The following is a 126,445-nucleotide window of genomic DNA, read 5'->3' on the forward strand; positions in this document are numbered from 1 at the left end:
ACGCTGTACCCATACCAAAAGTCACTCACGTCAAACAAATGAACTACATAACCACTGAGGAGGCGACAAAATGATTTTTAGGCAAGACAATTCACCTAGTAAGGTAAACACACTACTATCAGAGCTATTTGAGAGGTTCTAGACAAAAGTTTCATTGCTCTACGTGCAAGTGACAGGGTTCGGCATACAAGATGTTCGACCACAACTTTAAATGGCGGACAACGAGCGAGTTTGAACGTTTCATACGCATTTCACCACCATGGGCTTTTCTGGCATATCACAGTAAAACTGGCTGATCTAATTTCCATTAGAACTGGTTTTTCCGCTATATGTACAAATGTTCTGATAGACTAAATTGTCCCTTTAAGACTTTTCCATCTATGAAGAGTATTTGATTCTACCATTTCAGAAATATTAGGACATTTTTGAAGGTTTAGCCTATTTGACCCCTTTTGGCCCACCTGGGACCATATAATTCACAATTTTGGTGACCTTTGGCCATGTTAGGTTTCTGCAAAATTTCTAAAAAATTTGGTTCAGCAGTTTTGGAGAGGAAGTCGACTAAATACGACACACGACGACGGACAAAAGGCGATAAGAATAACATCCAAAATTTTACGATTATGCTATCAGGGCCATTCCCCCTATCTGCAGGGCAGACTTCAAGCAGCCTTTAGTATGAATACTAAATATTACAGGAATGGAGATTTTTCAGCAATTTTTTTCATATTTAGCTTGACGCAGCAAAAATGTTTCCCAACAGCAAACTATTATTTCTAATAAGTTTTTTGACCACTTATCAATCAGTTTAAGCAACAAAAATAACAAAAACCAATGTTAACATCGTATAAATTCCGGTTATGAAGTCATCAAAATGACCACCATCTCGAATTTCACTGAAAAATGCAAAATAGTTATAACACTGATATTTTTCAACTGAAGTAGACAAATGAGGTATCAAAATGACCACAATAGAACAACAAATACATATCAGGGCTTACTGCCGTTCTATCATAAGATTGCACGATTGTGTTACAGTACTAGTGTATCGACTCACTGTAGTAGATTACATCGCTACATGTTACAGGTGAAGTGCCTATGTAACACGCATTGTGATTGGCTGAGTTGATCTAAAAATAGAAGAGAAAAACGTGTGTGCACAGTAAAGCTTTTTTTTTTAGCCTGCCATGCTTGGTCTAATTTTCTTCCGATATTCGACGAATTTAACAACTTCTTCACTGACCTTTGTTGGTGTCATGATAGACCGAACACGTGGAAGCAGAGAACCATGCTGTTCCTCGCACAACTTTGCGATGTTTCCGACAGGTGGATTTACAAACGTCGGCCGCTTTAGATATATTTCCATAGGACACCCCATGCCATCATTGTACATTTTCACTACCCTTTCGCGTACTTTTAGATCGGTTCGTGGCTTTGACATGTCGACATATGATCGGTTGAGGACTGCTTCTAATTTTGGCTGTGATCGGTTGAACCGCTTCTAATTTTGGCGAGATTAAAATAGTAACGTAACGTTACACATGTGCAAACACACATGTAACTTACCGGTAACTTATAATATGCACGCGTTGGCAGCTTGGCGATCGACGATTTTTAGTACTTCCACACTTTTTTATTCAGTATAAAGTTCAAATTCAGAGTTAAATTGACATTTTATATATACCTTACCATAATTATGAAACTGAACAGTTGTTTTAGCAGATAATTTCTTCTTGACCTTCATATTTATTCATTAACGGTACCAGTATTATCATGTTTTTAAAAATCAATATTATGTATTCTTCTACAGCTAGTATAACCTGATTGTGTGTTATCTCTTTCCATGTTTGATTTTTTTTTCAATCATCTTATTTATATATTTACAACAGCTATTTCAGGAAACTCTGTCAGTCAAGTTCGTCACATGTGCTAAGTGTACTACGGAAAAAACCACCCAACAGTCATGTATATTACAGCGCGAATTCTATATATCAGCGTTATTTATTTTTACAGCGTAATACTTCTATTTTACAAATATTAATTTTTCAGATGTTTATCTATGAACATTTGTAATTGTTTCGACGTACTTACAACGTCCCGATTGCACAAATAGGTTGCATTGTGTAACGTTTCTTTATATACACACTTCAGCCAATCACAATGCGTGTTACATAGACACTTCACCTGTACCATGTAGCGATATAATCTACTACAGTGAGTCGATACACTAGTACTGTAACACAATCGTGCAATCTTATGATAGAACGGCAGTAATAATCAATATATGTAGTGATTTGTACACAAGAAATAACAAAAATGAGAATTTAAGCTCAAAAATGGTGATTTTTCAGCAAATTTTTCATACTTGGCTTGACGCAGCAAAAATGTTTCCCAACAACAAATTATTACTCGTAATTAGTTATTTAAACTCCTATCAATCAGTAAAAACAACAACAACAACAAAATACAGGAATGCAAAAAAGAATTATTGTTATACCCTCAATTGTGTAGATTAGCAGCGCCTTAAAAATAATTATTATAGCACAACGCCTAATGATAGCGTAACAAATGTAACCTAAGCTAAGCTTGTGTTTCCGTTAATATCATTAACAGTTTCCAAAGCGTTTGTGTCTTTGAAAATGAGCAGATTCATTGTTTATTTTCTATGCATAGCATAAGCAAAATGTCGGATGGTTACTACAGTGTTACATATGTCTTTCACTGGTTCCCAATGATAACCATTATCATTGTGCGTGCTTTCTCGCCTCACTGCACTATCCACTGAAGAGACTCGGCATATCTGGTAGCTGGCACATGCAGTCCGAATCAGAGTAATCGAGATATCGGTATCCAATTCGTTGAAAGTCAGAGCGTCGTCTTCGATGTCGATGAGCTGATGTGACACTACATTGCCAGTGTTGTTCTAGCCTGTCTTCGTTTATGACCCATCCAAGGCAAGAGTTCATATCAGGAACAACAGGTTCAGGGATGTGGGATCTCTTTCAGATTCTAACATATCGTACATATATGCTGTTTCAGACTTCTCCGGCATAATGGGAATTACACCAGATCCTCATTCATTAGTTATCCTTAGCGCATAGCTCCATAATTCGTATGAAGTACTATTCATCAATCGTGTGGACCCTCGTGCAACCATACATGGCACAGGTGATATCATCGAGGTCATTAATGAGGCCATAAATGTTAAATGCTTTTCATTGGTCTGACTTTTCCCATAGAACTATTCTCAGACAGATTTTTTACTCAAGTCTATGATTTAACATAGACTTGAGTAAAAAATCTGTCTGAGAAAGTTTTATGGTGCCGAGCCCCGATCTTATACCGAAAATAATATGTATATCTATATTGTTGCCTTTGAAACTTTATCCATAACGTTTACTAAAAAGCAGACATACAACAATGATATTTCTGATATATGATTTTAGATACAGTATAAGCGTAGATTTAAAAAAAATCATTATTTAAAAATTATACTTATCCTTTAAATAGCCTATTCATTGTCGATCCTTTGTATATCATACCGAGATTTTAATAGTGCGATATATGAACATACTTAGTGATATTTAAATAAGTATATTTAGTGTGGTAATGCTGTAACCCTTCTTTTATGACTATACATGTAGATTCGAAACGGTGAAAATACATGCTTAGAATTTTTACTAATACCCTTAGAAATTACGGAAGATTGCTATATGCCACGATTACGTTATTACAGTACTTGACTGGAATAATTTTTAAGGTTAAACCTTTAGTTGAAATAGTTCTTAGAACCATTTTTGTTTCTGAATAAGTCAACTTCCATTATTATTTTATCTGTGTACGACACACACACACACACACATATATATATATGTGTGTGTGTGTATATATGTGTGTGTGTGTAATATATATTCCTAGGTATGATCAGGAATATTTTATTTCCATTTGCTTTTACATCTTCATTTTAAAAATGGAGGTGACAATAAAATACCTACAGCATTGATGTACGGGGTTTCCATAATTCAAACCACAATCCAATTAACGGATGTCCTAACCTGATTGACAGTAAGACAATACCAAATACCCGATATAGTCCACCGAATAGCAAATTGCCCGCGGCCAGGTAATTACAGGTGAGTTCGATGAATGGCGTTGCATACAGGTAAACAACATCCTGGTCCTGGTATTACATAACCATCAAACCAAAGACATGGCTAATTATATATCTATATCGGTGTATCTATTCGTATATCGATTAAAAATTGAACGCGACCGTACTGTCTTAAAAAATAGTTTGTTTTGCTTAATATTTCAATATTTTGATCTTTTATAATATCAAAAATAAATTCTTTCTACCACATGTTGAAACGTATTACGGTATTGTAATAAATGCATCTCAATTTATTCGGTTAGAAACACACAACACAATGTTTGTAATGATCAATCATCAGTGTGTACGTACGTCAAGCATCATATCCGCGATGCTTTAAAGTTGTATGGTCTATCACTTTCGCTCTTTTTGTCGTAATGAAAGCTGTTTAAGTGTTATACACATTTTTCTCCGTCTGTCTGAGTTTAAAACTTTCTAATTTTACCAGTTTTTATAAAGTTACAGCACTTGAAGTATTTTTAATTATAAATGTAAAAAATCTTTTTAACGTGTACACGTGAAAAATAGGCTCGAAAGATACCGAATCATTCCGAACTCTTCCGAGCGACAATCTCAAAGTAACACGAGAGTTGTAAAACCAAGAGAAAATGTCAACAATTGTTTCATAAACAAAACATGTGGTCGACATAAACTCAACAAATGTGGTCGACCTCAGCAAACTGGATTTACAAAGAAATTAATTCTCGCTCATTACAATATTTGATACACACAATATTGAAGTACGTCAATGCGTGAATTGGATGGTTCAAATACTCGCTCTGTGGACATATATATACGTGTACCAGCGCGATTTGCTCATATTAGCCAGAAGGAAAACGTAAACAAACACATGTGCGCTTACGCTAGTTACCTTGATCACCACGTGCAGGACGTCAGGACGTCAGTCACGTGATACGATTCGGAATTCCGACAAAACCCGAAGGTACTGAACATGGCGGTGATTGAAGGCGTTTTATTCAAAGCCAGGAATATATGATCCCTAGATTACGGCTCTCTTACATGCTAACATATGATTTTGGGGAGCTTAATCATTAAGTTACATGTCCATGTTCAAATATCAAATATTAAAGCGACATATCGTTACAATGAAAATTACCAGAAATACAACTTTAATCAAGGATTTCTTTACTTGTTACGTAAAATTTCATTTTACAGTCACAAACTTTGCAATTCACAATGTATCAAAGATAGAGACTACAGGAAAATATCTAATTAAAGCTTATTCGTTGCTGAATTCCTCGACACAAAAAAAATCCGAAACTTTTATTTCTGTGCGGATTTTCTTCCATAATTACACGAAGATACCTGCTATTAGAGCATAAATTAGAGTATTTGAAACATCGAATTTCACTCTTTTAGTTATTTACATTCAAGCCAAAGTTATTGTACGATTAACTTCACTCAAAAGTCATCATAAAAAATCGTTGATCGGCTTTTCCTGTGACCGTCGATATGTGTAATAAATAGCACATCAGTTATAGTACAGCTATAAGTCACGGACTATACGTACAAACATTGACAGATATATGCAAATATCAATTTGAAATTACAAATTAAATTCAAAGTCCACCCAAAATATAATTATAAGCAATTTACTGTTTTCGAAGGGTTTCTTGATAAAACACCTTTACGATGTGTGATTAAGTACAAAATTAAACATTACCCCAAGCCCACGGCAGCCATTACAGTACAACCGAGAACCCCGAATTTCGTCCGTTTTCAGTGTCATAAAATTACGTATTCCTGGTTAATATTTTTGTCGTCAATTTTGGGATTTAGTTTAAAACATACAAATGAGTCAGTTTTGTAGGTTCATTATATCATATTTTTAAACAAAACTTTGAGTATTTAGGATTCTCGAACCGTGCGCAATGTATCCTGGTCGGCATTTACGTACAGTACTACGATCTGTAATTTATATCAATTTAAATGAGAGTCTACCTAATATGAAATATAATTACCATTTTCATTGGATTTTAACACTGCAAGTCCATTAAAAGCGGCTGAAAATTGAAATTATGAAATATATTTACATTTCACCATATATTTTTTTTGAGATGGCAGCCATAAAGTGTAATTATTGATACACATGTACAAAATATTCACTATATATCTTGACAAGTAATTTTTAGATGTTAAATTATTGATCAAACAATTTGGCCTGTATCTACCGTGATACTCGATGTGTCATCAGTTTATACAAGTGTTGTGAACAGTTTACCAGTTTAACAGAAACATGATATAAGTAAATCGGATTTATACATAAACACCTTTTTCACAACCTCTACATACGTATGAACAAAATTGACAAGGTTAATAAAATATACACTTGTTATATTTAGCTAAACAATGAAAATAGATTTGGTGTGTCAGCTCAAAAATTTGCAAGTATGTACAATATCGATGACGCGGCTGTACGTATCGTTATTGTTTTTATCAGCTCGCCATACTGTGTTTTTTGTACCTTTGAGGACCCGGAATGTAAACTTTTTCTGTGACGGCACGCCATCTTTCTGAAATCTCCTATTGTGACGTCACACGCTTTAGAGCTAGAAAATATGCATAATCGGGTGGTCAGAAAAATTGACCCCGATATCGACGGCTTACGGGTTATTCCGGTCGCGCGCGGTAACGGAAAGGTTTCTACACGTGCTAATGGAGCCATTTCCAGCATAAACTGAAATTATCATTTTTGACTGCAAAATCCTTTAAAAATCGTATTTTTTTCAATTCCTGCGTTCAAATCACTACATATATTGGATTATTTGGTCCTGACATGTATTTGTTTGTTCTAATTGTGGTCATTTTTTGATACCTCATTTGTCTACTTCTGTCGAAAAAATGTCAATGTTATGACTACTTTTCATTTTTCAGTGAATTTCGAGATGGTGGCCATTTTGATGACGTCACAACCCGATTTTTATACGATGTTTAACATTGGTTTTTGTTGTTTTCGTTGCTTAAACTGATAGATAAGTGGTCAAAAAACTTATTAGAAATAATACTTTGCTGTTGGGAAACATTTTTGCTGCGTCAAGCCAAATATGAAAAATTTGCTGAAAAATTTCCATTTTTGAGCTTCAAATCAGATTTTTTCATTTCCTGCGTAGAAATCACTATATATATTGGATTTTGTGGTCCTGATATGTATTTGTTGATCAATTGTGGTCATTTTGATACCTCATTTGTCTACTTCGGTTGAAAAATGTCAATGTTATGACTATTTTTCAATTTTTAGTCAAATTCGAGATGACGGCCATCTTGATGACGTCATAACCGGAAGTTCATCCCAACTTATGCAATGTTAACATTTTGATTTGTGATCAGTGGGTCATAAGGGTTCAGAAAGGGTTCGGAGGTTTGGGGGGGGGGGGGGGGGGTGCATGTGGGACCCTCCTAGCCCATGGCCTATTGATATCTACTATGAACTTGCAGCAATTGAAAGGAATTCACTGTACTACCCCTATTGTATCTCCCTGGTGCTGGGCTATCACACTGACAAATTGTACAGGGTATATATACTGGTATTCCACTGTTCCAGAGAATACTTCCTCCAAAATTTGGTTAAAATCTTTAATGACTTACGGAATTTCAATGAAATATTGACATATAATGGGAGCCCCGACCACCAGCCTTTCTACATACAAAGTAGGTACTGATGGCACCAGAGGGAAACTGATACCGACCACCAGCCTTTCTACATACTAAGTAAGTACTGATGGCCCCAGAGGTAAACTGATACCGACCACCAGCCTTTCTACATACTAAGTAGGTACTGATGGCCCCAGAGGTAAACTGATACCGACCACCAGCCTTTCACCACCAGCCTTTCTACATACTAAGTAGGTACTGATGGCCCCAGAGGTAAACTGATACCGACCACCAGCCTTTCTACATACTAAGTAGGTACTGATGGCCCCAGAGGTAAACTGATACCGACCACCAGCCTTTCTACATACTAACGGTAGGTACTGATGGCCCAGAGAGTAAACTGATACCGACCACAAGCCTTTCTACATACTAACAAAAGTACTGATGGCCCCAGAGGTAAACTGATACCGACTACCACCAGCCTTTCTACATACTAAGTAGGTACTGATGGCCCCAGAGGTAAACTGATACCGACCACAGCCTTTCTACATACTAAGTAGGTACTGATGGACCCAGAGGTAAACTGATACCGACCACCAGCCTTTCTACATACTAAGTAGAGTACTGATGGCCCCAGAGGTAAACTGATACCCGACCACCAGCCTTTCTACATACTAAGTAGGGTACTGATGGCCCCAGAGGTAAAACTGATACCGACATCCACCAAGCCTTTCTACATACAAAGTAGGTACTGATGGCCGAGGTAAACTGATACCGACACAGCCGTTCAGTATGATGGACCAGAGGTAAACTGATACCGACCACCAGCCTTCTACATACTAAGTAGGTACTGATGGCCCAGAGAGGTAAACTGATACCCGACCACTAAGCCTTTCTACATACTAAGTAGGTATCTGAAGGCACCTGATGGCCCCAGTAGGTTAAACTGATACCGACCACCAGCCTTTTCTACATACTAAGTAGGTACTGATGGCCCCAGAGGTAAACTGATACCGACCAGCCGTTTCTACATACTAAGTAGGTACTGATGGCCCCAGAGGTAAAACTGATACCAACCACCAGCCTTTCTACATACTAAGTAGGTACTGATGGCGCCCAGAGGTAAACTGATACCGACCACCAGCCTTTTCTACATATTAACTAGTAGGTATGATGGCAAGCCAGAGGTAAAACTGATACCGACCACCAGCCTATTCTACATACTAAGTAGGTACTGATGGCCCCAGAGGTAAACTGATACCGACCACCAGCCTTTCTACATACATAAGTAGGTACTGATGGCCCCAGAGGTAGAAAACTGATACCGATACCACCAGCCTTTCTACATAAGTAGGTACTGAAGTAGGTACTGATGGCCCCAGAGGTAAACTGATACCGACCACCAGCCTTTCTACATACTAAGTAGGTACTGATGGCCCCAGAGGTAAACTGATACCGACCACCAGCCTTTCTACATATTAAGTAGGTACTGATGGCCCCAGAGGTTAAACTGGATACCGACCCACCAGCCTTTCTACATACTAAGTAGGTACTGATGGGCCCCAGAGGGTAAAACTGATACCGACCACCAGCCTTTCTACATATTAAAGTAGGTACTTGGCCTTTCTACCCAGAGTAAAACTGACCACCGTGACCACCCAGCCTTTTCCTACATACTAAAGTAGGTACTGATGGCCCCAGAGGTAAACTGATACCGACCACCAGCCTTTCTACATACTAAGTAGGTACTGATGGTACCCAGAGGTAAACTGATACCCGACCACCAGCCGTTTCTACATATCTAATTAGGTACTGAGGTTAAACTGATACCGACCACCAGACCTTTCTACATATTAAAAGTAGGTACTGATGCAACCAAGAGGTAAACTGATACCGACCACCAGCCTTTCTACATACTAGGTAGGTAATGATGGTCCCAGAGGTAAACTGACACCGACCACCAGCCTTTCTACATACTAAAGTAGGTACTGATGGCCCCAGAGGTAAAAAACTGATACCGACCACCAGCCTTTCTATATACTAAGTAGGTACTGATGGCCCCAGAGGTAAACTGATACCGACCACCAGCCTTTCTACATATTTAAAGTAGGTACTGATGGCACCAGAGGTAAAACTGATACCGACCACCAGTCTTCTCTACATACTAATGTAGGTATGATGGTCCCCAGAGGGTAAACTGATCACCGACCACCAGCCTTCTATCATACTAAGTAGGTACTGATGGCCCCAGAGATAAACTGATACCGACAACCAGCCTTTCTACTAGTACTAACTAAGTACTGATGGCCCCAGAGGTAAACTGATACGACCACCAGCTCCTTTCTACATATTAGTATAGATACTGATGGCCCCAGAGGTAAACTGATACCGACCACCAGCCTTTCTACATACTTAGTAGGTATGATGGCCCCAGAGGTAAACTGATACCGACCACCAGCCTTTCTACATACTTAAAGTAGGTACTGATGGCCCCAGAGGTAAACTGATACCGACCACCAGCCTTTCTACATACTAAGTAAGGTACTGATGGCCCAGAGGTAAACTGATAACCGACCACCAGCCTTTCTACATACTAACTGTAGGTAAACTGATACCGACGCACCAGCCTTTCTACATAACTTAGTAGGTTCTGGATGCCCCAGAGGTAAACTGATACCGACCACCAGCCTTTCTACATACTTAGTAGGTACTGATGGCCCCAGAGGTAAACTGATACCGACCACCAGCCTTTCTACATACTAACTAAGCCCCAGTAGGTACTGATGGCCCCAGAGGTAAACTGATACCGACCACCAGCCTTTCTACATACTTAGTAGTAGGTACTGATACCGACCACCAGCCCTACTAACTTATTGGTACTTGATGGACCAGAGGTAAACTGATACCGACCCACACCTTTCTACACACTAATTAGGTACTGATGGCCCCAGAGGTAAACTGATACCGACCACCAGCCCTTTCTACATACCCTTAAAGTAGGTACTGATGGCCCCAGAGGTAAACTGATACCGACCACCAGCCTTTCTACATACTAAGTAGGTACTGATGGCCCCAGAGGTAAACTGATACCGACCACCAGCCTTTCTACATACTAATTAGGTACTGATGGCCCCAGAGGTAAAACTGATACCGACAACCAGCCTTTCTACATACTTAGGTAGGTACTGATGGCCCCAGAGGTAAACTGATACCGACACCAGCCTTTCTACATACTTAATTAGGTACTGATGGCCCAGAGGTAAACTGATACCGAAACACCAGCCATTTACATACTAATTGGTACTGATAGGCCCCATAGTAAACTGATACCGACCACCAGCCTTTCTACATACTAACTAAGTACTGATGGCCCCAGAGGTAAACTGATACCGACCACCCGCCTTTCTACATGATTCAAAGTAGGTACTGATGGACCCCAGAGGTAAAACTGATACCGACCACCAGCCTTTCTACATACTAACTAAGTACTGATGGCCCCAGAGGTATAACTGATACCGACCACCATCCGTTCTACATACTTAGTAGGTACTGATGGCCCCAGAGGTAAAACTGATACCGACCACCAGCCTTTCTACTACTTACTTAGTACTGATGGTTCTGATGCCCCAGAGGTAAAACTGATACCGACCACCAGCCTTTCTACATACTAAGTAGGTACTGATGGCCCCAGAGGGTAAACGTGATACCGACCACCAGCCTTTCTACATACTAATTAGGTACTGATGGCCCCAGAGGTAAACTGATACCGACAACCAGCCTTTCTACATACTTAGTAGGTACTGATGGCCCCAGAGGTAAACTGATACCGACCACCAGCCTTTCTACATACTAATTAGGTACTGATGGCACCCAGAGGTCACCAGTAAAACTGATTACTCGACCACCAGCCTTCTCTATATAAGTACTACATACTAAAGGTACTGATGACCCCAGAGGTAAAACTGATACCGACCACCAGCCTTTTCTACATATGGCCCCTAAAGTAGGTACTAGGATGGCCCCCAGAGGTAAACTGATACCTAACCACCAGCCTTTCTACGATACCAACTAAGCTACTGATGGCCCCAGAGGTAAACTGATACCGACCACCAGCCTTTCTACATACTGATAAGTAGGTACTGATGGCCCCATAGGTATACTGATACCGACCACCAGCATTTCCTATATTACTAATGGTAGGTACTGATACGGCTACAATTACCAGAGGTAAACTGATACCGACCACCAGCCTTAGGTCTATCCGACATACTTAAAAGTAGGTACTGATGGCCCAAGAGGTAAACTGATACCGACCACCAGCCTTTCTACATACTAAAGTAGGTTACTGATGGCCCCAGAGGTAAAAACTGATACCCGACCACCAGCCTTTCTACATACTAAGTAGGTACTGATGGACCCAGAGGTAAACTGTATACCGACCACCAGCCTTTTCTACATACTTAGTAGGTACTGATGGCCCCAGAGGTAAACTGATACCCAGACCACCAGCCTTTCTACATACTTAAGTAGGTACTGATGGCCCCAGAGGTAAACTGATACCGACACACCAGCCTTTCTACATACTAAGTAGGTACTGATGGACCAGAGGGGTAAACATGATACGAACACCAGCATTTCCATACTAAGTAGGTACTGAAACTGATACCCGGACCACAAGCCCTACGCCTTGGTCCCTACATACTGGATAGCCCTTTCTATATACTTTAGGTCTGATGGCCCCAGAGGTAAACTGATACCGACCACCAGCCTTTCTACATACTAATAAGGTACTGATGGCACCAGAGGTAAACTGATACCGACCACCAGCCTTTCTACAATATTAAATTAGGTACTCGATGGCCCCATAGGTAAACTGATACCCGACCCCAGCCCTTTCTACATACTTAGTAGGTAACTGATGGCCCCAGACGTTAAACTGAGACCGACCACCAGCCTTTCTACATACTAAGTATGGTACTGATGGCCCCAGAGGTAAACTGATACCGACCACCAGCCTTTCTACATACTAAGTAGTAGGTACTGATGGCCCCAGAGGTAAACTGATACCGACCACCAGCCTTTCTACATACAAAGTAGGTACTGATGGCCCCAGAGGTAAAACTGATACCGACCACCAGCCCTTTCTACATATGGCCCCCAGAGTAAAGTAGGTACTGATGGCCCCAGAGGTAAACTGATACCGACCACCAGCCTTTCTACATAGCTAAGTAGGTACTGATGGCCCCAGAGGTAAACTGATACCGACCACTCAGCCTTTCTACATACTATTTAGGGTACTGAATGGCCCCAGAGATAAAACTGATACCGACCAACAGCCTTTCTATATACTAAGTAGGTACTGATGGCCCCAGAGGTAAAAATGATACCGACCACCCAGCCTTTCGCTAATCATATTTAAAGTAGGTACTGATGGGCCCAGAGGTAAATGATACCGACCACCAGCCTTTTCTACATACTAAGTAGGTACTGATGGCCCCCCCCAGAGGTAAACTGATACGACCACCAGCCTTTCTACATACCTAAGTAGGTACTGAATGGGCCCCAGAGGTAAACTGATACCGACCACCAGCCTTTCTACATACTAAGTAGGTACTGATGGCCCCAGAGGTAAACTGATACCGACCACCAGCCTTTCTACATACTAAGTAGGTACTGATGGCCCCAGAGGTAAACTGGATATACCGACCACCAGGTTACTTGCGCTCCCAGAGGAAAACATACTATTAGTAGGTACTGATGGCCCCCCCCCAGAGGTAAAACTGATACCAGAACAACCAGCTTTTCTACATTCTAAGTAGGTACTGATGGCCCCAGAGGTAAACTGATACCGACCACCAGCCTTTCTACATACTAAGTAGGTACTGATGGCCCCAGAGGTAAACTGATACCGACCACCAGCCTTTCTACATACTAAGTAGGATACTGATGGCCCAGAGGTAAACTGATACCGGAAGGGGGGGGGGGGATACCGACCACCAGCCTTTCTACATACTAAGTAGGTACTGATGGCCCCAGAGGTAAACTGACTTACCGACCACCAGCCTTTCTACATAGTACTTAGGTACTGATGGCCCCAGAGGTAAAACTGATACCGACCACCAGCGTTCTACATACTAAGTAGTACTGATGGCCCCAGAGGGTAAACTGATACCGACCACCAGCCTTTCTACATACTAAGTAGGTACTGATGGCCCCAGAGGTAAACTGATACCGACCACCAGCCTTTCTACATACTAAGTAGGTACTGATGGCCCCAGAGGTAAACTGATACCGACCACCAGCCTTTCTACATACTAAGTAGGTACTGATGGCCCCAGAGGTAAACTGATACCGACCACCAGCCTTTCTACATACTAAGTAGGTACTGATGGCCCCAGAGGTAAACTGATACCGACCACCAGCCTTTCTACATACTAAGTAGGTACTGATGGCCCCAGAGGTAAACTGATACCGACCACCAGCCTTTCTACATACTAAGTAGGTACTGATGGCCCCAGAGGTAAACTGATACCGACCACCAGCCTTTCTACATACTAAGTAGGTACTGATGGCCCCAGAGGTAAACTGATACCGACCACCAGCCTTTTCTACATACTATAGTAGGTACTGATGGACCCCCCCCAGAGGTAAAACTGATACCGACCACCAGCCTTCTACATACTAATGGTAGGTACTGATGGCCCCAGAGAGGTAAACTGATACCGACCACCAGCCTTTCTACATACTAAGTAAGTACTGATGGCCCCAGAGGTAAACTGATACCGACCACCAGCCTTTCTACATATTAAAGTAGGTACTGATGGCCCCAGAGGTTAAACTGATACCGACCCTGCCCCACCTAATTAGGTAGATGGCCTTACCGACAACATACTAAGTAGGTACTGATGGCCCCAGAGGTAAACTGATACCGACCACCAGCCTTTCTACATACTAAGTAGGTACTGATGGCCCCAGAGGTAAACTGATACCGACCACCAGCCTTTCTATACTAACTAAGTACTGATGGCCCCAGAGGTAAACTGATACCGACCACCAGCCTTTCTACATACTAAGTAGGTAATGATGGCCCCAGAGGTAAACTGATACCGACCACCAGCCTTTCTACATACTAAGTAGTACTGATGGCCCCAGAGGTAAAACTGATACCGACCACCAGCCTTTCTACCATACTTAAGTAGGTACTGATGGCCCCAGAGGTAAACTGATACCGACCACCAGCCTTTCTACATACTATAAAGTAGGTACTGATGGCACCAGAGGTAAACTGATACCGACCACCAGCCTTTCTACATATTAAAAGTAGGTACTGATGGCCCCAGAGGTAAACTGATACCGACCACCAGCCTTTCTACATACTAAGTAGGTACTGATGGCCCCAGAGGTAAACTGATACCGACCACCAGCCTTTCTACATATTAAAGTAGGTACTGATGGCCCCAGAGGTAAACTGATACCGACCACGGGGGGGGGGGGGGGGGGGGGGTGGTACAGCCTTTCTACATTCTAACTAGGTACTGATGGCTCCCAGAGGTAAAACTGATACCGACCACCAGCCTTTCTACTATACTAAGTAGGTACTGATGGCCCCAGAGGTAAACTGATACACGACCACCAGCCTTTCTACATACTAAGTAGGTACTGATGGCCCCAGAGGTAAACTGATACCGACCACCAGCCTTTCTACATACTAAGTAGGTACTGATGGCCCCAGAGGTAAACTGATACCGACCACCAGCCTTTCTACATATTAAAGTAGGTACTGATGGCCCCAGAGGTAAACTGATACCGACCACCAGCCTTTCTACATATTAAAGTAGGTACTGATGGCCCCAGAGGTAAACTGATACCGACCACCAGCCTTTCTACATACTAAGTAGGTACTGATGGCCCCAGAGGTAAACTGATACCGACCACCAGCCTTTCTACATACTAAGTAGGTACTGATGGCCCCAGAGGTAAACTGATACCGACCACCAGCCTTTCTACATACTAAGTAGGTACTGATGGCCCCAGAGGTAAACTGAATACCGACCACCAGCCTTTCTACATATACTAGTAGGTACTGATGGCCCCAGAGGTAAACTGATACCGACCACCAGCCTTTCTACATACTAAGTAGGTACTGATGGCCCCAGAGGTAAACTGATACCGACCACCAGCCTTTCTACATACTAAAGTAGGTACTGATGGCCCCAGAGGTAAACTGATACCGACCACCAGCCTTTCTACATACTAAGTAGGTACTGATGGCCCCAGAGGTAAACTGATACCGACCACCAGCCTTTCTACATACTAAGTAGGTACTGATGGCCCCAGAGGTAAAACTGATACCGACCACCAGCCTTTCTACATACTTAAAGTAGGTACTGATGGCCCCAGAGGTAAACTGATACCGACCACCAGCCTTTCTACATACTAAAGTATAGGTACTGATGGCCCCAGAGGTAAACTGATACCGACCACCAGCCTTTCTACATACTAATTAGGTAGTACTGATGGCCCCAGAGGTAAACTGATACCGACCACCAGCCTTTCTACATACTAAGTAGGTACTGATGGCCCCAGAGGTAAACTGATACCGACCACCAGCCTTTCTACATACTAAGTAAGTACTGATGGCCCAGAGGTAAACTGATACCGACCACCAGCCTTTCTACATACTAAGTAGGTACTGATGGCCCCAGAGGTAAACTGATACCGACCACCAGCCTTTCTACATACTAAGTAGGTACTGATGGCCCCAGAGGTAAACTGATACCGACCACCAGCCTTTCTATATTAAAGTAGGTACTGATGGCCCAGAGGTAAACTGATACCGACACACCAGCCTTTCTACATATATACTAAGTAGGTACTGATGGCCCCAGAGGTAAACTGATACCGACCACCAGCCTTTCTACATACTAAGTAGGTACTGATGGCCCCAGAGGTAAACTGATACCGACCACCAGCCTTTCTACATACTAAGTAGGTACTGATGGCCCCAGAGGTAAACTGATACCGACCACCAGCCTTTCTACATACTAAGTAGGTACTGATGGCCCCAGAGGTAAACTGATACCGACCACCAGCCTTTCTACATATTAAAGTAGGTACTGATGGCCCCAGAGGTAAACTGATACCGACCACCAGCCTTTCTACATACTAAGTAGGTACTGATGGCCCCAGAGGTAAACTGATACCGACCACCAGCCTTTCTACATACTAAGTAGGTACTGATGGCCCCAGAGGTAAACTGATACCGACCACCAGCCTTTCTACATACTAAGTAGGTACTGATGGCCCCAGAGGTAAACTGATACCGACCACCAGCCTTTCTACATACTAAGTAGGTACTGATGGCCCAGAGGTAAACTGATACCGACCACCAGCCTTTCTACATACTAAGTAGGTACTGATGGCCCCAGAGGTAAACTGATACCGACCACCAGCCTTTCTACATACTAAGTAGGTACTGATGGCCCCAGAGGTAAACTGATACCGACCACCAGCCTTTCTAACATTACTAAGTAGGTACTGATGGCCCCAGAGGTAAAACTGATACCGACCACCAGCCTTTCTACATACTTAGTAGGTACTGATGGCCCCAGAGGTAAACTGATACCGACCACCAGCCTTTCTACATATTAAGTAGGTACTGATGGCCCCAGAGGTAAACTGATACCGACCACCAGCCTTTCTACATACTTAAGTAGGTACTGATGGCCCCAGAGGTAAACTGATACCGACCACCAGCCTTTCTACATACTAAGTAGGTACTGATGGCCCCAGAGGTAAACTGATACCGACCACCAGCCTTTCTATATACTAAGTAGGTACTGATGGCCCCAGAGGTAAACTGATACCGACCACCAGCCTTTCTACATACTAAGTAGGTACTGATGGCCCCAGAGGTAAACTGATACCGACCACCAGCCTTTCTACATACTAAGTAGGTACTGATGGCCCCAGAGGTAAACTGATACCGACCACCAGCCTTTCTACATACTAAGTAAGTACTGATGGCACCAGAGGTAAACTGATACCGACCACCAGCCTTTCTACATACTAAGTAAGTACTGATGGCACCAGAGGTAAACTGATAAGTATGCTACATACAACTAAAATGGCTGTGGATATGGTGTGTGGGGAGCACCTTATGGAAATCCATGGAATCAATTCAGAATCAAAAAGAAGGTGGTAATGTTAATTTAGCACTTCATAAACACATCTCTTTACAAAATGGGTGAAAGAAAAGTATTAATAATGCATTGCTAATTGTGTTACATTCAATAATTTCTATTTTTTATTTTTTTATTTTTTTTTTATTGCATAACTTGTTCATGAGAATCAATCGTGTATTCTCCTCACCAACAATTATTTCTGTAAATAATTACTTTACACTGCCTCATGCTTATTCACGAATTCAGAAATGTGCCGGTCAGAAAATTGATTAAGTGATCACACAGGTCAAACTGAATTCCAACTATGTTTAATTCCATATGCATGGAATCACCTTGGCACGGGTGATACATGGACAGGTTTGTGGTAAAGTGGCTTATGAGTGGAGGCTCATATAACTTATTCATTTTGATAACTTAAGTTTTCTTTTACTGTCTCCTTAACAATATCCAGTTTGCTTGCATCTCCTTGTTTCACAGTTAAACCCTTTGATGAATCAACAGATAGCACAGTGACTCCAGTAGACTTGACTGCTGGCTTTGTGTTCACCACAGACTGGTCTGTACATTCTAGTCCTACATGAACATCTTGTTGATACACAATCTGACTAGAACACAGAAGTTTAGACGTTTTGGTAATATGGTCAGCTAATGAAGAATTGTCCCCAGTCAGCTGATACATCCAATCTAGTGTGTCTGAAAGGGGCAACGCAGACGGACCCTGGAAGTGCTCCACTACCTCACATATACACCAGCTCAGATATCTCACGTCGTCCTGTAATATAAAACATGGAAATCACATCATTTAATACACAAGCTCAGATATCTTATGTCGTCCTGTAATATAAAACATGGAAATCACATCATTTAATACACCAGTTCAGACATCACATGTCGTCCTGTAATATAAAACATGGAAATCACTGACACATCATTTAATACAACAGCTCAGATATCTCACCTCATCCTGTAATATAAAACATGGAAATCACATCATTTATTACACCAGCTCAGATATCTCAGGTCTTCCTGTAATATAAAACATGGAAATCACATCATTTAATACACCAGCTCAGATATCTCACGTCGTCCTGTAATATAAAACATGGAAATCACATCATTTAATACACCAGCTCAGATATCTCACGTCGTCCTGTAATATAAAACATGGAAATCACATCATTTAATACACCAGCTCAGATATCTCACGCCGTCCTGTAATATAAAACATGGAAATCACATCATTTAATACACCAGCTCAGATATCTCAGGCCGTCCTGTAATATAAAACACGGAAATCACATCATTTAATACACCAGCTCAGATATCTCACGCCGTCCTGTAATATAAAACATGGAAATCACATCATTTAATACACCAGCTCAGATATCTCACGCCGTCCTGTAATATAAAACATGGAAATCACATCATTTAATACACCAGCTCAGATATCTCACGTCGTCCTGTAATATAAAACATGGAAATCACATCATTTAATACACCAGCTCAGATATCTCACGTTGTCCTGTAATATAAAACATGTAAATCACATCATTTAATACACCAGCTAAAGATATCTACTGCCGTCCTGTAATATAAAACACGGAAATCACATCATTTAATACACCAGCTCAGATATCTCACGTCGTCCTGTAATATAAAACATGGAAATCACATCATTTAATACACCAGCTCAGATATCTCACGTCGTCCTGTAATATAAAACATGGAAATCACATCATATAATACACCAGCTCAGATATCTCACGTTGTCCTGTAATATAAAACACGGAAATCACATCATTTAATACACCAGCTCAGATATCTCACATCGTCCTGTAATATAAAACATGGAAATCACATCATTTACTGCCGTTCTATCATAAGATTGCACGATTGTGTTACAGTACTAGTGTATCAACTCACTGTAGTAGATTATATCGCTACATGGTACAGGTGAAGTGTCTATGTAACACGCATTGTGATTGGCTGAAGTGTGTATATAAAGAAACGTTACACAATGCAACCTATTTGTGCAATCGGGACGTTGTAAGTACGTCGAAACAATCACAAATGTTCATAGATAAACATCTGAAAAATTAATATTTGTAAAATAGAAGTATTACGCTGTAAAAATAAATAACGCTGATATATAGAATTCGCGCTGTAATATACATGACTGTTGGGTGGTTTTTTCCGTAGTACACTTAGCACATGTGACGAACTTGACTGACAGAGTTTCCTGAAATAGCTGTTGTAAATATATAAATAAGATGATTGAAAAAAAAAAATCAAACATGGAAAGAGATAACACACAATCAGGTTATACTAGCTGTAGAAGAATACATAATATTGATTTTTAAAAACATGATAATACTGGTACCGTTAATGAATAAATATGAAGGTCAAGAAGAAATTATCTGCTAAAACAACTGTTCAGTTTCATAATTATGGTAAGGTATATATAAAATGTCAATTTAACTCTGAATTTGAACTTTATACTGAATAAAAAAGTGTGGAAGTACTAAAAATCGTCGATCGCCAAGCTGCCAACGCGTGCATATTATAAGTTACCGGTAAGTTACATGTGTGTTTGCACATGTGTAACGATACGTTACTCTTTTAATCTCGCCAAAATTAGAAGCGGTTCAACCGATCACAGCCAAAATTAGAAGCAGTCCTCAACCGATCATATGTCGACATGTCAAAGCCACGAACCGATCTAAAAGTACGCGAAAGGGTAGTGAAAATGTACAATGATGGCATGGGGTGTACTATGGAAATATATCTAAAGCGGCCGACGTTTGTAAATCCACCTGTCGGAAACATCGCAAAGTTGTGCGAGGAACAGCATGGTTCTCTGCTTCCACGTGTTCGGTCTATCATGACACCAACAAAGGTCAGTGAAGAAGTTGTTAAATTCGTCGAATATCGGAAGAAAATGAGACCAAGCATGGCAGGCTAAAAAAAAAAAGCTTTACTGTGCACACACGTTTTTCTCTTCTATTTTTAGATCAACTCAGCCAATCACAATGCGTGTTACATAGGCACTTCACCTGTAACATGTAGCGATGTAATCTACTACAGTGAGTCGATACACTAGTACTGTAACACAATCGTGCAATCTTATGATAGAACGGCAGTAATACACCAGCTCAGATATCTCACGCCATCCTGTAATATAAAACATGGAAATCACATCATTTAATACACCAGCTCAGATATCTCAGGTCGTCCTGTAATATAAAACATGGAAATCACATCATTTAATACACCAGCTCAGATATCTCACGCCGTCCTTTAATATAAAACATGGAAATCACATCATTTAACACACCAGCTCAGATATCTCACATAGTCCTGTAATATAAACCACGGAAATCACATCAATCCTTGCTCTCAAAGGGTTTCACCATATGTACCAGAAAATAGGATATTGAATTTTAGCCACCCTATATTTTCGCCATTGAGGAGGAAAATTTGAAATTAAAACCATGTACAGTTTCATTCAATAGGTTTCCTTGTCTAACAGCTGTTAACCACTTGAAACATTATATACAAATTTGGACATCTATTCACCTGTATAGCCTGTAGAGTGCTATGACACATCTTCTGGAGCTGTCCAAATGACAGAAGGCCATCTTCTAATAGTCGGATCAATACACGGCTGTACACTGTCCATGTTAGCTGTAAGGAAATATCAATATAGTTATCAATATAGTCGGATCAATACACGGCTGTACACTGTCTATGTTAGCTATTAGGAAATATCAATAAAGTTATCAATATAGTTGGATCAATACATGGCTGTACACTGTCTATGTTAGCTGTAAGGAAATATCAATATAGTTATCAATATAGTCAGATAAACACACAGCTGTACACTGTCTATGTTAGCTATAAGGAAATATCAATAAAGTTATCAATATAGTCGGATCAATACATGGCTGTACACTGTCCATGTAAGCTATTAGGAAATATCAATATAGTTATCAATATAGTCGGATCAACACACCGCTGTACACCGTCTATGTTAGCTATTAGGAAATATCAATAAAGTTATCAATATAGTCAGATCAACACACAGCTGTACACTGTCTATGTTAGCTATTAGGAAATATCAATAAAGTTATCAATATAGTTGGATCAACACATGGCTGTACACCGTCTATGTTAGCTATTAGGAAATATCAATAAAGTTATCAATATAGTCGGATCAATACATGGCTGTACACTGTCTATGTTAGCTATTAGGAAATATCAATAAAGTTATCAATATAGCCGGATCAACACAAGGCTGTACACTGTCTATGTTAGTTATAAGGAAATATCAATATAGTTATCAATATAGTCAGATCAATATATGGCTGTACACTGTCTATGTTAGCTATTTGCTAATTTTATGGCTATACCATGTATCTTCAAGGTAGATATAAATGAACAATTAAATACCAGACACGTAACCTACCTGAGGATTACTACAACAGTTCATCAGAAAAACTACTCGTGGACAGAGGAAGCCTTGTAATGGAGTGACCTTTTCTAGGTGTGTCCTCCACAAGGTATGGAACACTTCAAGTTTATCATTTGGCCACTGGTCAGGAAAGCGTTGGACTGAAATCATTCATCATAGCAGATACATCATTCATACATTCCATTTCAAAGGTCTTTATTGCTATGCAGTGTTTAATAAGATATTTTTCTTTCTTTCAGATTTTACATCTAAAAGAAAAGAGTCAAAATGAATATAATCTACTTTGAACACCAGCTTTTATAATATTGAATTGTGACTGGATACAGTTGAGCATGCTGGTACAATATTAAATCAGTGTTGTTGTGTATACCTGGTAAGTTGTGTAACACTAAACTAAATAGAAAGGCATTTAAATACAGACCTATTATACAGGTTGTAAGATTAATTTCAGGCTCTAGTACAAGACATCAATCTCTTTTTGGAGATTAAGTATAGATTTTTAATTTAAGCATGATAGTTCTCTCATTTGACAATATGGAAAATCAAAATTCTCTTGGAGTAAATCTATTTAACCATCAAACTAATGTTTCAAAAATGTGAACATCAAAGTTGTGCTGGACAAATATCTGAGATATAATAATGATTGGTGATTATAAATGCTGAGTATTTTACAGAACACTTGTGTTATGTGTCTAGACTCCTACCTAAGGCGAGGCACAGATCTAGGACCAGCTGGCCGTATGCTACATAAACACCAGGCAGGACATCCTGTAAACAAACCATACATTCATACTATCACAATTTAAATCATGAAATACACATAGCTCTGTGATAATCAAAGTGCATGTTTAGTTATTGCATTTGGTATCAATTGGCAGGCTTTTTCTCATCTTTTTCTGCCATCTCCGCCTATTCGAATACCCCGGTTATTCGAATATTTTCGACTGGAAAATGCATAATTCAAATAAGCGGAATCCTCTGTACTTATGACAACTAGAGGCCCAGAAGGGCCTGTATTGTTCACCTGGTTTGTAATGCCAATGTTCTGCATACAGGTTCATTGTTTGTTTTTCTTGAAGAAATTAAAATATTTACCTTTAATTTCCCTATTGGGCCCCCCACCTCCTGCCCCCTGGGAGTCAGAGCCAAAAATTATACAAACTCTGCTCCCCTTCCCCAGAGGATGTTTCTGGCCAAATTTGGTTACAATCCATGTAGAACTCTATGACTAGTAGCGATTTATAGGATTTAACTCTATTTTCCCTATTGGGCCTTGCCCCTCCTGCCCCTGGGTGGTAAGAGCTAAAATTTATACAAACTCTGTTCCCCTTCCCGAAAGGATGTTTCTGGCCAAATTTGGTTAGAATCCATGCGGAACTCAAGGTTCATACAGAAATCAAGATATGAAATTCAAGGCTTTTCAAGGCCTTTTCAAGGCTTTTGATGATAAAATTCAAGGCACTTATAACCATATTATAACCATAAGAATTTCATATTGACAAGAAAATAAAAATGTTTCTTTCATTCTTCTCACATTAATCCTTTATATTGATGATATCTGGCGAATTTGCAGACAATTTTAAGTGAACAAATAATTTGGGAAATTTCAATCTAACCATCACATCATTGTCAAATAAAAACTAGAAAGCCATACTCTTAGTCTTCCGTTATAACTTCAATTTGCTTGAACAAGATTGACATTACAGATGCTTCAATTCCTCTACTTTCCCATACATCACTATATCAAACTAATAACCATCCCTCTCTCATCCTCTCTCAACATCTGTAAGAAATTCCTGATCTTTTGGAGATTGTACCATCTCAAAATACAGATATTTAATTATGATTTTACCATCTCAAATTGCCTATCTTTAACTATAATTTGCCTTGAACAATATCTAAAGAAAACCATTAAACTAATCCAATTCACTGTCAGAATTTAATATGATATCAAAATGCAGTCATCATTATTGTCCTCACCTTCTGATGTTAGCCAGGCTCCCCGCCATGTTTTGTAGCTGGTTAGTGATGCTCAGTTATCTGTCTATATCTTATATATAATTATTACTTAACCCCTCATAAATAACAAACCCACAGAAGACCCTGATTCTATTTTTTATGGATAATGATAAAACCAGCTGTGTTCCGAGTATCATATTACCGATAACAGGTGGTACATTCTAGAAACTCCACAAACGTCATTTTCATGTCAATATGCCGTGATAAGCGTGGTAAGGGTGAAGAAATTTTTTAATGATTTTTCTGCAATTAACCACCAAAATAAAAAGATATCTGTGATAGATTAAGTAAATTCAAGGCCTATAATTATGTTTTCAAGGATATACGACCATTTTTCAAGGCCTTTCAAGGCCATATATCAATTTCAAGGCCTTTCAAGGCAGACACTCAAAATTCAAAGGCTTTTCAAGCCTGTGCGAACCCTGTCATATGACCAGTAGTGTTTTAAAGGAAATGTTGACGAACGACGGATGCCGCGCCATGACATAAGCTCACCGGCCCTTTGGGCCAGGTGAGCTAACAATAATCATTGTAACATTGTTTTGGACCAAGTGTCACACCTTCAATCCCTACCTAAACTATTTTGTACCAATCTGTATACTAATTTTGATTTTTGCCTAGTATTTCAGTACTGTACACACCTGTCTTGTCTTGATCACAGTTTGTACTTGGGATATCACAGCCTTAATTTCCTCTTCATCAGGCATCTCAGGTCCAAATGTTACATCCCTTACCACTAGCTGTGGGCAAACAGTCATTTGTTATGTAAGTCAGTTTCTGAGTAAACCATGGTTTTGGAAACAAAAACAGATCAAGTCATATGTATGATTATTAGTCTTGCAATTCTTATAATTACTCAACAATCCGGTTACATTCTGAGGTATAACCCCAAAATTCTTCATTTTTAACTGTCCTGACTGATGCAAAAATCAAACTGACCAAATATCAGAAAACTACTTCAAAGATAAATTGTGAAAAGTCTTAACTTCAAAACTATCTATAAAGAGATTACCAAAATTTGCACCATTTTTGATTGGCTAAACAAAAGTTCAGATCAAAAGTTAAGCATGATCTTGGAGCCAGGTGTTTTTCGGGTACATTATGTTTCAGTGCAGTATTCACACATACCCTAATGTAACTTGGCACATATTAGTACAATCTTACCTTGAATGCTATAAGGATATCCGAGGGACTCGGGGCGCTGTCATCATGCTCTTTAGCTATGACATCCACACATCCTTCTGCCTCTGTGCTACTGCCTAAAACACCTACTTCAGTCGGCTCATTAGGCTTCTGCTGTGTCAGCATACAAGTTTTGAGGATGCGCTCTAACTCTGTCTGTAGCTCAATCTGGTACATAGCTGTTAAGGATATCAACATATCAAGGACATAAAGACACTGTATCATATTCTCTTCACTGAACAAGAGTTACATGAAACTTTCTATCTTGCATTTACCATTTATGTAGTTGTTAAATTAATTTGCCTCTCAAAATTGGACCTGAAAACAAAACTTTCAGAAGTCATTACAATGTTGTTGTGATGTCATTGCGTTGTTGTTGTGATGTCATTGCAATGTTTTTGTGATGTCATTGCGTTGTTGTTGTGATATCATTGCAATGTTGTTGTGATGTCATCGCATTGTTGTTGTGATGTCATTGCATTGTTGTTGTGATGTCATTGCGTTGTTGTTGTGATATCATTGCAATGTTGTTGTGATGTCATTGCATTGTTGTTGTGATGTCATTGCATTGTTGTTGTGATGTCATTGCATTGTTGTTGTGATGTCATTGCATTGTTGTTGTGATGTCATTGCAATGTTGTTGTGATGTCATTGCATTGTTGTTGTGATGTCATTGCATTGTTGTTGTGATGTCATTGCGTTGTTGTTGTGATATCATTGCATTGTTGTGATGTCATTGCGTTGTTGTTGTGATATCATTGCATTGTTGTGATGTCATTGCATTGTCACAGCAACATCATACAATCATTGAGAACATGATCTCATGCAGCACGCCTTTTCTCTAAAATGAAAAATTAAAATTGACCTGTAGTGATGTGCTTGTTCATCCATTGCTGCACCTTTTCCACAGTAATACGCAGACCGATCTTTGTTGCGGTGTAGACCACTGTCTGAGTCTGCTCGTCTGGTAGGAGTAAAGTCAGTGCAGCCTCTATCCTGTTTTCACAGTAACTGCAAGTAAAGATACTGTTATGTTGTAGCCATACAAGATTCCTAATCTGTTCACTGTTATCAGTTTCTCATTTTTACTGTTAAAACCATTATATTGTTTGATGGTGACTTTTTTTTCTTTTTTTTTTTGGGGGGGGGGGGGGGAATTACAATTATATACAGACAAAAACTTTCTAATATGCACATTATTTCTTATCATAATTATCATTCTCACAATGGTTTTCATTCACACTTAAGAGCTCATCCTCATCAATCATAATTGATCCTCATCAACACACTCAAAATTATCTTTCTCATCAGTCATAGGCAGTCGTCATCATTTCACCAATCAAATCCTTTCATTATTTGCATTTACTCATAATTTTTACCGTTATTCCTCATTTTCATCACTCATCAGCATCATCATGGCCACCAATCATTAATGCTGTCAATGCTCATCACCATCATCATCTTTATTATCATCTCATCATCATGATCATCCATCACCATCATCATTATTCACCATTAATAACTTATCTTCATTTTCATAATGACTCATCATTATCAAAAACCTCATAGGTTCAATCAAATCTTCCTAGTAATAATAATTAATATTAATTAAGCTGTTGGTATAAATAAAGGTATCACACAACATTCATACCACTTACACCACATACACACACATACTCTCGCACATGCATGTACTCACAAATACATATATTGTGGTTCTCTCACATACAAGAATAGTGAGAAATCCTCACTTACATATTCATCTTAACACAAATACACATTAAAAAAGACACGAAAAGGAAAAATAAAACTAAAGTAGTAAACAATAGATAGAGAGAGAAAAGAAGAGAATAGAGATAAAGACTGGGCTAGAGATAAAAACGGCTAGTTACAACCTTTGGTATTTTTTCCATTAAAGCCACATAATCTGTATCTTTCAGGGTCCGTAAAACAAACAATGACAAGATATGGTGTAATAGCCCTAAAAAGTTATTAACTTTCCCCAAATTACAAGTCTAGAAAGTTAAGATGTCCAAAGATATAAATATGCAAAATTTTATTTTAGACTTATGAGCGGTCCGACAGAAAGTCCAAAGTTACCGCCTCCAAAGCTTAGAAATGATACTTTGCACGTGTCCGGAAATAAAAGTTGTTTACCGCAATGGAGCGAGCTTTGCAGTGAAAGCACGCCTGCTTAGAATCAACTGTTGATTCGAAGTGAATAAGGAGATTATTTAAACTAAAACATGTTGTGAATTGCTGAGAATATTATGTGAAAACGAATTCGAGCTATGACAACAACTATAATTTGTGAATGATCTACCAAAACCACATAAACTGACTTCTCTTCGTCTCTATAAGGTGAGTGGGGCCCCGAAGGGGTAACAGTTATATTCTATTTATTTGTTTGGTCGCTTTTTGGAATCGGTACCATAGTAAAATAGATATTAGAAATCAGGCAAAGTGTTCATAAATTGGGGAACATATAACAGATTTAATCTTGGATTACAACAGAAGCATACATAGAGTAGTATTATACGCGTTTCCCTAAAAGATGATCGCATTCTTCAGTGTTATGTACGATATAGGCCTACATGTAGCTACTGTTACAGCGTCAGGAGTGTGATATCTTTTCCGTTATCCTATCTGCTGGTCTTAAATTCTTAATTATATAAAATTCACACCAATACATCACAAGTGGTGTAAGTAAGGAATAGTAATTGACTTTTTACAATATGTAATATGTACATTGTATTATATCCAATATATTTAGGCTACATAAATTCTGGCACTAATTAGTACCATTATTCTTCACATGAAAATGCCTAGACCTCTGTAATTCAAGAAATGACTAACTTAGTATCTAGTGAGGTTTGATTTTGATAAACGTGTTCAAAAAATGTGTAATTGTTATAAGTTTGTGTTTGACAGAAAACAATTGGAACTAGTTTGATTTACATGTAGGCTTTCACTGAAGGAATATGTACATGCATGTATACAGTATTCATCTATGTACATAACTGACATTTACTCCACATTTTCTTTATAGAATATAAGGGACCTTCAACCAGATGACAGAAGTGCAAGATGTGATGGCAGCTCGCCCAAAAATAAAAGGGAAAAACAACTACATGTATCTCTGACAAAACTGACAGTAAAAAATAGAGTCTGTTTGTTATGTACCCATTATGAACCAGAAAGAAATTATTTTCAAGAAGGAAGGACAGAAAAAACCTAGCATAATTCTTTACTATTATCACCAGGATATTTTCAAATTATTCATTTCTTCTTCACACAAATGAAAAAAGGAATAATAATGATTATTGCATGTTTACACACCTAGTGTGTATAACTTTTGAATAATTTATATGGGACAAGGATGTAATTCTAATTTATGAATAATAAACCAATTAAAATAATATATGTCATTTGTCTGAGTTGTTTAATTATGTAGTGTTCATTTCAGAAATGTTCAAATACAGAAAATAAATAGCAAACAAGACTGGAGCTAGATCAAAGGTTATTTGGGTCAAAAGTCAGTGTCAAATCTCAAGATATTGGCTCTATAGATATACATATATCCCTATGTGTAATAAAAAAATCTTGTTGTTGTGTAATACACAGATTGCACATATATATAAGAATATCCATATATCTGTAGAGACAATAGCCTGTGATGCATGTTGTTAAATTGCATTATTCATTTTTGACTATTTTAAGTTGCAAAGTTTTGATTGATTTAGAAAGGAATAGACTGACAAATAACTTCTAATTAGTCCAGGTCAATCAAGGTCTACATGTACAAGCTCTTAGCAACTTCACATAATTAGTGTTTGGAGCAAGATCACACTAAAGGAATTAGGATTGCTTGAATATATAAAGATAAACTAACAAAATACAACTAATAAAGTTAGTTTTTCCACCAGGTTAGACTATATACATACTAAAAAATGAATTTTACTGCAATTACTCTGATGACATGATAATCACATGCTATGGTCAGCTTATTTGCTACTGGATGTTATTTTGAACTCCAGTCATTTTTCTATTGACTTAAAATTCAATGCACAATATGTGTACATGACACTATACAATGCATTTGAATGTGCTATTTGTGCATGAATATGATTGTATAAGAAACATCTAGGTCTTTTATTATGCATGTTTCTGATTCATTTGATTCAGAGGCAAATTCACGGCTGGACATCATATTATATGGTAGCTATATGGTTCATTGGCAAGCTATCATGTACATCACAAATTTAACTAAGGGAGCTGTCTTCATTATCTACACAGAAAATATGTACATAATTGCATGTTAGACATTCAGAACTTTTAACACACATTAAACCGCCTTATTGCAACCTCAACCCCATTCTTTCTTTTATTTTTTTTTTTTGTAATTTTCTGTAATCCTTGAAATCATATAACCAAATGTTTATAGTTTCACAAGAAATTAATTTATCATCATGTTTTTAACGAACATGGAGCTTTTCCAACAAAAATATCAGAAATATACATACATGTATAAAGTTTTATACTCGTTTATGGCGGTACATGGTGATTTTTTTATCACACATAGATATATGTATACATATATACACATATGACTTTGAACAAAATTCATATAATGTCAAGTTTGCTCTCCGTGCTTATGTTACTTGATTTATTAATGTATTTCATTTTGACCTTAATAAAACAAATGGTTATCCAAGGCAAGTAAAATATCGTCGGAGGTAGATAACCATTTTTGTCTCTAACTAGTACGATGTATCTTGTCTATATAATTATTTAGCAATACGATTATTTATATATCTGGTACATTTTTGTACAATTCATTATCTAGTCTAATACTATACAAAGTTTAAATACCGTTCCAACAAAAATCGCTCCGGTGGCCCCCGGAAATTAGGCAAAGCATAGTCAACCGATCGCCGTATTGTAAACACTCAAAATAACCGAATGGAACTATGTGTACACGACGATAATGTACATATATTGTTCTGGGGGACTTTTTAACTTCACCACATAACAAAACATTCATATGTTCATGATAAGTAACAAGTTCTTCCGTAGAAGTTCCTGCTAACATGAACGACACACTTTTGACTGGGCACGCCATTTCGTTTGCTCTGGAAAGTCACGTGATCGTATAAGCATTGAAAATGGCGCGGTATGCATATTCAAACACTCTGGATATCGAATTTTTAATCATTAATTTCTTTTGAACTTGGGACTTTTTTAGTGTGTAATTAGGGGAAAGTTGATAATTTTTATAATATATGTACCCTAGTTTTCTTTTGTTGATTTACGGACCCTGAAAGATACGGATTATGCGGCTTTAATGTGACAATTATACGTTGTGAACATGAATGGTGCATGGTATTGATAAGATATATGTGTTAGACTTTTAAGAATACGAAAATAAATAAAATGAAATGAAATTATCAATCATAATCAAGTTTATGAATATGCCTGCCCTTGTATAATATATACATACCATTATGTAATATGTACCAGTATAAGTATATATAAGAAAAAACAAAAACAAAAACAAATCTATCCCTAGCAGTAGCTGCGAAAGCGCTAGGGATTACAGATTTGATTAGTTTTTTGTTTTTTTTTCATATTTTATTCCATCGCAAGGATATACTACATTTTATTGTTACTACTGACCTTTCAACCTCTGTACCAGATATGGCCTTGACCTGTTGGACACAATCCTGAGAAATCTTCAGTAACTGGGATTGCAACTTGTCCTGATAACAAAATAAAATAAAGCTTAGATTTTATTGAAAGTATAAATTGCACAGTAACTACTTAAATTGAGATGAAAAGATTATCAATGCTCAGGAGTAACAAGAGGCCCATGGGCCTTAACGGTCATCTGACTCATGGCACAAAACAACAAAGTCACAGTATAAAGTAGTGGTTAACAATTAATATAAACAATACAAGGAACTCCTTAGTTGTTGTAACCCATTCAAGGATTAATATATGGAGTCATATTTTAAAGCCGAATTTCAGCAAAGCTCCCATTTTTTTGACCTCCGCCGTACTATCCCCATGGGTCTTAGCTCGGTCCTTTATAAAATATGATTGTCCTCACCTAAAGTTCCCCCTTCTGAATCAATTAAAACCCATATAGACCAATTTTCATTGAGATCGGAGACTGAACCCGAACACAGGAAGTGGGCCGGCGGCCATCTTGAGATACCAAAATATTTATGAAAATGTTTGCATGTTGCTTGGCATCAATTATAACCCCTATAGACCAATTTTCATTGAGATCAGAGACTGAAACCTTAAAACAGGAAGTGGGCCAGCGGCCATCTTGGAATACCAAAATCTTTACGAAAATGTTTGAATGTTGTTCCGCATCATTTCCTATAGACCAATTCTCATTGAGATCGGAGACCGAAACCTGAAAACAGGAAGTTGGCCAGCTAAAATTAAGAAAATTTGCCCTTTTGGGGCCCACCCCTCAGCTCCAAGGGGTCAGACCAGACTCATTTATATAAAATATGATTGTCCTTCCCCAATGATGTTTCACACCAAATATGGATGAAGTTCATCCAAGGATGGAAGAGGAGTAGGATTTTAAAGCTAAATTTAAGAAAATTTCCCCATTTGGGGCCCCATCCCTCAGCCCCTAGGAGTCAGACCAGGCTCATTTATATAAATTATGATTGTCCTTCCCCAATGATGTTTAACACCAATTATAGATGAAATCCATACATGGATGAAGGAGTAGTAGGATTTTAAAGCTAAAATTAAGAAAATTTGCCCTTTTGGGGCCCCACCCCTCAGCTCCTAGGGGCCGGGCCAAACTCATTTATATAAAATATGATTGTCCTTCCCGAATGATGTTTCAGACCAAATATGGGTGAAATCAATCCAAGGATGAAGGAGGAGTAGGATTTTAAAGCTTAAATTAAGAAAATTTGCCCTTTTGGGGCACCACCCCTCAGCCCCTAGGGGTCGGACCAGGCTCATTTATATAAAATATGATTTTCCTTCCCCAATGATGTTTCACACCAAATATGGATGATATCAATCCAAGGATGAAGGAGGAGTAGGATTTTAAAGCTTAAATTAAGAAAATTTCCCCATTTGGGGCCCTACCCCTCAGCCCCTAGGGGTCAGACCAGACTCAATTTATATAACATATGATTTTCCTTTCCCAATGATGTTTCACACCCAAATATGGATAAAATCCATCCAAGGATGAAGGAGTAGTAGGATTTTAAAGCTAAAATTAAGAAAATTTCTCCATTTTGGGGCCCCCCCTCAGCCCCTAGGGTCGGACCAGGCTCATTTATATAAAACATGATTGTCCTTCCCGAATGATGTTTCACACCAAATATGGGATGAAATCAATCCAAGGATGAAGGAGGAGTAGGAATTTTAAAGCTTAAATTAAGAAAATTTGCCCATTTTGGGCCCCCCCCCTCAGCCCCTAGGGGTCAGACCAGACTCATTTATATATAAAATATGATTGTCCTTCCCCAATGATGTTTCACACTAAATATGGATGAAATCCTTTCACAAGGATGAAGGAGGAGGAGTAGGATTTTTTAAAGCCTAAATTTTAGAAAAATTTCCCCATTTGTGGGCCCCACCCTCTCAGCCCCTAGGAGTCAGACCAGATGCTCATTTATAATAATAATGATTGTCCTTTCCCAATGATGGTTTTCACACCAAATATGGATGAAATCCTCATCAAGGATGAAGGATATAGAGTAGTGGATTTTAAAGCTCAGGTCTCGTAAAATTAAGACCAAAATGTGTGTCACGTCAATGTGTGTGTGTGTGCGCGCACTCCGTGTGTGTTGTGTGTGTGATATCGCTCGCGCTGCTAGATACCAGTGATGATCCTAAGCTCCTCCTCAACTGCTGTCACAACTTCTTTTGTAGACCAAAAATAATGTCCATAGTCATCTTTTTAAAGTTTGGGAAAAAGAAGAATTCACCAGGAGCTAGGTCTGGCTCTACAGCATCCATTGAAACTTTGCATGTGTGGACTCAAGCAATGGAGTTACTCAGCCGGTCTAGCAAGATTGCATAGTTTTCTCCAGTTATTGTACTTCTCTTGAGTAAGAAATCCATCATAAAACACTAGTGTGTTGTGTTCATCACTATGTCAACAGATGATTGAGTCTTCGACGCCTTGGACCCCAGGCCCCTACCAACTGATGACTCAAGCTTTCCATGGCACATAATAATGAATTTAAGTCTCAAGACTAATAAGGCACACAGACGAAAAAAAAAAATCATCTTTTGGCCTAAACACTTCAACAAGGCACTGCATACTGATACTCTTGTTGCCATTTGCTCATTAGGGTCAATTAGCTTGTGAAAACAGATCATAAAAGATTTTTTAAACACTACCATGTGAAATGCCTAATGTCTGCGCTATTTCTTCCACCAAAATTTGCCTATGGGAGTATACAGGATCCTGAACATTCCTACACATTTCTTTGTTGATAACATCCATTATCCATTTGAATTTCTCTACCCAGAATTTAGCCTGAGCATAAGATGGTGCAGAAGGCCAATAAGCATCGCCTTACTCATGAAATTTTAAATACAAGTGCAGTGAACCCGAGATAATCCGGACGCCAATAGTCTTAAAAACTCACGATTCGGATAGAAGTGTCAGGGAACCAATTTCCTTAACGTTATTTATACTCACTAGTCCGGAAATTCGGATTCCGAATCTGGAACTCCATTTTGAGAACGAAATGTAGTTTTCATTAATAAATTCCACAATAATCCGGATGATTTTCTGAAATATGTTTATTTCATATTCATAACATAATACGAAAAAACCTGTAAAATGTAATGAACAAAGTATTTATTTTAGTGCACATACGTTACATAAAAAACCTTTCATCGATTACAAGGTCAAGGGGAGTAACTTGTACATGAAAATTTTAAATTGACTAAGAGCAAGAAATTCGGCAGTCCGGAAAATTTGTAATCGGGAATGAAGGTGTCCAGATTATGGAGGGTCCACTGTACCAAATTAGAGCACTGTACTTAACTTTAGATGAAAAACATGCCTTTGTATGACTATCATGAGTGACATTTAGTATTTAAGAAAGGCATGTAATCATGTAGCATGTCGAACATTAAAACAAGATATGAAACTTGTGACTATATCTCAATCAGAAATAAGATGGGCTAGGTATTTATTAACTTGCCCTTATAGAAGTTCTACCATGCCCCCTCCAACTAAGGCTGTTTCAGACCTGGGAACCCTTTTCAGAGCCTATCAGTATTTAGTAAGCTGGTTGTCAGTAGTTTTGCCACACTGTCAGATATTTTTGCATTCACAAATGCCAAGAGGTGCATTAAGGTAAAATTTTAACAAAGCACTTAAATGACACTAACTATGCTCATGTTTTTGCATACATACTCACCATTTAGTTATATCACCAATAAAATTTATAAAGAATAACCAATATCACACTTAATCACACATGTAAAGATAATACTACCTGTATCAGTATACAAATAAAACCTAATTCAATAGAAATACGGATGATTTTCTGAAATATGTTTATTTCATTAAAAATAAATTCTTCATGGTAAAGACTAGAAAATACGTAACACATCAATATAAAGTTCTCAATTCTGATTGGAATTCAACCTGTAAAATGTAATGAACAAAGTATTTATTTTAGTGCACATACGTTACATAAAAAACCTTTCATCGATTACAAGGTCAAGGGGAGTAACTTGTACATGAAAATTTTAAATTGACTAAGAGCAAGAAATTCGGCAGTCCGGAAAATTTGTAATCGGGAATGAAGGTGTCCAGATTATGGAGGGTCCACTGTACCAAATTAGAGCACTGTACTTAACTTTAGATGAAAAACATGCCTTTGTATGACTATCATGAGTGACATTTTAAAAGTATTTAAGAAAGGCATGTAATCATGTAGCATGTCGAACATTAAAACAAGATATGAAAATTGTGACTATATCTCAATCAGAAATAAGATGGGCTAGGTATTTATTGACTTGCCCTTATAGAAGTTCTACCATGCCCCCTCCAACTAAGGCTGTTTCAGACCTGGGAACCCTTTTCAGAGCCTATCAGTATTTAGTAAGCTGGTTGTCAGTAGTTTTGCCACACTGTCAGATATTTTTGCATTCACAAATGCCAAGAGGTGCATTAAGGTAAAATTTTAATAAAGCACTCAAATGACACTAACTATGCTCATGTTTTTGCATACATACTCACCATTTAGTTATATCACCAATAAAATTTATAAAGAATAACCAATATTACACTTAATCACATTTCATCATGTAAAGATAATACTACCTGTATCAGTATACAAATAAAACCTAATTCAATAGAAATACAAAGTAAGAAAATCATGATAGAATATACAGGAAACAAATAAGAAATAATGCAAAATAACTTTTGATTAAATTAAAAATTAAAAATAAATTCTTCTGAGTTGGTAAAGACCTAGAAATGTTCACTAGACCTATACACTGTAACACATCAATATATGACAGTCATAGGCTCAAGTTCTCAATTCAATTCAATTCTTTTATTTCCTTAAGTTTACACCTGATTGGAAGACATAACAAATACACACACATATATATACAATCACATAGCCTAAAGTTTCACTTTTTTTACATGTGAGTAACATACACTCTTTAGGCATTTAGGCATTAAGAATGACAAAAATGCTAGGAATTTTCTTTTCTGCATATGACAGGTCTGGCAACTGGGGTGTAGACGATGGTTTACAGTGGCGTAGGAAGATGAAACGTCATGGGGGGGCAAAGGTCCTCAATATTTTGTAACCCCCCCCCCCCCCCCCCCCCCCCCCCCCCCCCGCCACACCTACAGGAGGAGATTAATTCAACTCCCAACCATATAATATATGCTTTATGTTCATTTTTTATATATCACTAAATTTAATCCTTGTACACATTTATAGACAGTGGGGTCGCTAAAAGGAAATTAACGAATACGCAAATTGGCCGAATTAGCATGTGAGCGTCGAAGGTGCGAGATTTTGGTGTTTTATTAGGGGTCTGAGGGTGACCCCCGGGATGAGTTTTATGTATTTTGATGATTTTGCGATCGCCCGACAGCGCGAGATTTTGGTGTTTGGGGGGTCCGGGGGTCTCCCCCGGGAAAAAAATTACGATTCAGAATGGCTTAGATGATTTTTACGATGCATTTTGATGAATTTGCGAGCGCCCAAAGGCATGAGAATTTGGCGATAGGGGGGTCCGGGGGTCTCCCCCGGGAAAAAAATTACGATTTAGAATGGCTGAGATGAGTTTCACGATGCATTTTGATGAATGTGCAAGCGCCCAAAGGCGTGAGAATTTGGTGTTAGGGGGTTCGGGGGGTCTCCCCCGGGAAAAAATTACGATTAAGAATGGCTGAGATGATTTTTTACGATGCATTTCGATGAATTTGCGAGCGCCCAAAGGCATGAGAATTTGGTGTTAAGGGGGTCCGGGGGTCTCCCCCGGGAAAAAAATTACGATTTAGAATGGCTTTGATGATTTTTACGATGCATTTTGATGAATTTGCGAGCGCCCAAAGGTGCGAGAATTTGGTGTTAGTGGGGTCCGGGGGTCTCCCCTGGGGAAAAAAATTACGATTTAGAATGGCTGAGATGAGTTTTACAATAAAGTTTAATGATTATAAAGCGTTCTTAACATGATAATTTTTCGATTTAAAGCTACCTGCATTTAGAAATGATAATTGTGTCGTCATAATATTACCCTACTCGATCTGAATATACCGGCTTCACACCATCGGCACATTGTTGTGTAACATAAAAAAAAAATGAATTAATTGTCTCGCTAAGACATATAAACAAATTGATCTTTTAAGAGACATTTTTTTAAAATAGCACATAGAATCCCTTGATGGACATTTTTAGTCTAGTTTGTGTGTATTGAATTTTCACTATTTAAGGTTTGACATTATGTGCTTGAACGTTTTAGGAAATGCGCCGCGCAGCGGAAAATTTTCTAGAATGAAGTACGAAAAATGTGTAGGAGGACCCTTTTTTCTTTCAAATAAGCATTTTTAGAAAATTTCAGTCGGCGAAAATGGGGGGGCAAAAAGACATGTTTGCCCCCCCCCGTCCTGGGGAACGGGGGGGCAGTTGCCCCCCCTGCCCCCCCGCTTCCTACGCCCCTGGTTTACTATCAGGCTTTGCTTTGCTCACTACATGCTGGCCAGGGGACTTGGTAGGCTTTGACACTGAAGCCTTCTTGGCCCTTTGGCTTTTGGCCTCTTACTGGTCATACTGTTCCTTAAAATATGCTTTCAAAGGGATCCAGTTATGGAAGAGTCTTTTAAGGCACCTGAAATCATACAAATCACCATAAATAGCACATTGTTAGTTTTCAAAACAGTCCTTACATGTAAACTGTCTAAGAATTATACAATCAAATTTTTAAACAAGTAATAGTCTAATACACAGTCAACAAGACATCAGCAAAATGCCAATTGTGAACAGACTTTCAGACTCTTTATCAAATAAATAAAATTCAAAAATCAAAACGGAAATTTCGATTAGAAAATTATATACCAAGCACTATCATATATGTTTGTTTCTTACCTGCCTATACTCAGCCACCTAGTACATCCATGTATAAGCCACCTAGTACATCCATATTTAAGCCACCTAGTACATCCATGTTTAAGCCACCTAGTGCATCCATGTTTAAGCCACCTAGTACATCCATGTTTTAGCCGCCTACTGCATCCATGTTTAAGCCACCTAGTTCATCCATGTTTAAGCCACCTAGTGCATCCATATTTAAGCCACCTAGTTCATCCATGTTTAAGCCACCTAGTACATCCATGTTTAAGCCATCTAGTGCATCCATGTTTTAGCTGCCTAGTGCATCCATGTTTAAGCCACCTAGTACATCCATGTTTAAGCCACCTAGTACATCCATGTTTAAGCCACCTAGTACATCCATATATAAGCCACCTAGTACATCCATGTTTTAGCCGCCTACTGCAACCATGTTTAAGCACCCTAGTTCATCCATATTTAAGCCACCTAGTTCATCCATGTTTAAGCCACCTAGTACATCCATGTTTAAGCCACCTAGTGCATCCATTTTTAAGCCACCTAGTACATCCATGTTTTAGCCGCCTAGTGCATCCATGTTTAAGCCACCTAGTACATCCATGTTTAAGCCACCTAGTACATCCATGTTTAAGCCATCTAGTACATCCATGTTTAAGCCACCTAGTACATCCATGTTTAAGCCATCTAGTACATCCATGTTTAAGCCACCTAGTACATCCATGTTTAAGCCATCTAGTACATCCATGTTTAAGCCACCTAGTACATCCATGTTTAAGCCACCTAGTACATCCATGTTTAAGCCACCTAGTAAACCATTTATAAGTCACATAGTTCATCCATGTTTTAGCATACGTTTTTGGTCCACATCAAAGATGTCCTGTGAACCTTTAAATTCAGATTTTCTCTTTTCACTTTTATCGAAAAAGAATTAGACATCTACAAGAAGTTCCTCTACTGGTGTAAGGCTTCTGCTGTTTTCTTGGCAGCTATATGGATTAGATGTTGTTTCTCCTTCATAAATGCAAAAACACCTTTCTTCCAGCCAGTCATCATATTAGCATTAATACAACCTCTCGTCCAGGGTATGTTCCTCAGCTCCTCATCCAATAGAAGAAATTTGTTTTCACCTATAATGAAAAATAAGAAGAGATTGTCATTTAAGAAATCAATATCAATTTTTTCATGTGTAATAAAATTTGGTGAAATAAAATTTAAGAAAAAATAATGAAATAACATGACTGATACTATATACAATGTAGCACAGTGCATCGTTCAAACATTGCTTTTACATTGAAAACAAGAGGCCCATGGGCCTTTACGGTCATCTGACTCATGGCACAAAACAACAAAGTCACAGTATAAAGTAGTGGTAAACAATTAATATAAATAATACAAGAACTCCTTAGTTGAATATGTAAGCTTCTGAAATAGGTAAATGGCATTTGTTGAACAAACTTGGTAGCCCTTCATCCATATATGGTTGTAACCCATTCAAGGATTAATATAAGGAGTCAGATTTTAAAGCCAAATTTCAGCTAAGCTCCCAGTTTGGACCTCCGCCGTACTATCCCCATGGGTCTTAGCCTGGTCCTTTATAAAATATGATTGTCCTCACCTAAAGTTCCCCCTTCTGAATCAATTAAAACCCCTATAGACCAATTTTCATTGAGATCTGGAATGAACCCGAACACAGGAAGTGGGCCAGCAGCCATCTTGAAATACCAAAATTTTTACGAAAATGTTTGCATGTTTTTCAGCATCAATTAAAACCCCTATAGACCAATTTTCATTAAGATCAGAGACTGAAACCTTAAAACAGGAAATGGGCCAGCGGCCATCTTGGAATAAAATAATCTTTACGAAAATGTTTGCACGTTGTTCGGCATCAATTAAAACCCCTATAGACCAATTTTCATTGAGATCAGACACTGAAACCTGAAAACAGGAAGTGGGCCAGCAAAATTAAGAAAATTTGCCCTTTTGGGGCCCCACCCCTCAGCCCCTAGGGGTCGGACCAGGCTCATTTATATAAAATATGATTGTCCTTCCCCAATGATGTTTAACACTAAATATAAATGAAATCCATCCAAGGATGAAGGAGGAGTAGGATTTTAAAGCTTAAAATAAGAAAGTTTGCCTTTTGGGGGCCCCATCCCTCAGCCCCTAGGGGTCGGACCAGGCTCATTTATATAAAATATGATTGTCCTTCCCTAATGATGTTTCACACTAAATATGGATGAAATCCATCCAAGGATGAAGGAGGAGTAGGATTTTAAAGCTTAAAATAAACAAATTTGCCCTTTTGGGGCCCCACCCCTCAGCCCCTAGGGGTCAGACCTATCTCAAATATATCAAATATGAATGTACTTACCTAATCATGTTTCACACTTAATATGGATGAAATCCATCCAAGGATGAAGGAGGAGTAGGATTTTAAAGCTTAAAATAAATAAATTTGCCCTTTTGGGGCCCCACCCCTCAGCCCCTTGGGGTCAGACCTATCTCAAATATATCAAGTATGAATGTACTTACCTAATGATGTTTCACACTTAATATGGATGAAATCCATCCAAGGATGAAGGAGGAGTAGGATTTTAAAGCTAAAATAAGAAAATTTGCCCTTTTGGGGCCCCACCCCTCAGCCCCTAGAAGTCGGACCAGGCTCATTTATACAAAATATGATTGTCCTTCCCCAATGATGTTTCAAACCAAATATGGATGAAATCCATCCAAGGATGAAGGAGGAGTAGGATTTTAAAGCTTAAAATAAGAAAATTTGCCCTTTTGGGGCCCCATCCCTCAGCCCCTAGAAGTCGGACCAGGCTCATTTATATAAAATATGATTGTCCTTCCCCAATGATGTTTCAAACCAAATATGGATGAAATCCATCCAAGGATGAAGGAGGAGTAGGATTTTAAAGCTAAAATAAGAAAATTTGCCCTTTTGGGGCCCCACCCCTCAGCCCCTAGGGGTCGGACCAGGCTCATTTATATAAAATATGATTGTCCTTCCCCAATGATGTTTCAAACCAAATATGGATGAAATCCATCCAAGGATGAAGGAGGAGTAGGATTTTAAAGCTAAAATAAGAAAATTTGCCCTTTTGGGGCCCCCCCCCCTCAGGCTCATTTATATAAAATATAATTGTCCTTCCCCAATGATGTTTAACACTAAATATAAATGAAATCCATCCAAGGATGAAGGAGGAGTAGGATTTTAAAGCTTAAAATAAGAAAGTTTTGCCCTTGGGGGCCCCATCCCTCAGCCCCTAGGGGTCTGACCAGGCTCATTTATATGAAATATGATTGTCCTTCCCTAATGATGTTTCACACTTAATATGGATGAAATCCATCCAAGGATGAAGGAGGAGTAGGATTTAAAGCTAAAATAAGAAAATTTGCCGTTTTGGGGCCCCACCCCTCAGCCCCTAGAGGTCGGACCAGGCTCAATTTATACAAAATATGATTGTCCTTCCCCAATGATGTTTCAAACCAAATATGGATGAAATCCATCCAAGGATGAAGGAGGAGTAGGAATTTTTTAAAGCTAAAAAAAAGAAAATTTGCCCTTTTGGGCCCCACCCCTCAGCCCCTAGGGATCGGACCAGGCTCATTTATATATAATATGATTGTCCTTCCCCAATGATGTTTCAAACCAAATATGGATGATATCCATCCAAGGATGAAGGAGGAGTAGGATTTTAAAGCTTAAAATTAAGAAAATTTGCCCTTTTGGTTGCCCCACCCCTCAGCCCCTAGGGTTCGGACCAGGCTCATTTATATAAAATATGATTGTCCTTCCCCAATGATGTTTCAAACCAAATATGGATGAAATCCATCCAAGGATGAAGGAGGAGTAGGATTTTAAAGCTTAAAATTAAGAAAATTTGCCCTTTTGGGCCGCCCCACCCCTCAGCCCCTAGGGGTCAGACCAGGCTCATTTATACAAAATATGATTGTCCTTCCCTAATGAAGTTTCAAACCAAATATGGATGAAATCCATCCAAGGATGAAGGAGGAGTAGGATTTTTAAAGCTTAAAATTAAGAAAATTTGCCCTTTTGGGCCCCACCCCTCAGCCCCTAGGGGTCGGACCAGGCTCATTTATACAAAATATGATTGTCCTTCCCCAATGAGATGTTTCAAACCAAATATGGATGAAAATCCATCCAAGGATGAAGGAGGAGTAGGATTTTAAAGCTAAAATAAGTCAATCCGTAGTCCGTATCTTTAATAGGTAAAATCTGTACTAAATACGGACAATACGTATTAGTTCCCTGGTCTGCTGTTTAATGTGTTTCTTTCTATCAATTTGTCCTTGTTTGAGTTGAAGTGATATTTTGGTTTTAAAATCATATTGGAATTAGTAGTTGGTACAATATTGAGCCAAACAGATACAAGAGGCCCATGGGCCTTAACGGTCATCTGACTATTGGCACAATACAACATGGTCATTTAAAGATTTTAGCCATTTTGACCCCTGTGATCTTGAATGAGGATCAAGGTCATTTTTTTAAAACAAATATGGTAGCCCTTCATCCCAGCATGCCACAGGCCCAATATCAGGTCTCTAGGCCTCTTAGTTATTCACAAGAAGTTGTTTAAAGGATTTTAGCCTATTTGACCCCTGTGACCTTAAATGAAGGTCAAGGTAATTCATTTGAACAAACTTGGTAGCCCTTCATCCGAGCATGCTACAGGCCCAATATCAGTACCCTGGGCACTCTGGTTCTTGAGAAGAAGTCGTTTAAAGATTTTAGCTTTTTTGACCCCGTGACCTTAAATGAAGATCAAGGTCATTCATTTGAACAAACTTGATAGCCCTTCATCCAAGCATGTCAGGGGCCCAATATCAGGTCTCTAGGCCTCTTAGTTATTCACAACAATTCGTTTAAAGGATTTTAGCCTATTTGACCCCTGTGACCTTAAATGAAGGTCAAGGTCATTCATTTGAACAAACTTGGTAGCCCTTCATCCGAGCATGCTACAGGCCCAATATCAATACCCTGGGCCTTCTGGTTCTTGAGAAGGAGTCGTTTGAAGATTTTAGCCTTTTTGACCCCTTTGACCTTGAATGAAGGTCAAGGTCATTTATTTGAACAAACTTGGTAGCTCTCCATCCCAGCATGTCAGGGGCCCAATATCAGGTCTCTAGGCCTCTTAGTTATTCACAAAAGGTTGTGTAAAGATTTTAGCCTATTTGACCCCTGTAACCTTAAATAAAGGTCAAGGTCATTCATTTGAACAAACTTGGTAGCCTTTCATCCCAGCATGCAACAGGTCCAATATCAGTACCCTGGGTTATCTGGTTCTCGAGAAGAAGTCATTTAAAGATTTAAGCCTATTTGACCCCCGTGACCTTGAATGAAGGTCAAGGTCATTCATTTGAACAAACTTGGTAGCCCTTCATCCAAGCATGTCAGGGGCCCAATATCAGGTCTCTAGGCCTCTTAGTTATTCAAAACAATTCGTTTAAAGGATTTTAGCCTATTTGACCCCTGTGACCTTAAATGAAGGTCAAGGTCATTCATTTGAACAAACTTGATAGCCTTTCATTCCAGAATGCTACATGCCCAATATCAGTACTCTGGGCCTTCCGGTTCTTGAGAAGAAGTCTAAAGATTTTAGCCTATTTGACCCCTGTGACCTTGAATGAAGGTCAAGGTCATTTATTTGAACAAACTTGGTAGCCCTTCATCCCAGCATGTCACAGGCCTAATATCAGTACCCTGGGCCTTCTGGTTCTTGAGAAGAAGTCGTTTAAAGATTTTAGCCTATTTGACCACTGTGACCTTGAATGAAGATCAAGGTCATTGATTTGAACAAACTTGATAGCCCTTCATCCCAGCATGTCACAAGCCCAATATCAGGTCTCTAGGCCTTTTAGTTATTCACAAAAAGTTATTTCAAGATTTAAGCCTATTTGACCCCTGTGACCTTGAATGAAGGTCAAGGTAATTCATTTGAACAAACTTGGTAGCCCTTCATCCGAGCATGCTACAGGCCCAATATCAGTACCCTGGGCACTCTGGTTCTTGAGAAGAAGTCGTTTAAAGATTTTAGCTTTTTTGACCCCGTGACCTTAAATGAAGGTCAAGGTCATTTATTTGAACAAACTTGGTAGCCCTTCATCCCAGCAACCTACAGGCCAAATATGAGTACCCTGGGCCTTCCGGTTATTGAGAAGAAGTCGTTTGAATGAAAAGTTTACGGACGGCGGACGGCGGACGACTGACGGCGGACGTCGCACGACGACGGACGGTGCATGATGACAATAGGTCATCCTGACCCTTTGGGTCAGATGACCTAAAAATGTAAATAGCCAGGCTATTGTAAATATTTAACCGTCTTCAATTAATTCAGTTATTTACCTTGGCCTTGGCCGTTGGTGACGAATTGATCTGAGGTTCTATGTGATTGGATAGTCGTGTTTTACTACCTCTGATGGAAGAGGACAGTACAGTCGAGCGGAACCTCTTGATGTAATTAGAAGCTGTTCTGTCGGCCACAAAATCAACAGTTCGCCTTAGGGATGCTGGATGATTGTGAAAAAAATTTTCTTCCAGATGAAGCTATGAAAATAAAGAAGTATAATTATATCCAACTAGATTTTCCTATACAGTAATACTTGAAACATGACAAACTTGGTTTGTACAAATATAACAAACTAATCTCAAACTGCAGCATTATATAATTTTAGTAGTTTTATCATTTATTTTATGATTTTTATATTACAATTTTTATTTGCAAATTCTAACTGCTAGCGTAATACACAAAATCTAATAATCCATGATCATGAAGGTGAGTTAGTTTACATTTGAATGTCCAGTCAGCATTTGGTTATAAACATGTTTTACTGTATTATGTTTCCCTACATAAAGCTGCCCTCATCAATGGGGTAATAGCTGGAAGTGTCCATTGTTAGTGTATAGGAGGGTTTCTAACCTGTGTTTGTCTCTCTGTCATGGACGGCTGAGAGCGATCGTCAGCAGATACAGGGGTAATCTTTCTAATGGTGGAGTTCTTACTGCTGCTGCCCACAGAAAACTCTACAAGTAGAGTTCTGATTTCTCCTGTAATACAGAAAACTGAACAAGTAGGGTCAAATCTCTTAAGTAATACAGAAAACTCTACAAGTAGAGTTCTGATTTCTCCTGTAATACAGAAAACTGAACAAGTAGGGTCAAATCTCTTAAGTAATACAGAAAACTCAACAAGTAGAGTTCTGATTTCTCCTGTAATACAGAAAACTGAACAAGTAGGGTCAAATCTCTTAAGTAATACAGAAAACTCAACAAGTAGAGTTCTGATTTCTCCTGTAATACAGAAAACTGAACAAGTAGGGTCAAATCTCTTAAGTAATACAGAAAACTCAACAAGTAGAGTTCTGATTTCTCCTGTAATACAGAAAACTGAACAAGTAGGGTCAAATCTCTTAAGTAATACAGAAACTCAACAAGTAGAGTTCTGATTTCTCCTGTAATACAGAAAACTCAACAAGTAGGGTCAAATCTCTTAAGTAATACAGAAAACTCTACAAGTAGAGTTCTGATTTCTCCTGTAATACAGAAAACTCAACAAGTAGAGTTCTGATTTCTCCTGTAATACAGAAAACTGAACAAGTAGGGTCAAATCTCTTAAGTAATACAGAAAACTCTACAAGTAGAGTTCTGATTTCTCCTGTAATACAGAAAACTGAACAAGTAGGGTCAAATCTCTTAAGTAATACAGAAAACTCAACAAGTAGAGTTCTGATTTCTCCTGTAATACAGAAAACTGAACAAGTAGGGTCAAATCTCTCCAGTAATACAGAAAACTCTACAAGTAGAGTTCTGATTTCTCCTGTAATACAGAAAACTGAACAAGAAGGGTAAAATCTCTTAAGTAATACAGAAAACTCAACAAGTAGAGTTCTGATTTCTCCTGTAATACAGAAAACTGAACAAGTAGGGTCAAATCTCTTAAGTAATACAGAAAACTCTACAAGTAGCTAGTGTCGAAAAGCTCTACAAAGAAGTCGAATCTCTCCTGTTATACAGAAAATTCTACAAATAAGGTCAAATCTCTCCTGTAATATAAAAATTTATTACAATCAAAATTAATTTAGATTAGGTACTTATTCAACATTGTTATATGGTATTTTACATACATAGTCATGATAATCAGGTTTCTGATATATGTAAAAAGCCAGTGTAAACAAGAGGCCAATGGCCTCGTAGCACGATGGTCCAGTTAATTAATGTTTAACAATTGGTTTTGACTAATATTCTTGATTATCACTCATATGCACTGTTTAAACTAATAATTAATTAGGACAATTCAAATGACCACTGGTATTTAATTGTTATCAATGTTGGTATTAAAACAATCATAAAATTCTTTCAAGACAGATGTCATTCATCACATGTTAAGTTATATATAGATCAACAGTTTTATAAAAAGATTGATTTGTGCAGAACAGTTTTTTTTCTGAGCAGGATTTTAGTGTGAGCGTATGCAGAAGCAGCATCTTCTTAGTAAGAATATTGTTGGGACCAACTCAAATAGCATCAACTTAACTTCAATATTAGAAAATTTAATAAAATTCAAAATTTAACAATGCTGTTTATTCAAATTTATCAGAATATTGTTATATGATAAAAAATAATTGGGGAAACTGTTTCCTGTATGATTGCTTATCGGTATCACACATGTACAACTATGTATAATCAAAGTGTTAAGTTGACTAGACTTTTAAAAGATACCTGCTGGAGGAGGGCTTAATTCATAATAGGTGTCAAAAAAATCAATGATGTTTGGCTTTCCCGGTTATAAGAGGTAAACTGAAGTTGCTTCAATACCTTGAAATTAATTACTTATCTTTTATCTCATTTTCTTCAACACAATATAAATTTCACAATTAAGATAACAATGCACAAGTTGTATTGGCTGGATCTCGGCACAACGGAATGTGTACTACGGGTCAACAAATTGACATTGGCAGCTACAGTCGAGCCTTTCCCAGGGCCGTGATAACAAAATACATTAATTAACTCTCAACCATTGTTTTTCCCTTTAACAGTAAATGGTATATGTAACACATTTACACACACATATAGGCCTATAAACAGCATCTAGATGAAACTAGGTCACCTGACTTGTGACACTGTCCAGGGAATATAGATTATCCAACACAGGTAATTATGATGTCATGACACTTTGAGTAACATATTTAAGAATAGAAAAATAATGAATATTTCTTAATTGCCTTAATCTTTTCTTAAACTTTATTTCTTTTGTATGAAGTGGTACCGTCGGCCATATAATTTCCCATAATGCATTGTGTTTCTCATTTAAATATTACTATAGACAAAGAAGGAATGAAATGTATTTTAATTCCTCAAAAATAGAGTTTATGTCTGTTTGTCGCCAAGTTTTAATCAAAATTAATTTAGATTAGGTACTTATTCAACATTGTTATATGGTATTTTACATACATAGTCATGATAATCAGGTTTCTGATATATGTAAAAAGCCAGTGTAAAAAATTAAATTAATGAAAAGATATTGGATGAAATATGATATTCCAATAATCTTGAAATAAATGTTTTAGTTAATTATACACTTGGTATTTAGATTATTTTTAATTTCAATATATAAAGCTTCATTATCAAATAAATTAAAATGCACTACCAGTTTAAAACACATATCCCTATTGACTAGCATTGTTGTTGTATAACTGTACGTATTTGTGTGATGAGTACAATGTATGTATGTAGAGAGGCTGCCACCTAAGTACAGCATGCTATAAATGGATCTCCTGGGGTTGGGATAAGGTACTACATGTATACAGGTGTTGTTAGTCTGTGATACACTTGACTGAACATAGAAGGGTGCCCAAAGAAGGCCCCAGGCCCCACTCTGACCAATGTTAGGTAATTTAGATTATCATATCCGTGTGGTTGATGGAACAGTATGAAGTCCAAGTGACCATGGCAACTGCAGTCCTAGCCTAGGGGTCTACCTTTCGAGCAGGCAAATTTTAAGTGTACAATATACTACATGTATGGATCATACATTAATTGTTATCACGTAACTCACGCGGTTTGTAAAAGAAGGTCAGAATAGAATATTGTCAAATTATCAAGGTTTCTAGAATTAAAATAATTGTGACAAATTCAGAATCTAATCAAGGATATAGGTCCTTGATCTAATCAACAACTATGAATCTACAGTTTAAATGGGTAGAAGTTGGATTTATTTTGACTCTGTCTGTTTGATTTGTTATTAGGCATGTGACCTACACTTTAGCGACAGTCCTTTGAACAGTGTTGATGCCCACGAGCAGCCACATGCCCGATACTAAATTTTTGCTTTCTTAAGCCAGTGCTTACAGGTTCCTCAATCGGTTGACACATAAAATGTAATTTCTAATGCCGATTTTAACGTCTATGGACGATTTCTCATTTTTCCAATGCTTTGCAACGCGCTAGGTTCCTTGAAGCAAATGTATACGTATTACATATTTGACAGGATTAAAACTATTTCGTGCACCTAAAATTGATGAAGAATTTAATTTGTTTATTTTTATATGTCCTTGCTTTTATTATGCCCATCAATATATTCTTTTTAATCAAAATATTTTGCCGATCAAAATATCTCTTTGGCGACAATATGCTTACACTGAAAATCTTACTCCACGCAAGGTTCATCACTTTATGCGTTCGAAAAAGAATTTCATCTTTAAACTACATATCACTAGCTAAGAAAAATAGTTTTTACTGGGAAAAGGCGGACTTGAACTATCCATCGATGAGACATAACCAGAACGTGGTTTACCGTTCGCAGTTAATTTGCAAGGCAGTTAATTTGCTTTTATAACTTCTAATAAACGTCCTTATTTATAAATTAAAATATATGACAATATATATTGAAACGTTTTACTTTATATGTATCTATTCAAATAAACATTACAGTACGAATGATTTCCAGTAATTAACGGCAACTTTTATGTTGCAATAAATATTATATTTCTGATCGCAATAAATATTTCTATCTGTCAAAGTCCATATAGACTGCAGAATAAAAACATATTTGCTCATATCTCTGTGGCACAGCATCTAGTCTGTCTGTGGTCTGGATGTAGTGGACATTTTACCTGGACACAATGTCCGCCTGTAGTGGACACCGTGTTCACACGTAGTGCACTCCGTGTCTACCTGTAGTCTAAACCTCGTGCACTGTGTCCACTCGTAGTTCACACCGTGTGCACAATGTGTAACCTTTAGTCTACTACCAACTGCAACTGTTATGCAAATATTTGATTATATTTCATAGGTTACTTTGCTCTAGTTGTTAATATTCAACCCAAGGTGGTTGTAATCAACTATTCTATTGCATGAGGCCAAAGGCCAAATTAAATATAACACTTGCTGATTACCTCAAACCAAGAAAGGCAGAAAAGTGCAATATAACTTCAAACTGTGCAATATAACGTTTTATTGAACGGTTGAAATATAGTTGAAAATATTATATTTTTTCATACACAGTTTTGTGTAAGTAAATTATATAATAACAACATAAATGATCCCTGATACAGATATTAGATGACAACATACCCATGTAAGGACAACAAGTGTAGTACAACTTCTGGTCCACATATCCCATTTTGTCCTGTAATAAACAACAAAGACGTATGGAAACAAATACATTTACTAATGTTCAAGTATAGGTCAAACAAGTACTTCTAACAGTGTGGACAAAAAATTGTTGAATTTTCGAGGCAATTTGCCCCTTTGTCAAGACACCAAAAGAACAAATAGAATTACATCACTACTGCACATGGAACCATGAAAAAAATATGATAACCCCATGAAACTTTAAATCCCTTTAAATCATGAAAACATATCATGAAATTTTGTTTGAACATTTTTCATGGTGCCATGAAAAAGTAGTAATATATTACATGGGACAATGAACACACAATGAAATGGCTGGTATATAAAAGTAATTAACCCATGAATTATTTTCATGGTCATGATTTCCAGTAACAACGGCATTCATAGCCATGATTAGCAATTTAATGGCCATGAAGAGAAATTGCTGTTGCAAAGTGATCATCATGGCCTTAAAACTCTCCTTTCGAATTCGGATGATTTTTCACCCCATGAACGCTTTTGTTATTAAGCTTTATGGCCATGAAATGTAACTTATTTTATTTAAGTAAAATAGTTTGAGCTCCCATGGCCATGAAATGTAACTTTCATTTCAACTTAACATAAAGCCAATAACATTGATGAGAAAACCTTTGATATTGAATTTTTTTATTTTTTTATTTTTTTAATATTCAAGGTTTTACATGCTGTATCTTCTGAGTAAAACTTCTGAAGTCCACATATCATTTCACATCTCCCTGCTTATAATGTTTACCAGTAAGTCACATGACTTGTCACATGGCCACATGAGTCACATGACTGCTATATAATATATTTCCAGCCAAAACAGTGAAAATCCAAAATGGCGGTTGTGTCAGCTGGAGTGGGGAAGGGGAAACATAATTTGTCTTAAAATGGAAGTTTTGGCAAATAAGTGAAATGATTGTCTCATTCCTGAATTTCTTAGGGCAATAAAAAACAGACGAATCAATTTTTCGAGATCGATCCAATGTGAGTCTAAACACAAAGTTTCATTAAGATCGGTTCATATTTACTTAAATTATCGCGTTCACAATGTCCAAATGTAATTATTAGTGCAGAGGGCAATAACTCCGTAAACTACAATCAAATCCAGCCGATTTTCGAGGTTGTTCGAGATCTTTCCAATGTGAGTCTACACACAAAGTTTCATTAAGCTCGGTTCATATTTACTTAAGTTATCGCGTTCACAAGGTCCAAATGTAATTATTAGTGCAAAGGGCAATAACTCCGTAAATTACAATCAAATCCAGCCGATTTTCGAAGCTGTCCGAGATGTTTCCAATGTCAGTCTACATATAAAGTTTCACGAAGCTCGCCTGCTCGGTGAAAATTTATTTAAGTTATCATATTCACAAGGAAATGTTAATGGACGTCGCACGACGCACGACGACAGACAAAACACTATCGCAATAGGTCACCATGACCTATGGCCAGGTGACCTAATAAAGAGCCTTCCTCAAAATCTGTAATGCTTTCCTATGGAGAATTTTATGTTAAGGAGTTCCTTAAAGTCCAGGAATAGTCATGAAACTGGGCTCAGGGAGTGAAAAGTTATTTTCTGGTTACTGAAAACAATACAAGAGGCCCAGAGGGCCTGTTTTGCTCACCTGGTTAATAATGCCAAGTAATGTTATGAATACAGGTTCATTGTTTCTTTTCTTAAGGAATTTGAACATTTACCTCTAAAATCCCTTAGGGCTGTTCAAACAAAACATATATGGTAGGGGGGGGGGGGGAGGCACTTAGAAATTGGGGGCCTACCCTTAGAAGCGATTTTCAATTTTGTTGACCCTCCACACATATCTATTTTTTTGTAAAAAAGACCATGGTATAGAGGCCATTTAGTTTTGTATTTAGCTCTGACATCTTTTTGGATTGACATATTTTGATTTCTAGCATCACCGAAGAGTCCTAGTACAAAATTGTATTGTGTATAGTGCAGTGAACTATTGTTTGATGTGCTGCATCTATTATGAAATTTTTATAATGGTATAGTCTTCCTAGAACCAGCAAAAAAATCTACTTAGTTACCGATGTAGAACTCTATGACTAGTAGCGATTTGAAGGAAATGTTGGCCAGGTGAGCTAAAAATTAGAAATCTTCACCATGACTTACCAAAGAAATGTTCTTTTGGTGCTCAACTAAAGTACCTAAGGAGGAAACTTCATTTGGGATCTCGGAGAAAAAAAATCCTTCGGGTATCACAGCATTCTGTTCATAAATCAAAGCAACTGTTTCATAAACATGATACATATAGAAAATAAAGAATAAAGAAATCTTCAACAACAAATAAGATTTGTAACATCCATATCCAAAAATGTTTGGCCCACAAAAATAACTGGTGGTTATTAGAAGAATCAATCCAGGAAATCAATTATTCATGGGATATGTCTCGGGTTACTCAAAGGGGAGGCAAAATTTCATTTTTAATGATACACCTTTCTTTGTGTCATTTATGACATCCATTCACATCATAATTACGATATTGTAGCTCTAGATCTAGTTCTTACCCAACTGGGCCTCTTTACAGGTCAAAAGTGGTCAGTTATTTATAATGTGCACTTTTCAACAGGGCAAACATACTGGAGACCTTTTGAGATATTAGACTTGTTTAGATATATATATTAGGAGAATCCTTTACCACAAACCTCAAACAGCCAGCTGATGGTAGTCACTACTAACAGATTGGCATAACAGGTGTTCGTAAATTCTCGTGGGTTCCAGGTCTGTCTGAACAAAACAAAAAACAAAGCTAAAATACATGTATATACAGAACTTGATAGGGAAATTAGAATGGACATAAGAAGTTTCACCAGTTCTCATTGCTATCATGAATCCTACCAAAGATATTTTGTGTAAAACGAGTGTCGCAATATATTTATCTCAGCCATACCTGATTTCTTTGTTATCAAGTTAAGTTAAGGAACTCAACATTTCAAATTAAACAGGGTCTTAAAGAGTTCTACAAATTTGAGTTAGCAAGGTTTCATTGTATCACTCCCTTTCTCAATAATTTTCACTACTTCAATTTGTGCAATCATGACCTAATGATGATTAAGAATAGGATTGAGCCAGAGGCTATCAACACAATCTTAAATACTGTCCCCACAAACATGAATGGAGCACAACCAGTCACAAACTTTGCCATGTTCATACATTATATCCCGTACCCCCAACCCCCAAAAAAGTATTATGTTGGTGTGCATACTATTATGTTAATGGAGTTATGGAATCAAGTTTGATCTACATTTTATTAACTGAATGCTGTTGCTATGATACCACCTATCTTAGTACTGACTTGAAGATTGGTTTTGGTTATATTTTATTGGTTTATAATTCCAGTTAACCACCAGGAGCCTCTATTAAAGGACATGCCACATGTGCTGGTGCAGGCAAGTCAGAGTACCCAGAGAAAAAACAGTGACCGACTGTCAGTACCTGCCAACTGCCCTACATGGGATTCAAACTTACAACCCAGAGGTTGAAGGCTTGTGATAATATGTTGAGACATCTTAACTCCTCTGACAAGGATGAGACTTATCTAATGGCTGTCCAGCTGTGTATATTATTATACATGTACACAATCTGATTGATGATACTTACTGGTGAAGATAGAGAAGGACCAACAGTGTCACCTGTATCACTTCTAAGTTAGGTGCAATCTGATCCATCATACTCAGAAATTCCACCACCCAAGGAACAGTCAATGTCAGTTGTCCAAGGAGGAAAGCTCTCTTCAGGCACCTGGTCAGGTCAATTTGCAATGACTTTTGTGAGAGAATGAAAACAAAACAATTAAAATCAATCACCAAGTATCATGACCAGATCATTAATCCTATAAGCCTCAACAACAGCTGTTTTTACTGTTTGAAAACAGCATTTTCACTTCCAACTGCCCCCCTCTCTCTTCAAGAGGGGAGCAAAAAACTTCCAAAGATTTGAAGCAAGATTTTGTTTTCAATATTGTTTCTTTTGTTTTGAACTTAATGTAAAAATGAACAAGGTTAAAAGAAGATTCTGTTTAAATTTAAAACACAAAGTTTATCAGGTCATTTTTTTTCTAAATTAAAACTATATAGAGTCAAATCTTACATGATTACGCAGGGAGATGTACATGGCCCCCAGTTCGTCAGAGATCCTTGCTCCTGTCTGATACGGGAGGAAGGTAACAAAGCCTAGAAATTTAGCCACCAGTCTTACAGTCATCAAACACGAAACAAACCGGTCCTTCTCCTCCTAAACAGTCATAGATTAATTACAACATTTTATTGTAGTAATGTAATAACTTGCTTAATGTAACAATTTCTGCAAAGTTATCTATAATATAAATGACCATTCCCTAGTAGTTTCTCAACCACACAAGCATCAGGATTTTAAGTGACTCATGATCTAGCTATTCTGTTTTCCCATTTGTAATTTCACTACACTGCAGAGCTGACACGATCAAAATATTTAACTCTTTCCGAACTCATTCAAATTTCCAACTTGCTACCAGAAGTAAATATGGGCTTCATTCTTTGTGTATTGAGCGAATGCATCTAGGATTTAGAGATCGTTTTAACAATGTTTTATGACTGTCTGATACTTAGGACATTGGTAATATGTCCTATATTACCTGTAATTTACCTATATAAACTTGATTGCCGATTGTTTCATTGAAAACACAGCAAAATTGTTTAACAGAATCCCAATGAAATACACCTGTTGACTGACATATGTGTGCAAGTTAGCACTCATATGCATTCAGAAGATAATTTTAATGCTGTCTATTGACTTTTTTTGCACATTAATAATATTTAAACCCACAGAAAAATGGAAGCAAAATCAGTCAGCGATTGTGTACAACCATGTTTCAGTCGGCCGATTTTCTGTGAATTACTTATAGTAAACCATTTTACGATCGAGCATGCATCTGGTACATAATTATTTTCATCTTACTATATTTCCAATGCATATTATATCTTTTTAACATTTTTACAAAGATTATTCTGATGTATAAGTTAGCAAACACGGCGAGTTAAAATTTAAATTTAACATGTCAATCACGACATAATAAGGTGTCATGAGGGATATCTGAACATGTCCCCGTGATGGATTAATGTATCACGAGTATGGAAAGAGTTAACAAGAAATCCCAGAGGAATCTTGGCGCCCACCAAAGATTGATTTAGGTTTGACAAATACCAGATGGGTCTTTTCTCTACTTTTCAAACTTCAACTACCTCATTCCAAGATGGCTACCTGGTGGCCATCTTGTTGACCAATCGGTCCTCAAACGCAATATGCACAACTAGGGCCCTAGGGGAATGTACATATGAAATTTGAGAATGACCCATTCAGTACTTTCTGAGAAATAGCAATAACAAACTTTACCTATCAAAATCCAATATGGCTGCCTGGTGGCCATCTTGTTGACCAATCTGTCCTAAAATGCAATATGCATAACAAGGGTGCTAGGGGAACCTTCAATGAATGATCAATGTCTGACAATGGAAAGAGGGATCTTTTCCCTGCTTTTCAAACTTTTTTCAAAAATATTACACATAAAATTTGAGACAGATCCCTTGAGTACTTTCTGAGAAATAGTGGTAACAAACTTCAATGATGAAAACCAAGATGGCAGGTGGTTGGCCATCTTGTTGACTGATCAGTCCCAAAAGGCTGAAATTTGAGAGAGATCCCTTCAGTCATTTCTGAGAAATAGCGGTAACTATCAAAATCCAAGATGACTGCCGCTCGGCCATCTTCTTGATCAACTGGTCCCAAAACGCAATATGCACAACTAGGGTCCTAGGGGAACCTACAAATGAAATTTGAGAACGATCCCTTCAGTACTTCCTGAAAAAGCGTGTGCGTAGTGCGAGGTGCGTGTTTTGGGAGACTGTGGTATGTTAGTGTTGTGTCTTCTTGTATTGTGGAACTGGTGCCCTTTTTATAGTGCTATATCACTGAAGCATGTCGCCAAAGACACCAAGCAAAATACATTATACTGACAACGGGTGAACCAGTCGTCCCACTCCCTTTATGCTGAGTGCTAAGCAGGAGCAGAAACTAACACTTTTATAGACTTTGGTGTGTCTCGGCCAGGGGACAGAACCCAGACCCTACCTCACACGGGCGAGCGATCAACAAAAGACCAAAAGTGAGGCGGTGTCAAGGGAGACATTAGGAAGAATAAAGTTATTTAGAAAGAAGAGAAAAGACAAAACCCTAAATTTAGTCGCCTTTTACGAAATAGCGATAACAAACTTTAACTAAATCAAAATCCAAGGTGGTTGCTTGGTGGTCATCTTGTTGATCGATGGGTCCCAAATCACGATATGCACAACTATTGACATGCAGTGGTTTTTGAGTTACCAATTAGAACCCTGGCATGTTAATCGTAGGACACCTCAGTGTCCGACCAGTTAAAATCTTGATGTTTTCCGATGTTTCTGGATACCTAGTGACATTTATACGGCATGATATATATTGTATCATATACCAAATTAAAGATACATTATCTGGCTGTTGATTGAGAGTATCCCCATCGTCACATCTTCTAGTTTGTTAATAATCATACTTTTTCTGAAATTTGGTAGTGTTATATGGCCAGCCGAGTTATAGACCTTGACACAGTATTACATATATATACAAGAGCTGTTGGAGAACAGCAAAGCTCGCCTATTCAGAAGAAGTTGATGTTCAAGTATTTACTATTTAAACATGGAAATATGACAAATTAACAGACTCAAAAACTCCCTAAAGGGCCCCAAATTGGTTGTATTATCACGTTCAGCATCCATACACATTAGGAAAATAAAATCCTAAACATTTATGATGACTTATGCTTAAACAATTGACAAAATAGAAACTTGCTCAAAAACTTTAACATGGAAATATGACAAATGAACAGACTCAAAAACCCCCTAAAGGACCCCAAATTGGTTGTATTATCATGTTCAGCATCCACACACATTAGGAAAATAAAATCATAAACATTTATGATGACTTAAGCTTAAACAATTGACGAAACAGAAACTTGCTCAAAAACTTTAACGTGAAATGGGACGCCAACGCTGACGCCAATGCCGGGGTGACAACATTAGCTCCCCCTTTTTTTCGAATAGGTGAGCTAAAAAAGAACAAGAGGCCCAGAGGGCCTGTATCGCTCACCTGGTTTGTAATGACAAGCAATGTTATGGATACAGGTTCATTGTTTCTTTTTTGAAGGAATTTGAATATTTACCTCTAATTCCCCTATTGTGCCCCACCCCTCCTGCCCCCAGGGGGTCAGAGCCAAAAATTTCAAGTTCTGTTCCCCTTCTACCAAGGATGTTTGTGGCCAAATTTGGTCACAAACCATGCAGAACTCTAGGACAAGTAGCGATTTATAGGATTCACCTCAAATTTTCCCATTGGGCCCCGCCCCTCCTGCTCCTGAGTGGTCAGAGCCAAAATTTCTACAAACTATGTTCCCCTTCCCCCAAGGATATTTGTGGCCAAATTTGGTTACAATCCATGCAGAACTCTAGGACAAGTCGCGATTTATAGGATTTACCTCAAATTCCCCTATTGGGCCACACCCCTCTGTCCCCTGGGGGTCAGAGCCAAAACTTAAACAAGTTCAGTTCCCCTTCCCCCAAGGATGTTTGTGGCCAAATTTGGTTCCAATCCATGCAGAACTCTAGGACAAGTAGCGATTTAAAGGGTTTACCTTTATTTCCCCTATTGGGCCCAGCCCCTCCTACCCCCGGGGGCTCAGAGCCAAAATTTATACAAGTACTGTTCCCCTTCCCCCAAGGATATTTGTGGCCAAATTTGGTTACATTCCATGCAGAACTCTAGGACAAGTAGCGATTTATAGGGTTTACCTTTATTTCCCCTATTGGGCCCAGCCCCTCTGCCCCCGGGGGCTCAGAGCCAAAATTTATACAAGTACTGTTCCCCTTCCCCCAAGGATATTTGTGGCCAAATTTGGTTACATTCCATGCAGAACTCTAGGACAAGTAGCGATTTATAGGAAATGTTGACGGACAGACGGACGGACGGACAACGGACGCCGCACCATTACATTAGCTCACCGGCCCTTTGGGCCTGGTGAGCTAAAAATGTCTATAGCTAAGTGCCTGTGGTCAGATGAACCCATCTTTACTTCCAGTAGCAAGCAAAAAATTTAAATAAGTACAGAAAGAGTTTAAAAGTAATAAATTTTAAAACTCAAACAGAAAAGACTTCTTTTATACTTCTATCAGTTATGTTAACAAGGCTTTAGAGTACTGACATCATCAGAACCATCCTGATCAGTCTGTGTCTCCTCCTGGGATACCATATACATTTCATTTAACTGTAAACAAATAAAACACATAAATAAACATCTCAAAAAATGCATTGATGTTGACTGATAAACATGGTAAAAAAACACACAAGAATGTAAATTTCTACCACAATTCAAAGATTTTCATTGGTTTTGGCCACAAAATTTTTGTCATCCCCTAGGATCACAAGGTGAGTGTAAACTTTTGGACAGGATGTATGGACAAAATAATATGTTCAGCAAAGAAAGGAGGACGTACATTGTCAATAACGTTATCAATTTTGATGTGCAGTTGTTAAGATTGATAATAATGTTGGAAGAATTTTTTTTTCCGAGAATAGCATTTCATGGTATTCTTTTGAATGTAAGCAGAAAAAAACCTAAGAGATCCCAGAGGGATCTTGGTGCCCACCGAAGATTGATTTATGTCTGACAATGGAAAGAGGGATCTTTTCTCTGCTTTTCAAACTTTTTTAAACATACTACATATAAAATTTGAGACAGATCGCTTCAGTACTTTCTGAGAAATAGAGGTAACAAAGTCTCGTAACTCTCGCAAATATTAATGAATTTTGACTTCTGTCGATCTAATTCAAGATCTTATTGATATAAAGCAATATATCAATTTTGGTTAAAATCGGACAATAAATACTAAAATCATCGAGAGGAAACTATAGATTTATCTGTTTTGACAATTTTAAAATAGAGGTAACAAAGTCCTGTAACTCTTGCAAATATTGATGGATTTTGACCAGTATTTAAGATGGATTTTGACCAGTATTTAAGTCATACGAGCTCTCATTGATATAAAGCAATATGCCAAATTTGGTTGAAATCGGACAATAAATACTAAAGCTATTGCAGGGAAACATTTTCCAGAACGATGCCGCTGCCGCTGACACCGACATAGTGATACCTATGTTGAGTTACATGCGACACAAAAATTCAGATTGGAAATTTTTGTTTCATTTCAGGATTATGTATTTTCGTTTTCTTACCTCAATGACTTTGGCAGAGAATGTGTCTGTAAGATGTTGGTTAAATATTGGACTACTAGCTGCCATGATAAAATCACGGAAGAATTCCTGACAGCCGGGGAAGCTTGGAGCAGGACATGGTCCCCCTACACTTAATGGCATGATGAACCGTTCCTGCAATCTAGAGAAAAATATCACCATGGAAATCAAATGATATCATTTCTGGAGAAAGCACCAAGTATGTTTACCAATGATCTATATACAAATTCAGTTGATGTTCATTTTCACATTTCATCAAGTAACCAAAGGACAATCTGATGTCATGAAAATCAATGTATTTTTGTTATTCCTTACATATTAATATAGCAATTTTCAAATTAATTTGACAATATCTTAATTGAAAAGTCAGACGCATCCATTTAATGTTGTCATGAAAACAGTTATCAACACATTTTACATCTTATAAAACCTGTGCATAGCTACCTGTTATGGAAACCAAAATTATAAGAAACTACAGCCTTTTTGCAAATCTAAACAAGGTCTCCAACATTACCATAAAGTTTCGTTAAAACTAGTCCAGTTGTGTAGGAGAGCTGTTGGGACAAGGTTTACATACAACAGACAGACAGGGCCATTCCAGTATACCCCCACAAAATTATTTTCTCGAGTATATAAAAGTTAGAATCTCCATAATTAGCACCTTTTAAATTTCTCTGGGTTTGTCCTTTTGAGCTGACTTAAAAGAGCGTCTTCCTCATCCTTCCCATCAGGTTTCAGACTGTTGTCTCCCTTACACATCTGTCAATAAGTCAAATGTTATACATCTGAAGAAAACACTCATGAGAGTTATACAATATTAACAACGGAATCATCTGTGTAATGAGAGTTATACAATATTAACAACGGAATCTGTGTAATGAGAAATATATTTGAAGATAAAATTAACTCTTTAACATTTAAACTAGGTAACAACACAATTAAAATAAATGTGATTAATAATATCTTACAGTTATAAGCTGGGATTGGAACAGTCGAGCAAAGTGGACATAGTTGGCAAGCTCAGTTTTGCAGTTAATAAGTGTGCGTATCTTGTCTCCAAGGAAGGCAGCCACAGACCATCCTGAACTCATGTGGTTAGCTTCCCATTCTCGCAACAGCTCATAAAATGTATCTCTATCCATGAAAAAACATGAATTAACAGGCTTCACGTCAATACATTTTATAAGTACAGTCAAATGCATGTGTATGAAAGGATATGCCCTTAATAACTAATGAAAATCAAATGATTGGGAAATCCTTCAAAGGTACTAACTGTACTTACAAAGGTAACTATTATGCCACTCTAATATTGTGTGAATACCTTTGTTTCTTGAAAAGGTGGAAACTGCCATCACTTGGGAAATTTTTGCGATTGTCTGTTTCAGCTTGGAATGATACTCCTCCTATAGGAGATTTGGGGAAGACAGGAGCAGGCTGGTAACACAAAATATTAGGGCTGTTACGAGTACCCAAGTACCTGGTTACAAGTCGGGTTTGGGATGTACCCGGCTCCGAAAATGTGTATCCGGATACTTATCAAAATAGGAAACATTCTGACATATGTCTGTGTATACGTAAAATTCAGTGAAAAGTAGTACAAAATCTCACTCATTTATCGTTTTACTCACAAAGGATGACACTTCTTCTGCTTATGATATATTAACAAGCAACATTGCAGCAATTTTGATTTCCCATGACCATAATTCGATCGGAGAACAGCACGTTTACTTTCACTATCGGTAATCTGTATATGATAACACCAGAGGCTATCCTAATGAAGACTGCGTAATACTTTTGTACTCCTGTTGCGCATGTGCGGGAAAACAACATCTGCCACGGACATGCTGAGCTCTGTCAGCTGGTTACATTACGATTGTCCAATGTAATTTACCATATTACCGATTGATATTTTAAAATGGATACAATATCTTTTATAATATTAAAGAATACTCCTCTAATATACATTATGATTACATCAAATTTTACCCAATCTCAAGATCACCCAAAGTAACATCGGAAAAAATACCACGAACTCCCCTACAAAATATTTTGTTGATTAGAAATAATCTTAATCAGTATTTTCTACCTGTATTATATTTTTATCACATTTCACAGAACAAATGAATTGATTAATTTTAATAGTAGGATGTGATATAGGGCCCAGGAATTGCAAATGTTAAGAAATTACCTTTGGGCCTAGATCATGTTGCAAGATCAGCCAGTCCGTCAATGTCTCAGAGAAACTAGCAATTCTCTGGTTTTCTGATAACAGTCGTAATGTACATCTGTCCAAACATCTTAGGAAGCTAAAATTGATTAAATATGACCAATTTTAACGGTCAGACAAAATAAGCATAATCAAATTTATCAAACAAATTATGAAAAAGACCACAAATTAGAAGAAAATAATTAAACCTTATATGGTTAATTATATATAACAAATGTTTTTAATCCATAAAAGAGGAATCGGAAAAAGGGAGGGTAAAATCCTGTGGACTTTAGCCCTTCTTTTGTTATCAATAAAGGTCCTATCACAGCTCTAGATTTACTGATACTCACCTTACTTGTGACTCCAGAACTTTCACAGCAAAATAAACAGCATTGTGAACAGAGCTGAAGAAGTTTGTGTCAATCATATCTATAATAGATAACAAAAACTGTTAGATTGACAATATGATATGATTCATCACACTAGGGGCCATGGTGAATTTAACAAGATCACTCTGCTTTTCAAACTTAAGCTACAAACTATATATGAAATTGAAAAAGATTTTTCAGTACTTTATGAAAAATTGCGGTAACAAACTACAACTATCAAAATCAAATAGTGGTTACAAACTTCAACTATCAAAATCCAAGATGGCGGCCAGTTGGCCATCTTGCTGACTGATTGGTCCTAAAATGCCACATACACAACAATGGCCCTAGGGAACCTACATATGAAATTTTATAAAAAGATCCCTTCAGTACTGTCTGAGAAATAGCGATAACAATTCGCTTTAACAGATAGACGGATGATGGTGGTGGGCTAAAACACCAGCAATTTGGAATTAAAAGCACATCATTTAAAATTAGGTGCAACTTATCTATGAGATCTTTCCTGATTGTAATGTCCACACTTTTCTTTTTAAATCCCTGCATCAGCTTTAATTTTTTAAAGATGCAAAAGCAAGTTTTTCTGAAACTCTTGTTTTTGAGCACTAACCAGCAAGTAAGTTATCAGAAAATGGCATCATAGCCAGTTACCATCAATACACCATACAAGAGATCGGGTATCATCCCAGATGGATCTTGGCGCCCACCAAAGAATGATCAACCTCTGACAGTGGAAAGATGGACATTTTTTCCGCTTTTCTAACTTTTTCAAATATACTACATATAAAATTAATCTGATCAAAATACAGATCCTTATTATCACTGCTTTGGATAAGAGGATCTGACAACATCCCATTAGGGGTCATGTCCAGGTGACCTTTGGAAATGGCCAATCAAATTGCTGCTGCCAGAAACTTGAATGTGACTTTAAGGGGACGTAATTGTTTCAAAAAACTGTCAGAAAAATTTTTGTATACAAAGTAATCTTGCCCAAACAGCACAACAAAGCTAATTGTATATATGTAAACTGGGACGAAGTGGTGTTGTCAAAAAAGTGTTGAAAAAGCATCGGATTGTACAAAGGTCATCAAAATATTACCTCTTCACGGTAACAAACTTCAATTATAACAAGAGATCCCAGAGGGATATTGGCGCCCACCAAAGAATGATCAATGTCTGATAATGGAAAGAGGGAACTTTCTCTGCTTTTCAAACTTTTTCAAACATACTACTTATACAAGAGGCCCACCTTGACGGTCACCTGTGTGCTGCTACAGAAAAGCATTGCAAAATTGGTTCAAATCTGTGAAAAGTATTTACGAATTAGAATAAACTTTAAAGTTGAACCATTTAGAATTTTTATTTTTTGTTTTTCATTTTTGTTGTGTATTATGTTACCAAACCTTATGCTTAAAATTCCAATTTGCTTTGCCAACGTTAAACAACAAAACCAAACAAGTCAGTCAATGTCAGTGATTTCATAAATTTCACTTTTCAATCTATGAAGAGTATTTGGTTCCATCGAATCTGTGAATTCAGAGTAAGATTTTTGTAGTTTTAGCCTATTTGACCCCTTTTGGCCCCGCCCCTCTGGCCCCTGGGGGTCGGCCAGGCCAGGACAAATATAGATATGGTGTTAAAATGCTCTTTCAGGCTAATAATTCTAACCCAGTTTGACTAATTTCCTATGAAAACAAAGCAAATAAATGTGTTTTTCCTATATAAACTATAGTAAATTTGACCCAGGGGTAAATCTGAGATCCGAGGGCGATGAAATTCATCCTTTTTGGCCCCGCCCCTAAGGCCCCTGGGGGTCAGCCAGGACCAATATGGATATGACGATAAAATGCTATCTCAGGCTAAACATTCTAACCCAGTTTGACTAATATCCTATGAAAAATAAGCAAATAACATTCATATATGTGTTTTTCCTTTATAAACTATAGTTAAATTGACCCCCTCCCCAGGGGGAAACATGAGACCCCAGGGTCATATAATTCACAATTTTTGTAAAGGGCCTTAAGACCTTTCCATCTATGAAGAGTATTTGATTCTACCAGTTCCAGAATTTTAGAAGAAGATTTTTGAAGTTTTAGCCTATTTGACCCCTTTTGGCCCCGCCCCTAAGGCCCCTGGGAGTCAGTCATGGAAAATTTGTGAATAGAATTCAATGGCCATGTCATAGGGATAATTCTGACAAGATTTGACTAATTTTCTATTATAAATGACCAAGTAATGCTCCAAAATGTGTTTTCACTATATAAACTATAGTAAACTTAACCCCCTCCCCAGGGGGAAACCCGAGACCCCAGGGTCATATAATTCACAATTTTTGTAGAGGGCCTTGAGACCTTTCTATCTATGAAGAGTATTTGATTCTACCACATCTGTGAGTGGAGAAGATTTTTGAAATTTTAGTCAGTTTTACCCCTTTTGGCCCTTCCCACAGCCCCCTGGGGGGTGGGGGTCATATAATTCACAGTTTTGATTGACCTTATGCCTAAGAAGGTTTGTGCAAAATTTCATTGAAATTGCTTCAGTGGTTTTTGAGAAGAAGCCATAAAATATAAATTGTTCACGGAACATACGACGCACGACAACAGACAAAAGGCGATTAGAATAGGTCACTTGAGACTTCGTCTCAGGTGACCTAAAAATTGGCGGCCATCTTGTTGACCGATTGGTCCCAAAACGCAATATGCACAACTAGGGTCCTAGGGAAACCTACATGTGATTTTTGAGAATGATCTATTCAATATTTTCTGAGAAATAGCGATAACAATTTTAAACTATCAAAATCCATGATGGCGGCCATCTTGGGTACCGATCGGTCCCAAGACGCAATATGCATAACAATGTCCCTAGGGGAACCTACATATGAAATTTGAGCAGATCCCTTCAGTAATTTCTGAGAAATAGCAATAACAAACTTTTACTATCAAAATCCAAGATGGCTACCTGGCGCCCATCTTGTTGACGGATTGGTCCCAAAACGCAATATGCATAACTAGGGCCCTAAGGAACCTACATATGAAATTTGAGAAAGATCCCCTCAGTACTTTCTGAGAAATAGCGGTAACAAACTTTAACTATAACTAGAAATATGTCTGTTAGACATTAAGTGCTCGCTAACTACTTCCTAACCTTAATTTCCAGTATGAAATAATCCTCGGCAACAGGTGTCCCCGTGTACATAGCACTTTCGCTCATTATCTCTGGGACTATTGCAAGGAGATGGTTTACACCCTTGGTGTATTGTAATAGATACATTCCTTTACTTCATCAGAACTTTAAATGTGAAATACCTTTGAACTTTGTTAAGTGTGTTCTTTGTTACATAGAAGCGTGTTTATTATTATATAGATATTGATACGATAGACTCAAGACTTGATTCGCTGTTCAAAATAGTCGTCCGCTAGAACACTGTCTAGTCTCTGTGCACATGGTGACTCACCTGTGCCACGCTTGAACGCCTTTCTGGGGTACATTAGATCTAGAGCTCAGACACCCAGACTGATATTTTATATTGTCTTTTTTTTGTTTCACTCGTATGATAATGCGCTTCACAATGCGTCTATTTATCGACTATTTGAACCTTTTTAATACATCATCGGTGAGGTGCTTGGATTTCTTGAGCGATACAAGCGTTTGTATGTTTATACGCTTCCAGTTCCATAATCCTTTATCGACTATTTAAACCTTAATGCACATTGGTGTACAAAATCGGCGAGGTGCTTGAATATATAGAGAGTTGCAAGCGTTTTTATGATTATACGCTTCCAGTTCCAAACGTATTTTTGTGATAAGTGTTTAATCCAGGTACGTTCTTGATTACTGACAATTGCATATGTAAATCGTTGCAAAAGAGTTAATATTTAATTTATGTTTATGAAATCATAAGCTGTGTATGTAACCATAAGCCAAAGACCAACAGAATATAGTTATTCAATACGTAGATCTCACTTCAGGTATTTCATGCGCACTAGGCATAACGGATGTACACAGACTCTACACACGACAAGGAAAACAATAGGGCGAGCGTACTCTGCTCGCCCTAAAAATCAAGATGGCTACCTGGCGGCCATCTTGTTGACCGATCAGTCCAAAAACCTAGTATGCATAACTAGGTCCCTAGGGGAACCAACGTATGAAATTTGAGACAGACCCCTTTAGTACTTTCTGAGAAATAGCGATAACAAACTTTAATTATCACAAGAGGCCCAAGGGCCTTAATGGTCATCTGACTATCTTGTCAATAGCTGTATAGGAAAATAATTAGATATGGTGTCATGGTAGCCATCTTCAATCTAGGATCAACCAGAGATAAAACAACACTTTGGCAAGATCATATCAGCGGCATTTCATGTTTCAAGTTTCAGTTAAATTGCACTGGTAGAACTTGAGAAGAATGTGTTTTCAAGATGGCATCTGTGGCGGCCATTTTGGATCATCTGTGGCAGCCATCTTGGATTTTGGATCGACATAAAACATAACAACACTTGGTCAGGACCATATCAGGATAATTTCATGCAGGTTTCAGCTTAATCACACTGGTAGAACTTCAGAAGAAGTTCAAAATTCAAGATTTTGGAATATTTGACTCTCATGACCTTGAAAGTAGGTCAAGGTCATTCATTTCCACAACTTTGATAGCCCTTTATCTCAGCATGCTACTGACTAAATATGAATACCCTGGACCTTTCGGCTAATTAAAAGGTGTAGTTAAAAGATTTTAGCCTATTTGACTCCCGGTGACCTTGACAGTACATCTATGTCATTATTTTTCACAACTTTTGTAGCCCTTCATCCCAGCATGCTATAGCCCCAAATACAAGTATCCTGGACCTTTTGGTTAGTTAGAAGAAGTCGTTCAAAGATTTTAGCCTATTTGACCCCTGTGACCTTCAAAGTAGGTCAAGGTCATTTATTTTCACAACTTTGGTAGCCCTTCATCCCAGCATGCTACAGGCCAAATATGATTACCCTGGATCTTTTGGTTAGTTAGAAGAAGTCGTTCAAATTTTTTAGCCTATTTGACCCCTGGTGACCTTGACAATACGTCAAGGTCATTAAGTTTCACAACTTTTGTAGCCCTTCATCCCAGCATGCTACAGGCCAAATATGAGTACCCTGGATCTTTTGGTTAGTTAGAAGAAGTCGTTCAAAGATTTTAGCCTATTTGACCCTTGTGATCTTGAAAGTAGGTCAAGGTCATTTATTTTCACAACTTTGATAGTCCTTCATCCAATTATGCTACAGGCCAAATATGAGTACTTTGGGCCGTACGGTTATTCAGAAGAAGTTGTTTGAATGAAAAGTTTACGCACGGCGCATGGCGGACGACGGCGGACGGTGCATGATGACTATAGGTCATCCTGACCCTTTAGGTCAGATGACCTAAAATCCAAGATGGCTGCCTGGCGGACATTTTGTTGACGATCCGTCCCAAAATGCAATATACACAACTACGGCCCTAGGGGAACCTACACATGAATTTTGAGACAGATTCCTTCAGTACTTTCTGAGGAATAGCGATAACAAGAATTGTTGAGGAACGGACCACAGACAAAAAGCTTTGAATAGCCCACCATCTGATGATGATGTTGGGTTAAAAATCCAAGATGGAGGCCTAACGGCCATCTTGTTCACCAATCTGTCCCAAAATACAATATGCACAACTAGGTCCATAGGGGAACCTGCATATGAAATTTGAGACAGATCCCTTCGGTTCTTTCTGAGAAATAGCTCTAATAAACTTCAACTATCAAAATCCAAGATGGCTGCCTGACTGCCATCTTGTTGACCGATCGGTTCCGAAATGCAATAAGCACAACAAGAGCCCTAGGGAAACCTACATATGAAATATGAGAAAGATCCCTTCAGTACTTTGTGAGAAATAGCGATAACAAACTTTAACTATCAAATTCCAAGATGGCAGCCTGGCGGCCATTTTGTTGACCGATCGATCCAAAAAACGCATTATGCACAACAAGAGCCCTAGGGAAACCTACATATGAAATATGAGAAAGATCCCTTCAGTACTTTGTGAGAAATAGCGATATTAATCTTTAACTATCAAAATCCAAGATGGCTGCCTGGTGGCCATTTTGTTGACCGATCGATCCAAAAACGCATTATGCACAACTAGGGCCCTAGGGGAACCTACATATGAAATTTGATAAAAATCCCTTCAGTACTTTCTGAGAAATAGCGATAACAAACTTTAACTATCAAAATCCAAGATGGCTGCCTGGCGGCCATCTTGTTAACCGATTGGTCCCAAAATGCAATATGCACAACTAGGGCCCTAGGGGAACCTACATATGAAATTTGAGAAAGATCCCTTTAGTACTTTCTGAGAAATAGCGATAACAAACTTTAAGTATTAAAATCCAAGATGGCTGCCTGGCGGCCATCTTGTTAACCGATTGGTCCCAAAATGCAATATGCACAACTAGGGCCCTAGGGGAACCTACATATGAAATTTGAGAAAGATCCCTTCAGTACTTTCTGAGAAATAGCGATAACAAACTTTAAGTATCAAAATCCAAGATGGCTGCCTGGCGGCCATCTTGTTAACCGATTGGTCCCAAAATGCAATATGCACAACTAGTGCCCTAGGGGAACCTACATATGAAATTTGAGAAAGATCCCTTCAGTACTTTCTGAGAAATAGCGATAACAAACTTTAAGTATCAAAATCCAAGATGGCTGCCTGGCGGCCATCTTGTTAACCGATTGGTCCCAAAATGCAATATGCACAACTAGGGCCCTAGGGGAACCTACATATGAAATTTGAGAAAGATCCCTTCAGTGCTTTCTGAGAAATAGCGATAACAAGAATTGTTAACGGACGGACGGACGGAAGGACGGACGGAAGGACGGACGGACCACGGACAAAAAGCGATTTGAATAGCCCACCATCTGATGATGGTGACCTAAAATCCAAGATGGCTGCCTGGCGGACATTTTGTTGACGATCCGTCCCAAAATGCAATATACACAACTACGGTCCTAGGGGAACCTACACATGAATTTTGAGACAGATTCCTTCAGTACTTTCTGAGGAATAGCGATAACAAGAATTGTTGAGGAACGGACCACAGACAAAAAGCTTTGAATAGCCCACCATCTGATGATGTTGGGTTAAAAATCCAAGATGGAGGCCTAACGGCCATCTTGTTCACCAATCTGTCCCAAAATACAATATGCACAACTAGGTCCATAGGGGAACCTGCATATGAAATTTGAGACAGATCCCTTCGGTTCTTTCTGAGAAATAGCTCTAATAAACTTCAACTATCAAAATCCAAGATGGCTGCCTGACTGCCATCTTGTTGACCGATCGGTTCCGAAATGCAATAAGCACAAATAGGGTACTAGGGGAACCTACATATGAAATTTGAGAAAGATCCCTTCAAAACTTTCTGAGAAAAAGCGGTAACAAACTTTAGCTATCAAAATCCAAGATGGCTGCCTGGCGGCCATCTTGTTGACTGATCGGTTCCAAAATGCAATACGCACAACTAGGGTACTTGAGGAACCTACATATGAAATTTTGAGAAAGATCCTTAAAGCTGACAATGCAAGTTAAAATTATTAAAATGATTTTTTTTAAATATGTATACACGTTTTTTCAAGAATCGTTTATGAGACATTCCCCGGTTGAAGACAGCCATTTTTCGTTTTACATTCCGACGACTCACCGACCCCTATATAAAGCGCGTGAATCGACACACGTGCGCTCATTCATGTACCTATACACCCAGCAGTCCACAGGTTATATCACCTACAAATAGGTAAACAAAACCCTCACCTGTAAAACTATATGGAACTTTTTTTAGCAAGAAAACATGTCAACTCCTCTAAGTTGTCATTTAGATGTTTCTCAAAATAAAATTCCAACGCAAGTGAATAGAAATCCAAACAATAATACGTCCACATATCTCCACGTATATCATCGTACCCGATGCACTCAACTGACCATATACACGTGACTACGTACCTGACCCGAACGAGCGACAACTATCAATAACACACACGTGTCGTTCTACATGTACGTGTAAAACCTACTGTATATTGAAGTGTTTTATTAGTTCGTATTGGACATATGTTGGGATTTAGCTGACAACACATTCATCTATTACTTCAATGAACTATTGTCAGGTGAGTGCAGTGTTTATTTTCAATTTGACATTGTTATTTGCAATATCGGGGCATGTGTATCTGAGACAAGACATGTTTAGAATGATACACGTGTGTCAAGTGTCCCGTGCTTTATATAGGGGGTTGGCCAGTGAAGGTTACTAAGCAGAGCAAAAGAAAAATGGCTGCCACTTCCTTAGATACCACACTGTCATAACTAGGTATGTCTCAGAAACAATTTTTGAAAAAAAAATATTTCGTTAAAACTTGCATTGTCAGCTTTAAGCGCTTTCTGAGAAATTGTGTCAACAAAAATTGTTAACGGACAGACAGATGGAAGGCGATTTGAACAGCCCACCATCTGATGATGGTGGGCTAATAAATCAATTGTCTTTCAAGAAATCTTTAGACCCTGTTAACTCATTCAACCCTGAATATTAATAATGAACCATTCCAGCCTTTGAATCAGGAGTTTGAATGTGTCTTCAGGGGTGAATGTCTTACCGAGCCCACCAGTGTTGGAGACCAGCTCCACATCAGCACTTCTGGATGTCATCAGCTGAACCACAAAATAAATCTCCACGGCAAGATTGGGCAGCAGGTTGTCTACAGCAGAGAATCAAATCAAAGATTCGGATAGGTAATATTTAAATTATATTATGCATATATGATTGTAATTAAACTCGCTTGAGACACATGCACAATAACTTCTGTAGGAAAAAAAACCCCATGTGGATGTCAGGAAAGAAATGTTTTGGTAGAAACGTATTAACTATTTGGAGAAAATCTAAAATACCTTGTATACTATCATTATCTACAAGATATGCAGAAGCAAAATTCAGAATATTTCATGAATTCTAATTACTGCAAGATTCCTAAGATCCATGACTATATATGATAATAACAAACCTGTAACAAAGGTTAACAATCACATGCAATTCATTTGACTAGAAAACCTTCAACAATTAACAACCGTATGTAGTATAAGGCTCATCAAACCTTTAAGACATGAGGAATAGAGGTCTGCCAGGACATCCAGTTTATCTTGGTGTGTTACAAATGATGGGTCAGCAACTGTTATCTCCAACACAGAGTTTGACCGTTCAAACACCTTTGAGGGTGTCATAGGACCACCTGGGGACCCAGAGAGTTTTACCAGTTCTCCTTGCTTAAGTCTTTTGGCTTTTTCTTGCCTGTAAGAAGAGTTATTTTCAACTAATCTATGTGAAAATCTGTTGCAAATATCCTCAAAACTGCTTTGTTTTACTATTAAATTAATGTTCATTAAGAGTTCTTCAAGTTCGTAATAATGAAATGGGTTAAATCGGTTCAAACCATGATTCCATTAAATAACTGCTTTCTATGCAGATCAGGATCTATAACATTGTTATACAAACCAATTTAACCACTAAAACTGTTAATAGTTATGTGTTCAGGTCAGGTAAACTGTGCAAATATCTGGCACCTGTCAGCTCTACAATTCAAATAAAGTGAACTTTAACAAGACATTCTTTACTTGTACAGAATAAGGTACCATCCCTCTCTTATCATTTTTAATCTATTCCTTATTAGAGAATATATAGCTATAGGTATTGCCTGTGTCCAGTATTACTATTATCATAATAATGTGCTTCAAAACAACATAACAAAGGACATGAGTTTTTCCCCATGATTTAGTAGACAGAAACTTGAAATAAGACCAGCAAGCGCCACAGGCGCTGACACAAGCTTATTGTTGTGCTCCTCGTGGAATTCCTCCATTTTGTTAACAAACATACAGCTGACATTGAACAAGGAAGATAATCCAAATTGTTCAATTTTTATTTTTAGGTATTGCAATACTAATGAATTGCACACAATGCATTGATGTACGACCAAGAGATGCAATACATCAATGCATCGGTGAATTGTACACCTCTAGTGTTTCATATGAAAATATTGATATTTGATTATGTTCTTTATTGCATATTAAAAGTGTATGTGCCCTAGCATCAGACCTCTGTATGGGAACTTTTCCTGTAGTCTTACCCCAACAGCTCCTCTGTGCTGAAACCTACCGCAACAGTTCACTATCCTATAATTCAAAATGTGAGGGAACCTACCTCAACAGTTCATGCTCCTCTGTGAGGGAACCTACCTCAACAGTTCATGCTCCTCTGTGAGGGAACCTACCTCAACAGTTTACGCTCCTCTGTGAGAGAACCTACCTCAACAGTTCATACTCCCCTGTGAGAGAACCTTCCTCAACAGTTCATGCTCCTCTGTGAGGGAACCTACCTCGACAGTTCACACTCCTTTGTGAGGGAACCTACCTCGACAGTTCACGCTCCTCTGTGAGAGAACCTACCTCAACAGTTCACACTCCTCTGTGAGAGAACCTACCTCAACAGTTCACAATCCTCTGTGAGAGAACCTACCTCAACAGTTCACGCTCCTCTGTGAGGGAACCTACCTCAACAGTTCATGCTCCTCTGTGAGGGAACCTACCTCGACAGTTCACGCTCCTCTGTGAGGGAACCTACCTCAACAGTTCACGCTCCTCTGTGAGAGAACCTACCTCAACAGTTCACAACCTGTGAGAGAACCTACCTCAAAGTTCACGCTCCTCTTCACCTCAACAGTTCATGCTCCTCTGTGAGGGAACCTACCTCGACAGTTCACGCTCCTCTGTGAGGGAACCTAACTCAACAGTTCACGCTCCTCTGTGAGGGAACCTTCCTCAACAATTCACAATACTCTGTGAGAACCTACCTCAACAGTTCATGCTCCTCTTTGAGGGAATCTACCTCAACAGTTCACAATCCTCTGTGAGGGAACCTACCTCAACAGTTCATGCTCCTCTTTGAGGGAATCTACCTCAACAGTTCACAATCCTCTGTGAGGGAACCTACCTCAACAGTTCACGCTCCTCTGTGAGGGAGCCTACCTCAACAGTTCATGCTCCTCTGTGAGGGAACCTATCTCGACAGTTCATGCTCCTCTGTGAGGGAACCTACCACAACCGTTCACGCTCCTCTGTGAGGGAACCTTCCTCAACAGTTCACACTCCTCTGTGAGAGAACCTACCTCAACAGTTCACGCTCTGTGAGAGAACCTACCTCAACAGTTCACACTCCTCTTTGAGGGAACCTACCTCAACAGTTCACACTCCTCTGTGAGAGAACCTACCTCAACAGTTCACACTCCTCTGTGAGAGAACCTACCTCAACAGTTCAAGCTCCTTTGTGAGGGAACCTACCTCAACAGTTCATGCTTTTCTGTGAGGGAACCTACCAAACAGTTCACAATCCTCTGTGAGGGAACCTACCTCAACAGTTCACGCTCCTCTGAGAGAGAACCTTTTCTATCGGTCACTCCTGTAGTTTCACCAGCAAAAGTGTTGTTCTCAGTTGTGTTTTGTGCAGAGTTCAGAAAAATCTTGTTGTTATGCCATGCTTTGTTACCCTGGATAGGTGTGGGTTTGATGCGTCGAGAAGGCACTTGGTTCGAATCAATGCTCTCTTCAGTTAAAGTAGTAAAACTGATTCTACGAGATTTAGTTATCACAGACGGTTTGGAGTTGCATCTTGGTGTTACATCAAAGTTTGGTGAATTTTTAATGTAAGGTGTACAAAGTATTGAGTCCTCCCTCTGATCAACTTTTCTGGGGGAAAAAAAGAAGAAAAAAGAAGATACCAAATGTCTGTAACCATAGATGACATGACCTACGTAATAGTGCATATGAAATTGTACTAAGAAGCAAGATCAAGCTAATGTTGGTAACACTAATATTATATATCCTCTTTAATATTTTATAAAACACAAATGGGGTTATAAATAAAGGCGATTCCCCTTAAAAAATTATCAACAGTTAAAAGTATTTAATCAGGTTTTTTTTTATTAAAATAGTTTGAAAAAGGAAAAAGTTAAGCCATTACTCACTATTCAGTTCCTTGTCAGAATTGCTATTTAAAATGAATTCATTTGGAGTATGTCTTTGTACCAAGTCTAGAGGAATTAAGGCTCACCTAACATCATCAGTGTCCCCTCCCATTGGTGGGAAATCATTGATACTGTTCAGACTAAACACAGGGGCTGGGGACAGTTTTGTGAGGTCTGCTTTATTAGCTGAATGACGCTTCTTTCCACTGGATCGTTTTCCACCATTAACTGGTAAAGGTGAAGGTGAATTATCAAAAGAATGGTCCTTCCGTCCTGTAGAATATGGCGAGTTCTTTTTAGTATTTTGATTAATGTCCGCATCTGGGGAGACAATAAACTCTCCAAGACTAAACCTCTGTTTAGCTCGCTGACCATGGCTGTCGGGTGTGGCATTTAGCTGCCTACTGCCACAGTGAGGAGATCGGTGCTGGTCTCTACTGCCAGGAGTTCTATGTCCTTTACCTCGCCCTGATCTTTCTGCTGATGATGGAGTGTTTTTATAAACTCCAGGTGAATCAATAGAAACATTAGGTGAAAATACAGAAGCTGATGTATCCCGGATATCCTCTAAACCATCACCTGGACTTGATCCAAATAACTGCACCCTCTTACCTCCATCTTGTCTTCGAGGATGAACAGTTTTCCCAAGTTTTTGAGCTGATGGTGTTTTAGCTGGTGATGGATTGGCAGAACGATTGGATTGGAGAAGATGAAGAGTTTGGTCTCGAAGATAATTCAGAAAAAATGGCACAAATTCTTGGTCAAGTTTTGAATAATCTTTCAATTGCTTTGGTATATTTTTCTGAAATATAAAATGTTAAAATTGATGTTGTTATTGTAAAGGGTGTGGAAATAATTAACACAGGACTAGCCATACATTATAAAGTGGCAATAAACTAGCTATAGTCAGCAGGACAGAATTAAATCAAGGAATTCACATACGTACAGATGGTTTCTTAGTTCTTACTAGAAGTGTAATGATTCACCGATATCGATGTATCAATTCATTTATATTTTCCGGACATGCATTCAAGTAAACAACTGAATAATCAGGTCTGTACAGCAGAGTTATGCATTTTGACTTCAGTTTTTACTCGACTGCATTTAGGCCTATCGCAGTTTTGATTTTAAACACATCCTATCTTCAATTTTCAATTGAAATTGAAATAATTCAATTTTGTGCAAATGCTATTTGGAAAGGCCCAGATTTAGAAATCAATAAGCTTTGTAATTTGTGAATAGCACAAGTGCCTTGACCATGCAAATAAAAGCAAAAATGTCAATGCATGACAGCTGACTAGGCCTATCTATCGACACGGTTTGCGTTATCGATAGATTATTTTGAGCATAGAAGGGATCTAATCAATAAACCAAGATGTAATCCTTACATGATCCGATCGATTTTTCAACCAGAAAATTACGACTTCAGAGGTAACTTGCTGATTCAGAAGGAGTTCCAATACAGCGGCCATGTTCCCGCCATCCTTTCATAGCGATACTTCCGGTAACCGTTTATATATATTACGGAATTAACTTGCCTTACGTATACGTAATATCGAAACGAAATCATGCGCTACTACATTCAGAAAATCAATATATATAGTGTACTGTCAATTTTTGTGTTGCGGGGCTTTTGAGTAAGTGGAAATTTTCTTAGTCAACTTCAAAGGTAAGATGAGGAAAAGTTTACATTGCAAATCGATAAGACAGAACTATCGGTTGATTTATCAGAAGGGGTTTTAATCCAGTTTAGTAATGTATCAGCTTAACCAAGGACGTATAAGTTACACTTATAAATCCTTGGCTTAACTCACTGTGACTTAACCTACATGTTAATGCTCTTAGATTAACAATAACTGCCCGAAACAAAAATAAAAGTAACAGTGACAATTTTGACTCATATGCCCATATTTTACACATGTTTCTTATGATATCTCAATTTAAATATGAAACTAATGAAATTATAAAATAAAATTCAAAATATATATTGGAACTGCCGGCATTCGACAACCATAAAAACATTACATTTTTAACACAAGAGAAAACTATTGCTGGATGGGATTTTTTTACGAGTGAATCTATCTATATTGTTTGAGCTTACCTTACACGAATACTTTTCTTTTTTTTGTGCGTGCGTGTCTCGAAATTCATGTATCATTTTGGATATTCGCACATGTTGAAACACGTGACTGGACAAGACATTTACAAAACATTAAATAAAATAATGGAAAAAATCTATTTGTGGAATGTTAGAAAAAATTCCGAAGTCGAATGCTCGGTAACGTTTTTGATACTGCCTAGGTCACAGTGATCTGAGAATTAGTTTATATAGACTCAACCACAGGCATTTGGCTCTATGGACATCTTTCTCTCTATATACAAATATTGTGTTACACACTGTATATATAGAGAAAAATGTCTATAGAGCCAAACGCCTGTGTCTCTAGACCGTTTCAGAGGTTTCATCCAGAAATCTCTGTTTCAGCTAGAGTCTAGATAAAAGAGTCAGTTAAAATCATACTCTACACCGGAAGAATGTATTTGTAATTTTTATAATCATAGAATCATTATTGTATAAAAAAAAATCTTTTTTTTTATTTACTGCATAACGTCTCCGTAACATTTTGCATCAAAAACTTTTTGTAAAAAATCTATTTCAGCAAGACTTCGAATGTTGTAGACAACTAGCATGTATTAATCATCAATGTAAATGCATTACTAATTCACTATACAGTACATGTACATCTAAATAATAAGCTTTCTATTGAGATAAATATATTTCTATTAATTGTAATACTGGTTTATAATTGATTTACAATCCTATTGGCTGAGGCTGTATAACATGGCTACCCCACAGACATCCTCGATACTCCAGGCTACTATATCACTGACGTTATATCCAACCCTAGACTTTCTCATACTGAAATCAAAAGTACTGGAATACAGGGATAATTTGATCCTTTGATGTACATCAAAGAAATGTTTAAACGGTACACAGTGGTTGACTGTACGTGTCGCTCCCCCCCCCCCTCTCTCTCTCTCTCTCTCTCTCTCTCTCTCAGTAATTTTCAAAGGAAGTCTGTACAGGCCTGTGATTGGCCAGTTTTTTCCCTCCTGAGCTGGCTCCAATTTAACTATGATATAATCCAAGGATGGATATAACGTCAGTGATAGTAACCCCTGGAGTATCGACGATGTCCGATAGGCGCTTAGTAAACCAGTAAACCCAGTGGCGTAGGAAGATGAAACGTCATGGGGGGGCAAAGATCCTCAATATTTTGTAACCCCCCCCCCCCCGCCGCACCTACAGGAGGAGATTAATTCAACTCCCAACCATGTATGCTTTATATACATTTTTCATATATCACTAAATTTAATCCTTGTACACATTTATAGACAATGGAGTCGCTAAAAGGAAATTAACGAATACGCAAATTGGCCAAATTAGCGTGTGAGCGTCGAAGGTGCGAGATTTTGGTGTTTTATTAGGGGTCTGAGGGTGACCCCCGGGATGAGTTTTACGATGCATTTTGATGTATTTGCGATCGCCCGAAAGCGCGAGATTTTGGTGTTTTAGGGGTCCGGGGGTCTCCCCTGGGAAAAAATTACGATTTAGAATGGCTTAGATGAGTTTTACGATGCATTTTGATGTATTTGCGAGCGCCCGAAAGCGTGAGAATTTGGTGTTTTAGGGGTCCGGGGGTCTCCCCTGGGAAAAAATTACGATTTAGAATGGCTTAGATGAGTTTTACGATGCATTTTGATGTATTTGCGAGCGCCCAAAGGCGCGAGAATTTGGTGTTAGGGGGGTCCGGGGGTCTCCCCCGGGAAAAAAATTACGATTTAGAATGGCTGAGATGAGTTTTACGATAAATTTTAATGATTATAAAGCGTTCTTAACATGGTAATTTTTCGATTTAAAGCTACCTGCATTTAGAAATGATAATTGTGTCGTCATAACATTATGCAACCCTACTCGATCTGAATATACCGGCTTCACACCATCGGCACATTGTTGTGTAACATAAAAAAATGAATTAATTGTCTCGCTAAGACATATAAACAAATTGATCTTTTAAGAGACATTTTTTTAAATAGTACATAGAATCCCTTGATCCCCCCCCCCCCCCCCCCCCCCCCTTGAACGCCCCTGAAACCTATCATATACCGTTATATTTATTACAGCAACTCTTTATATATATAATTTGCTGGCGTCCGTTGGCTACACCGGCGCACGCATTTTTGTTTTGATAAAGATTTTATTCTATACATTTTTTATGTCTTGGTAATATTATTTATATTACCACCACATGTTGTCAGATTATTTTTTCAGACTGGAAACGCCCGTGGTTGGCTACCCATGAAATACAACCTCGTGATGTCACAGCATCAACAAAATTACTCGGTAAAATTGACACGTTAGTTTCAGACACTATGCTGGTTTTACGATAAAGAACACAAACAACTGAATGTGTAATCAAAATAGCATGCAACTTTAATTTCATGTATGGAGAATGCACTTGCAGTCGCAGCATCAAACCGAAATCTAGATACAAACTGCTTTCATAAACGCCATTGACATTAATTATCTAAGATTATTGAAATTGAGTCAGGTTCGAATACTGTCGCCGTTGAAAGCATATGAAAGATTGCTTAATAGATAATCCACAATGATCTGAGAATTAGTTACAGAGTATATAATCCAAGAGTATATAATCATGGACCCATCAGAGTGCCCTAAGACCATTTTAGACCTTATAGAGGTCTAGATGGAAAAACCCGATAAAATCCTACTATATATGGTACTATATACGAGTACCATATAAAGTAGGATTTTTATACTTTTTTTTTGATCTAGACCTCTAAAAGTTCTAAAATGGTCTTAGGGCACTCTGGTGGGTCCATAATTATATAATCTGTAAATAATTCTCAGATCCCTGTGCCCGCGGGTCATCCCTATCCTTCACTTGTTTAAAGAGTATTATGATATAATTCACGCCAAGTCCCTGTGACTAGAATCCTTTCTAAGCATATCGGTATACCAGTCCACGATCTAACAACAGCGTGCACATGTTTCACTAGCCTGGAGGCCCTACCCATAATTCCTAGCGGTGGGTCAGGCTGGAGGCCCTACCCATAATCCCTGGCCTCCAGGCTATATGGAACATGAGTAAGACCACAGGGGTTTGTTATATGAAAGGCTGCATGGGGCCTGGATCACAGGGGCACATACAATCAATATTGGAGAAACGGAAGCTTCTTGCATCATTATTTAAAAATCGCAAGAGTAAATAATAAGTAATAATATGCGTATGGTATTAAAAAAACTTCATAATATTCGAAAAATATATATTATACATGAATGTCCGTATAATTGATAGAAAACAATACAGTTTTAAGCGTTTATTTCTTTTTAGCGTATTGTTTTAATAAATCGATAAACAGACACAAAAACACAAGCGATTTCTTAATTTCGTTTTCATAATTAAAAAAACGATTCTGATATCAAATCATGATACGCAATCTTATTAAAATGTTGTTTTATATGTACACCTGTATTTTGTAAAGCAGCGAGTTCCATATTCGTGGTCTGTGTTATTCGTTGTTCAGTTTTTACTTCATTTAAATGTTCCCGGTCCTGCAATCACTAGTCATGTCCTACATATACAATGTGTATCGCGGAAGGGTTCCGATTGAGTTAAACGATCAAATTTTATATTGGGAAATTATATTTTTACAAAAAAGAAAAGTCAATTGATTCAAGGATTCGACTCGGCCTGCACTTTCTGGTTCATCCGAGACTCGCTAACTATTCGACTGTTTCGTCGCATATATTTTAAGCGAAGAGGAGGTATATGCATCGGTATACCAACCCGGGCACGTGCAGTGTGAATCCCTCGCCGCTTCACGGCTCAGGATTCACAACCTGCACGTGCCCAGGTTGGTATAAATGTACCGATGCATACCTCCTCTTTGGTTAATATCAATTACTTACGCGCGAATCCTGGTGGTCGTTCCATTACAAATGTACGGACATTGCAAAATACTGGTAAGTAACTTACTAAGTACAAATATCCGTTATGTTAGGACAGAACACACGTAATGTTAGGACAGAACACAGGTATCTAAAGTATACATTTTGATTTCATCATCACAGGGGTCTGATAATTTGATAAAGTTTATATTATATATTACCCCTTTTTTCTCGGTTTTATATCTAGACACAGACGATGGCCGCTAAAAGTGGCCCTATGAACACTCTGGTGGGTCCATTTATGTAATATGTCCAACTAATTCTCAGACTCCTGTGATATTAATTCGGACGATCTGTCAGGCCCAACCCAATGGAAATTGTTCTGATCCAGGAAAATTAATGACAATATGGCAAGCCAACATGACATTTATTCAAAGAGCAATGTCGATCCTTTTAAAGAGGCCGTGCCAATAAGCATCAAGCTTTAGCTGGAAAGTGAAAAAAAAATAGAAATTCAAAATATATACTTTAAAGTAACCCCCTTTGGCTAAATAGAAACCAATTCCATAACAAATTAAGTTGTTTGGTAGGCCAGTTTTACTGATTGGCTAAGAAAATTGGTTGCCTTGGCAACATGCATGATCTCATAATTGGAAAAATGCTGAAAAAGAAGGATATTTGTCAATTCAAGCATTTATAAAAGTGAAATTAGTATGAAAACAATATATATTCATGATATGAAGTATATCTGATTAAAATAAATCATCAATAAACATTTTAAAGTTATAGGATTGTTGTTATGGTAACGTTAATCAGCCACATTTAGACTAGCCACATTTCTGATTTGTAAAAATTTATGAAAAATGTGTACTTTTTGTTGAAAAATTCTGGAAATGTTACTGAAGATCATCAATGGATGTTTAAATGATGAAAGAAAAATATAAAATTGGAAAGAAAAGTTAATCCTTTTCCTTACTGGATGACAGAAATTAGGTCATATTTACACATTTTTACTAAAAAAAATAGGGTCATTTCTGTTTGTTATTCTTTCAATGGTGTATTTAATTCATTCAAAAAGTAAATATCACTGCTGGAAGCTTGTTGAGTATGCTTAAAATAAATTATATAAAAAGTGAAATTTTAGGACCATTTGTCATTGAAAATGCCTCTAGCAACAGCTTATTATTGCTTATATTTTTAATGCCTCCTCTTTCAAATACAAATAATTATATTGTTACTATAATATGTGCATTGTGACATAACTTGACACCAAACCATACATATAATATAGATATGTAAATGGATTTAGGAATTATTTTGTCAACTTTTAATCTACTTGAATAAATTAAAAATATGGTCTCTTACTATAACCAGATGATATTAGAATAGTGAAGTGACCATGCCTATGATGAAATACATGTATACATTTTTTTTTTTTACTTTTTATACTTGTATGCATATAATATCCAATATGACAGAGACACAAGGCAGGGTAATTATCATTATTTCAGTAAATTCATCATTGTATGATAAAGAGTTATACATATTTATCTGTCCTTTTAGATTAGTATTGATTGTGATGTCATGTGTTTGTAAATTTTAGATCAATTCTGCATGCTTCGCTCACAAAATAATGATATCACAACTGATACCTTCCTGCAATGGGGATAACTCTGTGATATACGAAGACAAAATAGTGAAGACAATTAAAATACTTTTATTTGAAAATAGATAAAATACTTTATCCCCTACCATTCCACATTATAACAGTATGCTCACTCACAAACTCACAGAACGTCAAATATACCTTGCACTCTAGATAAATAAATATCCCCTCACCAGTCCTCACACTCAGTGTAAACTTATAAGATAATGTCCTTATCAGTACTCACGTTGTTAATGTATGCCCTCATCAGTCATCAAACTATAAACTTTGACCTCATCAGTCCTCAAATTGTAAATTTATAAGATGATGTCCTCATCAGTCCTCTTACTGTTTTATAAGACAATGCCCTCATCAGTCCTCAAACTGTAAATTAAAAAGATAATGTCCTCATCAGTCCTCTTACTGTAAACTTATAAGATAATGTTAATTGTACTCATCAGTCCTCACACTGTAAACTCATGACCTCATCAGTCCTCTTACTGTAAATTTTAAAGATAATGTCCTCATCAGTCCTCTTACTGTAAATTTAAAAGATAATGTTAATTGTACTCATCAGTCCTCACACTGTAGATCTATGCCCTCATCAGTCATCACACTGTAAACTCATGACCTCATCAGTCCTCTTACTGTAAAGGATCTCGCGACCTCTTTCACGAACAATGGAAATTTGCCCACGAACCAATTTTATTAAAATTAAATGCTATATGTAGCAACATTAATGCAAATCCTTGAAATACGTTTGAAAAATTCAAAAGGTCCAAGGGGCCTGTGCTGTGGCCAAATTTAAGTTGCCCAGTGGAGGTGTAGGACAGGGTTCCCTTTTTGATCCGAAAAAGCATCAAAATAATGTTTTATGTCATCAAACTCTATTATTTTCTGAAGAGTATAAATAATTACATATTATGATCACAAATATGTAGGCAAAATGTAACAAATACAATTTTGGCTACAGTTTTAAGACAGAAAATGTAGAATTTTTGGGTGTTATTTTCGGCCATGTCAATTATTAAGGATGTTGATTCATCCACTTCCAGTTTGAGTGCACCAAAAATATTTTCGAAAAAGTTGGCTCATTACTTGAAGTAAATATTGTCAAATAGCAGAAAATTGTGGACCGGTAAATTTGTCGTTTAAAAGTTGTAATATGGCAAGGTCTATTTTCAGCCATATCACACCATGGTAGCACCACGGCCCTTTTTAATCATAAAATTGAGAAAATAAAGAAAGTAATTTCTTAATTTTATTTAATAATCATCAGTTACATTAAATTTAGAGTAATATATAATTATATAACCTATATATGGTGGAATAATCAAAATATTGAATCACAATAACAAAGTATTTCGGAATTTTAGAGCATTACCATTCACTTTTCCAGTTAGATGATGATTGCAACTGCATTCTCAGATATATTCTTTTTATTTACAGCTGAAAGGCATATAAAGTACAATAATAACCAAATTTAGAAAACAAAATGGGTGGGAGTATATTATGTAAGAGAATCAAGTTTTTAGCAATTTTCACACATCCAGTATAATAGTACATATGTGTACATGTAGAATGTTGTTGGTTTTCAAAATAGTGTGCTTTCAAAGTGTTTGCAATGGCATCAAATCACACAATTACAGGTTTTTGTGTTAAAAAAACAAAGAAAAATAAATATTCGATTTTTTTTCGTTCAAAATTGTATTAATTTTACTATATTTAATATCTGTTAGCAGTTTAAGATTTAGAATGTTTAGAGCATTTTGTGATCAATCAACTGCAGTTCGATTTTGAGTTTTTTAATTTTCTTCAGAATTTTGATGAATTCATGAAAGGAAACTGAGAATTCCTTTTCAGTTTAAAAACTAACAGAGGCTTTTAAGGTTTATGAAACAGTCAAAAGTTTTTTTTTTCATAATTAGCTTTGTGTATCGTAAACACATCATACTATTAATAAAAATGGCTTAAAGTTTATCATTTCAGGTATTAAAATTTGATTTTATAAGAAATTTGGTTATCACAACATGAATTATACATGTCAGGGGGAGCCAAATAAATTAATTTATACTTGACACAAAGCTAAGTAACATACAGTATATGTAATGCACTGTATCTAAATGATTTCCTGTTTGATCAGACTCTCTCATTTGCTGTTTGACTGCTTCTCCATTATCTCTGTATGATTAATACCATATCCGCCAATTAACATTTTAGAGATTTTTGTCCATAAGGATTTCTTCAGAATTGCTCATAAAATTCATATAATTCTAAACTCGAAGACAGTTTATACAGTATGGAATATACGGTTTCATCGCCACACACTCTTTACCACGGGGATATACACCATGTACATGTACTGTGATCGAAGCCTTTCTTTTGTGTCTAATACTCAGTAAAGCTATTAAATTTTCTTATTGTCAAATAATACTAACATGGAATTCAAATATGATTATTGACAATAAAGATATAATCAAGTTTTGATGATCTACTTACAGATAACATGCATTTCATTAAAAACAGTGCTACATTCAGTTACTTATTTTGCAAGATTAAAGAAGTATTTGGCATTAATGTATCTAAATCTAAAATGATACATAAATGAGTTTCCCGACCAAATTAAACTTAAAATCTAAAATAATATATGTAAAAGTGAAGAGTTTTAAAACTGTTAGCATTAATTAACATAAATGTTGATCTATCAGAAGTGTTAGCCCTGCAAATAATTGAACTACTGTAGGTTTGTGACATGACACATGTAACCTGGTAACTCTTCCCTCTCAAACCACACAGTTACATAATCCTATTTTAATCACTCTCTTCACTGTAAATATGCTCTATTATTACAAAATAAATCATTAGAACAGGACATATAAGTGAATCTGCTTCAAATGCAAAACAGCTTATTATTGTCTTAAGCACCCATTTTTTTTGTAATTTTTGATTTTGTTAAACTTATTTTTCCTACAAAGTATCACTAAATAAATCAATTTGAAATCATATCAAGCGTTACAGATGAGTATATTGGATTATATACTAATGTTGACACCGTGAGATTCGTGATTAATGATCTAAAAGAAGCGTATTAATATCATTATGAATTTATGTAACATTACTAAAAATAGACCTTGCCATATTATAACTTTTAAACGACAAATTTACCGGTCCACAATTTTTCTGAAATTTTGACAACATCTACTTCAGGTAATGAGCCAACTTTTTCGAAAATACTTTTCGTGCACTCAAACTGGAAGTGGGTGTATCAACATCCTTAATAATTGACATGGCCGAAAATAACACCCAAAATTTCGACATTTTCTGTCTTAAAAATGTAGCCAAAATTTGATTTGTTACATTTTGCCTACATATTTGTGATCATAATATGTAATTATTTATACTCTTCAGAAAATAATAGAGTTTGATGACATAAAACATTATTTTGTTGCTTTTTCGGATCAAAAAGGGAACCCTGTCCTACACCTCCACTGGGCAACTTAAATTTGACCACAGCACAGGCCCCTTGGACCTTTTGAATTTTTTAAACGTATTTCAAGGGTTTGCTACATATAACATTTAATTTTGATAAAATTGGTTCGTGGGCAAATTTCCATTGTTCGTGAAAGAGGTCCTTTAAAGGGACAATTCAGTGAGGCTAATTCTTTACATAACCATGAAGCAAAATATGACATAAATGTATTGCTCTACATTCCTTATGAAACATATGAAAAGAAATAGTGACAAATTCCACAACATTGTTAAAGTGTACACGGAACGGAAAATAATATTTAGATATGTTATTCTGTTTGATCTCCTGACAAGAATGTTGAAAACCGCATCAAAATCGGCCGCTTCAGTACCGAGATACAGCCCTCCGAAGTGCTCGATTTTTACCTGTATATCGACTGCTAATCAGGGAATCGGCCGCTCACGCTGATTTGAGGAATAACCGGATGTGACGTCACGAGGACAACGGCAGTGAGGTGTTTGGTAGTGGGGTTATAGCAAAAAGGGGGACATATATGTATTCCTGAAATGGGGTTACGAGAATTTTACAAATATATATACAGTATACAGTTATGTTGACGATTTAATTATATATATAATAGGAAATATTACAACTGAAATCAGGCTAAATACATATGTAGATAAGCGGAAACATGTATACGTTATTTATGTTTCTGGTACATTTAACTAGAGATCTTATCTGTTTTAACAACTTTCTAAATTATCAAACCTCGGGAATATTCCATTTTCATAATGTGATCTAAAAAGGGACGAATTAGAAAAATGATGGTTATATGATTATTCATTTGAATATGTTTTTGTATAAATAAATTTTTCTCTCTAGGCCTATGGATTTCAACAGAAATATATATGTATGTATGTTTCTGATTTCAAGAACCAACATAACGAAAAGAAAATGTTTTAAATGTATTTCATAGTTCAATACACGTAGATATCATAGACATAAATTAGGAGGGGAGTAAAAAATGGATATCCGAAATCTACTATCAGAAATATCAAAATTCTGACATTGAGCATTATATTTGCATTGTTCTTTCTCGACATGCCATTTGTAGATAATTTTGTAGTTTTTGTTATAAAAATACATTTACGTGTAACCAGAACATATAAACAAGACAAATGTATAATGAGTCTTTCTGAAATATATACTGTACATCTAGTAATTGATACACTTGTTATATGTTATGTTAGAACGGTATATTTTACTGTAAACCAGGGATTTTTAAGTGTAAACAAATATTACATTATACAACAATTACATGATGGTCCATCGCTAACTTACCTGTGATCTTACTTTTGACACCTGACGCGAGCTAATCAACAAAGCGTGACAGGTCACTAAACACCTTTCTTACGTAATCTGGTTAGCCCCCTCATTAGTCTCGGTTGACCACGCGGTTTAGTTACTGCAGTATACAGGTATAGAGATTAACGCAGCACGACATTGGCTATTCGGAATGACAGTTCTGTTTTTGTTCTGTATTTGATATCTGCTTCTTGGATTAGACTTGTCACATAGACATCTTCAGTCTCATTGTTTTCGTCTGACCCGTGCATGATTTATTTTTCAATTAAAGACACTAATGAATGAACTTGAGCGAAATATCAACAAGTCGTCGAGTGTACTGTATTATATGTAAGCTGAATATATTTCGTCAAAAAACAAATAGATCGATTTCAGATGTAGATGCATTTACATATATGCAAAAAATTCTGTTTGGAATCATAACTTAATCGTATGGGCAGGTTTTATAAAAAAAGTAAGAAATCTGTTAAGCGGGTTTGACCAGTAGACATTCAAAGACCCGAGTAGGGCTTTGGATAACATAATCAAGAATCCTTGATATAATATTCACATATGTGGTTCCAACCACCGCAGATATACAACGTACGTGGATTATTATGAACATTTTATTGTGTAAAATTATGCAGTAATTGCGTAGAGATGTTCATTTATCTAAGACAGGTACATCAATATACATGTATGCATGGCATAAATCCCTGTTTTCAAGCGTTTTTCAAACTCATATCTGTGATTAAGGATAATATTAAATAGGTATCGGACATGAACACAGGTATTTGTGTCTTCAAAATTGATATTTACAAACAGATAGTTTATATTAGATGGCAGACACCAAAAATCGCCTCTCTATCTTATGCGAGTAGAATAGGTCCCGTTGTCCTCGTGACGTCACAGGTCAGGGGTCCCGAATCGGGGTCAATGGCTTGGGGCTTCAGGTGTGTTTTAGAGAAAAGTCGCATTATCTCTAATACCGTAATCGCTATGAAACTCGTACTTTCTCCATTCTAAATTTTATCCAAAGACGCATTTATCAAGCCTTGTATAGCAAACCATTCCGTGTACACTTTAAGTATTTTGATTAATACCATTGAAATTCCAAATCGTTGATCAATACGATACACGCTGTACCCTTACCCGAGTCAAAGTCACGCACGTTAAACAAATGCAATACATAACCACTGAGGAGTTGATAAAATTATTTCTAGACAAGAACGTGCATCTAATAATGTTAACACAACTGTAAGAGCGTTTTTAGTAGTTCTAGACAAAAAAATCTTTACTGTACAGGCAAGGGTCTGGGTTCGGCATACAAGGCTATGTGTAATGGCGATTGAACATTTCACATACATTTGACGACTGTGGGCTTTTCTGACATATCACAGTCAAATCAACTAATCTAATTACCATTGGAACTGATTTGTTTCCGAAATATGTGCAAGTATTTATGCACTCTTAGATCGAATTGTCCCTTTAAAAGATAATGTCCTCATCAGTCCTCACAATGTTAAAGGCCCACTACCTTTCCGAAACGGTTTTTGATTTTTAAAATGGGAAAGTAAAACGAGATTAATAATTTTGTAAAGTGCCAAAAGTTATTAACTTAAGGTTAATACTACAGTTATTATCACTTCCTATACAATTTAATTAAAATAAATAAAATGGTAATTTTCATAACGCGGGTCGTCTTATGTTTTCCCCCGCCGTCCTAAATACCGCGCGGTAGTTGACTATTACTGCGGCAGACGGTAAAACGGCGAAATGACTCTCCATTGTTATCATATATTACGCAGAAAATCTTGCAGATGTTTGGTGTTGTAACCTCATCTTAGGCCATCGGTATATATTTTCTTATGTTATTAATGTTTTTAAGAAATCTTTATGTTTTGCTCCGGAAAGGTAGTGGGCCTTTAAAGATGCTCCACCTCTGACAAATAGTATTTTTTCATTATTAAAAACAGGAGCAGACGATTTATTAGTTCTTTTCAGTTACAAAAGTTACTTACTTTACATCATTACCACCATTAAAAAGTTCGAGCTTCTAATTTTACTTCAAGCTAAAAATATGAAAAATAATTAATTGCATCCCGAAAAAAATCTGGGGCACTATATATCCTATATTGAATGAAATACTGATTGCGCATGTACCAAAGGCAAAATAAATAATGTAATATTATTTTTTGTGCTAATTAGACATATATATACACGATTAAACACCAAATATTGTTCAAATGATGAACGTAATTTATGCTCTGTCGGCGGTGGAGCATCTTTAATTTATGCTCTCGTCAGTCATCACACTATAAACTTAATGCCGTCATCAGTCATCTCACTGTAATCTTGTATGCCACTATTCAACATACCCTCACCAGACAGAAATATCTTCATTAAACATAATTTCACAACATTTTCTGTCCGCATTAAAAAAACCAGCTAATATCCTATGTCCATATCACGTGATAATATACATGATTCTCATTTTGTGAATGTATCCGTTCCAAACTGAAATTATATCTAACACACAGTTAATTTAAGCTGATTAATTTATCTGAATTTCTAAACATCACTTTGGTCTTTTGATATCATACACTTCACCAAACTGTCTTGGTCAGTTTACTATTAAGATTCTTTCACAGTACTACAGCTAGTGTATTGGGGAAAAAGCTCTAATGTAGTCTGTGAAAAAAGGATAATCCAAAGATAGAATTTTCTATATACTGATTTATTACAGTCGGGTGTGGAGCGGAGAAATATCCAACTCTACACTTCCAAACCTATGCCTAAAGTGAATATACAAGTAATACAAAATGATAATATACAAAATATACAGAACAAACATGTAAACAGCACTTAGTCTAAACGTGATATACAATATAGTCGCTAATTAACTGACGCAAGTGGTACCGGTATTGAGAACTGCTAAGAAGGATTAGCTAAAAGAAACACAGTTAAATACAATACGATACAATACAATACAATACAATATTTTATTTATTAGAGTGTCACACATTTTTACAACAGGGTAAAAAACAGCCATGATAAATAATTTACCAATTAGAATAAAAATGCCCAGCCAGATCTGACTTACGAGACACTTAAAAGAATATAAAAAGTATCAAATTATCCAGTTAAAAAAATTGTCACGATACGTTAAAGCAATATATCACAATAAAGAAACGGCTATTATTTTCAAAATGAAGCTTTGTATTTTACTTCTATACATAGAATATTAAGTATGTTCGAGTAGATTAAAACAAATAAATAACATCACAATTGTCCGAATAGGAACCTGTCATAAACCGCGTGACAATTCTACAGCTTCATATCTATGCCTTGGTGAAAGAATGACATAAAAATGTCTGCTAAACAGAACTCCATGTACAAGCTCCTTCGATGGGATGTACTATTACTATGGGTATCGCACTGGTATTTAGTGAAATTATCTCATCTTGACAATTAGTCATTCAGCAATACCCGATACACTGAGTCTTTCAATGCAGATGTAAATTTTAAAGGCCCATAACCTTTCCAGAGCAAAATATAAAGGTTTCTTAAAGAACATTAATAACATCAGAAAATGCATACCGATGACCTAAAATAAGGTTACGACACCAAACATATGCAAGATTTCCTGCGTAATATATGAAAACAGTGGAGAGTCCATTCGCTGTTTTGCCGTCTGGCGCAGTGATAGTCAACTACCGCGCGGTATTTAGGACGACGGTGGGAAACATAATACGACCCGCGTTATGAAAATAAACATTTTATTTATTTTAATCAAATCGTTCAGAAGGTGATGATAAATGTAGTATTAACGGTAAGTTCATAATTTTTAAGACTCTACAAAATTATCGATCTTGTTTTACATTCCCATTTAAAAAATTAAAAGCCGTTTCGGAAAGGTAGTGGGCCTTTAAGTTAAAATAGAAAAAAAAAATTGAAATTTTCTTCTACTTGACTTCTTAAAACAGACTGTATATTTGCAAAATTAAATGATATAGATAATGTTGTAGTAGGCATCACGAGGTTTTAGAGTAAACATTTTAATAAATTAAGTTTAACAGAATCAGAATTAGAGACAGAAAAGTTTGTAGGGATGGTTAGAGGGACACTGCATTGACACCCTTATATTCCTACGGCCTAATAGTCCAAAGGCCAATTACTGTACAGCACTACAACGACTTTCAGAAACTGTGAAAAAGGAATGGAATAATTCCAACAATCATTCATTCAAGATATAAATCATTCAATTAGTTGCTTACCCTTAGACTAAGAGGTTCTACTAAATATTGCATGTTTTTTTTTAAATTTTCATTTTTCATGTACCGGTATATCTAATTAGCCCCCAGCCCCCACCGGACTTGTCTTTGAATTTGACACTGGTTCATGTACTCTCGTCAAACTACATATAGAGATTGAACAGTGTTTTGATTGCGTTAAAGGTGGTATGAACGCAATGGGATACAGACATATTCAATATTGCGCGTTAGCGCTACATGTAGAATATGTCTGTATCCCATTGCGTTCATACCACCTTTAACGCAATCAAAACACTGTTCAATCTATATATTTACATAAATAAATCTACCTTTACGTACAATTTAAAACGGTGATGGTTGCTAAGTTGGGTAACTACGGTAGTCAGGATGACCGAAGATATAGTTCCGATTGTGAAATGTTATAGCTGCAGTTTGGTTTGAAATACAACAATGACACTTTTCAATTATTTTCAACATATATCTTTCTTCAATTTGATAATATATATTAATAATGTCCATTTCGAATAAAAATTGAGATAACCAAGGCGGAACGACTACTGGTATGTATCGTTGTCAGGGTAGTGATGCGGTCCGAAGTGAAGCTAGCCGCCATATTTGATTTTCAACCGATGAAAGTGACTGTGATAAAGCCTATTGATGGTATGACCGTTGAGCTGCTGAATGTTTGTCATGTATGTATCGGTCTAAGAACGCGATATACACTAAATTCTTCGCAGTCATGACTTTTATTTTATTGTACGGAGGATAGACAAGTGTTTGCATGTGTGTAGGCCTATTTTGAATGCAAAGACGGGGCCATTTAAGCTGATGATACTGTTTCGGATAGGCTACCTGTAATGTTTTTTTCTGGAAACCTGTATATGATCCGTTAACCTATTGTTCGCTTAGACGCTCCCAGAATTATTCACCGACAATCAGATGTTCTGTACATACATGTACATCTGACGTAACTATGGGATTCCCCGAACATTCATCAGGAAAGCCCCCCGGTTGTAGCTCCGACCAGCGATTCATTTTGTAGTTTATTACCGTTACAATGCTTGAACACATGTTTTGTTTTGATGTCAAATACATATTTAATTGGATCTAATAAAAACTCTTTATTGTTATTTTAAAATCCGTCAATTTATGACGCAAAATCTTATCGAAGCGTGAACTAGAAGTAGTCCGAACCTGCACTGCGTTTGTATTCATACGTCATTGCGTTTACGCTAATTTGAACGCAACTCCCCTCCCGTTGACTATATAGGGGCATATGTAAATATATACATATAATGTTATGTTATGAAAATAAGTATTTCAATCAAGTACATATAACTGTTAGGCTTCACTAAAAGAATGGCACCGAGAATATGAAGTAATTTTTGTTGGAATTTATTCATGAAACCAGTGCAATATTATTTATTTCCTGAAATCTATATTGCATTTAAGTAACTTTCAACTTAATAAAAACTAGGAATAAAGTGCAAATCAAAGAACGAACAAGTCTCAAAATACAGACTGAATTGCCTGGAATAAAACAAAACAACTGATGTCTATAACTCAAAATCAAAGTTCGTGTAACAACAAAATGCAGTTAATCCTTGCAGTGAAAGTCAGTATGCAATAACATTAACACAAATCACGTCCACAGCTTGAATCAGAGTGAACAAAACGGTCATATAGTTCAGCTTGGGTTACTCCTTCTGAGTGTCTTTGGAACCTTTGTAACATACAAAATAATACATGTAACAATAGGAACATTAGTGCAAAATAGTGATATATTTCACTACATTAAAATGACTAACCAGGCAAAACAAGTTTTGAACGCAGAGGCCTTGGACCAGTGAGCCATACCAACTGTCTCCTTACAAGATACACCCAATGCCTATTAAGCTTTATAAGTTGAGGCTCCTCGAGTAGAATAGGCCTTCAACTTCTGTGTATCTCTACTGCCAGGCCCAACACCATAACTAGCCAACCTGTATGGAAAGCCATAGCTGTCTTATGCGGTAAATCTTTTAATATAGTATGTGGTTTTGTCGTTATATTGTGTGGTTTTTTTCTTTATTTGATGTGGTTTTGTCTTTTTAAAAGATGTAACTGATTCTAGTACCCTGTACCCTGTACCCTGTACCCTGTACCCTGTACCCTGTACCCTGTACCCTGTACCCTCTACCCTGTAACCCCCTACCCACTACATGAGTTGCTATTACGGACTATCGGCTTGCGCATGCGCGGGTTATGACGCCTTAGATGTTCGAGTGAATTACAATAGATTATGAAGGAATCTTATTACTTGATATAAAAGCAATTTTTCAATTACTTTCATACCAATGGCAGTCGGTAATTTTATTCCGAGTCATACTTGCATACCTTGTACCCTGTACCCTCTACCCTCTACCCTCTACCCTCTACCCTGTACCCTCTACCCTCTACCCCTGTACCCTCTACCCTGTACCCCCTACCCACTACATGAGTTGCTATTACGACTATCATACCAATGGTCAATTGGGCAAGTCTGAGAGTCGGGGGCCAGTCGGGGGGTAAATTTATATTGGGGGTAAATTTATTTTATGCGCATGCGCGGGTAAAATTTCTTTATGACCCATTGTGCCTTGTTGTAAACGCATGTTCGATTGTGTAAATACCCGTACCCAATGAATTACAATAGATTATGAAGGGAATCTTATTACTTGATATATAAAGCAACATTTTTTCAATTACTTTCATACCAATGGCAGTCGGTAAATTTATTACCCCACCCGAGTCATACTTGCCATACCCTTGTACCCTGTACCCTGTATAAAACAACCACCCCCCCTGTACCCCCTACCCACTTCATGAGTTGCTATTACGGACTATCGGCTTGCGCATGCGCGGGTTATGACACCTTAGATGTTCGAGTGAATTACAATAGATTATAAAGGAATCGTTTCAAGGAACATCTTATTAATCAAAATCAAGATATTTCTCAATTACTTTCCTGACAATGGCAGTCAGTCATTAGATGTATTGTCATGTTGTATAGCACGAGTTGGAAGGGGTGACCGCATTTTGATGTTGATCGAAAATTAAATACGGCTGCCGTAACGTCATACCGCAAAAGTTTGAAATAGCTATAAAAAAAAAAATGATTGAGATACAGGAAAAAATGTTCATGATGAATGTAAATAGTATTAAAGACTTACTTTTTTTCTAATATATCGTTATTAGATCAAATAAAAAAGTTCGCTATCGGGTCAAAGTTCACCTTTTTTCATTTTTGAAAAATGTAGCCTGTATGCGGGGCAACTTCACCCAATATACGTTTATACACGCATGCGAGCGTCATTGATGTTTCAATACCAATACTGCTGTATTTAGCACTTTGCTTGTTAAATTCATCGAAGACAGCAAATAATAAAAACATGCTTTATTTGACTTAATATCATTAATTACAATTGTACATAGGTACATGTAATATGTAATATTGCTCTCACATCTTCAAACTCAAGAACATGTAATCATTAACGGATGACGAAACGTCCGCAATGCACTTTCCCAATTTAGCATTTACATTAACTTTGTCAAAATTACACCATGCACGCATTTTTACACAGATTCAAAATCACCATATTCTATATCCATACAGTTACAAGCTTAAAGATATAATGTAATGATCTACAGAATGTTAAATCAAATACATTGCACAACTTTTATTGTATGTCGTTCAGCAGGTAAATATATTTTCGCGACTGTATATGTTACAATTTACATTTGTTAAGAAAGATTTAGCTCTTGCAATATGTATTTTGAACAACAAGAGGCCCATGGACCTTAACAGGAATGTGACAAGATGTTTTAAAGTTTTCCCTGGGGGTCAATCATGGACGATATGTGTATAGCGTGAAACTGCCATTGCATACTGATAGTTTAAATAAAGTATGTGCTAATTCGAGATGCAATTATAATAAACTATGCTCAAAAGTGTTCATGTATTTTACATATCCTTTAAAAAATAACAACCTTATTCTATGAAAGGCAATAGGAGTGTAGGTCTAGAAAATATTCCGAAATAAACCAAAGTAGCTTTGTAAATTGGTTATAAAACAAAAAATATTTTCAAAGCTTTTTAAAGGCCAACACTTCTTGGAATAACTTGAATTGTTTGGTAATTTAACTAACTTCAAAATCAAATGTTTTGAAATTAACCAAATTAGATGTGTACATTGATAATGAAACAACAAGTTATACAAAGCTTCTTTAAGGCCAACATTTCTTGGAATAAATACAATTATTAAATAATCTAAACAAACCACAAAACCAAATGTTTTGATAAAGTATGTGAAACAAACATTAAATCTTGATACAAGTATGCATAACCACATGACATAATCTCTCACTTTTATTATTATTCCATATGCAATTCTTATTGCAAAGTTATCAAAATATCATATGTATTTAGTAAATATAAAGGTATGTTGTAGAATATGTCCTATAAACATTTTCTTATACATGTTTTATGTACATCCAACTAAAACGTGTGAGGCCCATTATATAAGTATACCTCTTATAATAAATATTATAGCAAGGAATGACTACAGGGATCTGAGAAACAATTACAGATTATAGTTATATTTGAACCACTGGAGTGTCCATATGTAATTGTGGAAGATTTAAATTCGTTAAAGCATGCTCTAGATGTTGCATAGTAATCTATGATAAACATTTACAGCATGGTTTTGAAGATTGTTTTATCTAGACCAGAAATACTTCAAACAAGAAGTGCAGTCCTATGACATAATGTTTTTTTCAATGTGGTAATTTTAGTGAATGTGGTATCAATCATGGATTTTAATAACTGCACTGCTTGAGCTGCCTTCTTTCACATTAAACCAATTTTAATCATTAGTGATTAGAACACCTTTAGATGTGCTTTTAAGATGGCACCATGGCGGTTATTTTAATTTCAGATTGTACTGTAAATATAGCAACACTGGGTCTATGTTATATCAGGATCATTCCAGGCAAGCTTGAGAAGAGGTTCAAAATACGTTTTCAAAATGGTGGCCATCCTGGCTTTAGGATAAATCGAAAACAATAACACTACTTGGTCATGACCAGGTCAGGATTTCAGGCAAAGTTTAGCTTAATGAGAAAAAAAAGTATAAAAAAAGATATGATAACTCACAACTAAGCATTCAAAAATTAAAATCTAAGTATTGATCAGACTATACAATTATAACAAAAACCGACACACAACCCATGTTTACATTATACTTGTCGCACAGTATCTTCAGAACAGAACCATCGTCAGTAACCAATGTAATTAGCCAATACTAACTATGTACGTTGCCGTCTGGTTCCGGGTGTAAACGGAGCACGATATATCACTACGATAAGTTTGGTTAGTAATGGAATGTATTCGTTCGAAAAATTATATCCTGGAAAAAGAGGTCCATGTGTATTAACGGTAATCTTATTATTGACACAAAACACAGAGAGACTATAGTTGAACTGTGACCTCAACTGAAGGTAAAGGTCATTGATTTGAACACATTTGGTAGCCCGTCCTCTATCATGCTACATAGGAAATGAAATATCTCTATGGCTCTTACATATTGACAAGAAGTCGTTTTAAAAAAAACCTTTTCGACCCTTGTGCTTCGAATGAAGGTCAAGGTCATTTATTTGAACATATGTTTTAATGGAAAAATTATCCACGGTGGACTGCACACGTCGATTGATGACGCATTGCCTAAAAACGCGACTTTGTTCCCAAATAAATATGCAAAACTTCTGACAAAAAAGACACTAAAAGTTAAATTTGAGGAAGCTAGACCTTTTCAGTACTTTCTGACAAAGTGGCAAAATTCAAGATGGCTGCTAATCAGTCTTATTGTTTACTTTTAATATTCAAAATATAATTACAATGTCTTAGGACAAATATAAACCCTAAATTTGAAATTTCAGAAAGATGGCTTTATAATGTTTTAAGAAAAAGCAGTAACAAACTCCTACTAACAAAATTCAAGATGGCCAACTACCGGCCTTCTTGTCCGATTCTTCCAAAATTGCAATATGCAATATTGCCTATTAGAGCGGACTGAAGGGTGGACAGGAGACCACGGACTGAAGGGTGGACGGGAAACCCTGGACTGAAGGGTACACTGGAGACCACGGATTGAAAGGTGGAGGGGAGACCACGGACTGAAGGGTGGACAGGAGACCCTGGACTGAAGGATAGACGGGATACCACGGACTGAAAGGTGGAAGGGGGACCACGGACTCAAGGGTGGACGGGAGACCCTGGACTGAAGGATAGACGGGAGACCAAGGACATAATGGTGGACGGGAGACCACAGACATAATGGTGGACGGAAGACCACGGACTGAAGGGTGGACAGGGGACCACGGACTGAAGGGTGGACAGGGGACCACGGACTGAAGGGTGGACAGGAGACCACGGACTGAAGGGTGGACAGGAGACCCTGGACTGAAGGGTGGACGGGAGACCCTGGACTGAAGGGTAGACTGCAGACAACGGACTCAAAGGTGGACGGGAGACCCTGGACTGAAGGATGGACAGGAGACCCTGGACTGAAGGATAGACGGGATACCACGGACTGAAGGGTGGACAGGAGACCACGGACTGAAGGGTGGACGGGAGACCCTGGACTGAAGGGTAGACTGGAGACCACGGACATAATGGTGGACGGGAGACCACAGACATAATGGTGGACGGAAGACCACGGACTTAATGGTGGACGGGAGACCGAGGACTGAAGGATGGACGGGAGATCACAGACTGAAGGGTGGACGGGAGACCACGGACTGAAGGATGGACGGGAGACCACGGACTGAAGGATGGACGGGAGACCACGGACTGAAGGATGGACGGGAGACCACAGACTGAAGGATGGACGGGAGACCACGGACTCAATGGTGGACGGGAGACCACGGACTCAAGGGTGGACGGGAGACCACGGACTTAATGGTGGACGGGAGACCGAGGACTGAAGGATGGACGGAGACCACGGACTGAAGGATGGACGGGAGACCACGAACTCAAGGGTGGACGGGAGACCATGGACTGAAGGGTGGACGGGAGATCACGGACATAATGGTGGACGGAAGACCACGGACTCATGTGTAGACGGGAGACCACGGACTGAAGGATGGACGGAAGAACACGGACTTAATGGTGGACGGGAGACCACGGACTGAAGGATGGACGGGAGACCACGGAATCATGTGTGGACGGGAGACCACGGAATCATGTGTGGACGGGAGACCACTGACTCAAGGGTGGACGGAAGACCACGGACTGAAAGGTGGACGGGAGACCACGGACTGAAGGATGGACGGGAGACCACGGAATCATGTGTGGACGGGAGACCACGGAATCATGTGTGGACGGGAGACCACTGACTCAAGGGTGGACGGAAGACCACGGACTGAAAGGTGGACGGGAGACCACGGACTGAAGGTGGACTACCTGATGACATATTTTATACTTACGATTCCATTGATTTTCCAATGGGTTTTTTCTAAATCAATACGCAACGTCGACGTCTCTATTGTGACGTCATGATAACGTCGAGTTTTCACGCCATTCTCGAATTTTCTTCAAAATAGTACGAAGAAAAAGAACCTACCAATCAAATAGTAGAATTTAGTATAAAAACAATTAAAAAGTAATTATAAAAACATGCATACAAATTGAGGGTAGGTATATTTGTTGGGCTTTTTTTCCAATCACAATATTTGTTGCTTTTCGAAACATTTATATTTAATTTCTCTTCGTTTTCATAGCTAAACTGGCTTTCTGATTGGTCAATACGTTTTTGAATCCGAGAATGGCGCGAAACCCCGACGTTATCGTGACGTCACAAAGACATTGCGTAAATCCCTTAAAAAATCACTGATTCACACAGTTTGCAAACAAATTGTTTTTCAAACCCAATACATGTAATATCTAAATAAACATTAATGCTTAAATATTAACAATTAAAACCACTTGAACAACACTCAAATGTCACAACCAACCTTTCGACAAGGTTTGAACAAAATTTCCTTCAGCAGAGAAGTCTAACAAATCTAACAGGAGACAAAAACAGCAAAGTTCATTGTGCCTTGAAAGCTGGTCCCTGCTTTAATGGACTCACTTAATCCGTCGTACTCGTACCAGGATCCCGCAAATTTGATCTTGGCAATGAAATGGGACCTCCTACAGATAGTTACAGCAAAAAGTGCATAACTGGAACAAAAAAGATGAAAACTACTTTTTAATGCGAGTTTATGTACATGTATACCAACAAGTAAAACCTACACTAAATAGAGTCATCTGAGATAATTAATACAGAAAATTAATTTTAAACCATACCCTTTTTGTTGATGCGTTTCGTTTTACATCTTACAATGAATGAAGGCTATGCTTTGGTGGCGGATTATCGCCTAAGTGACATAAATTTATAGTCAGGCGAATATCGGACAAAGTCAAATTGATTAGTTTTGTGACAATATAGCGATTTGGAACGTTTAAATTTTAGGTAAATTTGAATAAATAGTACATTGTAGCGGAATGGAATATTGTTTTCTACTGTTCAGATAGAAATATAATATAATTGAATATTCTCCTCCAGATTTTCAGTATTGTCAAACCATTTAGTACAATATATACTATTTTTCATCATAACTTCATTAAATGTGTATTCAATTGATACGATAAATGGTCCTTACCTCTTCTCTTGCACAGTCAGTCTTTGATCGATGTCGTTGATGGTCAAATTTCGCACACGGGATAGGAATGACACGTCAATAACCAATATTTCTGGGGCCCTGTCTTTGAATCGCCTTTGCGTGAAAGATCTTGTGCCTTTGCAGATTTTGTTCCTCCTTCAATCACTACAATCAATAAGAATTGATTTAAAGGAGGAGTGTCAATTTGGGCCCTCTGGTTGGCATGACCGATAAGCATTATTTTTTTGTTTACAGATACCCGGGGTTTAGGACATCATGATATGAAATATGATTAAGGTCAGGTCGGAGTCCGTTGTGAGTTATGGGGGGTTAAACAGGATGGATAATTTTCGGTTTTGTCCAGTTTTGTTGGAACCAAATGATATTTTTGAATGATTTTACATGCATTTATATGTTAAAAATAAAACTTTTTTTGAAAATAAAACTTAAGTGTCAAAATATAGGTCACAGTGATCTAATTTTGTAAAATGTCAATTTTGTAAGAATACTGTTCATCTGGTGCCATAATTTACCAGAAAAAATGTTATATATATATTATAATAGATTATATTGAGCAATATATATATATATAATTTGCATATTATAAACTTAGGCATAGAGTATTGTGGATGGGATGAGATTGGGTAGGGGGTACAGGGTACAGGGTACAGGGTACAAGGTATGCAAGTATGACTCGGAATAAATTTACCGACTGCCATTGGTATGAAAGTAATTGAAAAATTGCTTTTATATCAAGTAATAAGATTCCATCATAATCTATTGTAATTCACTCGAACATCTTAGGCGTCATAACCTGCGCAGGCGCAAGCCGATAGTCCGTAATAGCAACTCATGTAGTGGGTAGGGGGTACAGGGTAGAGGGTACAGGGTAGCGGGTACAGGGTAGAGGGTAGAGGGTACAGGGTAGAGGGTACAGGGTACAGGGTACAGGGTACAAGGTATGCAAGTATGACTCGGAATAAATTTACCGACTGCCATTGGTATGAAAGTAATTGAAAAATTGCTTTTATATCAAGTAATAAGATTCCTTCATAATCTATTGTAATTCACTCGAACATCTAAGGCGTCATAACCCGCGCATGCGCAAGCCGATAGTCCGTAATAGCAACTCATGTAGTGGGTAGGGGGTACAGGGTAGAGGGTACAGGGTACAGGGTACAGGGTAGAGGGTACAGGGTACAGGGTACAGGGTACAGGGTACAGGGTACAGGGTACAAGGTATGCAAGTATGACTCGGAATAAATTTACCGACTGCCATTGGTATGAAAGTAATTGAAAAATTGCTTTTATATCAAGTAATAAGATTTCTTCATAATCTATTGTAATTCACTCGAACATCTAAGGCGTCATAACCCGCGCATGCGCAAGCCGATAGTCCGTAATAGCAACTCATGTAGTGGGTAGGGGGTACAGGGTAGAGGGTACAGGGTAGAGGGTACAGGGTACAGGGTACAGGGTACAGGGTACAAGGTATGCAAGTATGACTCGGAATAAATTTACCGACTGCCATTGGTATGAAAGTAATTGAAAAAATTGCTTTTATATCAAGTAATAAGATTCCTTCATAATCTATTGTAATTCACTCGAACATCTAAGGCGTCATAACCCGCGCATGCGCAAGCCGATAGTCCGTAATAGCAACTCATGTAGTGGGTAGGGGGTACAGGTTAGAGGGTACAGGGTACAGGGTACAGGGTAGAGGGTAGAGGGTACAGGGTACAGGGTACAGGGTAGAGGGTACAGGGTACAGGGTACAGGGTACAGGGTACAGGGTACTAGAATCAGTTACATTTTTTAAAAGAGATGTGCGATTCACTTGATCTCCTTCAATCAACCAAATTGTGATAAATATATTTATGCTTAATTATTACTACCGATAGAAAAAATCAATTCCACACATTAATATAAATCTAGTATTCTATTAAAGTAATTTGATAAGATCATCGTTATTTGATCTTTATGCTTTCTACTAATTTATTTGCATACACTAGGCCTATCATACAATATTACTTTGGACTATAATGTACAACGTATTTTTTTATGACTCTAAATAACGGAACTGTTTTCACTAGGACCTTTTGAACCAAGGCCTGCTGTTTGACCGTACACCGCCCAAAAGAGAGCGACTGAATCATTATAAAAAAATCTATCAAATTCCTAGTTGTAATTTATATACAAAATCAACGAAACCATCATCTATAATCCGTGTACAGTAGATATAGATGCAGTCGAGGAATAAATACCTCTTATCGCCAACTGATTACGTTGAAGCGTGTTACAATGGGCACCGCCATTTTTTACCAAAAGTAGTCCAAAATGGTTACTAATTAGGTCCGGACATTTCGTTCCAACTCAATCATCAAAACGTTTGATATATTGGTGTTTCGATATAAAGAAAGGACCACATATATATTGGTGTATGCACATAATATAGTGATCAAAGCACATAATATAAAGAAAAAACCACATCATATAAAGACGAAAGCACATCATACGGTGGCTGATTTATGCCATTTCGTCTTTTCGTCTTTTCGCCCCGAAAAGACGAAAATTAAATATCTTAATTCTCGTCTTTCCGCCCCGAAAAGACGAATATTAAATATCTTAATTCTCGTCTTTTCGCCTTGAAAAGACGAAAAGGCGAAAAGACGAAAATTAACAAATTTAAATTTCGTAATTTCGCGGCGAAAAGACGAAAAGTCAAACACGAAAAGACGAAAGTGAAGCACGCTAATTAGTGGCTTTAATTTTCGTCTTTTCGCCCCGAAAAGACGAAAATTAACAAACCTTAAATTTCGTCTTTTCGTCTTTTCGCCTTTTCGCTCCGAAAAATTACAAATTACAGATATAATATTTCATCTTTAATTTCTAATGTACAATTATGATGAAGACCATGTCATGAATGTAGTCAAAATGTCTTTTCAAATAATATACAGTACATTGTACCTAATGATTGACTGTTATAATTAACTGTATTTGAGCAATTTCTTGGTGAAAGTCCTTCCTTTAAACTCAAAGTCTTCATGAGTTGTCTTTCATAAAAATATTTTGTTAACAAGTTGATCAGTGGTTCAAACGCTTTCAAATATTACCCGCCGACAACTTTTTTTTCAAGTTGTGTAGGGGAGGCAACTCCTGTAAGTACTATGTTTAGCATCTTAAGTTCATTATGTCCTAACATATACACGGCAATGTTTTGATAAGCGTAATTGCTAAATAGGGCGATTAGAACACAAAAAATAAGATATTAATGAATTTTAGAAAATGTATCAATCACGCTAAAAGATTTGAGGAATGATGAATCTGTAAGTGGCACGTGGCATATACATCGTGTGAGAAATCTACGTAACTGCTGTAAACATACATGTTGACTTATGTTTTAAAACTTCTAATCTTAGTTATTGATGAAGATACTTGTAATACTATCAATTTAATAAATCGATTGTTATCATAAACTACTTTGATGCTTCCATATTGAACAATTAAGTCAATATTAAGATAAAAAGATTTCAAAATGACTTCCACACCGGACCGGAAGACGAAAATTAAGGTTTGTTAATTTTCGTCTTCTCGGGGCGAAAAGACGAAAAGACGAAAATTAAGGTTTGTTCGGGCGAAAAGACGAAAAGACGAGATTTTTGAAGGCGAAAGAACGAGAATTAAAGTCGCTAATTAGCGTGTATCACTTTCGTCTTTTCGTGTTTGAGTTTTCGTCTTTTCGTTTTCGCGGCGAAAAGACGAAATTTAAATTTGTTAAATTTCGTCTTTTCGGGGCGAAAAGACGAAAGGACGAAATTTAAGGTTTCTTAATTCTCGTCTTTTCGGGGTGAAAAGACGAAAAGACGAAATGGCGCAAATCAGCCACCGTATATAAAGACAAAAGCACATCATATAACGAAAAAAACACCGTATATAAAGACAAAAGCACATCATATAACGAAAAAAACACACATACAAAACCACACAATATAACGACAAAACCACATAACATATTAAAGATTTACAACATAAGACAGCTATGGCTTTCCATAAGGTTTGTGAGGTTCCACATAGCTCAACAAGATTTGGTCTCGAGTGACATCCGTACGATTTCTCCATGCTCGAGATCTGTTAAGATAGGCCCGCAACGTTTTAAATAACTACACAGAGTTCCGGTTTTTCCTCAAATGACTTAAATTTGATCTCTAACGGGGGTTGGCCAATACTCCTTGATTTAGTCAACTTTCATAGTTTAAAACTTGTATTATCCCTTGCCTTGTGTCTACCATAAACCAGGCCGACAATTCAGAAGATCTTGATTGCAAAATAAAATGTGGACGGTTATCAGTTATGTGATATTGCAGTAACAGTACCGAACGTATACCGAAAATAATATGAATATCTATATTGTTGCCTTTGAAACTTTATCCATAAAATCAGAAATACATCAATTATATTTCTGATATATGTTTCTATATTACAGTTTAAGTGTAGATTTAAATTCATCATTTCAAAATCATGCTAAATCCTTAAAACAGTATATTCATTGTCGATCCTTTTGTATATCATACCACAGGGACCTGGCACGAAAATTTTAACCAACGGTATACATATATATATTATAGTATCAAGGGTATGAACTTGGCGGTCGAGAAAAACGGACCTATTTATTTTTTTTAAATCGTGATTACTTTAATAAATGGGTTCTATACACCATTGACGCATATCTTACCTTAAAGAGAAATAATTTATCGTTCCATTGAGTGCTTGATGAACAAAATTGGCGAAGTATTGACGAAGTTATGGCTTGGTGAATCGGAAAATTTACGAATAAAATAATCAAGGTTTAAAAAAAATAGGTCCGTTTTTCTCGACCGCCGAGTTCATACCCTTGATACTATAATATATGTATGTATAGGTTCCTACTGTTAGTTTAAAAAAAATCTTGCCAGGTCCCCGTGTATCATACCGAGATTTAATAGTATGCTATATGAACATTTATCGTATAATCCAAAAAGTAACCACATATAGTGTTCAAATGAAAATGGAATTTACTTGTATACAGGCATTATAAATAGATATAATATCTTGTACCGTTTTAAAATATACTTAGTGATATTTAAATAAGTATATTTAGTGTGGTAATGTTTTAACCCTTCTTGTATGACTATACATGTACATGTAGTTTCGAAACGGTGGAAATACATGCTTAGATTTTTTTTGCTTTTGTAGAAATTACGGAAGATTGCTATATGCCACGATTCCGTAATTACAGTACTAGTCTGGAATAATTTTTAAGGTTAAACCTTTAGTTGACATAGATCTTAGAACCAGTTTTGTTTCTGAATAAGTCAACTTCCATTATTGTTTTACCTGTGTACGACATTTATATGATAAATTTAAAGAAAAATCCTTACGGACGAAATCTATAAGAAATAAAAACAATAACTACTGACTAGTGAGCGTTTTCGAAAGCGCTCACTAGTCAGTCGTTATTGTTTTTATTTCTTTTATAAATGTGTGTGTGTAATATATATTCCTAGGTATGATCAGGGATATTTTATTTCCATTTGCTTTTACATCTTCATTTTAAAAGATGGAGATGACAATAAAAAATCTAGAGCATAGATGTACGGGGTTTCCATAATTCAAATCACAACCCAATTAACGGATGTCCTAACCTGATTGGCTGTATCTCCATTTGCCCACTTTTTATAATCTGATAATTAGCAGAATGTTATGACAAAGATTATAGTCTATTTCAGAGAAGTAAACCTGGGTTTACCTGGGTTTTACATGTGAATTTCACCTGTACTACTGTACTTATTCCATAAGGGTATCATTTATGCATAACATATACATGCATGGAAATTTTATTTCATGGAAACATCTATTAATATGTTACTCTTTTTGTAATCTCAGTTATGTTCTTGATATTGTTATGTTTAATTAAACACATCAAACATAGAATTAATATTTGGTACTAACTTCAAAAGTTCTTTTTATCTTTTTGACAAACATACAATATATACATACCTACAACTACTGTACATTAAACTTCATCTACATATACACATAAATGCTACCTAGAAAGATAGTTTATGGTAATATGTATCATATATTTTATAATATATATATAGCCTCTTTTCATTAGAAATAAACTTTTTGACAATTTTACTGAAATACAATGCAATATATTGTCATTTTTAGGGCCCCATTGTGCCGACAAAAGTCTTATTTTTATGTTCACATTGGACATCATTGGGTCCTTTACAAAAGTTGTGAATTATATGACCCTGGGATATCACGTTTCCCCCTGGGGAGGGGGTCAAGTTTACTATAGTTTATGTAGGGAAAACACATTTATGAGCATTTTTTGCTCAATTTTCATAGGAAATTAGTCAAACTTGATTAGAATTATTAGTCTAAGATATAGCATTTTAACATCCATATCTGTCCTCGATGACCCCCTGGGGGACCAGAGGGGCAGGACCAAACAGTGTCAAAATGATTAAAATTTCAAAATATACCTCTAAGTTCACAGGTTTGATGGAAGCAAATACTCTTCATAGTCAAAAAAGTCAAATTTATAAATCACTGACCAACTTCAAGGCCCAGCATATAGTGTTTATATGTCTTCAATTTGTTTCATTATTTGTTTCATTATATATTCTAATTCAGGTGACCGTTAAGGCCCATGGGCATCTTGTTAAAGTGTGATAAAAGTGATGCGCATTGATATATATAATACATGTCAATTAATCCAAATATTACATTCTGACTAAAAAGGATATTTAATCTATTAATATCTCATATTTAGTTACTATTTCATGGAGGATATTTTAGCGACCATCTGGATATTTCCAAAAAATTGCCAAAATATCATCCTTGATGAAAAATAGCTGGATTTTCTCAATGTCTAACCTATATATACATTACATGTATGTTTAACTTTCTTGTTACTGTAGAATTGGAATGTCGGGACATCAGTAAAGTTTGATATACAATGTATATGGAATACAACTGTATATGATATAATTAATTAGATACATGCATATTTATATGTGTATTGACACATGTATCATCCTACAGAATTGAACAGTTTCTTTTGATATATTCTCTATAAAGCTACATAAGTACACATGCCAACATTACAAGCATTATTTTCTTGATTGGGTTTTCCTAATAACGACAGATGTAGATGTTTTTTTTTTTTTTTTTTTTTTTTAATTTTAACTAATTCTTGAAATTGAAACAGTTGGTAAAAAACAATTTGCTCTTCCTATGACACTTCGCCTAAAACTTGGATGCAAATTTGTTCTTTATTCTTATCTCAATGTTGAAATTTACAAAGATGTAACATATAAAATATTATGCAAAATTTTCTGTCAAAATGCATAAAATATATATATAGTACTGTACTGTATATATTGATATCTCTCTATTTCCCCACTTTTGACAAACTATAGGTAGCTCAGGTAAATTAATACGGGTAGGCTCAGGTAAAAATTGTTATGAAACTGACTATAATTGGTTTTCCATTGTTCTCCTATACCAACACTTTTCTTTGTTCTCTAAAAAGTGGGCAAATGGAGAACACACCACCTGATTGACAGTAAGACAATAGCAAATACCCGGTATAGTCCACCGAATAGCAAATTGCCCGCGGCCATTTAATTGCAAGTGAGTTCGATGAATGGCGTTGTGTACATGTAAACAACATCCCGGTCAAGGTATTACATAACCATCAAACCAAAGGCATAGCTAATTATAAATCTATATCGGTGTATCTACTCGTATATCGATTAAAAATTGAAAGCGACCGCACGGTTTGGAAAAAATGGTTTGTTTTGCTTAATATCTCAATATTTTGATCTTTTATAATATCAAAAATAAATTCTTTCTACCACATGTCGAAACGTTTTACGGTATTGTAATAAATGTATCTCGATTTATTCGGTTAGCAACATACAACACAATGTTTGTAATGTGTACGTACGTCAAGCATCATATCCTTGATGCTTTGATCAAGGATTTCTTAAATTGTTACGTAAAATTTCATATTACAGTCACAAACTTTACAATTCACAATGTATCAAAGATACAGACTACAGGAAAACTGTATCTAATTAAATCTTAATCGTTGCTGAACTCCTCGACAAAAAATCCGAAACTTTTATTTTTGTGTGGATTTTCTTTCATAATCATACGAAGATACCTGCTATTAGGGCATAAATAAGAGTATTTGAAACATCGAATTTCACTCTTTTAGTTATTTATATTCGAGCCAAAGTTATTGTACGATTAACTTCACTCAAAAGTAATCATAAAAAATCGTTGATCGGCTTTTCCTGTGACCGTCGATGTAAGTGATTGCAGATCATGATCAGTTATAGTACAGCTATAAGCCGCGTACTATTATGACGTCACACAGTTTAGAGCTAGAAAATATGCATAATCGGGTGATCAGAAAATTTGACCTCGATATCGGCGGCTTACAATGCAAGTTATTCCGGTTGCGCGCGGCACGGTGAGGTTTCTACACGTGCTAATAAAGCCATTTCCAGCATAAACTGAAATTATCATTTTTTGACTGCACAAATCCTTTAAAGAGACTACATAGACGCCAAAATTTTCTTGTATTAAACTTTTTTTTCTATAAAAGAAAATGGAAGAAAAAACATATGTCCGTGTGTTCGTTTTTGAGCTATTATCACCCAAAGATACCTAGTAGACAAAGTATTGGATTTTATGGGAATTTTGCCGTTTTGACCAGATATTAAAGCCATAATTTCCTAAGGAGATGTTTGATATGTATGGATGATTGTAGGATTTATTTCCCAGTGGTCTTCTTCAAAAAATATACCTGTTTTGATTAATAAGACTACTATTTTTTTTTCTCAGAATAACAACATATTCTACCTATACCCCTTAATTCTGAGCTACAAAATGACCATTTTTCAGCCATTTTTGCCAAATTTAACCCTTTAAAGAAAAAGTTCTGGTATTAAACTTTTGTTAAAAATTTTCATATCAACTGGGAAAGGGCTGTTCTGTCTAAATCAGACAAAAAAAAAAAAAAAAAAAAAAAAATGGGGGGTCCGTGTGCTTACTTTTTTACCCCATTTTAATATTTGTTATTTTTCAGTTTTTTAGAGTAAAAAAATTGAAGTGCTCAAATTACAAAATAAAGTGACAACAGTGTATCATTTCACACATTAATGCTCAATATTTTAATGACCACGAACCCAGTACAAATTTACAGCAAAAATTAGCTCGATACAGCTGAAAACACAGGCGCAGTGATGATTTAAAGATGCTCCACCACCGACAGGCATAAATGATATTAATCATATGAACAATAATTGGTGTTTAATCGTATATATCATTAACACAAAAGAATAATATAAAATAATTTATTTCGCCTTTGGTGCATGCGCAATCAGTACTTCATTCCATAGGATATAGTGTCACGGAATTTTTTCGGGATGCAATTAATTATTTTCCATATTTTTAACTTGAAGTAAAATTAGAAGCTCAAACTTTTCAATGGTGGTAATGGTGTAAAGGAAGTATTTTTTGTAACTGAAGAAAAATACTAAATCGTCTGCTCCTGTTTTTATAGTTTGGTTTGGTTTGTTTAGTTTTACGTCCTATTAACAGCCAGGGTCATGTAAGGACGTGCCAGGTTTGTTGGTGGAGGAAAGCCGGAGTACCCGGAGAAAAATCACCGACCAGCGGTCAGTACCTGGCAACTGCCCCACATAGGATTCGAACCCGCATCCCAGAGGTGGAGGGCTTGTGGTAATATGTCGGGACATCTTTTTTTTTTCCAAAAAAATAATTTTATTAAATAATCAATTTATACATAAGAATATGTAACATACATTTAAACATTCAAAACAAAATACACAACATATTGCATGTAAATTCTTTGTAAGTATATTCACATGCACACACTTTCACTCCATTGAAATTGAAACAATGTAATCATTACAGAAGCAAAGATTAGTCAGAATATAGCTGGAGAGAAATATATATAAGTAATATGATAAGTTAAATAGAAATAAATGAATATACAATCTCCCCTCTCTTACATAAAAATGAAACTTGGACTAATTACGCATATAAAAACAAAAGTTATCACAGAATTACATTTAGTTCAGACCCCACTACACTCACAAAAGGATTAAGATTTTCAAAATATTTTGTAAATAATTGAGCGTTCAGATTTGACAGATAATAAGAAAAACTGTATTTTGTATAGCTCTTAAGTGTAGATTTAAAGAAAGACTTAATATCTACGAAACCTTCACCACACATACTTAAATTACGGCGCTTAAAGATACAGAACCTAGCGACAGCTAACATAAAGTTAACAAAATAAAAATTAACAAACTTTGGTTTTTCAATAAGTCCAAAAAGAATTAAAGTTTCGTATTTTATGGAATTGAGGATTAAAACATCTGCCTTCGCAAAAAGATCTTCTATGAGAGTAACAAGATAATCATGGAACTTTTTTAATTTAGAACATTGGACAAAAAGGTGAAGAATATCCTCAGATCGTTCTTTACAAACAGGACACAGGTCAGTAGTACACATATTATAACGAAAAAGTTTATCTCCAGTGAAAATGACATTGTGAGAAACTTTGAAATGTACTTCGACACAATTACTTGGGTAATAGCTTGCGTGTATAATTTGAAAAGCGCGCTTTAAATCAAAAGTAGGAAACACACCGGACCAGTACCCGATTGACACGGGCTCAGTGAAAGCACGCCGCACGAGTGCCTTGTAGATTTCACGTGTAGACGACGGAACAAACCGCGTGCCAGTGTCATTTATCATGAGAGGAAAGGGTTGTATACCGTTATTCGAAATTGGATTACATTGATTCTCAACATCTTAACCACCGCGGCCCGCGTTTTTATAGTGAAAATCGTAAAGTAAAAACAATTTCAGTACAAAATGGTAAAACTGTGGCTCTACTCAAAGCGAAAAAAAGACACAATTTCAAAATGGCCTCCAAAACGGCCATTTCTTAAAATCCCTGTATAAGAAAAAATCTGCTGAAAATAGAAATGTAATGTTTTGACAAAATTTGCAACTGGCAACTTGCTACAGATATTGATAGATTTTATTTGAAAATCTCATAACTTCTTTGATCTATGTCGAAACGAGACTTCAACGGGAAACCTCAGAAGAATACAACCTTAATGGACGACATTGTAAAATCCAGGTATCTTAAGTTATTTTAACCGTTTTGCGTTCCAGGAGTCATGAAGGTCCCAAGAGTTTTGGTACTACTGTGTACATTAGTCCTTGCCTTGGTTTACGTGATGGAAGTTCGACGTATAGGTCAGAGGAAGGCTGACAACAGAAACAATGTCTACATTTATCAGGATACCGCGGTATATTCTAATGTTTCACACGGAGCCGTAAAGGCAATGCTTCCGCGTGCCAAAGTCTCACAAAAGGTTGCCCCTTTTGGTTTCTCGCTTGAGAAGCTTAAGCTGGCAGTTGCCTCAGACGAGGTTGACAAAGCTGTCTCAGATCAGAAAGTTCCCGCACTAGAGAAGATGACCACTGTTGCTACACGCGATCCGTACAATGATGTCGCGCGTAAGAAAGTAAGCGTTGGTGTTTTACACGAGAATGTGACTGACGCTGTATCGATAAAGAGTCCAGTAGGTAGTGGCGGGATCATAACTTGGTCTCCGGGCTCAAGATGGACCAAACTGACGGAGCGTTGTACTGTTGGTAAGGATTTCGCTTTGAGTCACCTTCAGAGTCATATCGACACGCCTATCTTTGTGTATAAAGAGGAGGTTGACGAGGTTGTTTCGGGGTCAATACTGAAAACCGGTATATGGGAAAAGGAGCTTGTGGAAAAGTTACAGACGTTCCTAAGGAGGGACCCGGATCTGGTCCTGTTAGATATCGGAGCTAACGTCGGGGTGTTTTCTCTGATGGCAGCCAAATTGGGAAGGACAGTGTTCTCCATAGACTGTCTCACTGGCAACGTTCATAGGCTGTGCGCATCTGTTTCAGCTGGTAATTTGTCGAAGCAGGTAACTATCATCCACAACGCCATGTCAAACACGCGGGAAAATGTTACATTTGGTGGTTACCGAGGCAATGTCGGAGCGACATACGTTAAAAAGCTAGATAATAGCAGTATTGGTGGTAAGGACGTAGTCATGTCCATCTTACTAGATGATCTGTTAGAGCTGTATAAATTCAAAAAGGTCATGATAAAGATAGACGTGGAAGCATTTGAAGCTAATGTATTTCGAGGAGGCGAAACGTTCTTCTCCAAAGTACAGGTTCACTATCTCTTAATGGAATTCAAATACCATCGCGGTCGGAAAAGTGGTCAGTACGTTGTGGATTTCTTGTACAGACATAATATTGTGCCGATGTTAGAAGCCGGGATAGACCGGAAGCCATCCTCGTTAAAAGGAACTATCCCGTGGCCCGAAGATGTATTGTGGGTAAGGAAAGAATTGGAAAGTAAAGCTGTTTAAGTTGAATAATTTTGTTCTGTCGTTGTGCTTTCATTAAAGTTATTTTCAAGACAGAGGGCATTATTCCTAATATTTTAATTCCGTTTTGATCCGCACAGGGATATGATAATTAGTTAAAGTGTATGTCAACTTGGACCCATCAGAGTGCCAATGTATCATTTTTTACGTGTTAGAGATCTAGATCAAAAATCGGTAAAACCATATTCTGCATATAGTACTATACACCAAAAGGGCACAGGCGGCCAACTCAATGAAAATGAATGTTGTCATACATTTTTGGTATTCGGTGGATGGACTGAGTATATATATGACAGTCATGTGTTTTTATTTTTTTTCAGAAAATACGAGATTTGAAAAATTATATAAAAAATCGGTATATTTACCATAAAACAGAGGAAGGGACGATAGTCGCGATATTGGATTTTTTACCCCCACCTCGATTGAAATGAATTTTTTCACAATAGTATAGCTTTTTTCCTAGAGTCATAGTAACGCATCAATCCTCCGATAATCCATAATCACACACATACCATGCAAAAGCATATAAACGATGTCTATAAAGTCGAACGCAATATTTTAATCCAAAATTACCAGCGCTTTCTGACTTTTGACATCGAAAGCAACGTCCTAGTGGAGAGCGATTAGAGTGACTTACCCTGCAATGTAATTCAATGAGTTTAGTCAGAGGTATTCCGATACGTTTGTTTTCGCGGAAAATTTGAAATTAAAACGTATCGGAATACTATTGTGAAAAAAATAACTTTAACCGAGGTGGGAGTAAAAATTCCAATATGGCGACTGTCGTCCCTTTCTCTGTTTTGATAGTGAATATCCCGATTTTTGTGTCGCCTGCAACGCAAGGGCGACACTTAGGTATCACTATGTCTGCGTCGGTGTCGATGTCGGCGTCCGGGAAACGGTTTCCGTGAGATAAATTAATTATTTATTGTCCAATTTCTGCTTTATATCAATGAGATCTCGGAAGAGTTCAATAATGGTCAAAATCCGTCAATATTTGCAAGAGTTATGGGACTTAAAAATTTTCAAAACAGATAAATCCATGGTTTCCGCTCGATAATTTAAATATTTATTGTCCAATTTCAACAAAATTTCATTAATTTCTTTACATCAATGAGATCTCGGATGAGTTCGATAATGGCTTAATGGATAATGGATAACTTCACCTAATTATTAACAATATTTTCAACTGTAAAAAAAAACTATTTTTTGTGATGCTGTGCAGGCGATACATCCACTTCAGCTGAATTCTTGTTTAATAATTTTTCAAATCTCGTATTTTCTGAAAAAAATCACATGATTGTCATATATACTCATCAGTCCATCCACCAAATACAAAAAAATGTATCACAACATCCATTTCCATTGAGTTGGCCCCTGTGCAAAGGGTGGAAAGCTCCACGAAACAAAAAACTCTATCCCATATAGCTTTAGCGACTAAAAAAAATCAATAGTTTTTTTTTTTAATTCAAAACTTTTTGTTGTTACATTCATCAACATGTGGTTATGATCTTTTCATTAAAACATGGCTATGATGTCATCTTTTGTTGTCCCCAGTACTTTATTTAGACTATTGTTCAAGTACTTGTTCTGTCTGTAGATTAGTAGACCTTTCACTGTAGATTAGTTTACCTGTAGCTGTAGATTAGTTTCAACTAATCTACAGTTCCAGGTAAACTAATGTACAATGAAAGGTAGAAAGTGACACTACATGCAGCATTGTAAAATTGGACAGATAAATAACAAGTAGATGTAATCAATTCAACATAAATGTAATAGAAAACTTCAATAATACATATTATTACATATTTTCTGTTTTATATATTGATTCGTGGACATCGGCATAAATCCAATCACATCAACCACAACGCATAAGATTACTCCTTGTGTTGAAAATCAAGAATCTTTAGTTTTTCGACAGCACAGGCATTCCTACAACGATGTTTTGATTTTAAATAGAAATCTGTACTCTTTCTTTCTTTGAAAATTGAATGAATGCTTTCGGTATATTTCCCAATAATTTCACTGTTAATTGCCTCATTTCTTGAATACATACACGTAACACTTAAATCCACGTTTTCCGAATTGAATAATTCCGGTTTAATTCCTTATCCAAGAATCACACAAAGCCTAATGAACAAATTAAAAATTTTAAGCTTTCTTTTCATCACTTTGCCGTTTTCACTGAATTTCAATGTAGTTTCCTTTAGAATCCACTAAAGCTTGATATTATGTTTTAGGACCAATCATATTCTTCATTTCATAGAGCAGTGTATTCAAAATTAGTACGTTTCCATGGTAATCCTCCATACCTTGTGAATTTCCGACAAGTTATATCCAAGTGAATGGTCTGCCTCTGACATAAAGAGCAGTTGAATTAACATATCACAAAATAAACTCTCTTATTGGAAATTTGATAAACATTTTAGATAGTTTGACTTCATAAAGATCTGATCTGCACTGTCCGCCATGTTGCCTCTTGTACAGCTCCACTCAGAATGAAGAGAATTCAAATTCACAACAAAATTCTCTGGTAAAAACATTGGTATGGAATTTCATGAAAATTTCATGCAATGCATTCATCAACATGTGGTTATGATCTTTTCATTAATATATATAAAAAATCATAGTTACCTTTGAAAAGAGCGATAAGTTTCCTTTCAAAATCATACTACATAACATTGGTTGTTTTCGTTATGTGATCAGACGCGTAGCTACCATAGACTCCCGTACTCCCGTGCATCAACATCATTTTCCTTCTCATTTTAGCATTAACACTGATTACGCTCAAACACTAAATTTATACTGTACAATAATATTAAGATATAGATAGGCATATTTAATACATCCTCTTGAAGTTGTACGCCGATCACCAACATGTCTCTCATGAGTATCTACAATTCTCATCAGATTCATTGTTTGAGTTCATTAAATTACGTGTGTTTAAAGGGACAATTCACTCAGGCAAATTCTTTTACATAACCAAGAAGCAAAATATGGCATAAATGTATTGTTCTACATTTCTTATGAAACATATAATATAAAATATTGACAAATTACACGTCATTGTTTAGTATTTTAATTGATACCGCATGCAGTAATTACAAATCGTTGATCAATACGATTAAGCAGGTACAATATGTACGCTGTACCCATCCCCGAGCCAAAGTCACGCACGTTAAACAAATGAATAACATAACCACTGTGGAGGTGCTAAAATGTTTTTAGGCAAGACAATTCACCTAATAAGGTAAACACATAACTGCCAGAGCGATTTGAGCAGTTCTAAACAAAAGTAGCATTACACTACCAGCAAGGGACAGGCCTAGGGTTCGTCTAAAAGATGTTCGACCACAATGTGTAATGGCGGACAGCGAGCGAGTTTGAACATTTCACACGCATTTCACCACCATGGGCTTTTCTGGCATATCACAGTAAAACAGACTGATCACATTTCCATTAGAACTGGTTTTTGTATCGCCTTCAACGTAAGAGCAACACTTAGGTATCAATATGTCGGCGTCGGCGTCCGGGAAAAGGTTTCCGTGCGATAACTGAAGTATTTATTGTCTGATTTCAACCAAATTTGGTATATAGCTTTCTATCAATGAGATCTCAGATGAGTTCGATAATGGTCAAAATCCGTCAATATTTGCAAGAGTTACGGGACTTTAAAATCATCAAAACAGAAAAATCCATGGTTTCCGCTCAATAACTTAAATATTTATTGTCCGTTATCAACCAAATTTGGTATGTTGCTTTATATTAATGAGATCTTAGATGGGTTCGATACTGGTCAAAATCTGTCAATATTTGCAAGAGTTACGGGACCTTAAAATAGTCGAAACATGGCTTCCGCTTGAAAACATTAGTATTTATTGTCCAATTCCAACCAAATTTGGTATATTGCTTTATATCATTGAGATCTTAGATGGGTTTGATACTTTTCAAAATCCATCAATATTTGCAAGAGTTATGGAACTTGATTTCTTCACCAAAATTATTAACAATATTTTCAACTGTAAATAACTATTTTTTGTGATGCTGTGCAGGCGACACATCCACTTCCGTGGAATTCTTGTGTTCTGATAAATGTACAAATTTTAATGTTCTCTTAGACTGAATTGTCCCTTTAAACATTAGTGTTACTATGATATTATATGGTCAGGAATGCAACTATATTGAAATGCTAGATAGGTAGATACAGCATATCGATTTTTTTTTTAAAAACTTCGAGTTAATATTACATAATTATGAACTATTGTGAAGTTCATTGTCCAATTGTTGAGTTAAACATGGTGTTGTCCTATGGCCATCGTTGGTCTTGTAAGTAACATGCACTTGTTAAAAGATATTCCATATCTAATGTAAATTAGGAATCTCTGATTCGGTTAATATGGTGTTATACTGCCCTTGTAGTAATACTCTCAACAGAGTATAGGTCCATACTTGTAATTGATATTTGCATTCATTTTTGAGACATCACTATTACAACATTTAAAATTGTGCATCGTTTTCTCATTGATACATACATATCATCCATATCCACTGATACCCAGAGTTCAGAGTCATCCAAAATTGTTATCCTAATCACAACGCATTGTAAAATACTTGTAGCTCATAGTTTACTTTCATATGTTAAGTGGATACTTTGTATTAACGACAAACAGGTTTCATGTTCACATCAAGAGAATTTGTTTGATTTTATTTAATATGGCTGGATTTGTGTAAAACTCATTACACACCAAATTGTCTATTTTGAAGTCTATTTCGATTTCCTATGAAAATGTATTAGATTTATGTTTTCAGGAAATGAGCAAGTTTTTTGCTCTTAAGGAATATACAAACATTTGACCCGTTGTGATTTAACATTGACCCGAGATCCGGTCTGAGTCACCTTGAGCTATCCTCATACATATGTACAACTTCCGCTTGTTGAGGAAGGAAAGTCTTACAACAGTCCCTAAATGACTTGGTCTATTTTGTCATTTGGAGGCATGCCAGGATTCCGAGCTCGAGATTACCAGATAAGACAAAATATTATGTCTCTAAAAAGATGAAATGTTACAAAATATCATATACATGGTCCACATCCACTGAAAAATTACCCATAGGATGCCCCATAAATGTTTCTTGAAATGACCCGAGTGAACAGTGATTATAATGGTACCCGATTTATGGCTAAATTGTCATGTTGTGACCAAACTATAGAACTATGACGACAAGGAAAGATTAAATCAATATTCTATACCTTGTAGTGGTTCTCCTACTCTAAAACAGAGATAAAACAGTAATAAAGATCAACCCCTTAAACCTAGGTGATCCACAGATCGATGTTAGACGAAATCTTACGCAGTTTTGAGTCAAAAATCTTTCCATGCTTTCAATTTTCCCGGTATATATATATTTTTATACGATATACAATTTTCATTGAATTCAGTTGACTTTACTTTTTGACGGATTTAAAGTAAATTTTGCATAAAGATTGAAAATGGTCTGTTGTCACAACTCATAAAATTTGCATAATTTTCATTTCCAAAACATCATATTTTTGTGGACCGTTAAAAGTTTATGTGTTTATTTCTTTGTTCTTACCAATAGGACACGATTTCCTCAAAAATTATACAAAGGAAAATTACTATGATCTGAAAGAGTAGACAATTTCCTTTAAGTATGCCACGTTTATTTAAAATCCATCAATGAAAAAAGAGTCGAGTACAAAAATTGTAAAAATACATAGAATACAAAATACATACTGGAAAAAGACGGCGCGGAAAGACTTCATTCAAAACTCTAGTTACTACACTGTACTGTAAATTTTCGTTCAATATAACCACGCACAAAAATATTAACGAGCGCAAATTCTAATGTAGGAATAGTTACATATTTATAGATAAATACAGCAAGAAAATCATCACATTGCGAGCAGGTTTTAGACCGGTTTAACGAACAATGCCATAAGTGAAAATATCCACATTTACTTTTCTAAATAGTCAACAACAAAGAAAATAAACAATAAACACGCCTTACTCTACCAATGGACAGTAATTACCATAAGAGTTTGGGATTTGCATTTATGTTTACTTCACATGTGAAAGGTGATAAAACACTGTTAAATGCAACAATCATGAATATATTACAAAATATTGACCTGGTCACATGCATGCCGTCTGCTGTATGTATTGTTTACCGAAAGGCCTAGGGTATTGATATTTGGCCTGTAGCATTCTGAGATGAAGGGTTACTATGTTTGTTCAAGTGAATGACCTTAATCTCTATTAAAGGTTACATGGGTCAAATAAGATTAACATTTAGATGATTTCTTGTCATTACCCAAGATGCATAAACACCTGATATTAGGCCTGCAGCATGAAGGGTGAATGGCTACAAAGTTAGTTCAAGTGAATTACATTGTGCTTCATTTAATGCCACATGAGTCAAATAGGTTAAAATATGTTAATTACTTCTTGTCATTAAAAAAGAGGCTCGATGACCTAATTTTAGGCTTGTAACATACAGGGGTGAAGTACTACCAAGTTTATTCAAATAAATGAGCTTGACATCCATACAAGGCGACAGGTCTCAAATAGATTGACATCTTTAAACGACTTCTTGTGAATGACTAAAAGGCCTAGCGACCTGATGTTGATCTGAAGCATGCAAGGATGAATGGTTACCAAATGTTCAAGTAAATGACCTTTACCTAGTTCTAAGGTCAAAGTCATCAGATGTTTCGGAAACTTACAGCTACACATAAGGAGTTCCTTGTATTGTCTTGATAGTTAGTTGTACCAATAGTCAGATAACCGTTACGGTCCCTAGGCCTCTCGTTTATATTACTATGTTTTATGATTTCAATTGAGACATCTTGGACCATCTATAATTTTCATTACATAGAACACATTCAATTCTTATATGCCTCAACTAGTCTACATTATTTGAAAATCACTATCTGATGACTGTGTAACATCAACATACCGCCAAAGCCAAGTAAACGGTTGATTCTACTTATGTCTAATGCTATGTTTTCTTCTTGTAATCAAACATGGACACAAGAGTCGTTTTGCTTTGGACCTAAACCTGCTGTCGAACAGTCCATATATAAATGGGTTAGCCACGTGATTGATGAGGTACATGCGGTACAGGAAGTAACACACCTGTATCTGTGAGGGAGAGAGCAAGGCCCAGAAGTCGGGATCCAGCGATTCCAATAACATGAGGACCAACCGCGGGAGGTAGGAGGCGACAAAAATTAAAGTAATAGTCATAAACATATATGTACAGCGATGTATCCGAAAATGACTGTAGACCCGTTCTCTCTGCAATCTTACTCGAATATTGTCAACATTGTCGCGTAAAACATCAAAGGAACGTCTTTTGATGCGCTTTTCTTCTTTCTCGTCTTTGATAATTTCCTTGCAATTTTGACTGCTACTACAAAAGCCGTCTTCCGATTGTCCTTCTATATCCAGTTCCGGTTGGGATTCTAGTTCCGTTTCCGGCGTAGTTGGAGAACTGATCGTACTTTGACCTCCTGTAGAAGGCGATGCTGTTGAACAATCCTTTCTCATCGTCACTCTGTCCTCGTAATCGCCATACGACACAGAAGTGTTCGATTTATCAGAAGTTTTACTTTTATCACGTAACTTTTTCACCTTATGTCCAGATTTACGGTGTCGAAGAAACTGTTGGTATATGACACGGGCTATAAGTCCGTAGAGGACAGCCATTGTAACAATACAAACAACAGCCGCAGCCAGCAGTATTGTATTGTAGATGAAGAGACCGAATACGAGATCGGAAGCATGATCTCGTTTACCACACCGGACACCCGTGATGTTGGCCAGTGTGTATGGCTGTATCTCTCCATAGAACATAACAGCAGGACTGGACACGAGACAGGCACTCACCACAGTTACTGCCAGGGCTGTTCTCTTCCACACTGACGTCACCTCGACTCCAAAAGGCCTGCACACCTTAAGGTATCTCTGTAAGCTAATCACGAGCAGCAACAGGCTTGAAGAGATGGTTGTTGCTTCGCTAAGAAACCACAACGTTTTACATAACGTATCCCCATAAAACATGACGGGTAGAATGTTTAAGGACATTGCAAAACCATCCCCTATCGCACAAGCCAACATGTCAAAGCATGCTAGGAAAGGTATGAAGAAGCGATTGTCACGTTTAGTCTTGAGCTTGAATGAATAAACATATATGACCAGCAGGTTACCAAACAATCCGGTCACGAGATAAATGGCGAGGATCACATCATTGGGAATGAGGAGGCGGGCCAGATAAGTGTTTAAATCCTCTATTGCAGCCTGGTTGCCATGGTCATCGAACATCGATCGAGAACCGTTAGCCATCACTAAACATAATCATGCATATCACATTTTGTTGCGTATATCACTGTAAATAAAACACACTGAATGCGAGCCCGACCACGCCTTCCGGTGTAGTGACTGGTAACCACAGGAAGTCTATATCCGGCCAAGGCCATTCATGTCTATATACATACAGTTCAATTAGCTTACAGTATAGCTTACGGTTTCCAAGAATCGCACACACGATGCACCAGCTTTAAGAAGTCCTACAATTTGTCGATCGCTAACCATCTGTATTTGTCATTCATTGTGACAACATGGAAGGGTCAGTTATGGTTACTGATGATGATATATATCAGTGATACAATCATGTCGTATTATAACGAGGATTTCTGTTGGCTTAAAAACTTTATCAGCCCACAAAGGAAAAAATGGCGTCGCCGTTTGTAACGTCGCTTCTGGTTGGCGGAGATAAAGGCGTAGTGATTTTATAGGGGGAAAAGAATCCAAAAATGAATTTGGAATTTTGAAGAGATTATCTTTATTGAATTGGATTATGAGGATTTCATAATTTGAATAGTTTTTTTTTATGTTATGGAGATATAACACAAAAATCTTAGTGTACTCTCATTATAAACTTCGCGGCTTGTTTAGAGAACACTCAGCATATTGTGTTATCTCCATAACATAAAAATCTGAGTGTACTCTCATTATAAACTTCGCGGCTTGTTTAGAGAACACTCAGAATATTGTGTTATATCCATAACATAAAAATCGAATCAAGTTAATCCTTTATTCCACACTTCCATATTTGGTAACTGGGTGATCACGTGAGATGACACAGTCGTGCGAGTGGTCAGTACATAGTCAATTTCTGAAGCGAGTGGACGTTCCTTACCACAGTGAAATTTCAACTTTAAAAAAAATCAAAGTACTGAAAGTACTGAAGGAGGCGTAGCTCAGATTCTAGACAGGGTAATGATATATTGAAATATTAAAGATAGATCATAATAGAGGTAATAGTTCATGTTCATGTTATTTTCAATCAATATTGATTGAAATAACAGATTGAAAATTCCGTGCTTTCGCAGAATGGCTGTTGTTTATTATAGGATAATGTGGATAAAATATTTGCAAATTGGTTAAATAATAGAAATGTTTAATCTTATAAGGTTGTTAAAAATAAATGCTCCAAAGAACTTGAAAATATTGTATGAGAAATAAATATGAACAATGAATAATGATATATAGAATAAAAATGATGCAAGACTAATGTATATTCCTTTTGAAAGTTTGTGTTGGTTTTTACATGTTTTAAATTTCAATCATGGTTTGAACTTTCTACCATCTGGGCAAAGTGTATGAAAGTGGTAGTTATGGTCCTGCTGAGCTCAGCATATACTGGCAGTAGAACGACTGGCTGACTCATTGTCAGTTTAATGTGACCAGGTGTGTTTGGTGTCTTCAGCGGCATGTTCCAGTGATATCATTATACATGTAACACAATGAAAGGGTAAGAGTTCCACTATACAAGAAGACCCAACAAATACAGCACAGTCTGTGCATGTTACACACATCATACATTGGAGGCCGTCCATGCCATTAATGAACCCAACAATCAAATATTGCCAAATCCAGTGTCAATCTGTCAATGTTAACAACAGTGTAAGGTGAAGTTGAAATCAATGTCCAACAATTTTCTCTCAGGGGATATTCCATTAAAACATCTAACCCAACTCAGGATATTAGGTATAAACATTGATACCCCTGATTTTAATTTACAGAAGTTAAAACTGGATTGGAATATTAATATCTTAACGGAATATCCCTTTGTATAGGATATACAACATCTGCAAATAAACAAGATATTGTCTTCACAGTTTTAACAGATCAAGTGACTCTTTCAGACAGATAAAATTTTTAACTTATCATATAATATTCAAGTAATACCAGGTATCTACATCAACTATCAAGTGAACACAACTGCAGATAAACAAGTGATTGTCTTCACATATTTACAGGTCAAGTGACTCAAGTCGGATAAGCTTTTAACTAATCATATGACATTCAAGCATACCATGTATCTACATCAATTCTCAAGTGAACACATCAGCAGATAACCCTTTACCACATGCAAACTAGTAGACTTCATCATCATGCTTCCATGAGGAAAGTATACAATGTTCAAATCGAACATTGTTGCAACATCTGTCAAGTGTATGCACCATCTCAATGGCACTTTGTGAAGCTTTCAGTCTGGATTGATAATACTTTTTTTAAAGTTGGATTTATTTACTTTTATGTTTATTTTTGAGAAATGTTTTGTGAAAAATGTTGCTTCAGAATTAATCAAACTACACAGTGATGCTATCATTTCCAAATATTATTCGACATGAGGACTTCAAAAATTAGTAAAAACGTTTTACATGTCAGAAAATGGGCGATTTTCTCGGTCGGAAATACTCAAAATATTGCCGATTTTTCATAACTTAAAAAATAATATATGCACAAATTACCTGAAATATCGTAAACAAACTAATTAACGTCTGTATCGTGGCTCCATCAATATATTTGTTCTGTAAAACACTGTTATTTCTGCTTTGTCCGTGCCGGTTCACCGCCCGTTAACCGCTTCTTTCACTTTCTATCGTTCCGAGTAGAGTGTTTGTTGTAGGATGTTAGTACATTATTTGTCGTTGAAAAATGCACGAAAATAATCTTATCAACTTTAAATGAAGTATATTAAAGGTTTATTGAAGTTTTGATAACAGTTTTTAACAAAATTATCAACACTCACGGCTGTAAACTCGCCAGCCATTCAAGGACCAACACGGCGTCAGGTAATGGCGATAGTACGGGACCACGCCGTTCTTCATGAACGTCAGATTTTCGTTTGGTCAAATTGAATAAAACATCGTCTAAATCATTGTCATATTATATCCTTTTAGGCCTGTGATATTTAAATATCGTGACATCGCACTTACAATTACAAATATATGCCGTGATATCAACAGCAGAAGCCATGATGGCGTCCCCGGTAACATGACAGGAAGCAGTGAACACATGTGTGATTTTCTCGGTTAATTTATTCTGAGTTTTATATAGTAACACTCTGCATGGTAGTGCGTCGGCAGAGTTTATAACAGTTGTCTCCCTTTGTACGGACTGTTCTTGCTAACATGTTCGTCAGTTTTGGGGAATTCTAGTTCATTTTTGTAAAATATTAGTGGAAAGGCCTAGCAATATTCGATTAAATACCCGTAATTGAAAAGGCATTTATTGTCAGTTGGATTATTTTTACTAACAAACAAGTTTATATGCAATTACTGTTAGATTCGCGGTTTGTAAGTTAGTCTGCCGTAGGTTAGTAAGGCTAACAGATGCAGCTAACAAGTATCGATATTGAGACACACTTTCGGTGAGAATAATTAATGCCTTACTGTAACATTGAAAATAAGTCTGAATTAATTAAGTGGGAAATTATAATGTGACCGAAACATGAATGTGACTGAAACATGAATGTGACTGAAACATATGTGATAAACGAAGAACCTCTGACAGTTAGTATAGACTGCTGTACAATACACAACGTACGCTACAATACACAGTGTAAAGTTATCTCCCGTAGTTCCAGAAACTGTCGATAGGATTACCAAGGTATAGTGTTCCAGTGACCATTGAAAACCAAAGTGATTCCATAATGGCAGGCGTGTATTACACATGCCTCCATAAAAGACTTTTTTACAGAAACTTCTTTAGATTGTGGAGAAGTTACCATAGAGCAATATTGTTACACACACCTGTTTCTACGTGGGAATTATGGAATTTGTGGTTATTTGATGACAGAAATATGAACTGAACCCTGAACATATGGAGTTGCAAAACTGAAATGTACATTTTTTCATTTATTTTGCCAAAATATACAAACAACACAATCTATGAAGTAAGATATGTTCAACTGCACCTAAGAAGTGATAAGTGTATATAGGCATACAAACAATCTCCAGTTTAAACAGGGTCTAAAACATATGTAAAAGTATGTATCCTTTAGCACTCGCGTAAATCACTTATTTGGCGGAGTTAAAACAAGAGGCCCAATGGGCCTTAACGGTCACCTGATATTTGATAAAAAATAGATATATAATTTACTAGCCAACTGATGTCTTTTGTTCACGTAATAGGAACATTGATCTAATAAGTCTACATACAAAGTTTCATTAAGCTTGGTAAATATTAACTCACATTATCATGTTCAAAAGGTTCAATAATTATTATTGCAAAGGGTATTAAGTCTGTAATTAAAGATGCTCCATCGCCGACAGAGCATAAATGATATTCATCATTTGAACAATAATTGGTGTGTAATCGTGTATATATCTGTCTAATTAACACAAAAACTAACATAAAATAACTCATTTTGCCTTTGGTGCACGCGCAATCAGTACTTCATTCCTTATAGGATATAGTGCCACGGAATTTTTTCGGGATGCAATTAATTATTTTTCATATTTTTACCTTGAAGTAAAATTAAAGCTGAAACTTTTCAATGGTGGTAATGGTGTAAAGTACGTAACTTTTGTAACCGAAGAAAAATACTAAATCGTCTGCTCCTGTTTTTGATGGTGAAAAAATACCATTTGTCAGCGGTGGAGCATCTTTAAGTTAGAGTAGGATCAAACTAATTTTCGAACTCGTCCGAGATCTTTCCTATAAAGTTTCATTAAGCTTGGTGCATATTTACTCAAGTTATTGCGTTCACAGGGAAATGTTTTAAACGCACGACGGACGACGTACGACGACGGACAAAAGACTATCGCAATAGGTCACCATTACCTATGGTCAGGTGACCTAAAAACTTGGTTGATTAACCTATTGTGTAGCTTGTAAGCAAAATATGCAAACAAAATGTCCTTTTCAGTAAAATAATGTCCAATGTCGGAACATATTTCTGTCATCAAACACATGTGGTTGTGTTTACTAGTATTGTCACAGGCGTTTGATCCTATAGTTATATAGAGACCTCTTTGTAGTACTGGTATGACTGGGTCAATATGTGTCAGTATTACACACATACATAGCCTAATAGGTGTACGTTTAACACGTTTAGAATCAAAAGCCGGTGGTTGTACCAACCGACATTTAAATGTTGTTTTGTTGGAAAACTACAGCGGGCGTTTGTTTGGAGAGGGTTGAAATAGGCTTTCCTTGATAATCCATTTGCATTTTTGGCAATTATATTTTTTGAATTGAAGAGTTGATAAGGTAGGTGACGCTGGCCCTCATTTGCCCCTTTGACTACGAGCTTTCTCTGTAATGGTCAAAAACTTGCCTCTCTTGCAGAAGATGGATGAAGAAGGTCCGACCCCTTGGCTGTCTGCCATCGATTCCATGGATTGATAGCAGTGGCGTAGGAAGATGAAACGTAATGGGGGGTGGGGGTGGGGGGGGTGTCAAAGGTCCTCAATATTTTGTAACCCCCCCCCCCCCACCTACAGGAGGAGATTACTTCAACTCCCAACCATATATGCTGTATGTACATTTTTCATATATCATTAAATTTAGTCCTTGAACACATTTATAGATAGTGGGGTCGCTAAAAGGAAATTAACGAATACGCAATTAGCGTGTGAGCGCCGAAGGCGCGAGATTTCGGTGTTTTAGGGGTCTGAGGGTGATCCCCGGGAAAAAAATATATTGTAATTTAGAATGACTGAGATGAGTTTAACAATGTATTTTGATAATTTTGCGAACGCGCGAAAGCGCCATATTTTGGTGTTTGGGGGGTCCGGTTAGAATGGCTTAGATGAGTTTTACGATGCATTTTGATGAATTTGCGAGCGCCCAAAGGCGCAAGAATTTGATGTTAGGAGAGTCCGGGGGTTTCCCCCGGCAAAAAAGTTACGATTTAGAATGGTTGAGATGAGTTTTACGATGCATTTTAATGATTATAAAGCGTTCTTAACATAATAATTTTTCGATTTAAAGCTACCTGCATTTAGAAATGATAATTATGTCGTCATAACATTATGCAACCGTACCCGATCTGAATATACTGGCTTCACACCATCGGCACATTGTTGTGTAACATAAACAAGAGGCCCAGAGGGCCTGTATCGCTCACCTGGTTTGTAATGCCAAGTAATGTTCTGAATACAGGTTCATTGTTTCTTTTCTGAAGGAATTTTAATATTAACCTCTAAATCCCCTATTGGGCCCCACCCCTTCTACGCCCAGGGGGTCAGAGCCAAAATTTATACAAGTTATGTTCCCCCTCCCCC

The 126,445-nt window shown here is 37.0% G+C and overlaps 3 protein-coding genes and 1 long non-coding RNA gene across 4 annotated transcripts; 1 reads left to right on the plus strand and 3 right to left on the minus strand.

Annotated features, from left to right (window-relative positions):
* Positions 1 to 18,237: 18,237 nt before the first annotated feature.
* Positions 18,238 to 75,374, minus strand: LOC138319204 (codanin-1-like). The gene is made up of 27 exons (XM_069262187.1): positions 75,257 to 75,374; positions 73,955 to 74,670; positions 73,255 to 73,590; positions 70,947 to 71,140; positions 70,452 to 70,553; positions 61,767 to 61,845; positions 61,396 to 61,513; positions 60,529 to 60,641; positions 60,176 to 60,341; positions 59,869 to 59,966; positions 59,190 to 59,349; positions 58,159 to 58,221; positions 53,988 to 54,131; positions 53,499 to 53,662; positions 52,544 to 52,625; positions 52,011 to 52,106; positions 49,817 to 49,871; positions 45,165 to 45,292; positions 44,591 to 44,791; positions 31,295 to 31,377; positions 26,484 to 26,629; positions 25,601 to 25,797; positions 25,078 to 25,176; positions 23,122 to 23,185; positions 22,412 to 22,557; positions 21,523 to 21,630; positions 18,238 to 18,718 (listed from the first exon to the last, which is right to left on the minus strand). The coding sequence occupies exons 1-27, from the start codon at positions 75,338 to 75,340 to the stop codon at positions 18,344 to 18,346; spliced, it is 4,317 nt and encodes a 1,438-aa protein (XP_069118288.1). The 5' UTR covers positions 75,341 to 75,374; the 3' UTR covers positions 18,238 to 18,343.
* Positions 75,375 to 79,785: 4,411 nt separating this feature from the next.
* LOC138319755 (uncharacterized) lies at positions 79,786 to 111,825 on the plus strand. Its single transcript, XM_069262888.1, has 2 exons — positions 79,786 to 79,917; positions 110,573 to 111,825. The coding sequence occupies exons 1-2, from the start codon at positions 79,827 to 79,829 to the stop codon at positions 111,823 to 111,825; spliced, it is 1,344 nt and encodes a 447-aa protein (XP_069118989.1). The 5' UTR covers positions 79,786 to 79,826.
* Positions 95,144 to 99,484, minus strand: LOC138319205 (uncharacterized). The gene is made up of 3 exons (XR_011207971.1): positions 99,299 to 99,484; positions 98,606 to 98,816; positions 95,144 to 95,704 (listed from the first exon to the last, which is right to left on the minus strand). It is a non-coding gene; the product is annotated as an uncharacterized lncRNA (long non-coding RNA).
* A 2,602-nt stretch (positions 111,826 to 114,427) lies between the features above and the next one.
* LOC138319206 (cholecystokinin receptor type A-like) lies at positions 114,428 to 120,866 on the minus strand. Its single transcript, XM_069262188.1, has one exon. The coding sequence runs from the start codon at positions 120,207 to 120,209 to the stop codon at positions 118,848 to 118,850; it is 1,362 nt and encodes a 453-aa protein (XP_069118289.1). The 5' UTR covers positions 120,210 to 120,866; the 3' UTR covers positions 114,428 to 118,847.
* Between the last annotated feature and the right edge of the window lie 5,579 nt (positions 120,867 to 126,445).

Source organism: Argopecten irradians, chromosome 3, assembly GCF_041381155.1.
Source record: "Argopecten irradians isolate NY chromosome 3, Ai_NY, whole genome shotgun sequence".
In the NCBI taxonomy this organism is placed as follows: domain Eukaryota; kingdom Metazoa; phylum Mollusca; class Bivalvia; order Pectinida; family Pectinidae; genus Argopecten; species Argopecten irradians.

Bases quoted from the DNA above. Each gene is read 5' to 3' on its own strand.
- LOC138319204 (XM_069262187.1), bottom strand. From the start codon at position 75,340: ATGGCCGCTGTATTGGAACTCCTTCTGAATCAGCAAGTTACCTCTGAA. The intron at 61,846-70,451 runs GTAAGACATTCA...TATCTATTATAG, and splicing joins CTCCAACACTGGTGGGCTCG to ATATGATTGACACAAACTTC. The intron at 25,177-25,600 runs GTAAGATTGTAC...GTTTGCCCACAG, and splicing joins ATATCCTTATAGCATTCAAG to CTAGTGGTAAGGGATGTAAC.
- LOC138319755 (XM_069262888.1), top strand. From the start codon at position 79,827: ATGCATACCTCCTCTTTGGTTAATATCAATTACTTACGCGCGAATCCT. The intron at 79,918-110,572 runs GTAAGTAACTTA...TTTGCGTTCCAG, and splicing joins ACGGACATTGCAAAATACTG to GAGTCATGAAGGTCCCAAGA.
- LOC138319206 (XM_069262188.1), bottom strand. From the start codon at position 120,209: ATGGCTAACGGTTCTCGATCGATGTTCGATGACCATGGCAACCAGGCT.